Source organism: Fistularia commersonii, chromosome 5 (assembly GCF_037954325.1).
Source record: "Fistularia commersonii isolate RoL2024-O1a breed Wild chromosome 5, RoL_Fcom_v1.0, whole genome shotgun sequence".
Classification (NCBI taxonomy): Eukaryota; Metazoa; Chordata; class Actinopteri; order Syngnathiformes; family Fistulariidae; genus Fistularia; species Fistularia commersonii.
Window position 1 is genome coordinate 411,392 of NC_141288.1, and position 138,840 is coordinate 550,231.

General features: G+C 55.1%; 6 protein-coding genes across 16 annotated transcripts; 2 read left to right on the plus strand and 4 right to left on the minus strand.

The window, feature by feature from the left end:
- Positions 1–20,175: 20,175 nt before the first annotated feature.
- fam3c (FAM3 metabolism regulating signaling molecule C) lies at positions 20,176–23,965 on the minus strand. The gene is made up of 10 exons (XM_086146274.1): positions 23,789–23,965; positions 23,153–23,244; positions 22,908–23,012; positions 22,799–22,825; positions 22,461–22,584; positions 21,655–21,713; positions 21,533–21,583; positions 21,375–21,459; positions 21,175–21,301; positions 20,176–20,760 (listed from the first exon to the last, which is right to left on the minus strand). Exons 2-10 carry the CDS (start codon positions 23,166–23,168, stop codon positions 20,671–20,673), a joined length of 684 nt encoding a protein of 227 aa, XP_086002400.1. The 5' UTR covers positions 23,169–23,244; positions 23,789–23,965; the 3' UTR covers positions 20,176–20,670.
- A 437-nt stretch (positions 23,966–24,402) lies between these two features.
- Positions 24,403–33,897, minus strand: LOC147233739 (sortilin). The gene is made up of 20 exons (XM_086147372.1): positions 33,724–33,897; positions 33,424–33,486; positions 33,141–33,217; positions 32,953–33,049; positions 32,383–32,550; positions 32,134–32,207; positions 31,990–32,036; positions 31,285–31,421; positions 31,084–31,167; positions 30,553–30,613; positions 29,094–29,246; positions 28,383–28,480; positions 28,199–28,298; positions 27,944–28,118; positions 26,489–26,682; positions 25,608–25,800; positions 25,417–25,533; positions 25,203–25,347; positions 25,018–25,124; positions 24,403–24,944 (listed from the first exon to the last, which is right to left on the minus strand). The coding sequence occupies exons 1-20, from the start codon at positions 33,895–33,897 to the stop codon at positions 24,818–24,820; spliced, it is 2,391 nt and encodes a 796-aa protein (XP_086003498.1). The 3' UTR covers positions 24,403–24,817.
- Positions 33,898–35,612: 1,715 nt separating this feature from the next.
- On the minus strand, positions 35,613–39,157 carry LOC147233740 (uncharacterized). 3 transcript variants are annotated; one of them, XM_086146261.1, is made up of 4 exons: positions 38,985–39,149; positions 38,501–38,598; positions 37,788–38,417; positions 35,613–36,083 (listed from the first exon to the last, which is right to left on the minus strand). In XM_086146261.1, exons 3-4 carry the CDS (start codon positions 38,229–38,231, stop codon positions 35,853–35,855), a joined length of 675 nt encoding a protein of 224 aa, XP_086002387.1. In that variant the 5' UTR covers positions 38,232–38,417; positions 38,501–38,598; positions 38,985–39,149; the 3' UTR covers positions 35,613–35,852. The 3 variants fall into 3 exon arrangements, with proteins under 3 accessions (XP_086002387.1, XP_086002389.1, XP_086002388.1); XM_086146263.1 differs by lacking the exon at positions 37,788–38,417 and having other exon boundaries at positions 38,985–39,157; XM_086146262.1 differs by lacking the exon at positions 38,985–39,149 and having other exon boundaries at positions 38,501–38,906.
- Positions 39,158–42,339: 3,182 nt separating this feature from the next.
- Positions 42,340–58,611, plus strand: impdh1b (IMP (inosine 5'-monophosphate) dehydrogenase 1b). Of its 7 annotated transcripts, none has more exons than XM_086146280.1 (16): positions 42,342–43,003; positions 49,318–49,416; positions 49,579–49,656; positions 52,383–52,431; positions 53,564–53,665; positions 53,770–53,844; positions 53,929–54,135; positions 54,220–54,307; positions 54,381–54,580; positions 54,941–55,031; positions 55,114–55,209; positions 55,382–55,525; positions 55,617–55,761; positions 55,831–55,974; positions 56,065–56,148; positions 56,580–58,611. In XM_086146280.1, exons 1-16 carry the CDS (start codon positions 42,798–42,800, stop codon positions 56,599–56,601), a joined length of 1,830 nt encoding a protein of 609 aa, XP_086002406.1. In that variant the 5' UTR covers positions 42,342–42,797; the 3' UTR covers positions 56,602–58,611. The 7 variants fall into 7 exon arrangements, with proteins under 7 accessions (XP_086002405.1, XP_086002406.1, XP_086002407.1 ...); XM_086146283.1 differs by lacking the exon at positions 42,342–43,003 and adding an exon at positions 47,140–47,275; XM_086146282.1 differs by lacking the exon at positions 42,342–43,003 and adding an exon at positions 47,386–47,522.
- Positions 58,612–58,644: 33 nt separating this feature from the next.
- prrt4b (proline rich transmembrane protein 4b) lies at positions 58,645–75,145 on the minus strand. 3 transcript variants are annotated; one of them, XM_086146277.1, is made up of 4 exons: positions 75,033–75,145; positions 69,331–70,297; positions 65,632–65,739; positions 58,645–61,231 (listed from the first exon to the last, which is right to left on the minus strand). In XM_086146277.1, exons 2-4 carry the CDS (start codon positions 70,205–70,207, stop codon positions 59,175–59,177), a joined length of 3,042 nt encoding a protein of 1,013 aa, XP_086002403.1. In that variant the 5' UTR covers positions 70,208–70,297; positions 75,033–75,145; the 3' UTR covers positions 58,645–59,174. The 3 variants fall into 3 exon arrangements, with proteins under 3 accessions (XP_086002403.1, XP_086002402.1, XP_086002404.1); XM_086146276.1 differs by having other exon boundaries at positions 75,029–75,134; XM_086146278.1 differs by lacking the exon at positions 75,033–75,145 and adding an exon at positions 73,116–73,370.
- A 7,470-nt stretch (positions 75,146–82,615) lies between these two features.
- LOC147233743 (transmembrane protein 53-like) lies at positions 82,616–85,183 on the plus strand. The gene is made up of 3 exons (XM_086146264.1): positions 82,616–82,774; positions 82,881–83,341; positions 84,723–85,183. The coding sequence occupies exons 1-3, from the start codon at positions 82,749–82,751 to the stop codon at positions 85,082–85,084; spliced, it is 849 nt and encodes a 282-aa protein (XP_086002390.1). The 5' UTR covers positions 82,616–82,748; the 3' UTR covers positions 85,085–85,183.
- Positions 85,184–138,840: the final 53,657 nt, after the last annotated feature.

The window sequence follows — 138,840 nt, forward strand, 5'->3', positions numbered from 1 at the left end:
GAACGCCCGGCGAGCCTTCAGAGGCACAGATCGTAGTTCTTGGAAAGAGGAGCTTGAAGGTCGTGCCCAGAGGAGACGGTCAGTCGCAGAAGATGGCGACTCCGTCCGGACCGGTGGGTCCGAACGTCGTGCGGCGATGAAGAGGAGCGGCCTTGTGGTTGTTTGTCAGCTGTGACTCAGGTCTCGCTGGACCGCTGACGGACGCAGGCTCACGTTGGCCCGGTCAGCGGCATCAGCGGCCGGCAGCCTGTCGGACCGCAGGCAAGCTAGCCTGGAAAATGTTGGCCAAAAGATTGAAATGCATTCTTTGCATTTCTGCGAGGCCTCTGGGCCGGCCCGCAGGTCCTCCTCGCTGCCGCGGAACGAATCCTGAGATCTTCGTGCCGGGGAGCTTTCCTCCATGACGAGATGTTTCATCTTCTTCCCTCCTGCGTCCCGTCAAAGCGCCCCGCCCGTCACTCCGGGTCTCATAAGAGCATTAGCTAAAGCGTCCGACCCGCCGCCGAGGAGCTCCGTCGCAGAAGTCGGGGGTCGGAGGCGTCGTGTCGTTCTGGAGCTCTGCAGAAGGAAGGACGGCGACGGTGACGGATAACCTCGGAAGGAGGGCGGGACGCCGAGAAGAAGCTTGCAGAGACAGATGTGCGGCAGAAAAGGAAAAGGTCTCAGATATTAGACGTGCTTGAGGAGAAGAGCGGAGCGGAAGCACAAAGCCAGAGGAGAAATTAGCTTGAAGTGAAATGAGAAGAATCAAAGCATCTGAGTTCGGTTTAAAGAGCGAGGCGCCTCGGAAGGGGATTATAGGGGAGCCGAGCCAGAGAGACGAGGTAGAGAGCGAGAGGGGGGCGTTGACCTACTTTGAACGGGGACTCTTATGCCGCATCTGAATCTGAAAAAGGCAGGAAATGAAAGGACGAGCGGATCGAGGCTTTCTGACGCGCCGAGGATCCTCCGGCGCAAGTCCGACCGGACGTCTTTTTCCGTCTCGCCCGTCCGAGGCCTTTGTCTCGCCTCCGGGGATCGGCCGACTCCGCCGACGCTAATCGGAAAGGCGCCGACCAATCCGCTGTGGTGGCTTGTGTGCGTCAGGCTCCGGGGGGCGGCGGCCCCTGGCGGGCCCTCCTCTGGTTCCGGGGTCTTCAATCCGCCCCCCCGATGCCGCGTCGCCAGCTTTCCTGATCCATTTGTAATTAAATGTCACGTATTTCAGAGGACGGGTGATTAATAGGCAGCTCGGGGAACAATCGCTGCCGGGGAAACAAATATTGACCCTTTAAATACATACGTGGGCTGCAGGCGTGTGTGTGTGTGTGTGTGTGTGTGTGTGTGTTTGACATGAAAAATCCCCTGATCGTTCATCTATCAGAGTCCTGCCCTGCCGTCCTGGAGCTGTGAACGCAGAAGGTGTTTTCATCTCAAATACAGATTAGGATCACGCCGGAGCCCCGGCCACGCCAGCACACCGTGCACAAACATTAAGTGTGAGGCCGACACACACACACACACACACACACACACACACACGCAAGCAAGGGGAGGTCTTCTTCTGTGGTGCGACGATCCAAAGAAAAGCGCCGACAAGGCTTTTGTGGAAAGGCAGGTCATAGTTTCGCAATTTGTCCTTTGTGCGACCTTTCGCCGCCGCCTCCCTGAGCGCGTCTCCTGCCGCCTTCCGACCCGCGAACACATCGTGAGCGACGTCCAGCTTCACCGATGACACTCGGCTGTCTGCCAGCTTCACGGCAGATGCTCAGAGTTTCAACCCGGACGTGGAGCTGGCCGACCGGCACCCTCTCTGCACCCTCGCAACCGTTGTTATTTATTTTATGTATACACAAGCTAGTATCATGCTAGCCATTAGCATGTAGCTGCTAGTGCTGCCGGTATTCGCGGCGATGGATCGTGCGCGCTTCCCGCCCTTCACGCCTCCTGTGCCTCTGACGTTTTCTCGCCTCCCGTGTGTTTTCCTCCTCGCTCGAGGCAGAAGGCAGCCCTGGTGAGCTGGGATGTGTCCAAAGGTTCCCGCTCTAGTAAAAGGCAGCGTTTGCTCGAACGCTGACTCTTTGGTCCGGACGAGCGGTCCGGACCCGCTCTACGTGGAAAGTGTCTTCGGACATCCGGGTTTGGGATTTGGAGCCGTAAATTACCATCCGACTGGACGTGAAGCCTGGTTTTTGGGTTCTGAGACTAGATCCTGTATCAGCTCGTCCACGTTCTCTTGCGTGAACTTTCAGCTTTGGTGCCTGAACTCCTCCGTTGAGAAGCTCCTCCTTGTATTTGTTGCTGATTTTCCCTCAGGTGTTCTGAGCCGCCCAGACTTCCTCACCCCTTGCGTGTCACGTTTCCTGTCTTTGTTTGGCTTCTCGCTGGGTGCCGCCCTGCCCTCGAGCCGCTCCGAGGACAGGTGGGGTTCACGAGCGACGGGCGGAGTTTGAGTTTCAGGTATCCAGCTCCGTTTCATGCACGTCTCCCGTTTACCGCCGCTCGTTTCCCCCCACGTTTGGCTGCAAGAACCCGTCTGGTAAATATTCAGTAAATCCTTCCTCGCCGGCACCTGCTCGCCATCTGCCTCCCCGTCGCCCCCGCGGCCCCGACACGTCTTCCAGAGAGCGGAGTTGGCAGGACGCTCGCCGCTGATCTCTGCGCTCCCCCGTTCCCGGCGTGAACACGCCGTCGGGGCGTGTTTTCCGAACCCCCGTCCAGCTGCCGGGTTTGTTTACTCAACGTTCGCGGAAAGCCAGCGGGTTTTTGGATCCGCGCCCCGAGCGGCGATGACCTCAAGCCTGGCGAGCCGACGACCGGCTCCTTTATTTCGCTTTTGGCCGGGAAAAGCAGGAAGCGGTTTCCGCGAAGGTCCGAGGAGCACGTGAGGCGTGCGGGCGGCGGCGGCGGCGTCCGCTTTGCTAGATGTTTCCCTGGCTTGATTGACAGGAATAGAAAGGGGCGGGTCGCTCCGGGACGAGTCGCCCCGAGGCCCGAAACGTAAAGATCCACAGAGGCCGACGTGCATGGCGTGCATGGCGTGCATGGCGTGCATGGCGTGCATGCAGAGGTTTGGTTCACATTTCTGTTTCAATACATTTGCCACGAGCACTTGAGGCACCTTGATGCCGTTGTCTTTTTAGGAGGTGAACGTGGAAACTTGTACGCCGCAAAGTGTAGCTTCCGGCGTTTTTTCTGAGCGTGCCTGTATTGATGCCGGTCCAGGAGGGAGGAGGAACGACAGGTGGAGGATTAGCGCCGCCGACCTCCTCCTGAAAGAGGATCTGTCTGCGTTAAAGACCTCCTCCCTCCCCGGGAAGGACTAAGTGCAGAGGGGTGATGTCATCCTCCCGATCGATGGGGCCGTGGGTCCACTTGATGTTATTACTGCTAAATTCATTAGCGTCGCACACGGCGGGCTGCGGGAGCGAGGGAAGACGGGACTTTTGCCCGGGAGGCGACAAACCGGAGGTCGTCGCGACGCGATCGGCCGCGCGATGAGTGCGTCGCGGGCCAAACGCGCCTGGAAACGGGCCGCGATCCGAACCCTCCCCCGCCGGTGGGCACGCGGGTTGGAAAGGTCCTCCTGCCGCAGCTCCCCTGCAGGATTCTTAATAACAGATAAACCCATCAGACACTGGAAAGCAAACAGGGGGCGGGTTAGCTATCATTAGCCTGCTATCAGTGGGAGGATGGAATCCATGTGATCTCATTGTGTGTGTGTGTTTTGTTTTCCCATGTGTGCTTGAAAAATGAGACCGCGTGTATGTGTGTGTGTGTGTGTGTGTGTGTGTGTGTGTGTCTCATACAAAAGCACGCAGAGCATTATGTGCACATGGCTTTGCGTCAGCCCTGACTTTGGTTACTCGGTGAGCTAATGGGGTTTGTGGGCGTGAGCGCTTTGCCCTTCCTCGGCCCACGAGGTCGCAGCGTAAGGAAAACATATACATATATACATAAACACACACATATAGGTTTATATACATATGTATATATATATGAATGTGTCATGCAGTGTTGGACAAATGACTGTCCAAGTGCAATTTGCTGTGAGACCATGCAGAAGTCCACCGTCCCCTGAGGTTTGGACCACTGCGTACGTTCCAGACGTGTGAGGATGCGTTTGAGGACACACACTTTGTGCGACCACGTGGGGAGAGGATAAAGTGAAACTATGAGGGGCGACAACGCCCCGAGATTATCGAGATCCACCACCGGACCACCTTCCAATGTCACCCGGAGCGGAGGTCTGCTTCAGGGAATATGGGATTTACACTGATATCTAGAAGGTGGCCTTCCATGAAAACACAGAGTATGCCTCTGTGTGTGTGTGTGTGTGTGTGTGTGTGTGGGAGGTCACCGGGTCGGTGGTTTTACTTCGGCACTTGTGACCTTTCCCAGCATAATGCAGAATGTGTCACACTTCATTAAGGCTAATTACATGTGGGAGTGCACTTTAGGAGCAACCGCGACCTTCACGGCACGGTACAAGGTCAGATCTCCTTGACCACACATGTACGTGCACGAACCTGATTGATGCACACTGTATGTGCATGTGTGGCCACGGCATCGCAGCCCATAAATCTGCTCGCACTTTGATGGTAGTTGTTAGCAAGGCTGCAGGTAAACATCTCCTCCCACCGTCGGCGTCCCTCAGATGAAGGTTTGGACTGCTGGAGGAACCCGGAGGAACCCGGAGGAATCCGGAGGAACCCCGGGTCGACACCAGGAGAACATGAGACTCCACAGAGCTGCCAGGGGGCGGGGCTAACCCCTGCACCACCCTTGGGAGAAAATAGTTGTATGTAATGGCTCGATAATGACATGTTTGGCGTTAAATTGAGAAACCAACCCTGTTCCTCTGGTTCCTGTGTGGAACCAGGCTGCTGCCTTCCATTGCTCTAAGAGGAAGTTGTACAAAATGAAACTCCAGGATGAAGACCGAGGAAGAGGTCCGTCCGTCCGCCGGTCGGTGGCTAATATGTAGCCTGTGAATTTGCCTGCCAGCCGGCGGATTCATGACAAAATCTTCAGGAATGTCTTCGCTCGAAGACGTCTCACTCCTCATCTGAGAGGAGGATTTCCGCAAGAATTCAAATACGGAGCCGTTTCCTGCCGAGCTCCTGCATCTTTCCGGCGTTGCGGCGCTTTTGTTCCGCGCGTACGATCCCTTCTGAAGCTGAAGTTTCGATGAGGTTGTTTTAAACCCCGTTTGAAGCACCGCAGAAACGAGAGGTCTGCTCCAGGCTTCCCCTTCCCACTTCCAGATAACTGTGACTTATCTGTCCACGGGAACCCCCACGCTCTCCCGAGCCATGAGCTCCTCAAAGTGAAGGCACCGCTGTATCTGTCTTATTGAGATAAGTCCAGATCGGGTGTCCTGACCGATGGTGACCAGGGATTCCAGACTCCTTGCAGCGTGACCCCGGGCGGGGACCGGCAGCAGGTCCAGCCCGGGCCGGTCGCTCCGCAGAGATCGCTGGCGTCGTTTCTTCTCTCCACGAAGCAGCAGGAACCTCTAAGTCCACAGGAGACTGGCAGAGGAAGCCCTGCTGGGCCTCTCAAGGGGAGGTCTTACATGGACTGGGGGCAAGGAGTCCGAAGAGCGTGGGCACACGGAGGACTCCATTGACCTACATCATCACAGACACCACCAACAATGGTCATTCGCACAAACACAAGCCCTCTATCACCCTCCTACAAACGGGCCGGTCCACAAACCGCATCTGTCTCCGAGTCACAATGGCCGTCTTGTTGCTGGTCGCCCCCAAAGCCGTCCGACGAGGCGTCGCCGCGTCAATGAGCCTCTTATTTCTGCAGAGGGACGGCGAGGGCTTGACAAGGCTGGCACTCAGAGGGGACGGCGTGGGCACGTGGGAAAAGCTCGGGCGGTCCGGGGCTCGTGATCCAGAACAATGGGGTTTGAGAGGAACGCCGGCAGATTTAACACGGCGGACGGACGGACGGACGGACGGGGAAAGAGGACGGACGAGTCCTCCTGACCTCCGTCCCGACGCTCTGAAACCTGAGTGGCTTCCAGAACCGGAGCTGACAGAACAACACAAATACGGCGTGTTTGAGGCCATCAATTTAGGAGCGCCTTGGTTTCAACCATAACCAGGTCTTTCTGATGTTTCTCCGGTGAAATGGGATTTTACGTGGAATGGATGACTATCGACCACCTTCCAACATCGATGAGGTCTTCATCTTCTCCTTCTCCATCTTCTCCTTCTCCATCTTCCCCTGCCTCCATCCTGTCCTCCTCCCCTCCACCCATGAACCTCCTCCGTGCTCTTCCTCCAGCCTCAGCATCCTCTCCGTCCTCCTCACTCCCGAGGGTGAACTTCCACAGCTTCATCTCCGCCTCCCGTCTTCTCCGCGGTGTCTCCAAACCAGACACGGTGGCTTTTCTTCACCTCCATCTCCTCCGCCTTTCCTTTCCTTCTTTTCTCCGGCCGTGCCGACCTGCCGGCAGATGTTTCTCCTGCGGTTCTCCACCCTCTCCGTTGCTCTGGACCGTTGGCCCTCGGCACTTAAACTCCTCCGCCTTTTTCATCTCCACTCCCTGGAAGCCTCCCGTTCCTCTCGAGTTCCTCTCATTCGTATTCCGTCCGGCTGCGGCCGACCTTCATCCTTCTCCTCACCATCGGTGCAGAACATCAGTACACCAGCAATAACAATGATAAATGAACTAATTAGCCCACATAGAGTATCAGGCCTGGAAGATAATGAACCCTGCGGTGAAACCCTTGGATTGTAGATAAGGTCTCAGTCGCACCATGCAGATGGAGGCCTCCGACGAGGGAGTCGCTTCCTTCAGGAGCCACTTCAAGACTCGGGGCGCCGAACAGATCGCAAGGAAACGCCGCCTTTGTGTTCTTTGTTTTGTTTTAGAACATCAACTCCACATCCACAGCTCCTCTCAGAGACGCCGTCGGCCACGTTCGCATGTCCTCGGGAACGACACGCCTGTCGGAACGACCGGCGGACGACGATGTGAGATTCGTATCTGCCCGACCGCTCATTGGAGAAGCTTCTTCCGATACGTCCGCATCAGTGTGTGTGTGTGTGTGTGTGTGTGGGCGCCCGCCCCATGGTTTGTATATCTGTGTGTGTGGCTGATAAGCGCGGAGCGTTCGCCCGGCCGATTAAATCTCCCCTGCCTTCGCTAACAAACCCAGCCTTGCTCTCCTCGCCGCAACGCACTCATAAACACGCAGATTAAAAGCGAGCCGAGGCCTGCGATCCGTCGGCACTCCGGACGCCGCAAACATGTCGGCCGGCCGCGCTCCGATTCAACACGTACATTTTGAAGCTCGGAGGTCGGACATTCAGGACAATGACGACGAAAGCGGCGGCGAAGAAGGCGGCGCGTGCTGGCCTCTGCTTATGAGAGGCTCTCGGCCGTCGGGTGGTTTCCATGACAGGGCGGCGAAGGGGCGGTCGGGTGGTCGGGGGGGTAACAGCCTCTGAACGCCTCCCGAGGCGCCACTGCTCACGCTCGCGTCCGTCTTTGCTCGGCCACGTCGGCCTCCGGGGAAGAACGGCTTGGGGACGGATGTGGGAGCCGCTCAGATCTCCGGCTGCTCCTCAGATGTGGGTTGAGGTGGATCGATGGAGTGCGGCTTTTCTCGCGGCGCTTCCGGCGAAGGCGGCGTCGGAGAGGAAACAAGCCGGCGCCTGCCGGGGTCTCTGCTCGTCTCTGCTCGTCTCTGCTCGTCTCTGCTCGTCTCTGCTCGTGCCTCCGCCTGTCCGGCCCGGCAACAAAATGTTATTTATCGATACAAGCGCAAAATGAAGGATTGTGGAAAGAAGGAGCCCTGGGATTTACTGAGATGGACTTGAATTAGGGCTGAACCTTTCTCAGGGGAGCGGAAACAACCTTTGGAAGGAAAAGTCCTGGACGGGAGGAGCCTCGGTGAAACAGCGGGTGCCGCCTGGCGTTCGGGATGGAGGCCGTCCTCCCGCGGCCCGTTCGGCTCGCCGCGGACGGGAAGCCGAGCCAAATACTCACGTTTCAACTTATGGTTTACGCTCAGAGCTCGAGCAGCTAATTGCCAGAAGTGGCTCGCATGTAACGGCGACCGGCCGGCCGGCGGAAGCCGTGACGTCCGGAGAAGATTCTCTCTTCTCGCACCGAAGCCCCGTCGGGCCGCCGCTCCTCTCCTGCAGGGCGGCGTCCGATGCCTCCACAGACAGCAGACCGCCGAGTCCCACGGGTGCTTTGTCCTGGGAAAGATCTCCGCTGCCTCACCTTCAGCTCCTCCTGGGGAAATCTACCCTTGACCTGGAGATCTCCACGGGGAGTCTTCCAGTGTGGAGTCTCCATGTTCTCCCCGTGTCTGCGTGGGGTTCCTCGGGGTTCACCGGGTTCCTCCCGCAGTCCAAACACATGCAGGTCCAGATGTGTGGGTGCGAGCGTGAACGGTCGGATGGCTCCACCTGTGGTCCCGTGGGTCGCTCTCACACACTGGATGACTAGGAGGTCTGAGAGGCAGGAGGAGAAAGGTCTCGATGGGCCGTCCAGAGGAGAAGGACTTTGGCTGCACGGCCTCCTGCAGACAAACGAGGAGCTTCTGCAGGGGAAGATTGACCGGCAGCAGAGGAAGTCAAAACAGGATGCGTCTGGGTTTGGGTTGGAAGGAGAGAATAATAGCACAGGTGATATTTTGTCTAGAATATATGAAGAGATGGTTTTATATTGTATCAGGGGTTTGAGGCGTCAACCACACCTGAGAACTTCTTCATGTCCTTTGGTCTTCTCCCTTCAGGGTCTCCACAGTGAATCCACCTTCTCCATCTCACCCTGTTCTCTGGATCCTCCTTCCTTCATCTCCTCTCTCACCATGTCCATCCAGCTTCTCTTCCTCTAGACCTCCAATTCCAGCCTCCATCTTCCAATATATTCACCGTTATGACCCAACCATCTCAGTCTGGCTTCTCTGACCTTCTCTCCAAAACATCTAACACGTGTTGTTCCTCTGATGGACTCGTTCCTGATCCTCTCCATCCTGGTCGCTCCCAAAGAGAACCTCAGCATCTTCATCTCTGCAACCTCCAGCTCCTCCTGTCTTCAGGTCATTGTCAGTGTTTGTAGATCATCTCACCCTGCACTGTCAGTTTTAACAGCTGAGACACCAAAGGTCGGTGGTTTCAGTTTTGTCAGCGAGCCTGAACCGCCGCCGTCGGCCGGACCAGCGGCTGCCGGGGAACACAGAGGGTTATTCAGCGGCGCCTTGGGATTTGGCCTTTCAACGGTGGTGCGGAGAGCGGTCGACCTCTGGACTTCACAGAAGGTGCAGAACTACGGCTGCCGGGGAACAGCGGCCAGAGAAAAATCAGGATTCCAAAACAAAAAACAAAACGGGAGTTAAGCGATGAGTCGGGGTCTCGGGCGCAGCTGTGGTGGATTAGGATCCTCTGAAAATCATTTCCCGCCCGGTCCCGTTTCCCTTCTTATTTCTGCCCCCCCGTTCACCCCGTTCTCCCCGTTCTCCGAGCGCCGCACGTTTTTCATACCTGGAACAACCGGCCAGATTTATAAAACGGTGTTTTGGCCGCCGAGCTGATGAACCGCGACGGCCCCGGAGATGAAAACGACCGGGCCGAGTCTGATTCGTGCCGGAGTCGGGGAAAAGTCTGCGCTTTGATTAGCGTGCCAGCCTCCGCCGGACTCGGGATCTTCTGCTGACGGAGCCCTCGGAGGGGAAGGGGGCAGACCGGGGGTCCGGATTCGCCCCCGGTGGGTCGGCGGCACCGGCTGGTCGGGTTTGCGGGTCCGACGTGAGCGAGCCGGTGCCGCCGGCCCGGCCGGGACCAGACCGGGCTGGTGTGTGAGGGAGCGTGGAGGGATGAAGACACACCGACTGTGCAGACTCAAATTAGAGGCAGGGCTGAAAAATCCAATGTACCTCAAAAGCAGCACCTGGAAGCCATTGAATGTGTGTCTATTTACAGTGTGTGTGTGTGTGTGTGTATGCAGTGTGTGTGTGTGTGTATGCAGTGTGTCTATTTACAGTATGTGTGTGTATGCAGTCTGTGTGTGTATGCAGTCTGTGTGTGTGTATGCAGTGTGTCTATTTACAGTGTGTGTGTGTATGCAGTCTGTGTGTGTATGCAGTGTGTGTGTGTATGCAGTGTGTGTGTGTGTGTGTATGCAGTGTGTCTATTTACAGTATGTGTGTGTATGCAGTGTGTCTATTTACAGTATGTGTGTGTATGCAGTCTGTGTGTGTATGCAGTCTGTGTGTGTGTATGCAGTGTGTCTATTTACAGTGTGTGTGTGTATGCAGTCTGTGTGTGTATGCAGTGTGTGTGTGTGTATGCAGTGTGTCTATTTACAGTGTGTGTGTGTATGCAGTCTGTGTGTGTGTGTGTATGCAGTGTGTCTATTTACAGTGTGTGTGTATGCAGTGTGTGTGTGTGTATGCAGTGTGTCTATTTACAGTATGTGTGTGTATGCAGTCTGTGTGTGTATGCAGTGTGTGTGTGTGTGTATGCAGTGTGTCTATTTACAGTATGTGTGTGTATGCAGTCTGTGCGTACAGTGTGTGTTCATACGGTGTATTCATTTGCAATGTGTGTGTGTGTATAAAGTACCGTATGTGTGCATGTAGCATGTGTGTGTACAGATACGTGGCGCTGATGCTCCTGGGTTGTTACCAGGCGCTCAGCTTTGGACGCCAAGCCTTGTAGGAGGTGTTTTGTAGGAGGAGCCGTCCGGGTTCAGGGTCTGGACCCGGGTCGGATCCTCCTCGCCGGGGCGTCTCAGCCCAGGAAGGAGGCCCTGTTTTGGGACCGCCTGGCTCATCCAGGCCGACCGCGTCCAGAGGGACGATGACGTCGGCCGCGTTAGCCTCCGCCACAGTGTTAGCCTCCGCTACAGCGTTAGCCTCCGCCACAGCGTTAGCCTCCGCCACAGTGTTAGCCTCCGCTACAGCGTTAGCCTCCGCTACAGCGTTAGCCTCCGCCACAGCGTTAGCCTCCGCTACAGCGTTAGCCTCCGCCACAGCGTGAGCCTCCGCCACAGTGTTAGCGGCGCACGTGGAGGACGTGACCCTCGTTCTTCATGCTTCACGTGCATCTCCGTCTGCCAGGCGGAGATGCACGTTTTGTCATTTCCCTCGGGTCGTTGTGACGCCCAGGTGGAGCTCCATCTTCTGCAGGTCCGCCTGTAAATGGCGGCGCATGTTGCAATTATGATGAAAGCTTTTGTCACCGGCGTAATGAAGTCAGACCTGGAGATGAATCAGATCTTCACTGATGGAAGAATCCCCACGGCTGCAGGAAGCCACCTGCTGGGGACACACACTCAGGGGCTCGCGGGCGGCAATTGTTATGTTTCATGTGCACACACGCACACACACACACACACACACACACATGCCGTGAGGGATGGCTTTCAGGTTCTTGGGTTTCTCCTCGGGGGCTTTATGGAAGTGCAGTAATTCATTGGTGGAGGGGAGAAAGACGCAGCGCATCCCATCATAGTCGTACGGCGCAGCCGCGCTGCTCTTGGTTTCCTGCCTTCAGCCGGCGACTGCAGGGCCTCATATATTCTAATGTATGTAAAACCTCCGGCTCCTCGCAGAGAGTCCTTGGAGCAAGGTGACGCTGTGTAAATGATGCTACACTCTGTATGAAATCAGGTTATTATTGAGATGGTGTGTGTGTGTGTGCGTGTGTGTGTGTGTGTGTGTGTGTGTGTGTGTGTGTGTGTGTGTGAGAGAGAGTCATGGAGCTGATTTTCAAGATTGATCATCACTATAATCCTGGGGTTTTGTGGTGAGCGCAGAGGAGGAGCTGATCTGAGAGGACCTGTCAGGATGGGTTTACCTGCGTTGGTTGGTCCTCGGCGTCGGCACTCGGGTGTGGAGGTCCAAACCCAGACCTGGAAGTGGGAGGTCCAAACCCAGACCTGGAGGTGGGAGGTCCAACCCCAAACCTGGGTGTGAGGGTCCAACCCCGGGTACCAGATGTTAATCCACGGCCTCTCCTTCATGATCTTGTATGCATTGGGATGTGCAGGTCACTGGTTTGGATGATGGTTAGGAATCTCCATTCCACCTCCGTGAAGCATCGATGACGGCCAGACATGCTGAGATGCTCCGGGGCTGAGGAGCCACCACGACCTCCACCACCGACCTCCACCCCGTGGTTAGTGTCACTGGAAGCCTGCGCAGATCGGAGGAAGGAAAGAAGAATTAACAACTGGGGAGATCGGATAGATGTAGGAACCAGTAGCTGGTGTGTGACAGAAGGCTGGGGAGGAGGAAGAGGAGGAGGAGAAGGAGAAGGTGGAGGTGGAGGTGGAGGAGGAGGAGGAGAAGTTGGAGGTGGAGGAGGAGGAGAGATGGTGGGGGAAGGAGGGACAGGCAGACTTCAGCTATTACCTCATTCCCATTCCCTGCAAATGATTAATGGAAGGACATGTTTGCAATTTGGCTGCAGCTGCTGAGTGGGGACGGGGGGGCGACTGCAAACATAACCTGAGGCAGGTTGTGTGTGAGAAGGTCCCACCCACCAGGAGACCTGCAGCAGCTCCAGGTGTGTTCTCCAGCAGGGACCTTATCATGATCAAACACCGGGTATAAAACACCTGGAGGGTTTTTTCCACGGCTCACAGAGCAAACACTGTCCGCTCTCCAGGAGGCTAGGCTAGCACACACACACACACACACACACACACACACACACACACACAGAACAAATTAGCCATGCTGTCTGCCTTCGAAGGTGCTCGCCGTGAGCTCACCTACCTGCTGAACTCTGGAAGCCTCTGAGCAAACAACTGGATTTGGTGAAATGAAAGTGAAAGTGCAGCCAGAAGGTTCCTGCTTGGATTCCCACAGGGTTCCTCCACGTTCTCCCCGTGTCAGCGTGGGGTTCCTCAGGGTTCTCCGGGTTCCTCCTGCTGTCCAAACACATATAGGAGCTTCATGGAGACCCTGCGTGGTCCAGATGTGTGGATGAGAGTGTGAATGGTTGGGTTTCTTCACATGATGAAAAATCTTTACTGTGCTTGAGCCGTTCCCCCTGGAGACAAGCACACACACACACACACACACACACACACACACACATTGGACTTAGACCCCTGTGTCAACATTTGCAAAACACAAGTCCACCTTTTCCTTCTCTCCAGGGTCAGAGGTCAGCGTTCACAGCAGGTCTGCAGCTGAAGGTCCTCCAAAGCTCTGTGAAGGTTCAGTCAGGATGGTGAAGATCCAGGGGTGTGAAGCTCTGGGCGCCGTTAGCGTTGCTGCTGCGTGTCGGCCGGTCGAGCCGGGCGTCCCTCCGGTCCTGAGGTCGCACGTCCGCGTGATGAAGTGTCTTTGGCCAAGACCTGGAACCCAGGAGCCGCTACCGGAGGTCTGGTCAGCACCTTCATGGCGGCGCCCACACGGGGGCTGTTTGTGCACGTGATTAGGTGTTAGGTTGTGATTATTATGGGATAGAGGTAACGTCTGTCTCGGTGGCTTCAGTGTTTCATGGAGGCAAGATCTCCGGGGGAACCGGACCTTCAAGCGTTGCCTCCAGCAGGAGGTCCGGCCTGCTGGGTGTGTTTGGTGGGATGTGACGGATGGATCCTGAAGACAGAAAGCAGGGTTTAGTCCGTCCGTGTGTTTGCTGCAGACGCAGCTGGAGAAGAACCACCTCCAGTGTTATCACAGCTGCGTGACCTCCTCCCTGACGCCCAGCACTGGGAGAGATAGACAAAACATGGAGACGACACACACACACACACACACACACACACACACACACACACCAGGCAATGTCAGGCCCTTTGGTTCACACATATCACACAACAGGAGTGTGAAAAAGTGACATTTTGCTGGTCGTCTGTCTGATCTCACCCGTGGGATCACGCCGCCTCTGCCTTCAAGTCCAACTGCTGGCTCCGCCTCCACCTGCAGGCTCCGCCTCCACCTGCAGGCTCCGCCTCCACCTGCAGGCTCCGCCTCCAGACGCAGGCCTCGTCCAAAGCTCCGGCTCCCTTTGGCATCTTCTGTTGGTGTAATTCAGTAATAGTCCTTCAAGGTCACTGAGAACGACTCCTGCTCTTGTTAGTGAGATGCTGGACACACACACACACACACACACACACACACACACACACACACAAACACACACACACACACACACACACAAACACACACACACACACACACACACACACACACACGGAGCTGGAGTTGTGACAGATTCCTAGAGTGTGACTGCTGAACTCCATTTTCCTGAAAAGTAACAACATCTCAGATGTTACTGGGTCCTGGTTCTGTGAGGAGCAGCTGAAGATCACCTCCTGGAACTCAACGTGCACTGGACTCACCAGCATGTGGTGGTGAAGGTTCCTGAGCGTGCAGGGTTTCAGGTTCCTGTCCTGCTGAACACCCAGGGCCTTCCTGGAGAGACAGAAGATGGTTGTTATTGGATGCGGAGTATCTTCTCAGCTGACCCTGGAACAGCTGCTATCTTCTGGACCGTAGTTCTATCATGACGGCCTCTATTGAAGAGGTGGTTGCCATGGCGCAGAGGTTAGCTCCGCCCCCTCACAGCCAGGAGGTCCCCGCGTGGATTCCCACAGGGTTCCTTCCTGTGTAGAGCCTCCATGTTCTCCCATGTCTGCATGGGGTTCCTCAGGGTTCTCCTGGTTCCTCCCGCCGTCCAAACACATGCGGGAGCTTCATGGAGACCCTTCGTGGTCCAGATGTGTGAATGAGCGTGCGAATGGTCGGACGTCTGCGTATGTGGCCCCGTGATTGGTCCGGGGCGCCTCTTGTCCAATCGCAGCAGAGCTAGGCTCCGCCCCCTCGGTGACCCCCAGCAGGGCGTGCAGATGATGAGGGACGTTTCCAGTCCAGTGCAGGTAAACAATAGCGACGCGTCGCTCGTCCTCCGAGGCCGGGATGGAGAAGCGTGGAGGATATAAATAGGAGGACGGGGAGGAGGAACCTTTCTCCTCCCTCGCCGCTTCAGCTCTGCACGCACGAGGCGAGGTGAAGGTCCTGGTCCTGGTGTGAGAGCAGATCTGAGCTGTGGGACGCCGTCGGATGACATCCATGTTGTGTCCTGCAGATTAAACCCCCCATCATGGCGGCGTGCTCCTCTAATGCTTCGTGGAATTCATGTGCCATTAGTTATGTGTGTGTGTGTGTGTGTGTGTGTGTGTGTGTGTGTGTGTGTGTGACCGGCTCCGGCCCATGACATCCACCCGTCCCCGGTGAACTCTGGAGGGGGGGGGGGGTTAGCAGGACCGCGGCCATTAGCGTAACAGGATCAGAAAGCACAGAGGGTCCACACATGGCGTGGAAGCCATTACCGTCGCTCAGCCCCCCCAGCACCACTGACAGCAGTGTGTGTGTGTGTGTGTGTGTGTGTGTGTGTGTGTGTGTGTGTGAGAGGGAGCTCGGTGGATTGATTTCAGCGCTGGGAGACGGGGGGGGGGGCATGTTATGACGGCGCCTCCCCCCCGACAGGCGCTCTGTGGCAGGAAGTGACACAAAGAAAGCAGCAATCCTGCTTGCTGCCACACACACACACACACACACACACACACACACACACAGTGTGAGAGCAGAGAGGAAAGATGGAAGCCTCCCTGGTGTTTTTCCAGCCACATCTCTTCCAGGAAGCTGTAATTTTGTCCGTAGCGCTGCAGATTACGGGCGGGAGAAGAAATATCTCTATTTTAGGCAAATGGAGGCTAAATGATTGGAGTCTTCGGCCAATGGGAGCGAGGGGGGGGCGGGTGTCCTTGGAGTGTGTTAGCACAGGATGTTCAGCTGGTAATTACTGGAGCGGTCGGAGGAGACACACACACACACACACACCCCCCACCATCACCATGAAGTTGCCGTTGATTGAATTTGTGACGTGATGAAGAGTTCCTCGTGCGGCGGCCATGTTTGCACGGCGCCGAGGCCAAACGACGTCGCCTTTCACGATGGGATGGAGGTTGTGAGCGATGATGGAACCTTCCAGAGGAAACGCCTTTCCTGCGTTTCAAACCGGTCAGACCACCAGACCCCCCCACCACCACCACCACCACCACCACCTGAGCTTCCTTCCTCCTCCTCCTTCCTCATCCTGTTCCTGGCTCGCCATTGGTCACCTGGGCGACAGTGATGCCCCGCCCCCTGAAGGTCCACCGACCTTCACCCAGGATGTCCGTCGGTAGCGGAGTCAGCGGGACGAATCCTGCGGGTGTAAGATCTCCACCATCTGAGGACCATCCCGTGTTCTCACATGTGACTGAGAACCCCTGAAAGTCAAAGCAGACGTCGTCTCAGCAGAAGGACCATCTGATGCCACGTCAAGCAGATGTTAGCTGTTCCTGCTCACAGCCTGAAGGTCCCTGCTTGGATTCCTACAGGCTTCCTTCCTGCGTGGAGTCTCCATGTTCTCTCCGGGTTCCTCCCGCAGTCCAAGCACATGCAGGAGGTTCAGTGGAGACCCTGCGTGGTCCAGATGTGTGGAGCAGAGGGTTGGTGCTTCCTCCTCTCTGCACAGGGAGTGGAGACGTTCAGTCCTGGTCCTCTGTGGGCCACCAGGCATCTCCTCCCTGCTCTGTGTGGGACTGCCTCACATCTGTGTCTGCAGAGCTTCAGATCTGTCAGATGGATGCGGCGTCACGGAGGACGGGTGACGTTCCTCCTCAGACGCTCGGTGAGGCCCTCCTCCTCCTCCTGAGCTGACCCGTCCCGAGGTCCCACCACGTCACTTGGGTTAGCTTCTTCTGTTTTTATTTTGTCCTCTAACACGATCTGATCCCCCTCACCCAGAGAAGGTCTCAGCAGGAGGAACCGTGGAGGCGTTTGTGAGCGAGAACTTTGAAACCCCTTCAGGTCCAGAGGCCTCTGAGCATGAGCAGCGTTAGCCTTTAGCACGGGTCAAAAGGTCAGCGCCGTTTCAGGGGACGGCTGGACACGGTTCCAACTGTCTGGACCAGAGTGTGTGTGTGTATGTGTGTGTGTGTGTTTGTGTGTGCGTGCGTGTGTGTGCATGTGTGTGTGTGTGTGTGTGTGTGAAAAGATCCATGTGATTGGCTATCGATCCGACTGATATTGTTTGTCTGTCTGTGCTGAGGTCAGCAGGAAGTTCCCACAGAGCCTGCAGAGTGTAAACACAGCTGTCTGGATCAGTGTGTGTGTGTGTGTGTGTGTGTGTGTGTGTGTGTGTGTGTGTTGGCGAGGCAGTTATTGGATTGAAAAGCAAGGGCAGTGAGGTCACGGTTGTTGCGCAGGAGGCGGGGGGGGCTTTGGAGGTCCAGGGGAGTCAGAAGGTCAGCGTGAGGAGCTGGAGTTGAGGAGCAGGGCCGGGCTGGTGGGACCTTCTGCCTGAGCTCCTCATCAGACCAGCAGTTACAACCCAACCGCTGTTTTGAGCCCGAAACAAATGCTTCTCTGCTGGGAGGTGGTGGAGGTTCTGTAGGTCGGCAGGAAGTCCTGGTCCTCTGAGGTCCACGCAGGAGAACAGAAGGACAGCTGAGGGACTCGTGACAAACTTTCGATATCATTGCGAGTCATTTCACGCTCTGACTGTGTTTTCTATCAATGCCCATCGATCTCCTCTGGGGGGCTCGGGGGGGCGGGTTAGCTCCGCCTCCTCGCCGCCAGACGGTCCGTGGTTGGATTCCCACAGGAGGCCTTTCCGTGTGGCGTCTGCATGTTCTCCTCTCGTCTGCCGGGGCTCCTCAGGGTTCTCCGGGTTCTCCGGGTTCTCCGGGTTCCTCCGAACACGTTGAGTGGAGAGCCTGCATTGTCCAGACGTGTGCATGAGGGGTTGAAGGGCTGGACCTGTGGCCGGCCCGGGCGCCGCTCCGAAGTGTGTGTCCGCGGTGGGTTTGGAGTCCGGGATCTCACTCGTGTTCATTATGGTCTGTCGCGGGCGGGTCGGAGCCACGGCAACGGAGCCGCTCCGAGAGCCGACGGGTCGTAACCGCAAGTTTGGAGGTGAGCGGTTGAAAGGGTTGCTGTTACAGGGGAGAGAATGACTGTGTCACGGGTTCAGAGGTCAAGGGTCAGGGGTCAGAGGTCAGAGGTCAGGCCGGGCAGAAGGGAACCAGCCAGTGAAGCTCCTTTGTTCCACGGCAGATTTATTCCAGGCCTTCGGAGGAACGCGGAGAAGACAGAGAAAGAAAAGGCAAGAAGAGAGAGAATGTGGACGAGTGAGAACCCCACGCTGGTGTGTGTGATGGCGGCTTGTTAGGCTCCGCCCCCTGGCGACCATCTCATCATTAGAGCTTTATGCAACAACAGATCCTCCATGTTCATACATAATGCATTATATAGACGCTCTTATATAACGAGGGGCTCACTCCCACACACACCTCATCTCACCACGCAAAAACACACTCGGCCCACGCCGCACTGACAAACATATGCGCGCGCACACACACACACACACACACACACATGCAAGGCCAGACAATAACATACATTCATATGCACAGGCTCTGCAACAGCTGCCCCGCAACACACACACACACACACACACACACACACACACACACACACACACACACACACACACATGCACAGCGCAGAGTGGAAGGAGTCTGGGAGGTGGGGTCGGTGTGTGTCCTTTAATTTACCAGGGAATAAGGCAGAGCTTTGTGTCGGGGGCTCAGAAGGTCACCTCGCCGCAGAGGGATGGACTTTAAAGAGGAGTCATGAGCAGAGCAGGAACCTGTGTGTGTGTGTGTGTGTGTGTGTGTGTTGGAGCGTTCACGGGAGTGACTAATGGAAGGAGTTGTGTTGGAAGTGTGTGTTCAAACAGTGTGTGTGTGTGAGGAGGGGGTCGGCCTCAGCCTGTCATGGAAATCTTCCGTCATCGTTTATGTACAAAAACATGGCGTTGTTGCGAAGGCGGGCAGAGGTTAGCTCCGCCCCCTCACAGCCAGAAGGTCCCTGGTTGGATTCCCTGTCCATGTTCTCCTGGCGTCTGCGTGGGGTTCCTCCGGCGGTCCAAACACGTGCGGGAGGTTCACCGGAGACCCAAGGTTGTCCAGACGTGTGGACCAGAGGGGGGTCGAGTATCTCGGACGTGTGACGCCCGCCAGCAGGACCGAGTGAAGAACTTGTGAACCCGGGATCAGGTTCTCCTCCCGGCGGAGCTCCACCGGTGACCCTCACAAGCCTTCATCCCGTCCTCGGGTGAGAACGGACAGCGAGACTCATCTCGGATTTCTTGGAAAACCTCTTTAAGTCTTTCCTCTGGACGTCCGTCACGCGAGATGAGATCCATGGAGCGTCACCTGGAGCTGAGAAGCAGCGGACGTGGTTACGGGAGAAGAACGGGCTCGGTGGGGCGGCGGCGCCCCCTGCCTGTCGCTGCCGTGTCCTGCGGCCTGGAGAGAACCGACCAGAGCGTCCGGGAGCGATTCGCTCGGCAAGTTGTCCAGGTATTCTGGTGACCTTTGACCTTTTGGCGTTCAGCCCGGCTCCTCGCTGGACGGACGGGTTCACCGGACCCGTCGAGCCCCTGATGAGAAGCTTGGGTCGAAGGATCCTGGAGGTTGTGAGCCCTACTTGGAGAAGATGGCCGACAGGGAACCTGGCGGTGAGTCAGCCACTCAGGCACCGCTGGTGTTTATTGGTCGACCGTCAGGAGAACATCGACCAGAGGTCTGCATGACCTGGTCAGTGTTTGCAAAACAAGTGTCCTCATTGGAAGCTGGAGGTGCCGTGTGGAGCGGGTTCTTCCTCCCGGCAGGCGATGGCTGACTGAATGAATGAGTGGATGCACCTGAAGGCAGCTTGTGTGGGTGCAGATCCATCCAGCTCCTTCAGACCGGGCCAAGGGTTTGAACTCTGGAGGCCTTGCGTTCTTTCCCTGCTGGTCCAGCAGACTGACGCCGGCCTCCATTTTGTTTAAGACTCTGTCCGCCATCGCGGGGCGGCGACTCAGACGGGCGCAGTCAGCCGCGGTAGAGCCGCCGGCAGCCGACGGCAATGCAAATGCAACCGTAACCCTAGAAACCGCTGCTTGTCAAACACGGATTGCAAATGTTTTGCGTGCGTCTCTGGAGGCCTGCTGTGCACCTGAACGTGGTTCTTCGTGCGACGGGGAACTCCGGTTTCAGGCTTCGGCCCAGCCGAGGGCCGCCGCCTCTGACGCTCGCGTCACAGTCTGAAAGTATCACAGGGAGTCACTGTTTCCCCTGCAGCTCGCTAAGAACACACACACACCTCGCTGACAACGTCATTTATTTTAAGAAATTATATTATCTTTTACAATGCTCATTAAATTATCTGAAATCTGGGCTGTCCTACTGAAATATGTACAGGTTTCACAGTGAGCGTGGTTTACCCGGTGAGGTGAGCCGAAGCGTGTCAGCACCTACTAACGTCATCAGAATTAAAAGCAGCCAGAGCGACGAGAGGATTACTAAAATCACGAGTGTGGAAATGTAAAATGGTTATTAGAATTAAGGCAGACGCGGTGTGACAGCGGCCAGAGGAGACCACCGGGCTCCAGCGTGGAGGACCCCTCCTCCGAGAAGAACCCTCCAGCTAGCGGTGATGGAGCGCGACCTCGCCGGCGGGGAGGAGGAACCCCGGACGGCTCCCGCTCCACCGCCGACCTCCTTGAGAAATTTCTTGTACGGGCCGACGCCGGAGTACGGGGAGGACAAGGAGACGGCCCGAAGCCGTGCGAGCGGTCCGGCGAGGCGAGGAGCTCCGGTCAGTCGTGCCTCTGCGGGATGCAGCCCTCCATCTCCAGGACCTCCGGCCAGCCCTCAAACTTGTTGGTGTCGGCGCTGTTCTTTATGTGCTGAGGAGGAAGCAGAGCAGAGGGCGGCCCGTGAGCCTCGGCAAGACAACGCCTCGATACGAGCCTCCTTTTCACGAAGCACATCCGAGGTGGAGGTGGAAGCCTCAGAGCTCCGGTGGACCTCAATCCACGCAGGACCTCAATCCACGCAAGCGTCTCCAGGTGTTTCCGGCTCCGCTCGCGCTGCACAAAGATGTGGGGCTTTAGATACTTTCACCACGCCAGAGCCCGCGTCCTGGTTTCGTGCCTCCATGAGTCTTCCCGGCTCTCCCTCATCTCCCCGCCGATCTCCGGGCGGATGTGGATCCCGATCTTTGTGTTTTCAGACGTGGGACTCGGCGGCGTGACGCCACGCCGGGAGACGCTGCTTTAAATGCACGCCGGCTCGCACGGCGCCCTCGGAGCTTCCTTTACCTGCTCAAAGGGACTTTTGGTCTTGATGCCTTTCCCTCCCACGAAGATCCAGTTATCCCGGAAGCCCAGGTTGGATATGACGGAGCTGCCCAGGTCGGCGATGAGCTTCCGGGCCTCGTCGTTGAGTCTGCGGATCGGAGGAGGACGGCGTCATTCCACGTGCCGGGCGGCGGCGCTCGGAAGCCGGGGCGAGGCCTTACTTTGTGGACGGGTCGTCGAAGGAGGCCATCATGACGACGGTTCCGTCCTCGATTTCTTTCAGGAGCTTGATGAGGGGAGCCACTTCTGCAAGGGAGCGTTCGACCGTCAGCGCGCACGCCGCCTGGTGCGGCTCTGCGGGCGCGTGCGGGGTACCCACCTCCGGCCCACATGTCGAAGAAGTCGGTCCTGTTCAGAGCTCCGGTCTTCCCTGCGGGACGCAAACGTCAGGCGGCGGCGTGAGGAGGCGCGCGGCGGTCTGAGCGGCGGGGCGGACCTTACCGTTGACCAGGGCGATGTTGATGCCTCTGCCCACGTTGTTCTTCACGCTGCTCATCAGCCTGTCATGGAGCAAAGGTGGAGCGTCAGAGCCGGGCCTCCAGGGAGGAAACCATCTCTGTTGTTTGGCGGGAGGACGTTCCGAAGAAACCGGCAAATGTTTGACGAGGACGAACGAGGCTCCCGGATCCGGCCGGATATTTGGAGACCTTTATCAAACAGCGGGGCCGTTCAGGGTGACTGGACAAATATTTGTGAATCGTCCCGCTCAGTCAACGGCGCTCCCCATCAAAACACGATTACTTCTATGCCGATATGTAATCTCAGAAGGACGGCGAGGTCAAGGGCCGACGGCGGCGACGCGACTTCACCAAAAATCACCAAATCCGAATGATTCGTCTAGAAATGCTTCACTCCAACATCCTGCCCTCCCTGGTCTGTCTGCAGCGCGGCTCCTCCTCTACAACTCTCCATCTTCATGCATGGGAGACCGACGTCCTCCAAGTGGTAGGTCTTCTGAGGAACTGCCACGGGCGTGTCCGTGACTCACGCGCACTACCGGACAGGTATCCGGCAAACGGCGCGTACAGAAACACTTATCAACATCCTCTGGTCCTGTACATCTGGCATGCTGAGATACGGCAAGTACACGTGTGTGCTGAGCAAACACAACACCCGTGTGTTTTATCACTAATAGGTTCCTTGTGCTACAAATCCAAGCTCACGGAGAGCAGATTCCTTTAGGGGCTGGACTGGAAATGGCGCCGGGCGGCCGGAGAGCGGGGGGGCAACAACGTCCGTTGACTTACAGCTTGTCCTCCAGGCAGATCCGAGGCCCGACCACACTGGCCGCTCCGCTCGCCATCTTGAAGGCAAAGTGTCCGCTGGGACACGGCTTGGAAAGACCACACTTGTACCTCACAGGCTTGGAGGCTGTGGAGAAGCAGGAAAGAGCTGCTTAAACCTGCTGAAGGTTATCTATTTCAGCATCAGTAGAACACACACACACACACACACCTGGTTATCAGACCAGATTGTTTGTCTGTTACAAGTTTGCACTGCCGGATTGACCTGCAGCAGCACTCAGGTGTGACAGTTAATGATTTGATGCTCTAATTCTATTACAAAACAAATGGATTCCACTCACAGTCTTGACCCGCCTGCACAGATTTTGCTGAAAGGCAAAAGACGCCGACGTTAGTTTGACGGACACGACGTGCCTTTATGAATAAATCTGTGCATTTCTCAGACTCTACCTGCTATGCCGCCCAGCTTGAAGTCCACATTGATCTCCAGCAGTTGGAAAGCCAGAAACGCAGCCACGAGTAAGCAGACGACGAGGGCCGTGACCTTTAACATCCCTGCGGACACAAAAGACAAGCGGGGCTTTGACAGACCGTCCCGGTCTCTCTGGACCCTGGTCTCTCTGGACCCTGGTCTCTCTGGACCCTGGTCTCTCTGGACCCTGGTCTCTCTGGACCGCAGGACTCCGGTCGCTCACCGCCGGCCCGGACCATCTTGGCGAGCTCCTGTGGACCACACCAACCACCTGAAGGTGCCAGACGGGGCAGTCCTCACACAGCTGGGGGGGTTCTTGATCACACACACACACACACACACACACACACACACACACACACACACAGGGGTTTGTTATTGTCTTCTAGAGACAGAGAGCTACAGGCAGCAGCTGCTTGTTATTGTCTCCTGCTCTAAGAGAGAGAGGGAAAGAAAGAAAGAACTAAAGACAGAAAGAAAGAAATAGAGAGCTAGCTAGAGAAGGAGGGCGGCGGTCAGCTAATATTTCCGGTGTGTCCCGGCGGCTCCGGCGGCTCCGGACGGTCCGGCCGCCCCCCGGACGGCGAGCGACCCAAGCCGGAAGTCGGCGGCGGTCGGCCGGGAAGGTTAAGCTAGCTGCACTCGGTTCGTCGTGTTTTTCCAAAGACTCTCCCGGCGTCCTGTCGGTTCACCGCAGCACGGCTGACGGTCCCGTTACCGACACCGAGCGGCATCCCGCCCCGGTTTAAATCGAGGTGTTTTTTATGAGACTTGGTCGCTTGCTAGCTTGTTTGTCAGACCGGGTCAGACGGCGGTGTCACTTCCGTTCCCGCGGACGCGTCGGGCTCCGTCCGCTTACCGTCCGACGGTCCACCGGGTGAAGACGAAGACGACGGCGGTGGCGACCGTTGGCCTCTGCAACCGGCGGCGCAGTGACAGCCGAGCGGCTGCGCTGACGCGAACACGCCTCACGCCGGCGGAGAAAAGCGGGACGGACTGGCGGCCGGATGTGACGTCACGACCGGGCCGGAATCCGCTACGCTTTTGAAGGAGAAGAGAAAGAAAGAGACCACGCTTTTAGTCTCTAACGGATTTATTTTTTCAATTCTTTACTTCGAAGAGACGCTTCCTCGCCGTGACATCCGTCGATACGGTTTGCAGCCGCGGAAAGTCACTTCCGTTAGGATTGACGACACCGAAGTGCATTTTTAAACGGGCTCACTTTGATTCACAGCCCGCAAAGGCTCGACCGAGTAATAATTATAGGAATAGAAAGAGTTGACGTTGCGATCGGAAACCTCCTCGAGTGAGACATCTTACCTCGATCTGCAATTTTCTATCTCGGTTTGTCGCTCGACTTCCTGTTTCTGTGCTGCGTGTCTGCGCGCTCTAGCGCCCCCTAGAGGACGGAGCTGCAGGCGGGTCGCGCCGCCGCGCTCACAACAAATGCACGAAATAACAGGAATCCAACGACTTTTTTTTCTTTCTTTCCTTTTATACAAATTCATATTTTCAGGACTGACATATATGTTTTATCCACATTCAACATAAATTAAAAAAAAGAGGTCCCAGAAAGCGTAGTGACATCCTGAAGCCATGCACTTCCTGGAGCTGTTGACATAGAAAATACTGTACAGACAAAGGAATGGGAGCAATGAAATGAGCTGAGTTCAATAAATTAAGCGGGATTCTTGCACGGAAGGTCGCCCCGCCCGCCTCCTGAACTAACAAAGGAAGGTCCAGCTGAAGACAGCTGGAGGTCTGGAGAGAAAGGTCTCAGTCGGAGCTACATGTGTGACGAGGATCCTGTGGGAAACCATAAAACGTGAAAAACGAGAAGCCAAAAAGCGCCACGCAGAAGAAGCAGGCGGTGTTCCGCGAGGCGGTGCTATCTGGAGAATAACCCCCTCGCGTCTTCCGAGTCCTGCTGACAGGCCGAGCCGTTGCTGCTGCCGCCGCCGCCGCCGCCGCTCTCCTCCTGCATCTGCAGGTCGATGAACCGGTAGGCCGGGATCCTGCGGATGGCGCCGTGGCACGGAGGTCAGCCCACGTCACGGGTCAGGGATGACGGGGGCGCGGACGACTCACCTGTTCCTGTACACCACCCGCCTGACGGCGAGGACGGCGGAGATGACCGCCACCAGGACCACCACGCCGGCCCCCGCGCACACCAGGATCAGGACCAGCTTCTCCTGCTGGAGGACGGAGGCGGCGTTACGTCAGATGGCCGCCACGTGAGCGCCTGGGAGCTCACACGGGGAGGGGTTACAGACCAGCGTGTCGAAGTGTGTCACCGGCGAGGTGGTCTTCAGGGTGGAATCGGGGCTCGGTTTGACGCCGCAGGGCCGGATCACCGTCTGCGCCGCCGGTGGCGGCGCGAACCCCCCCTCGCACTTATCGCTCGGGACCTTCCGGTATCTGGAAACGGGCGGCGGCGTCAGTGCCGGGCGAGCTTCTCGCCGTCCGGCGCCCGGAGGTTACCCTTACCCCGCTGTCTGGAGCTGGTCCTCCTCCCCGTCCAGGCAGGTCTCCAGTGTCCTGTTGGCGCCGCCGGTCTGACGCACACACTCCGACGTGTTTGCGTGGGGGGAGTACCCGTAGTCGCTGCGATGGCGAGAGGGCAAAGGTCAGGCGATCGCGGCTGAGCTCCGAGCACGCACATGAGCACATCTACGCACCATCGGAAGTCCTCTCTGGTGCACGGGCACGGACGCTGGCTCTTCACCACCGCGTAGCCACGGCCGTTCCTGCACACGGCCTCCTTCTTCAGCCTCCTGTAGGTCTCCTTCACGCCCAGGACGCAGCCGTCGCGCTCAGAAGCTCCGCCCCCCGGGGAATGAGCCAGCCACTCCTCGTAGTCCCCTTTACCACCTGGAGGAGCAGGATTCCAACTGTGAGAACATCAGCGTGGTCATGATCGGGATGATCTCCACAAGTCTCACGAAGAGGAGGCTTCTTTAACGTGAGCAAGCGAGTGGGAAGGGGTGGAGGGAAGGCAGAGGTGAAGAGCAGCAGTGTGGTCTGCTCTGGAGATACTGAGGAGAAGATAGAGGTGGAGATGTGGAGGTTCCTCTTTGGACGATGGAAGGATCAGGAAGGAGTCCATCAGAGGGACGGCACGCGCTAGATGTTGGGGAGACAAAGTCACACGGAGAGGGTTTGGACATGGACAGAAGAGGGATGGAGGAGATCTGGGTTGAAGGATGCTGAGGTTGGAGGAGGACCAGAGAGGAGGTGGACGGATGGATGGAGAGGAAGTAGAGTTTGTTGGTGTGAAAGGGTTAGATGGAGGAGATGATTGGCTGCAGCTCCTGAAGGGAGAAGACCAAGAACTTGAGTTATAACGTACTTCTTCACATCGAGAACCTTGGCATCTCCGGTCCCACATAAGAATACAAACAGACACCTGGTGGCGGCTGATGTTATTATGGGATGTGGCCCGTTGTCGGACCGGCATCTCAGCCTGGCCTCCTGCAACCCGCCCAGATGTGGATGAAGAGGACCAGGGCGTGTGTTTAGGTGGTCACCAAGGCGTCCTGGACGGGAGCGGCGTGCTTACACTCCCTGGTGATGAGGCTCTGGAAGTCGATGGTGACGGCCACCCACATGGGCTGCCCGTCGTCCTCGGGCCTGAAGCCCCACACGCTGACGTTCATGGCCTTGGTGCCGGGCTCGGAGGCCAGGCCGGCGAAGAAGAACGGCTGCTCCGTGAAGTTGTACAGCTTCCAGCAGCGCCCCTCGTCCGTGGAGAACCTGGCCGCAAAGAACAGGACGGGTTCCATCTCAGAGGGCGGGAAAGAGACGCGGTTTTCAAGCGAGCGACCTCCTGGTTCTCGGACCAAAGTGTCACAGTTACGGTACGTCGATGCAAAACTGGAACGCAAGACAAAGCGGAAGATGTTCATAGCTGGAGACACGTTGAAGAGTGGACCTCTCCCCAGAAGGAGCCTGTTCGTATAGCATCGTATATCTACGGGGTTGAAATCTGGAATAGACGTTCTGCTCATGATATTATATTGCTATGGTGATGGACGGACGGAGAGATGAGTCTCCATGGACTGGGATGTTTGTAGATGACATTGGGATCTGGAGGAGGACCAGAGAGGAGGTGCAAGGGTGGAGGGGACGAGGACGGTCGGTTGCTGTGCGTGGAGAAGGTCAGAAGGAGCAGATGATTGGCTGTGGCCCCTGAAGGCAGCAGCCTGGAGGACGAGTTCCTTCAATATGAGGACACTTTGTTTTGGTAACATCTTGCTCGCATTCTGTTCCAGGTTCCTGCCAGAGGACGGAGTGTGGAGCAGATCCCAGGGATCCCTGCCGTGCTACATGTCAGGATTGGTCTCGACGAGCACACGCCTGCCGTGGACGCTCGTGTGATTGGGAGTACAAGGCCGGTCCTGGACACTGGCCTTCAGCGAGGGCTTACAAGCCAGAGCTGTGAGCCTCATCGGTGTCCGGGCCATTCGCCGATTTCCCTTGGGTGTCACCATGTGGTCCCTCTTGGGGGCGCAGTCAGGTCACCACCAGGTTGCTTAAACCTTCACGCACATGCAGCCCTCATCTGGGTAAACTAGTCCCTTCTGCCGGGCTGCCTGATCCCAACTGAGCTTCCTGTTCCTGCCCAGGTTTCCTCCCTCGTTGGTGCTAGCGCCTTCTGCCACTCCGTCATTGGTTAATGTTAACCTCTTCAGCCCGGTTGCCTGTTCCTGCCCTGCAGTCCCCCTACCTGGTCTGCATGTCCCTGTCCACTGGTCTGAGTAAGCCTGCTGTTTCAGACCCAGTCGTCTGCCTGCATGTGGGTCCTACCTCCAAATACCCAACACTACATGTTAGGTGTTTTGGGTTCAATCCCTGGCATCTCCAATGTAAGTCCCTTTGGATAAAAGCATCTGCCAAATGACTGCATTCTATTGCATTCTGCATTCTACATGTGTTCTCCTTAGATGTTTTCACGAAGGATCCCCGTTCAACCCCCCCAACCCATGACACGGTAGAGGACGGTGCTTTTCAGTACTTGATGGTCTTGACTTGTCCTTCACGCTGAGCCTCCACGGCCACGATCAGCCCCCCGGAGTCCAGTATGCTGTAGTGGTGGGGTCCCCTCAGCGTACCCCTCCAGCTGTAGCCTCCGTCCGAGGACACGAACACGTCCGGGTGCTGCGACGACGACAGCGAGTCGCCCACGGTGCCTGCAGGAGAAGGGAGGTCCCGTCAGCTCTGCCGCCGGGCCTGAGGTCCACCTCTTGGCGACGAGGTGCTTGGTACTGACCGTGGGCGAGGACCAGGCCCACGGCGGTGGGCGAGGACAGGGGCAGCATGGGAACCATCCGGTTGTTGCGGCTGTGCTCTCCGTGGACGTGCAGGTTGCACTGATGGACCACACAAGATCAGCATTTGTCCCGTGGCCTACAAGAGAAGCTTCACGCACACCAGGCGAGCCGCACGTGACGTACGCTCTTGGATTCTTCTCCGCAGTCTACGTTCTCGGGCTTCTCCAGGGGCCTCCAGGTCCCTCCTCTGTTGAAGGAGATCACAGATCTGATTCGTCCATCTGCAACAGTCAAGCACAAACAGTGTGAAGGTACCAGCTCTTGGTGTTCCACCAGTCAACTCTTCCTCTCCTGCTTCTGGCTCCTCCCCTTCAGGGGCCACAGCCAATCGCCTGCCTCCGTCACATCATCTACCTTCCTATCTTCTTTCCCTCCATCCATAAGCCTCCTCTCTGTTCCTCCTCTAGATATCCTTCTAACTAGATCTTCAGGATCCCTCCTCTGTTCATGTCCAAACCACCTCAGATTGTTCTGGAGATGAAGTCCTCTGACGGCCTCCTTCCTAATCCTCTCCATCACCTCGTCATCTTCATCTCTGCCCTCCTCAGCGTGTCCAAGCTGGACACCACGGCTGCTCTCACCTCCACCTTACTTTCCATACTCTTTCATCACCCCTGACTTTTCTCCACCTGTTCCTACCTGCTGCTTTCTAAACCTCTTCTCCACCTTCTCCATTGCCCCGGACCGCTGACCTTCAGCACTTGATCACCTTCTTCATTTCCTCCACCCTCTGTAGCCTCTCTGTTCCTAATTGGTAATCGATCTCCAAGGAGATGCTTGAAACCAAGAACCCCCGCTGCCTTTGGTTGATCTTCTCCGTTCTGGTCCACCCACCGTGGTCCAGCTTGTTGGTGAGGTAGACTCCTCTCAGCGACGTGATGTTGGTGAAGTCGCTCTTCCTCTGGCCGTCAAACAGGTGGCGCTCCAGGGATTTGGAGAACAAGATGCCGCGGTCGTCCGACGTGTACATGGTCCCGAAGAAGGTGTCTGGGGGCGGGTGGAGAAAGAGGGACGACAAGAGGTTCAGAGTCTTTCCTTTGTCTGGGTCACCTGGCAGGAGCACCAGAAGATGACAATCTATTAGAACATCAGTCCAGGCTCTTCTGATTGACTTCAGGAATCAAAGTTCTTGCAGCTTCATCCATGCTCCCCCGCCTGAGATTAACTTCTCCACCCGAAACCATCCAGTTCTGCCGGAGAACCGACACTTGCACCGACATCAGTGAGATCCGTAATTCTGCTGGAGGTCAGAGGTCAGCGGCGCCTCCTCACAGCAAAAGGTCCCTGCTTGGATTCCCACAGGAGGTCTTTCTGTGTGGAGTCTGGTTGTTCTCCCCGTGTCTGCGTGGGGTTCCTCCGGGTTCCTCCGGGTTCCTCCCGCCGTCCAAACACATGCAGGAGGTTCACCGGAGATCCGACAGTGTCCAGATGTGTGAACGAGAGGGTGAATGGTTCCATCGGTGGCCCTGTGATTGGTCCAGGGGGAACGCCGCCTCTCGACCAATCACGGCAGGGATCGGCTCCGGCGCCCCTCGACCCCGAGAGCAGGTTCAGAGGCGTGGAGAATGAACATGGTTGAAGATCTAAGTCTACCTGCCAGCCCAGAGGGCTTCTTCGCCTAAAGCTGCCACAAGCTTCGTTTGCTCCAGCAGCTCCACCTCCACCCTCGGCTGAGATGTTCCACCTTCTCTGCTGAAAGTTCTCTCCAGCCTTCCAGACAAACGTGTTGACTTCCTGAGCGCACCTTCACCCAGCTCTCCCTGCCGCTCTGAGCAGCCCATCCATCACACCTTTCAAAGAAGGTGCCGCTCATTCCAGAGCCAGAAGTTCAGGTGTGTGTCCATCACCGCCGCCGCCAAGGACACGCTTCGGTACGTGTTTACATAGCGTGTGTGTGTGTGTGTGTGTGTGTGTGTGAGTGTGTCGCACACCCTGATCCTAAGATATGCCTGTCAGCTTTTGCAGTGTAACCTAAATCTTCCTGGAGATAAAGAATCAGGGCAGGAGGTGGAGGTGGTGGTGGAGGTGGTGGTGGACCAGCAGCGTTGAGAAGGTCTGTGGACGGGGAGCGGCCCGGGAGGACTTGTGTGCACAAACACGGCCGAGTGTGATGGAATGATGTGTCAGCAGACCAACGGCAGGTTGCAGAACCAGTTCAGGGCTTCTCTGTCCAGCTTTTCCATGACGACACAGGAAGCCGTGGTCGCAACCTGCATGAGATCTGTGTACGTGTGTGGAGAAAACCTTCAACTGTGTGTGTGTGTGTGTGTGTGTGTGTGTGTGTCGCTTTCACCTCCTGGGTTGTCCACGTGCAGGAAGAGCATGTCCTCGTCGCCGTCCAGGATGGAGTAGAACTGCAGACAGAAGGAGACATCGTGAGCTCCAGGGAGAACGTGGTCTTCATGGAAAGCTTTGGGTTTCTGTGGAGCTTCTGCGGCCCCTGTCAGCTGAGAAGGTCCGAGCGGTGAGAAGAAGCTCCTCCCACTCCAAACACGCCGATCAGTCATCCATTTCACTCTTGTGCTGCATTTACTGCCTGTCTGGGATGGTCCTCCGCGGGCAGAAGATCCGTGATGCTAAGATAAGATCTGCTGAAGGCCTCATAATTCAGGAGGAAACGCGCCACCGGTCTGGATGGTTTAATGGTTTGGACGGAGGAGGAACGGCATCTAGGGTGGGATGGTGGACACGAACGTGGACCATCCCAAGCATGGAGGACACTTTGAGAGGATGGATGTTTAGAAGAATGTCTGATAACTACTTCAGTGGGGGGTGGATGTTCAGGAGAAGGTTCCTGGAGGCCAAACCTTTGAGAAGGTCTCACCTGCTCCGTGGAGGCTGAGGGGAGAAGAGCCCGGCTGAAGGTATCTCCCTGGTCCGATGAGAAATACATGACGCGAGGAGACCTCTGGGGGCAGAAGCACGGAGAAGACCTCCTTACTGACCTGCTCGTGGAACAACGTCCTCGCTGACACTTCAGCGGTCAGCCTCATTCATGAGAAGAAAGAAGATGGTGCATCTCAACCGTGTCCTCCATCACGGAGAAGAAGAGGAAGGCCCCGATGTAGCCGAAGCTGAACACATCCTCGTGGATGGTGGTGAAGGTCCTGCCCAGGTCCTTGGTCCTCTTCAGCTGAAGGTCCCCCCTCTCGTCAGCATCGACTGGGTGAGCAGAGAGGAGAGCGAGAGTCAGATGTTTGACCGAGGCATCTCAGGAGGCAACGGGGAAACTCCGGGGGGTTCCAGGTAGACGTGAAGGTTCCAGAAGACGTGGGATTGAACCATCTCCTTCTTCTCACATCCTCTCCTCCCTTGCTGGTGGTCCATCTACACTGACATCACAAAGGGTTCCACAGATGTTACGATGCTGGGGAACCCGTGCAGCTGCACGACCATCTCGCTGATGAAGAAGAACCTCATCCTCCAAAAGACAACAGGAGGAATGTGATGCTGAGATGTTTAAAGGGTGGAGGTGAGAGGATGGAGAGGATCAGGGAGGAGGACCTCAGAGGGACAGCACACGGTAGATGTTCTGGAGATAAAGTCACACCGAGATGGTTTGGACATGGACGGAGGAAGGATGGAGAAGATCCGGGGAGAAGGATGCTGCGGTTGGAGGAGGTGTATGGATGGAGGGGAGGAGGACAGGAGGTTAGATGGTGTGAGAGGAGAAGGTGAGATGGAGATCAACCCCAGTGAGATGCGTGGACGGGTTCCTCAGCGTCCTTACCGGTGTCTACTTTACTGCAGCTGAAGAACAGGTTGATCCCGGCCCCCCTGGTGGACACAGAAGACATGATCTTCATATCTGAACACAAACTGCTGCTTGGTGGTCATTTCTTCATCACACACACGTCTTTGGTCAGGTTCTCACCACGAGAAGGAGAGCACGCCGTCGTGGACTTTTTTCCAGCCGGCGCCAAAGTCCAATGAGAGCCAGAGACTTCCCTGCAGGCCGAGAAGACACAGGACCATCTGTAGACCCTCCTGGAGGTGTGTGTGTGTGTGTGTGTGTGTGTGTGTGTGTGTGTGTGTGTGTGTGTGTGTGTGTGTGTGTGTGTGTGTGTGTGTATGTGTGTGTGTGTGTGCACCATGTGAAGCCAGAAGGGGAGCCGTGACTCACGTCGATGCTGAGGGCCACCAGGTAGTCCGGGTTGAGGAAGTGGTAGGTGACGGGCTCGGCCAGGTGGAACGGCAGCTGGATGAACCTGAAGGTGGCGCCGGCGTCTCTGGAGGTGAAGATGATCCCACCAGGGTGGTCCACCACCGGCGTGTCCGCCGTTAAGATCACCTGCCAAAGGACAACCACGGTGTCGTTGACGACCAAGGTCCAGACCTGGGCGGTTCCCTCTCAGAAGGTCCTCTGAGATCAAACCCAACAGATGTCCTGGCATCTTCACGTGACGCTGGAGGTTGGACTTCAGGCGTTCAGCCGCTCCCAGTTTAGAGAAAGCTACTATCTGCTCTAAAACCGCTCAGCCCCGTGTTCTGAGGAGGCCTCGTGCACGGCGAGGTCCTCAGACCTCCTGGATCTCCTTCCGCTCCTTCCACAAGCTACCACTGAACCCATGAAGGTTAAAAGTAGGACCCTGAAGATGTGAAGATGCGAGGGACGGACGGGGTTTCATCTGCACTGCGAGGAGGTGAACGGACGAGGACGCGGCTCAATTCAGAAGGTGCCAGGTGGACTTACGGAGCTCCCTGGTCCAACGCTGAGTCCAAACTCCTCCTTGATGAAGGTGCGGTTGATGCGGTGGGAGATGTCGTGAAAGGACTTCCCGTAGTCGGTGCTGAGGAGAGAAGGCGGAGGTGAGAGGTCATGAGGTCACGAGGTCATGAGGTCACCTCCTCTTTCACGTCACGTTCTTCGGCGCGGCTCACCTTCGATAGAGCCGAGAGGAACCTCCTTCCAGGAAGGTGTCGATGGGGGCGCTGATGGTGGAGAGCACCAGGACCACCTGGGGAGAGGCAGCGAGGAGGTCAGACCTCAGCCACGTGCACGAGGAGCTCGGCGTTCTGTGGTGTTTTGAATGCAATGACTGAGAATCCAGATGTTGGTCCTTCACTGTCGGGTCCCATCTGTCTCCTGGAGGACCAGGCTCCACACGGTTGACCCGTCAGAAGCTTCTCACCTTCAGCGGGAGTCTTGGAGAACCTTACTCACCCCGGTGCCGTCGCCCACCCAGGTGAGGATCACGTAGGAGCCGTCGTCTCCGTTGAAGCCGGTCTGGAGGAGACGCAGGAGGAGCCGTCACTCTGGCGTGTTCCAGCCCAGACTTTCACAACACAATGTTCCTGAGATACCTTCACCAGATGACTTCCCACAGCAGAGATGGAGAACTCACCTCACGTCTCCACGGGTTTATCATCCACTTTAGATTGATATGAGAGCAGAGAGAAGAAGAGGAAGAAGTCCACCCCCCCCCCCACCGCATAGCGACATCTCCAACCCCCTGGTCTTCACCTCATGCGTGTTGTGGTCCAGGACCTGGTGCTCCGTGCGGGTCAGCGGGAGGCGGCAGGACGCGAAAGGCGGGCCGAGGCCGTCCCTCCGCCCGCGGCCGCCCGCCCGCGGAGCTCCGGCGCCGGGGAGGAGGAGGGCGCACAGCGCGCCGAGGACCGCGACAGTCCGGAGCATGGCCGACCGGGGACCGGGGGATCGAGGACCGGAGGACCGAGGACCGGAGGACCGAGGACCGGGGGACCGGGGGACCGGGGACCGGGGGCCGGGGAGTCTTCAGCAGGGCCGGGGGTCGGAGCGGGGCGCTCTGCGACTACACTGGCCGGTTCAGGCGGCGCGGCGGCTCTGAGAGGAGGGCGGAAGGTGTGTGTGTGTGTGTGTGTGTGTGTGTGTGTGTGTGTGTGTGTGTGTGTGTGTGTGTGTGTGTGTGTGTTTGGAGCGCTGGAGGTGGGGCAGACGTGACGGGCGCCCGGACGGCTCATTAACAGGAAATTTGCTGCGTGGAGTGAAGTGGCGCGTCCTCCAGCCAGCAGGTGTTTCGGACCCGCATCCCCTGTGTGTGTGTGTGTGTGTGTGTGTGTGTGTGTGAGTGCGTGCGTGTGTGTGTGTGTTTGCGTGTGTTTGCGACCGTTGCTACTGACAAGTCAGCTTCATTTCGCAAACGCTTGACACCATCGGGGTGTGTGTGTGTGTGTGTGTGTGTGTGTGTGTGTGTGTGTGTGTGTGTGTTCCAGGACACGGGTGAGCCACCTGGGGTGCGCCTCTACGCAGGCGCACTGGAGCTGCTCCAGAGGCGGGTTCCCGCGGTGAGCGCGCACCGACGCGCACACGCGGCAGTGCGTTGCGTCTCGCTGCTCCTCAGCAGAACGTCGGAGCTCCAGCAGGAGACCAAGGAGGCTCTGAGCTTCTGAGGCTGCTTGAAACATCAGCAGCCAGGACTGACGTCACCTGGGTGACGCCTCAAACGCACACACACACACACACCGTTTCCTACATGGAGGACCTCCACCGCAGGAGGTCTCTGCTGGGATTCCCTTCCTGTGTGGAGTCTCCATGTTCTCCCCGTGTCTGCGTGGGTTCCTCAGGATTCTTCGGGTTCCTCCTGCCGTCCAAACAGGAGGTGGACGGAGGCCTGGATTGTCCAGATGTGTGGATGAGAAGGTGGATGTTGTAGGTCTCCAGGATCTGCGGATCTCCATCCAGCAGGCCCAGGTGGTGACCTGCTCCAGCGTGGTTGTGGAGGCTGTAGAGAACGGAAGACATGGCAGAACCTCCGGGTGTCTTCACAGTCAGGACAGAAGACATGGAGTCACTGCTGAGAAGGTTGGGTAGATTCTTCAGCATTCAGAAGCTCAGCTGCTGGTTCCCACAGAGCTGCAGGTCTGAATCCTCTTCCTGTCAGGACGTGAGAAGACAACGCTGTTCGACCTTCTTCTCTTTTGGGCTGCTGCCTTCACAGAGCTCCGCAGCCTCCATCTAACCTTCTCACAACATCTACCTTCCTGTCCTCCTCCCCTCCATCCATAAACCTCCTCTGTGGTCTTCAACCTCAGCATCCTTCCACCCAGATCTTCTCCACTGTCCATGTCTGAACCATCTCAGTCTGACTTCATCTCCAGAGCATCTACCATGGACCTCCTGATCCTCTCCGTCCTCCTGGCTCCCAAAGAGGAACCTCCTCAAGGTCATCTATCCTGCAGCTGTTGGATGAGCTGCAGTCCTCAGAGGAGATACAACGTGCGCGTGCGCGCGTGTGTGTGTGTGTGTGTGTGTGTGTGTGTGTGTGTGTGTGTGTGTGTGTCCTGAGGATATGTCAACATGGAGCTCACACTGTGTTCATCTGATGGAAAGTGGCTTCAGGAGCAAACGTGAGAAGAAAACGTCGACCCAGAGCAGATCAAGCAGCTTTATTGGTCTCAACAAGGTTTATTTCTCCCTGCGGCAGCCAGGAGGACATTCCAGCTCCTCCGTTCTTCTCCCAGGTAGAAGGTCCTGGCTGGACGAGGTGCCTCAACAGGGACCTTCTCAAGCGTGTCCAGCAACATCGTAAGGACGTGTTCAGGTCACAGACTGATCTTCTGCTTCGCGGTCCAGAGGCTTCGGTGTCCAACTGAAGCGAGCGAGGACTTCCTCTAGGAGTCGGAGCTCCCGGTCAGAGGAGGTCTCCTCAGCCATCTCCTCAGCGTCCTCTGGACGTGGAGCTCCTTCTGCGGGGCGTGCCGGTGGTCCTGCACGTACATCACGCCTCCAAAGGAGTCCACGATCCCGTAGAGCACGGAGAGAAGGGCCAGCGCCGTGCCGATCAAGTACATCTTCAGGACCGCCGCCGCCATGATCTCCAGGAGGAGGACGAGCAGGACCACCTGTGAGGAGAGCACACAACCTTCACAATATCTGGACATGATGCACTCTTTCAAAGACCCTTATCAAGTCTTCTTCTCCTTTGGTCTTCTCCCTTCAGGGTCTCCACAATGATTCCACCTTCTCCATCTCACCCTATCTTCTGGATCCTCCTCTCTCACACCATCTACCTTCATCTCCTCTCTCACGACGTCCATCCATCTTCTCTTTGTTCTTCCTCTAGACCTCCATCCCAGCCTCCATCTTCCAATATATTCACTGTTATGACCCAACCATCTCAGTCTGGCTTCTCTGACCTTCTCTCCAAAACATCTAACATGTGTTGTTCCTCTGATGGACTCATTCCTGATCCTCTCCATCCTGGTCACTCCCAAAGAGAACCTCAACATCTTCATCTCTGCAACCTCTAGTTCTGCCTGCTGTCTTCTGGTCATTGTCAGTGTTTGTAGATCATCTCACCAGTGTCTCCTCCAGCTTTCCTTTTTTTCTGGCTGATGTTCTTCTATCTGACACTTTTCTCCACCCATTCCAACCTGCTGGAACCCGTATCTTCACGTCTTCTCCACACTCTCCTCCGCTCTGGCCTGTTGACCCCAAGCACCTGGAATCCTCCACCTTCTTGATCTCCACTCCCTGCAGCCTCAGCGTTCCTCCCGGGTTCCTCTCAATCACACACACACACACACTCTATCTTGCTCGGTTCCTCTCCTTTCCAGCTCACACCTCCACCTCTCTAGATGTTCCTCCACCTGTTCCTCACTCTGGCTGCAGATCACGATGTCGTCTGCGAGCGTCATGGTCCATGGAGGCAGAGCAGCATCCTTCACCAGCGGCCGCCTGCACGTCGTCTGCTGCTCCTGCTTCCACCCCTTCTTCTCACAGGTCAGGTAGATGTTTGTCCAAAGTAGGAGGCTTGGGTTTGCGTGGTCTCACCTCTACCGCTCCATGAAGTCCCTTCACCCGTCCTTCTGGACAAACATCTCCATGACTTTATTTCTTAACCTTTAAAAGTGTATCTGACAGGAGGTTGTTGCTGCTCTGGATCACATCTTCACCATCTGTGCGCTCTGGTCCAAAAGAACCTTATTTTCTGGTTTGAAGCCTGTTATTTTATTATTCTTTATCCCTCCCAGTTTTGGCTGAAAGTCCAGCTTTGAGAAACGATATATTACTTGCATATAATTATAATCTTCTATTGTTGCAATGCGAGTCAAAGCAGCAGCAGCGGAACGAACCGGGAGGAGCGTCTTTCCGCCGCTTCCAACCGGAGAACACACACCATCAAAATCACGGGGACGAGTGGAATCTTACAACAAGAACATTTCTACCACAGATCCGTGGACGATTATTTACTAATGTATATATTTTTCATCATTGTTTGTTTTCCTGATGACGCCTCCGGCCTGAGTCCGCGTGGAGGTGGAACCCGCTCCACGGTCCCACGGCTGGCGGAGGCGCGCAGGCGCGGGGATCCGTGGAGGACGTGAACGCAGCAGCGGCGCGCACACACGCAGACACACGCAGACACACGCAAACACACGCAACCCCCCCGCGAAGCCACGCTTCAGAAGGCACGGTGAGACCCGGTGCGACCCGGTGACACCCGGTCCAGCCCGGGGCGCCGGCGGCTGGACCGCGGCTCCTCTCCGGTTCCAGTGACGCGGCGTTTCCGGACTTTTCGGTGCGGAGCGTCCCGGTAACCGCACCTGAAACACCGCAGCAGCTCCAGTTTCTCCCGGTTCCTCCCGTGTCCGGGACTCCCGCCTCTCCGCTGTGACCGATCCTTCTCCTGATGAGCTTCTCTCACCAGCTCTGAAGGACCTCCAGGAGACCCGCCTGTCCGCGGAGCCGCCGCGGGAAACCCCGCCTGCTCGGGAGGGACCGACCGGAGGACCGGAGGACCGGAGGACCGGAGGACCGCAGGACTGGACCGACCGGAGGGCTTGAGGACCACCTCCAGCTTCTCGAAGGTTCCCCTCGTGGCGTCCGGACAAGTTCTCCTTGTTCACTTCCTCGTTCTGAGGAGGAACCCTTGCGCAATCACCTGGTTGTGGTGAAGGGGAGGAGGAGTTGTCGGACACGCTGAGATGGAGGTCTAGATGTGGTCTCCTGTCCAGGAGGACATCCTGGACTTTCCAGGTGGTTTGCATGCAACAGAAGATTCCAGAAATGGAAGAAAATGTGGAAATTCCCTGAGAAGGAAGCAGGCAGAGAACCTGCTAGATCGTCTTCGTTCCTCAGGCCGACGTCAGAGAAGACGTGTCTGAGCAGGTCAGACGCCGGCCGTGGAATCTGCTGTGGACACGCTGAGGAGAAGAGGAGGTGGAGGAGGTTCTCTTGTGGGTGAGAAGGATGCAGAAGATCAGGAAGGAGTCGGTCAGAGGGACGGCTGGAGATGGTGTTCTGGAGATAAACTCACCAGGAGATGGTTGGCACATGGAGGGAGGAGGGATGGAGAAGATCTGGGTAGAAGGACGCTGAGGCTGGAGCTGCCAGGCAGGAGGTCCAGAGGAAGACCTGAGAGGGAAAGAGGACAGTTGGACGGTGTGAGATGAGAAGCTCAGATGATTGGCTGTGAAGAACCCTGGGTTGGCCAAGGAGAAGAAGAGTGACGCCACTTCCCTCAAGCCTTGGGACTTTTGGAGAAGTCGTCATCAGATGACCTCAGTTTGAGGTCGCTGACACATGATGCTTGTTGTTCCTCAGGCCTGGACCTTCAGACCTTCTCACTCTCACTGTGAGGCTCCACAATCGCCCCACAGTCTGGTTCCCCCACACAGAGCTGAGTCATGTGAGGCTGGAGGTGTGTGTGTGTGTGTGTGTGTGTGTGTGTGTGTGTGTGTGTGTGTGTGTGTGTGTGTGTGTGTGTGGAGTACGGCTTGAAGCAGGAGAACTGAGCTTACTCATCGTGCAGCTCAGGCCTGAGCGTGACTCGACTCATCAGCACCAGATCAGATCACGGCCGGGATCCAACCAGGAGGAGCTCCCAGATGATTGAGTCCTCCTGAGGAGGGTAGAGACCGGAGGGGAGGCCGGAGCGGCCATGTTTGTTGTTGCTATGACAACGTGCGTCCACCAGAGGGCAGCGTGGCTCGGACCAAGATGGTTTCGTGCTCTTCTCAGAACACATCAGCGCTGGGAGGTCCTGAGCTGGAGGAGGAGCAGGACGACCCCTGGTGGCTTCATGACCTTCCAGCTGTAGATGGAACCTGGAAGCAGCGCCGGCCAGGATCTTCACAAAGGTTTGTGTAATTATTATGTGATTGGGTGATACGGCGGAGCGGCGGTTAGCTCCGCCCCCTCACAGCCAGAAGGTCCCTGGTTGGATTCCCTGAGGAGGCCTTCCCATGTGGAGTCTCCACGTTCTCCACGCGACCCCGAGTTCTCCAGACGCGCGAATGGTTGCGTGTCTCTGTGCGTGTCCCTGTGATTGGCCGGCCCAGGGTGAGCCCCGCCTCTCGCCCAATGACAGCCGTGATAGGCTCCGCCCCCAACGCCCCCCCATGGCTCTGAGTGCAGGAGAGGCCTGGAAGGAATGGATGAATGAATGTTGTGATGCTCCATTCCAACATGTAGAACTTCTGTGAATAGGAAGGAAGTCCTGCAGCAGATCAAGTCATGAGCACTGCAATGGAACCGTCAACTTATCTGAGCCAGAGGGTTAAATCAGCAGCAGTTTGGGTCTTTTATGCAGGAGATTCAGAGTTTTTCTGTACTCTTTATCATCCAGAGGGTCGTCGGCGACGTCGGGGTAAAGTTCTCCACCCAGTTTTTGAGCTCAGAAACAAAATCTGTCGGTTCGTGGACAGTAAAGGAGAAGACGCGACCCTTTTGAGGGATGAAAAGTCCGGCAGCTCCGAGGACGTGATGGCATGATCGCTGACACGTGTGACGCAGCCAAGGCTTTTCAAGCGAAGCTGCTTTTGAGGCACAAATGCAAGCGTGCAACTGGCCTCGCCTTCCAATAATGTAGAACCGAGTCGGCACAACGGCGTCCCGAACACACACTTTGCTGATCAACTGAGAGCACTTTGCGCTGAGTTTGCACGGCTCTTAAGTGACTTTGAGGCACAAAAAAAAACAGTTTTGAGTTGCTTAGCAACCCATCTGCCGTCGATGTGGAAACTGCAGCTGTGCAGACTCAGATGGAGCCGCAGTGAATTCAGTGAAGGCAAAGTGCGACAGTGTGAGGACACACACTTCATTCACCGCGTCCTCGCAGCAACGCCTCGGCTCCGTCCTCATGCACCTCCGACCTCGTGCACGTTTGGTAGCTCATACCTGTGTGAGAAGCTCTTCTCAGTGATGAACACAGGAGTCTTCTCGCTGACGAGAACCTGCGGTCCATCCAGAGAAGCTCCACAAACGGGACGTCACGCCAAACGCACGCAGACCTGTTTCCAAAAAAAGGTGCCAGGCGTTCGGCAGCAAAGAAAACGGCATGATTTGATTTGTTGATGCTGAAAAGCACACATTTTATGTACATTTCCTGGTTTTGTAGCTTGTTCATATTTCTAACTCGTATAATTTTGACATGAGATATTTTTATCGAGAGCAAAATCTTTTGTGATATTTAAAAATGTATCTTTTATATACATCGACATAGAAGCAAAGGGATTTGAATGTTATTTTGATGTTTAGTTGTTCATATGTCTAACTTGTATAATTTAACAAAATATATTTTTATGGAGAGTAAAATATTGAATACAAGTTATTTAAATTTATTCCAGAATAATATTTCTGTCTGTTTTTATTCATATTTATTTTCCAAAAACATTTAGTTTTTGTGTTTTCAATAAATGTTTATCCTGTTCGGCCCGCGACCTCATGTGTGTTTTGAATGTCGCCCCCCCCCCCCCCCCCCCCCCCGTGCACCTCTGATCCAGGAGAACATTTTCTTCTTGGATCTTCTTGGATCTTCTTGGATCTTCTTGGATCTTCTTGGACCGCCTGGCCAGTTGAACTTGATCTATAACTGAGTTTATAAAATATATTTGGGATTAAGTGAGCAGAGCCACATCATGTCTAGTGATGAACTATTGATCCGTCTCATCGCTCCATTCAATGTTCTCCGTTTGCAAAATGTGAAGTTCTGCCATGTTTGCGTCTAAAATGCACCTTTGAATGTTTATATCTGCCACAGCCGAGACTGAGCGTCCGCAATGTGATATTTGTGATTTTAAAATGCCCGAACATTATGGGATGTTTGCAGGATTGGAATAACAATTCAAATTAGCTCTTTAGCTGATCATCAAACATCTTTAGAGATGTTTGATGGTTTTCTGCAAACTCAAACACCAAACTCAGAAGTCTCAGCTGACATTTTCAAGGAGAGATTAGGTTTGAAAGCCCCCACCCCCCACGGTTGATCACACACACACACACACACACACACACACACACACACACACACACACACACACACACATCCTGTGTTAAATCTTATGACTCTGATTTGTTGCAGCAGGTCAATGAGTGTCCACGCTGTGCACATGATCTTCATTAGGACAAATGCAATTGAGTTTCTGGAACGATGTGACCAACCTGAGGACCAGTGAAGGTTGACCTCCACCACCCCCTCCACCCCCCACCCTGCCTCGGCCGACCCCAGGCCTTTCACGCTGTGGATTTCCTGATTTTGGGGCGTCCGGTCCCCTGAAAACACTGTGCGGGTCGTCTTCGGCGTCCGCCGGCGTGTTGAGGATGAGTGTGTGTGATGCGGGGGGGTCCGGAGACTCCGAGGACGGCCTAAGAGGATTTTCCATCTTAACGTCCCGGCGACTGTCACAAACAGGCAGTCACCTGGAGGTGATCCTGCTCAACACACCTAATGGCACATTTGTGTCTACGAGTGTGTGTTGGGTGTGTGTTGGTTGGGGGGGTCGGAGCCACAGTTTGACAGAGAACGGGCCGACCGTCCCGTCCGTCGTGCGATCGACTCTCCGCTCGGGGCCGATTTTGGCGATGAAACCCCTGAACGCTCAGGTTTGAGGCGTAAGGAAAGGTGGAGGTCGCAGCCGCCGCCCGGGTCCGAACCTGCTCGCTTCCAGAAGAGCAAAGCGGATAACAAACACAACGTGGCGGCGCCGGCCGGCGTGCGCTCCCCCGTCCTGTTCATCCTGAAATCCTCTTTGTGTCGGTGACGCGGCCCCGCCGATAGAAAGCGGGATTAACCCTGGCAGAGAGGAAGCGGGGCGTGCAGAGCCGCCGAGCACTTAGCGGGACGGCCCGCTCCATTCAGCGCTCAGTGCCTCGGACGCCGTGTCTACAACAAAACAAGGACACGCCGTCGTGCGCTTCACACAGCGGCGGCGGCGGCGGCGGCGCGGAGGACCTCCGGCAGGAGCCGAGGAGACCGGGCAGAGCGAGCGCCACAACATTTCCACGGTGACGCCCTCTCAGTGGGAGAATCTCCAAGGTGACGCCCTCCATTGACACTCCTGGAGGCGCCTGCCGCCTTCTTCTCGCCAGGTGCTTCCTGTGCTCGCACGCACAAACAGGGCTCTCGGCTGCTTCCCCTTTTTCTTTCTGCGATCGAAGGAAGACCCGAGCGGCTCCAGAGCTCCTGAGGACCGAAGACCAGGTCCAGGCGTTCGGATCAGAACGTTCAGACTCCGAGGTCCTGCGATGAAGAAGTCTGCCGGCAGAGTTCGGGCCTGATTCGGACCTTCTCGTCTTCTTCGGAGCGAGACGCCGCTCAGACTCTGGGACCGACGATGGAAGGATACGGGTACGAGCACTTTGGCGCCAATGAAGCCGAGGGGGACGTGAGAGCGGTCGGAGAGGGGGAACCCCAGCACGCCGGCGCCCCACGGAAGGAGGGGGAGGTCTACTTCCGTCAGACCCCTCACGGGCACGGACATGAAACCGCGGCCCAGCGGTACAGCGCCACCCGCATCCAGGCCGGCTTTGGCCCGGAGAGGTGAGTTTCTGCGGCGCCGCCTCTCCCCCCTGTGGGGCTCCTCCGCGAGGGGACACAGGCCCGGTGTGTGTGTGTGTGTGTGTGCGTGTGTGTGTGTGTGTGTGTGTGTGTGTGTGGAGGGCTCAGACCTGCTCTGAGCGTAGGATGTTGTGCTCGATGTCAGACCTGATGGTGGACGAGCAGCTCTGCCGCTGCAGATATCAGATGCTTTCAGACCTCCGACCCTCCCCGGGCCCGCTGAGCACCGCGGCTAAGACCATCAGAGGCCGGAGGCAGAGGAGGAAGGAGACGTGACCCCAGGTAGATCTGCTGCAGGGCATCGGGTCAGAGTGCACCCTGCTGGCCACAACATGCAACTACACCTAGGATACGAATCTATGAGAATGTTCACGTGTATGAATATATTTACATTTCTGGAGTTGATGAAGCGATATAGCATCAGTTGCAGGTGTTGATCTTTCAAACGTATGTGTGTGTGTGTGAAAATGATGGGTCCCACATGACGTCGGCCGCTCACACTTGCATTGCAGTCAGACGAATGAATGAATGAATTCACTCTCTGTGCTGCCCCTCTGTGAGCCGAGGGGTCGCAAGGACAGCATGACTTCATGCCAGAAAGAGAAAGTAACCAAACATCACGGCAGCTTGGAGTCAGAAGTAAATACTGGCCAGTAGAAGTGTATTATTCACTCTTTGATTGACGATGTGTAGCGCTCGCCGTGCACGCAGGGCCTCCAGTCCCTGGTGTCTCAGGGTGAGAGGCCGCTTCACACATCTGGACAGCGCAAGGCCTCCGATGAACCTCCTGCATGCGTTTGGACTGCGGGAGGAACCCGGAGAACCCGAGGAACCCCAGGCAGACACGGGAGAACACGGAGGATCCACACAGAACGGAACCCACGGGGACCTCGTTGCCGTGAGGGGGCGGGGCCGAGCCCGGTTCTCCTGGTTCTCCAGGTTCTCCCGGTTCTCCCGGTGAGCTCCGGATGAATCCTGGCCGACGCTCAGACAGCGGAGAGCGTGGGATGGCAGGGGCTATTTTTAACCGGGCCTGTTTGATCCCCGCGCTCGCCGGCGCCGCCGTGATGCTCGGCCCGAGTGGGGGGGGGGGGGGAGGGGGGGCAGGGCTCAGAATAGAACCGGCACATAAAGGAGCCGCTGAGCCATGTCTGCTCTGACCCACATTCAGACCGACACAAACACAAAGAGAGACGGAGCCCTCGGGTCACCTTGCCGGACGTCTCTAGAAGCTTCCACCTAATCTGGACCTCGCTGACCGGGATGCTTGCAGAAATAAAGCCGGTCATGATGGGGAACCTCCTCCGGACCTCACCGTGGACTTTCCAAACATGCCGCTGGCGACACCGTTTGTCAGAGACTCAGATGTAAGGCGGCGATGGTCGGCGACTCCTCCGCTCGGAGCGGCAGCCTCTCCCGTGGACTCGCCTCGCCGCTCTGCGGGTCACGTGACGCCCCTCCCAGTTCACGCCGGATGACTTGCGCGTGATTAAACAGGTCCGATCGATAAGCGCCAGCCGGCGAGAAAAAGCCGTGCCTTCATTTCGCGGCGTTACAGGGCGCGGTGAAGAAAAGCCGCCCACAAGGGAGCTCTAATCGGAGCGGGACGAAAAAGTCACTTCCTATTGATTCCGCTATTCTGCTCGGTAATGATCCCTTCCCGGCGTGCACGCTCTGGTGCGCTCACCAGATCCCAGGGAGTCACAGGGTTTCAATACACCCACCACTCTGTGAAGATAAGACAATAATACTTTATTGATCCCCATTGGGGACATTCTTTTGTCCCAGCGGCGCAACAATGAGGAGAAATAAGGACAAAGACTGCGGTGATACAGTCAGATGGCCGTGGGCGCCGGTTCTGGATCTGTATCCTCGGTGACCTCCGCAGACACACCCCTCACCAACCCCCGTCGCAATGACGTCGGATCTGAAAGTCCCCCGGGGTTCGGGATCCGACCGCGACGGGCCGAAACCTCACGTATCGTTCCGTGATAATCGTTCTCACATGAAAGTTCATTTGTTAGAATGTCAGCAGCTCCTCACCGCGGTTACGGCTTCTGAGTTTAAGCCACGCTGATGCCTTCAGGTGTGGCTTCTGAAGAAGACGCCAGCTTTCACTCATCATTATATTATTCAACTGGTGAATGTGGCAACATCATGGTTTATTCTGACATTGTTGCGTGTCCTTCCTACGCTCCTCTGCAGGAACATGAACCCGTCAGCATATTCAGGATTTTACAGGAAAAACAACTTTCACCCGATCACACGGGAAAGTAACTGGGCGTAAATGAAAGGGTTGCATGTCTGAGCATCTGGCCACCAATGATAGCTTGCATGGGCTGCGCCCCCCAACGCCCGACAGAACCCTAAATCCAGGAAGAAATAGATCTATTGTAACATTTCACTGCAAATGTTGTCGCTTTATTCCCAACAACTCCTCTTGCTAGAACCGCACTTAACGCCACAACGCTGCTTCTATATTGTCGTATCTTCAGCGAAGGGCCGGAGCTTCGATGAATGAAAAGATGTGTATGTAAATGCACTCACACACAGCTGTGTTTTATTCTAGTAGAGTTTCTGACTAGATTATTCAACAGGATCTGAGAGAGTGAGAAGATGCCTGAAGAATGGAGACAAAGTGTGATGGTGTCTATTTTTAAGAAGAAGGGGGATGTGCAGAATTGTGGCAAAAATAGTTGATGAGCCATACAGTGAAGTTATGGGAAAGAGTAGTGGAAAGTAGACTGAGAGCAGAAGTCAGCATTTGTGAACAGCAGTATGACTTCATGTCTAGAAGTTTATACTTCCGGCGCTGTCTCGGGCAGCTGCCTGCCAGACTCTCTCCTCACCTTAGTGTCTTTTTTTCTTAAATTTTCTACTTTTTTTTTTATTCTATTTACTTCTTGCTTTAGTAATAATTTAGTTAATAATTTTATTTTTCAACAATTTCCTTCGGGATGAATAATAAAAAAAAGAAGTTGTTAGAAAGAGTACTCCAGAAGCAGTATTTGCGTTGAGAATGTCATAGAAAAGTACAGAGAAGGCCAGAGGGAGCTGCATTGTGTTTTTGTAGACCTAGAAAAGGCATATGACAGGGTGCCAAGAGAGGAGCTCTGGTATTGTATGAGGAAGTCTGTTAGACTGGTGCAGGACATGTATGCTCGCTGTGAGACACTGGTACGGTGTGCTGTAGGGGTAACGGAGAAGTTCAAGGTGGAGGTGGGACTCCATCAGGGATCAGCTCTGAGACCCTTCTTGTTCGCAATGGTGATGGACAGGCTGACAGATGAGGTGAGACAGGAATCTCCATGGACCATGATGTTTGCAGATTGTGATCTGTAGTGAGAGCAGAGAACAGGTAGAGGAACATCTAGAGAGGGTGAGGTATGCTCTGGAAAGGAGAGGAATGAAAGTTAGTCACAGTGAGTCAGAATATATGTGTGTGAATGAGAGGAACTCAGGTGGAACGGTGAGGCTACAGGGAGTGGAGATCAAGAAGCTGGAGGATTTCAGGTGCTTGGGTTCAATAGTCCAGAGCGTAGGAGAGTGTGGAAAAGAGGTGAAGAGACGGTCCAAGCAGGTTGGAACGGGTGGAGAAAAGGTATGAAGAGATAGAAGAACATCAGCCAGAAGGAAAGGAAAGGTGGAGGAGACACTGGTGAGACCAGCCATGATGTTTGGACTAGAAACACTTACAATGACCTGAAGACAGGAGGCAGAACTGGAGGTCTCGGAGATGAAGATGCTAAGGTTCTCTTTGGGAGTGACCAGGATGGAGAGGATCAGGAATGAGTCTATCAGAGGAACAGCACATGTTAGATGTTTTGGAGAGAAGGTCAGAGAAGCCAGACTGAGATGGTTGGGTCATAACAGTGAATATATTGGAAGATGGAGGCTGGAATTGGAGGTCTAGAGGAAGAACAAAGAGAAGATGGATGGACGTAGTGAGAGAGGAGATGGAGGTAGATGGTGTGAGAAGGAGGATCCGAAGAACAGGGTGAGATGGAGAAGGTGGATTCAGGTGGTGGAAAAGGATTTAATGCACGCTATTCGACTCAACGGATGTTTGCCGACAGTTGTTGCACTGTGAAATAGGAAACACACACACACACACACACACACACACACACACAAAGCGTTCAGACCGCTGTGATTGGCCCGGTCGCGGTCACGTGGTGTGTACATGGCGTGAAGGGACATCAAAAGTATGAAGTTGTGAACGCGGCTTTTAAACGAATTAACGTCCGTTATCCGGTGAGTTTCCGCCGCTCCGGCGTCGCGGCCCGTGGGCTCCCGGTGGTCTCGTCCCGCCGGCCGGTTCGGTTCCGCCGTCGCGTCCGTGGGGGGGTGAACACGCCTCCGCGTGTGTGAGGGGGCCGTGACGCGGCGGCCGATACATAACAGCCCGCTCCGCGTGCAGCAGCCACGGGCACACGCCGCCGCGCACACCGCCTACGTGTCACATCCTCGGACCTGCGTGACGGGATTCTCTCCACGAGAGGTAACCCGGGCCGCCGTGTGGGGAGCGCCACGCCACGCAGCCGCCGGGAAGCTGCGTCCACCACCTCCTCTGCGACGTGGGCATCAGCCCCGTGGGTTAGCTTAGCTTGCTGGGCTAGTTTGCGAGGAAGAGGCGAATCCTCGCACTTCCACACTAACACCCACGGGTGCGGGTGTGGAGAGAATCCACGTAACAGTTGGATCCACGTAACGATTTGGGATGTTTAGTTTCAAATCACGCGGCCGCTCTGCGTGGAAGTCCTGTAAGCTAACTGCTAACGGCGGCTCCATATGGATCCACGCGGAAAGTTGGGGGCGAGTTCCACGAACTTCGGTGGATCATTAACCCCCGCGCCCACGGCTTCCACTCGGGACACCCACGGCTCTTAATACTGTGATTGTTGTCACGTTATGTCACGTTAGCATCCGCCGTTGCAGGAAGCCGTGATCGGTTACCGGCAGGGCGGTTATCGCGGTAGTGGGTCGCGGGGTTCGGGGCGGAGGGCTGCAGCCCGGCCCGCGGGGATCCGGTCCGGTCCGGTCCGGTCCGGTAAAGGTATCGGCGGCGTCGCCAACCGCTTGTAACGGCGTACCGTTCACCGTGCGGCGAGCATCCACGCAAACCCACGCCGCTCGTGGCCGGAGTCCAGCTGTCACCTTGCGGGAGCCACACGCACAGTCACGCCGCCGCCCAGCCTCTCGTCTCCGACGAACCCACGGCTTGGACCGAGCAGAACACGCGGAGTGGGCCTGGCTGGCGGGGAGTCGAACCGGGTTCCCGCACGCTCATCCACGCCAAAGCGCGCCGTGAACCGCTCGGAATTCGCTTAGAAATCGGTCCGAAACTGCGCCGCCGCCCGCGTCAGGGGGGCAATCCGTGCGCTGGTCCAAGCCGGCGGTCCGGTTCGGGTGTAAACCTGGCCGGGCTTCAATTCGGCTGCGGTTTGGGCCTCCGATATCCACTCTTTGTCGATTTATTCTTCAGAACAAATGCAACCTCGTTGATGTGAAGCGCTTGTCTCAGACCCGGGTTCGGCCACCCGGGATGAACGGGCTGCTCGGGACGGTCGGCGGGGTCCCCGTCCTCGTCCCCGCATCCGTCTCCGCATCTGTCCCCGTCCTCGTCCCCGCATCCGCCCCCGCATCGGTCCCCACCCGGATCCACGCAGCAGCCTGGTGCTAATGTTTGCTAACCGCCGCTAACGTAACGGTAATGTAGGTCACCGGGCCAGTAAACAGTCCCGCTCCAGCCGACCGAGAGCTGCGCTTTTCTGACACTCTTTTGACTTCCGTGCCTTTTTTTTTCGGCGTGATTTGGACAGAAGTCGGTATCGATCGGGCGCCGTGTGAGCGCGCCGGGTGAACGCTCGCCGTACCGGCGCGGTGTCACCGGGTCACTCGCCCACGGCGTCGTGTCGCAACCGTTTCATCAGACACTAATATCGATCCAGAGCAGCCGGTTTGTCGCGTCCCGACATCAACCCGCGGTCGGGACGTCTCCCCGGGACGATTTATGTGTGTTTTTTTTTTATTCATTTGGCGCCGCGTTGACAGGAAACGGTGACAAAGGTCCGGGTGTTCGGTTTGACGCGGTCATTAGCAGTCCGGCCGCTTCCGCTTCCCACGCATGCGCAGACACTCGAGGTTGGCCGTGTTGCCATGGCTACGTCATCCCCGGTAGAAGGTCGATGGAGCCCCGGTTGCAGGCCGAGCGTGGAGAGTTCCTCCGCTCCTTCTGTCTCTGTCACCTCTGGCTGCTCAGGTGAATCATCTGGCACCTTCTTGTCTTCTGACAGCATGGCAGATTACCTGATCAGCGGAGGCACCGGCTACGTCCCCGAGGATGGACTCTCCGCTCAGCAGCTCTTTTCTGTCGGGGACGGCCTCACCTACAAGTAAGTTTTCCTTTTTAAAAAACAAAAAAAAAGACAAAAAAAAAAACCCCACTGAATTCAAACTCAGGTGTCCTGATTTTGAAACCTCACCCTCGCTAAGTGGCGGCTGAGGCGTGCTGCGCACCGGTGCTTTGTAATGGCCACCACATTTTGAACCAGCAGATCTGCCGAACAGTGCATTGTCTCCGATGGTCTAACGGCTGAAGAGCTTTGCTCTAAAGGAGATGGGTTGACTTACAAGTGAGTAAAACAGTCATCTTCAATCCATTCTAATTGTTTTTATTTTAAATTTGCTTTTCTTTGAAATCACCCGGGGGAAGCAAATAATTGTCCTTTTTTTTTTTTGAATCACTTCACAATCACTTGCACATAGCAGGTCAAAAGCTAAGCGTGGTGTCGCGGCGGAACGTGCGCAGAGGGGTTCTCGGTGCCGAGCCTGATCTCGCTCGTGGGATGAGGTTTGCCTCGGGAGTGCACAATGCATGGTTCACTTTCTCTAACCAAATGATCCCTCTCTGTCGTGTGTGTGTGTGTGTGTGTGTTGCAGAAATAAAGCATGCGTCTTTCTTCTCGCTAACACTTTCCACTCGTAAGAGTTGAGACGTTTCTCCACGCACGTCGCCTCTATCATCAGAGGTCAGGGGTCAAAGGAGGACGACATGTCATGAACTCTGCATTTGTCCTCAGCCTTTCTTTTAATTGACGTAATCCAGTTATTTCTTCTTTTTAATGAAATCGCGAGAAGCGAGTCGTCGTTCGGTCCGATCGTACCGGCGGTGGGCGTTGTGGGTTAAAAAAAGAAAAAAAAGATCCCAATTGATGGCAGTGCCTCAGTCCTTGTAAGATCACGCTGCTCCCTCTTCACAGAATCTAATTACAAAGTGTCTGCATGTGATTGAATAACTTCTCCGCGCCGTAATGGAGAACATCAGGTCTGGAGTAAAGCTGGCTCACATGACCACCTGAGCCGACGGGTTTTCGGACGGATTATTTTGTTGGTTCTTCCTCCTCTCCAAACCAGGCCGGATGTTTCATTCCGCCGTCTTCACAAGCGCAACGTCTTGTGTAACACATTTTACTTTTGGTCGTCATGTGATAAAGAAGAAAGTAAAAGGAAGATAACCGTGTTGGCAGCTTAACTTGTCTCTTTAATCTCGATGTTCTACATTCCCAAATAGCTGCCAAGGGTTAGAGCAATTATGCGTCGTTTTGCAAAATGACCTGGAGGAGCCGGTCCAGGACGCACGGCGTCGGGCACCGGGAAGTGATGTCATGGCGTACGCGTCTTCGTTTTTGGAGCCACGAGGGTGACGTGTGGTAACACCAGACGGCCATTACGCCCTGAGATAGGACGCTCTTCCGAACCCGTGGCACAACGGATCCTGTGCGTCTCAACGTGACGACTCCGGGGAAATCATTCGGTGGTCGCTGCCTTCACGCCGGCCGGTCAGCCTTGGTGTTTGCGCACCAAGAGTCAAGAGGTCGGAGCCGCCGCGTCTTTACGTTTCTGGTTTGTCGCCCGAGTGAACCTTCCCTGCTCCGTGCACGGCGAGGGTTCGTGACCCCCTTCTACGCGTTGAGATCTTTGTCAAATGAAAGCGTGTCCTCGGTTATTTTGAGCCCGCTGAGGTCTGCGGCCGCGGCCGAGCGCAACCAGATGTGCACTGGAGGTTTTCTGGCGTTCAGGAAACCAACACGACTCATGATGTCGGAGTTCCTCTTCGTCTCGGAAGTCCTCGTCGGATCTCCGACCCAGGGCTCCCTCAGGCTTCATCCTGGGTGACTTCTGGTTGTTCCGCTCGTCATGGACCTTCGTTCCACCACGCGAGGTCCCTCTCATGACGGGTTTCCTGGATAAAACCACCGCTTTCCTTCTTTACTACACAGGTTTCACTGCGATTCTGAAGTTTGTAGGCTCACTTTGCTGTTTGGCGTCTCACTAAACCATTCGGCTCTTCCACCGCCAGTATTCTGGCCTCCTGTCCGGGGGTTGGATGTTCTCTGGCCTCCTCCTCCCGGCCTGTCGGTTCCCCCCCAGCCAGCCTCTGCTCGTCTGAGGTTTTCTTCACCACATCCTGCGTTTCCTAACACACCTTCTTTCTGCTCGCATAACTAGTCTGTCTGGACGTCTTGCTTTTCCCCTTGTTATTGTCAGATCTGTTTTGTATGGCTTTCTCAAATGGCTCCCAGTGAGTGATGAAGAGGAGGAGCTCGCTCTTCTTCTGTCTGTCTGTCTGTCGGAGGCTGAGGAAAACTCCACACTTGTAAATGAAGCCACAATGTTGCGTGCAGGAGGTTTTGTCCTTCTCAAAGCTCCATGTCTCCCTGGCTTTGTCAGGGCGGTTAGCTTTTGGTTAGCCTCAGCATGGCTCCCGGGTGTAAAGCGGTCTCCTCCGATGGCGGCGCGCCGAAGAGAAGGAAAACCGTTACACGAGAAGTGAAACGAGACGTTCTTGAAACGCTAATGGACGTCGATCATCGACGTCTGACTTTAGGCTGCGCAGCGTTAGCTCACTTAGCTTCGAGTTAGCTTGGGGTGGTCTAACTGACCCGGGCTGTGGTCATTCAGGCCTTTTTCCAAAATAGCTTAGCATCGGTCGGTAGCACCTCCTGTGCTCACGCCGTCACCCTCCACCCCGGGAAGGGAAAGAGCCGTGCAGATGTCCGTTGAAGCCATCCTTCTGTTTCCCATCTTAATCGCGGTGATGTCTGCGCTGGTATCTCCTCCGCAAGTGCCAACCACATATCGGGAAACAGGAAGTCCAAACGTTTTTCAGTTTCTTCTGGAGATCTACCCCCCCCCCCCCTCCCCCCCCCCCCCCCCCCCCCCCCCCACACACACACACACTTTGTTCGATACAACTTCTGGCTTAATTCCTCCCCTTTATTTGCAGACGCTGACGATCGAGGTGAACCTGTTTCCAAAACCCGCCGCTCAACCTGCGCCCTGTGCTTGTGTCTTGCAGTGACTTCCTGATCCTCCCCGGCTTCATCGACTTCACCTCTGACGAAGTGGTGAGTGTGCTGCCCGTCCGGCCGGCCGGGCGAAGGCCGACGCTCGCGGGCATCCACATCCGGAGATTTCTTCTGGATGATCTGCAGGGACGATGACTCGAGGGTGACCAGGAGGAGCCGTGGTTAAATCCTCACCTCCATGTTATTCTGTATCTCCAGCTGGCAGTAAAACAGCCCGGATATTTTTACCAGCCGCCGCCGCCGCCGTCCGGCCGCAGCCTGCTGTTTACGTTCACGTCTGGTCGGCCGCTCATCCGCCTCCCGACAGACGACGGGGGAGTTAATCCCGGGGCTTTGGGCCGAATCCCTCTCTTCTGCTCCATTCATCTCCCAGGGTTTTAAGTTAATTGATATCCGTAATCTCCGTTTCCGCGGGAGTGAAGAGCAGAGCGCCCGTTGTGGCGTCAGATGCTCCTCTGCTCCCGGACGCTCCGCCGCCGCCGCCCTACTTTTCCTCTCCGCTGAGTCCCTTCAAGCCTGAGTAAAAGCGGCGCTTCCACGTTTGGCCTCGTGCGCAGCCGTGGATCGAGCCGCCGTGTCCACGTGCACGCGGCCCAGTGTTGGGCGACGCGCGGCTCATTTTGGGGTGTTTTGTGATTTGGACGCGTTCTGAACGATGAAGGAACCCGGTCAGCATGTTCAGACCGACTCCGTGTCCTGCAGGAACGCTCGGCTCGATCTGGCGTGTTCCTGGCGTGTTCTCCTGTCCCCGCGTTGAATTTAGCGTCCCGCCGCCGTCTGGGTGCGGGAGCGCCGTCGGCTCGCTCTCGCTCTCGCCCTCCATCAGCCTCCAAAGCCGGTCTGCTTCCTGAAAGTCTCGGAGAATTGGATTCTCTCTCACGTGCAGAAGAACGGGGGTGTGTTTGCGGTCCGAGGTTAGAGTCCGGCGTCTGTGGGAAAGAGTGTTTTAAATAGAGGATGACTAAACCAAAAAAAAATAAAAAGCCCAGATGACATTCAGACATTAATTCTGGTATATTTGGACTCTGGCAAACATCCGTCGGTCCTCTGTGGTCAACCTCATGTCCCTCGTGATGTCGCCTCAGATGCAGAGGAGCCTCCTCTCCTCTGCCCTCTAGTGGACTGTCTAACAACTGCTGGAGAGACGCTTTGTTTCCCTCCTCGCTTCCAGGACCTGACCTCTGCTCTGACCAAGAAGATCACGCTGAAAACGCCCCTCATCTCCTCCCCCATGGACACGGTCACCGAGTCGGCCATGGCCATCGCTATGGCGGTAAGATCCCTGCAGCTCTCGGCGCTAATGAGCGAACGCTCCCTGACGTTCCCCTGACGTTCCCCTGACGTTCCCCTGACGTTCACCCATTGCTCCTCCGGCAGTTGATGGGCGGCATCGGCATCATCCACCACAACTGCACGCCTGAGTTCCAGGCCAACGAGGTCCGCAAGGTGAAGGTAAGCTCCCGCCACGGAAGAGCGGCGCCCCGTGTGACGTCCGCCGCCGCGCCGCTCATCCGTCCTCGCGCCCGTCCTCCGCAGAGGTTCGAGCAGGGCTTCATCACGGACCCGGTGGTGATGAGCCCGCACCACACGGTCGGAGACGTGTTCGAGGCCAAGGTGCGCCACGGCTTCTCGGGCATCCCCGTCACCGAGACGGGCAAGATGGGCAGCAAGCTGGTGGGGATCGTCACCTCGCGGGACATCGACTTCCTGTCGGAGAAAGACCGCAACAGGCCCCTGGAAGAGGTGCGTGGCGGATCTCCCGCCGAGTGGCGGCGCGGCGTCGGCCGTCCCGCCCGCTCTCACGTCCGATCTGTGCTCGACCTTCAGGCGATGACCAAGAGGGAGGAGCTGGTGGTCGCCCCGGCCGGCGTCACCCTGAAGGAAGCCAACGACATTCTGCAGCGCAGCAAAAAGGGTAAAGACGCGCTCGGACGCAGGCGCTCGTCGTCGCCGTTCCCGGCGAGTAACCGCCTGGCGTTCCCTCGCAGGTAAACTCCCCATCGTAAACGACAACGACGAGCTGGTGGCCATCATCGCGCGGACGGACCTGAAGAAGAACCGCGACTACCCTCTGGCGTCCAAGGACTCGCGCAAACAGCTGCTGTGCGGCGCCGCCATCGGCACCAGGGAGGACGACAAGTACAGGCTGGACCTGCTGGTCCAGGGCGGGGTGGACGTGGTCGTCCTGGTGGGTGACGTGCATTATTTCATCGTGTCAACACGAAACGCGTCGCTTTTTTACTTGTATTTACACGTTTGTATAACCCGGCCGAGATTGGCCGAGAGGCGGGGTTTGCGCCGTACTGACCAATCACAGGGCGGCCGGTCGAGACCCGCCGGCGTTCGCCTTCTCGTGTCTCGGCGTGTCGTGTAGATGTAGAGCCGTTGGTCCTCATGAACACCTCGTACGGACAGAAGGCTTCATCTTGCCACTCAGGTCTTCCACAGATCCAGACCAAACCCCCCCCCTCCTCCTCCAAAGGCCTCCATCTTCTGAATGATCTAACCCTTGGAGCTTCATGGCTTCGTGTCTCCTCTTCACCTTCAGGACTCTTCGCAAGGGAACTCCGTCTATCAGATCAACATGATCCATTACATCAAGCAGAAATACCCCGATTTACAGGTGGTGGGGGGCAACGGTGAGTTTTCCGGCGCATCGTTTATCCACGTGACCGGAAGCGTCCGCGAGCCTCACTCCTGCTCCGCCCTCTCCGTCCCCAGTGGTGACGGCGGCCCAGGCCAAGAACCTGATCGACGCCGGCGTGGACGCCCTGCGGGTGGGCATGGGCTGCGGCTCCATCTGCATCACGCAGGAAGGTAGGCGTCCTGCCGCCCCGCGTCTGACGGGGAAGTCGTGAATCGGCGCAGCGTCGTGTTCTGGCGGCGGCGGCGGCGGCGGCGGCTTCAAACCCCGGCGAGATCAACGAGGCGGTGTTAGCGGCCGTCAGCAGCGATGTTTCCTGTCAGCAGCCATGTTTCCTGTCTGCAGTGATGGCGTGCGGGCGGCCTCAGGGGACGTCGGTGTACAAGGTGGCGGAGTACGCGCGCCGCTTCGGCGTGCCCGTCATCGCCGACGGCGGCATCCAGACGGTGGGACACGTGGTGAAGGCCCTGTCCCTGGGAGCGTCCACCGGTGAGCGGGGGTTTGCGTGGCGGAAGGGGGATCTTCTGTGACGGCGGCGCTCTGGAGGTCACGGCTCTCTCTCCCGTCCCCCCCGCCGCAGTGATGATGGGCTCGTTGCTCGCGGCGACCACCGAGGCGCCGGGGGAGTACTTCTTCTCGGACGGCGTGCGGCTGAAGAAGTACCGCGGCATGGGCTCGCTGGACGCCATGGAGAAGAGCATCAGCAGCCAGAAGCGCTACTTCAGGTACGTGCCGTGGAAGGCGTCGCCGAGCGAGGCGAGCGTGAAGGTCTGAGGACGTCTCTCCCCGCGCAGCGAGGGCGACAAGGTGAAGGTGGCCCAGGGCGTGTCCGGGTCCGTCCAGGATAAGGGCTCCATCCACAAGTTCGTTCCTTACCTGATCGCAGGTATTCAACACGGATGCCAGGACATCGGAGCCAAGAGTCTCTCCGTCCTCCGGTGAGTGCAGAAGGTCCGTCCGCTGCTTCTTAGATCTTCTCTTTTTTTCATTTGTTTTCACACATTGTGGTTTGTTTTTTTGTCTGCAAGCTCCATGATGTACTCCGGAGAGCTGAAGTTCGAGAAGAGGACCATGTCCGCTCAGGTGGAGGGAGGAGTTCATGGACTTCACTCGTAAGTGCAACCCCCGTCCAGCGGGCCGAACGCTAGCGTGTCCTGCTGCCTCCACGGCCGGGAGAAGCCGTGGAGGTTCCTCTCTGGGCGTGAGGAGGATGGAGAGGATCACTGGGACAGCACACGGTTGATGTTCTGGAGATAAAGTTTGGACACGGACAGAGGAGGGATGGAACAGATCTGGGGAGAAGGATGCTGAGGTGGGAGGAGGTCTAGAGGAAGACCAGACAGGAGGTTTGTGGACGGAGGGGAAGAGGACAGGAGATGTGGGGTGGGAGGGTTAGATGGAGGCAGATGATTGGCTGAGGGTTAGATGGAGGCAGATGATTGGCTGAGGGTTGGATGGGGGAAGCGATCGGCTGTGGCCTCTGGAGGTGCAGAGCACAGAACCTTCTTCATGAGAACCTGTTCTTCTTCTGTGTGACCAACAGCTACGAGAAGCGACTATACTGAGCCGGCGTCCGGAGTGCTGATCGCCGGTGCAGCAGAACCCCCTGCCCCCCCCCTCCCCGCCCCCCCACACCACCCTGCGATGCAGCCAGCAGCTCCAGAGGTGGAGCTGGAGGTGGAGCTCAACCACAACCCTCAAGACTTGCACCGATTCCTCAAACACCATGGATATTGCACTCAAAAAGCGGCGCGTCAGGGTTTTTAGGAATAACACACACACACACAGACACCTGTGTCACGTATGCAGCTGTTTCCTCTGTGTGTGTGTGTGTGTGTGTGTGTGTGTACACGTGCAGAAGAATCTAAACTTTAGCAGGATGAATGAAGTAAAGCTGCACTTTTTCTTTGTCCTTAAATCAATATTTACAAATCGAAAGGTGACGCACACAAACGAGTTTACCATTCCAGCACCCTGCTGCGGCCGTGTGTGTGTGTGTGTGTGTGTGTGTGTGTGTGTGTGTGTGTGTGTGTGTGTGTGTGTGTGTGTGTGTGTGTGTGTGTGTGTGTGTGTGTGTGTGTGTGTGTGTGTGTGTGTGTGTGTGTGTGTGTGTGTGTGTGTGTGTGTGTGTTGAAATAATGAGAAGATGTGTCTGTTAGAAGCAGTCTTGTTTCATTTTTCCGTTAGTTTCAGGCCGGAGCTGCTGGATGACGAGACATGACTAAGCCCGGAAGCTCCTGCTCTCGGCAGCTCCCTCCGCTAACCTTGCAGGACCCCGAGGTCCAGGCCACCCTGGGCCCTCTTGAGTTCTTTTATTGTTTTCGTTCCTCAAAGACGTCTTGAGCCAAAGGAGCGGCGTCCCGTGTCGGCGTGGGAAAGCGTGCGCGTGAAGGTACGACGTGTGCGGGACCTGAAGGAGCCGGAGCTCCGGGCCTCGCCGGCCTCGGCGCCGCTCCGTAACCACGATGTTGAACCCCCTCTCGGAGGGGGAGCAGCCCTCTCAGGCCCCGTACTCCTTGTCCCTTTTACAAGAAAAAAACAAACAGAATTGAAAACCCTGTCCTTAATTTGAATATTTTGAGACTTCCACTCTTTTTATTGACTCTGTATAGTCTCGGGGGCTTTGAATTGAGCATGAAGGGTTTTTGATATGCATGTTTGTTTTTTCACAAAGCCAGACGCGGCTATATTTATATTCCGCTTTGTCGTAATTGCCTAATTACTGCCAAGTGTATTTATATGTCCTGCCGGTGTTGTTTTTGTAAAACCCCGGAGAGCTGGTTCGCTGCACACAGGTCAGCCCCCCCCCCCCTCCCCCGCGCTCAGGCCGTGGCGGTGTTTTTATTTTTTACATTGTTTTCCTTTCCGCCGGAGAGACGCCTCGGAGCGGGAAGGGTTACAAGGCTGCGCACGGAGCACGTGCAAATAGGGTTGCAATCTTGTTTTCTTAAAAAAGCAGACTAGTTGTGTTTGTGGTTCAGCTGGCGTAGGATTAGGCTTTTTTTTCTAACACTTGCATTCCGAACACACTCTTGGCTGGGCCTTTATTATCATCATTTTTTTTAATAAAATGCCCCAGATTGTACGAGTTGAGTTGCTTTTTCTAACACGCTTTTGCGTCCTCCAGCCGGACGGAGGCCTCGCCCGACTAACGCTGTGTTTTTTTTTTTTTTTTTTTTTTGTCATTTTGAATCGGTTTTCCGATCGAAAGCGTAACCGAACGCGGAGGTCGGCGAAACCCCACGTGCTCTTGGGACGCCAAGATTGTCCGGTCCCTCTCGGGCAGTCGCTGCACTCCGGTATCTACTGGCTGGTCCATCTGAGAAGCTCCGCATCTACCTACCTACAGATACTGTATGTACGGTTTCACTATTTGTGCGAGATGAAAGCGGAGGCTTCTGCGGCCGGAGCTGGTCGGGCGGACTGACGAGGCTCGCGTCCGATGGACGAGCGGGGCTCCTCTTGGAATGTGTCTTAGCATGTTTACAGTACAAAAAAAAAAAAAAAAAAGTCGGGAGGACGTTGCTTTTGCTGTTCACATTGTTCAAAAAGAATAAAAAGAGACCCAAGACCAACCGCCTGCCTTGTGATTGGAGCCCGAGCCAGAGTGTTAGCAAACAAGCTTTATTAAACCATGTGGCCACAATGGAAAAATTTCTCAGCATAAATAAATTAGCGAGCGGTCGAAGGGACCGCCGAAGGTGGCGAGCCAGCAGGGGGCGCCGCCGCGCCGCTCCGGCAGGGGACCGTCTCAGGTTCCTGCGGAGGCGGCGTTTATTCATCAGGAAATGACTTCAGTAGTATTTAAGTGCGTGTGTCAGTAGCACCGCTAGCTAGTACAATGTTGGAATGACATAAAAACCTTTTTTTGTACAAATAAACTCTTTTTAATCCGGCGGCCGGTAAAACAATCGCTCCGTATCAAACGCGTCGAGTCCTTATCAAACCTGGAAAAGATACAAACGACGAATTGGCTCGTGACGTCCTTGGCACTTGGACCCTCGTAGACCTTTTTCAGGGAAAACCCTGGGTTTGGCAGCCGCGGGTCTTCCGGTTGAGAAGGTAAAAGCCCTCCCGCGCTCACGAACGCCCCTCTCGGGGAGTCGTCAAGGCGGCGCCGGATCGTCCGGGCCGTCTCTTACAAATCGATGGTCTCGCTGCAAACGCTCCGAGAATCGATCTGCCTGCAGACGCTGATGAACTCCTCCTGCACCGACCGGTCCGCCTCGGACGACGCGTCCAGATCCAGGCTCTCCTGCGAGGCGGCGCCCAGCGTGCGATAGCTCCCCTGCGGGTCGGAGGACCCGGGGAGGCCGGGGGACCCCGGACGCCCCCGCGCAGGGTTCGCTTCCGGGCTCGGGCAGAGGACCAGCGAGGAGCCCCTGACGGAGGCCTGGCAGAGGGAGCAGGACGAGGAGCTTCCTCGCCAACGTTCCGGGGACGAGCAGCTGGTGGAGGCGGACGAGCAGGGAGACGGCGGCGCCTCACCTCGAGACTTGGCGCGAGAGGTCTGCGGTTCGGGGGCCACCTCGATGCAGGAGGAGGTCCGATAAAGGCCGGGGTCGGCGGCGAGGGGGTCGCAGAAGCCGTCGCCGGGAAGGGCACAGTGGTCGTCCACGGACGGGTCGCTACAGCGGCCGGGTCTGGCGTGGCTGAAGAGGCTCATGGGAAAGAGGGCCTCGCTGAAGAGCGCCTCGTCGATGCTGCGGCGCAGGTTGATGGGCGACGGCGGCCGCAGGTCTGCCGTGGAGTCGCTGGTGAAAGAAGATCCGCCGGACGGCTCCCCGCCGCCGCCGCCGCCGCCGCCGTCCTCGGGTTTCCCCGAACGCCGCGACTCCAAATCCGGGTCCAGGTCTCGGTAGGCCAGGGCCCGGTTGCTGTGATACAGGAGATCCAGGCCGTTCAGGCTGCTGGCCAGCCTCTCGTCCATCATGGCGTACAGAGGAAGGCTTTCGGTCTCTCCCAGCCCGACGGTGTCGACGATGGCCAGCTTCTCCTGGTGGCTGAGGGTCCACTGGTAGCTTCCGGGCAGGATGGGCGATTTGGACGCGAGCAGCTCCGTCCAGCAGCCTCCGCCGGCCGGCAGCCGGTCGGAGCAGTAGACGGGCTGCGCCACCACCAGCGCCAAGGTGAGGCAAACCCCCAGCTCGCAAAGTCTGCAGCTGAAGTGGAAAGCCCACCAGGGCCAGGGGTGAAGCACCTCCTCTCCGCCGGCGACGCCCATAGCGTTCAGCATGGCGTAGAGCTGCAGCCCCGCGCTCGCCAGGAGGAACAGCGCCGAGAGACAAACGGTGGCCGCCGCTCGCTCCCAGTCCCGGCTCTCGGCGAAGGGGCAGCGGTTGTATCGCTCGGCCGGCGTGGGCGACGTGTTGTTCAGGTGGTAGATGTGCTTGGAGTCGGCCCGCACGTACACGTAGAACACGAAGTAGGCCGCGGACAGGAACGCCGCCAGGGCCGCGAAGGCCCCGCGGGAGACCAGCAAGAGGAGGAGGCAGAGGGGAGGCTGCTGCCGGTAGAACTTGAGCAACGTCGCCGGACAGAAGGCGGCGGCGAAGTGCAGGACGACCAGGCAGGCCAGGAAGCAGGGCCTCTGGAAGGCCGAGTAGGAGAGCTGCATCCTGGAGCGCATGGACAGCAGGAGGAAGACGGAGCCGAAAGCCGCCGTCAGGCAGGGGAAGGGCGTTTCGTAGAGCATCAGCGAGGCCTCCGCCGAGGGCAGGCGGTCCTGGTGGCCGTAGGCGTCGTACAGCAGCGCGAAAGACCTGGTGCCGCCGGCGGCCAGAAGAAAGAGGCTGACCAGAGCGAAGTAACCGCAACCCGACGGGCATCGCAGCGGAAGGCAGAGCAGGTTGAGCGCCGACGCGAGCGTTAGCACGGCGAAGACGCCGCCGGCGCCGTAGATATGCGCGTCCCACGCCGGGCCCCAGGATGCCATGGCGCCGTTCCAGTCCGTGTACAGAGGCACCAACATGAGCGGAGCCGGGACCAGGAAGGGGCTGACGGACTGGTTGGACCCGCTGGCGTTGTGGGCCGCCTTCGCCTCGGAGGGCGCGGCGGCGCCCCAGGCGTCCGAGAGGTCGCACACCCCGGAGCGCTCCTTGTTGCAGTCCGGGAGGAGGGTCACCGCTCGGCCCTCCGGGTCCGACATCCAGTCTTCCGTGTCCGGAGGCGACGGCGCAGCCCCAGGAGTAAAGCCTGCGGGTACAAACACAAGTTCAGTCTCGTCGTATCGTCGTCTCATGATCATGGTGACAGAAGATGGGTGGACGTTCGGCGTTGAGGAGACGCAGCTTTGCTCTTTGAAAAGTAACTTCTTGTACAAGATGGTGACGGCGTCCCGTGACCACCCGCTTAGTTTGCTGTTCTGCACAAGACCGGTTGTATTGTCAGGTAAATCATACATGATTTTTGGACTTTCCTGGGAACATCGGTGAACCTCGATCGTTTCGGACCCGTTTTTGCGCGTCCGCTTCTCCACCGAAGGCGTTCATGAGGTTCCACGAGCCGGAGACCTCCCACGTATCTGCCAGTCATCTGTGCTGGGCGCGGCAGATGAAAAACTACAACCCGGTCGCCGTTCCCCACAAATCAGGCGGGGGATTACATGTCCTCCGCCAGCCGAGCGCGGAGGAGGACGGCCGGCCGGCCGGCGCTGGAAAGGAGAGGCGTCGCTCGGCTGTCATTTGCGCCCTCGCGGCTCCTCAGTCATTCTGACAGCGGCTTATCAGAGAGCATCACTCCTCCATAAAGAAGCGGGGCTCTGTAATGGGGCGGGGAGTGGACTTATGGACAGGAGAGCCTCTAAATCACCAGGCGGGCAGGTTTACTGGAAGGTGCTCTCATAAAAGTAATTAGCGGCGGCGGCGGTGGATGATTGATGGCGCCAAATGCAGCTAAATATAACCGGCGACCGGAGGAGACGGGCTGAAACCTGCTGGATCCGTCACGGCGGGCTTGGAGTCGCCGTCACCTGGAGAGGACGCGTCGGGACACAGGACGGACCGGAAGGCCTACGAGGACCAACGCTGCCCGCGGCGCGTCCGTCCATTGTGCGGTTGTGCGTTTGTGTTGCATCCTGTTTATCACGCAGAGTGTCGACATGTTGGTGGTTTAAATGTTTTGGTGTTGATTAGCTTGTTGCTCTTAAAGCCCAGCAGGTCAGACGTTAGCGATAGCTTTGAACTAAATCCTTTCCTACTTCCTTCATTGGTTTGTTGTGCTTGGTGTTTATCGTGCACGCAGGTCTGGAGGTCGGAGCCCATCTGGGGGTTCGACCCTGACGTCCGACCGTTCGCACGTCTGGATAGTGTACGGTTTCCAAAGAACTTCCATGTGTTTGGACTGTGTGAGGAGCCCGAGAACCCGAGGATCCCACTCAGACAACATGGACACTCCACCCGGAAAGGCCTCCTGCGGTGAGGGGGCGGGGCTAAACCCTGCTCGCCAGCACCGCCTCTTCTCTAGTCGCCGATCGCTGCTTTCATCTTCATATAATTATTGTTGTTGGACTTCCGTCCCGCACGGCAGCGCCGCAGTTCTGCTCCTCCAGACGCCGTCTGTTCCGCAGAAGCAGATGTCTTCTCCGCGTTCTGCGGCGCGTATTCCAGTCACCGGGTTCTCCTGCTTTGGTCCACATCACTGGATCGCAACGCAAACACACCTGACGGACGAAATTTGTGCGGACGCTGCGGACGCTGCGGACGCTGCGGACGCTGCGGACGCTGCGTGCCTCCAGCCTGCTGCCGCAGCTGTACGTCTGACCGAGCCACGACCTGTTCGCTAACGTGCTGTTCTGGACCAAACTGGCAAACACGGCGGCGAGGAGGAGGAGCGGGCAGGTGTGTGAGCTGCGCCGGCAACCTCTGCGGTCAGGTCAGGTTTGATTTCCGTGGCGCCCGATCCCAACCCAGATGTCTGGAGACAGGTTCCATGCAGAGCGGGTCTGGACCACACTCTTAGAGATGACTCACACAAAGACCGACGCTCCACCAGATGCTAGCATTTGGGGACGGCGCTGAGGAAACAGGAACCTTGCAGAGATCCCCGGCTCCGGCCGGTTGAGGTAGGAAGAGAGAGTGTGACGGACGGACGCCCGGGCTAACGGCAACATGCTAGTTGCTGAAATGATACAATCATTGCTTTGACATTCGTAGGAAATAACAATGATGGTCCCTCATTGTTGGCCCCGCCCCCTGAGAACCGGACCAATGAGAGAGCCCGGGGACTCCGCAGAAGATATGAGGTTCCCATCAGGTGCTGAGGAAGGGACACGAGTCCAGAGGAGAGGAAGGAGAGGTGCATCATGGGATATCCCCCTGCAGAGTGAGCCTACGGCAGCATGGGGTTAGCCTGGTGCTAACTGTTAGCCTTCTCCAAAAGGAAGTCTTTAAGTGTATTGTTAAACAAAGAGAGGGTGTTTGCCCTCTGGATGGACGTCGGAGATGTTTCCACAGCAGAGGGACAGAATACGCTGCTCTTGGAGTCTCCAGGGACCGGAAGAAGCCGCGCATCAGATCCGACCGGGCCCCGGGTACGAGGAGGTGCCGGGGACTTTTAGGGTTTTACAGGCCAGGAGAAGGACTTCCAGTTCTACTCTGAATCTCAGGTACGCAACCGACACTCCCTGGTCCACTCTGCCGGTAAATGGTGGAAAAGCGAGAAGCTCCAAACCCCAAACGTAACCTCCGACCGTCTCCTCCTGCGCGGGTCGATGCAGATGACGCTCGGCCGCTCTGAACGGGGGACATGAATGTGTCGGCGCTCTGAGAATCGCTCTAATGGTGTCACGCTGTGAAAACAGGCTGTGGCCGAACAGGAAGTCGGCCGGAGCGTAAAGCAAACACGGCCGCGGGCGTTTTCCAGCGTCGGGGGCCGCGGATGCAGTGGGCGGGGTTTGGAGCGGCCTTATCCCGGAGCTCCCGTACGTCCGCTTGTTTGCTTTCCAGGGCGGCGGTGATGGTTCTGATATCGCCCGGGCGGGGGGGACGGAAAACGTGTCCGGGTGGCGGTAGAGCGGTGGGGGGGGGGGGGGGGGGCGGCGCCCCGCCGTGTCCATTGATGTCACATTGGCGCTGCGGAGCCCCGGGGGGGTCTGGAATGCAGTGGCTACGGTACAAACGTGGATCAGAGCATTACGTTCCACTGCATGGTGCTCGGTCATCTGACACATTCCTGTGGGAACGACCCAGCAGGTCACAGCAGCAGAGCCAAAACAATGTCCTCTCACAGAGGCGGACCTGGCGAAGCGTCCAGGCTCCGCCCTCACGGAGGCCCGACCGCTGCTTGCTGAAGATGCGTCTGGGCCAAACCTCCATCGGAAACCTCCTGCCCCGCAGCCGCGGGGTTTGGCCGAAAGACCTGGTGACGCGAGGCCGAATGGTGGGGCGTCTCCACGCGACCCCGCGATTGACCAGTCCCGGCGAAGCCCGCCTCTCGGCCAATCGCGGCCGCCGTTGCTTCCCCGTGAAACTGAGCGCGGCAAAGAATGCATGAATCCTCTGTCCTTCTCGTGCTTCTCATGATTCCAGCGCTCTGTCTTGGAAACCGGCCCACGTCCTGTAATCGCCGCGATCGTCTCCGACTCCGTCGCCTTTGTTTGCGTCTCTCGTGGCGCCTCAGCCGCTGCAGCCGTTCACGCCGCGTGGGAACGCTGGCGCTTATCTCCGCTCTCAGACCGCCCGGACGCAGACGTTCACCTGGAAAGTCTGGCGTCATCAGCCAATGTAACCTCTCGCCGCCGGATACGTGGAGCGCCGCCCTGAGCACGGGGGGAGGGGGCTCTTTCCACAGCCTTCACTCTCAATTTGGATCACCTTGGAAAAAGCAATTTAACTGGGTCTCGGCAGGACCGGGTCACGCACACTGAGGCGGCCGAGAGGCTGCGTCTGATTTCTTGCAGATCCACATGATGTGGGTCCATTACAAGCAGTTGGACGGCGTATATATATATATATGTACATATATAGTGTTTGCAGGAAGAGGAGGGTCATCTCAACATGGCCGACAAATACTCGCATCGCGCTCAACCCCCCCCCACCGGCCCCACTGGCACATTTGACTGATCTATTTAAAAAAAAAAAAATCACTCGACAGCATCTGCCATTAACCACAATATAGGTTACAGCTGCTGCTGCTGCTGCTGCTGCTGCTGCTGCGAGCCGGGCCGGATGTGGATCGATGATACAACGGCACCGGACATTCATTGTGCGACGTTGTCCCGTCGCTGCACTGAATCACAGAGGGTATCCATATATGGACGCGCATTAAGTTTGCAAGTCCGACATGAATGAAGTTGTTTTTGCACGTCTGTCCTCCCAGTCCTTCCAGTACCAAGCGGTGAAACAACGACCCCTTTGGGATTTGGGACGGTCTAATGGACTTTTACGGACAGTGCTGGTCAGCGAGACTCGGAGCGGAGCAGACCGAGATGAAGACCTCTACTCGGAGGTTCCAGGTGATAGATGGCATGGCAGCGGGCGACTCCCCTTTAGAGTCCTTCTTCTGCGAGAGCATCACCAGGCGGGTACGCAGGTAAAAGCGATGGGCTCGGAAAGCAGGGACCGTCTTTGCCCGCATCACCAGACGGGTTTGCTCACCTGTGCTCTGCGGCGGAGATGTTGTCAGCGGCTCAGCGGCGTCTGCAGCCTCCGACGGAGCCGGCGTCTCCTCGGTCTCTTCGGCCCGATCCTCTGTCGCCGGCGGCTCTGCGGAGAGAAATGATAGTTAACCTTCCGCGGGACTTCGGAGCGTCCGGGATGCAGTTTAACTCACAGGACGATGGAAAAGGAAGAGATGAAGGCGAGGCTGGAGGCTGGAGCCTGGCGGAGGAGCGTCTCTGCGCTCACTTCTGAGGCTCCCAACAGCAGACGAGGGGAGGTCCGTCCGTCTTAACCCAGTTCTGTCAGACGGATGGACCTGCCCTCCGCTCAGTTGTGGCCAGCCATCCGCGGCGCTGTCGCGCGGCCCTCCGCGGGCTAATCATATTGACATCCTGATTCCGGCGTTCTGGTTTTCCCGCGGCCCGTCCTACAAAGCGTAGGGAGACGAGGAGGAACGGCAGCGGGCGCAGAAAAGCTCGCTAACAAAGGGAAAGATAGAGTAAACCCGGTGGTTTTCAGCACCGGTTCCCGGACCCCGGGCCGGCCGGGGGTCGGGGAGGTTTGCCGCGGCGCTGACCGCCGGGGGGGCGCCCGAGATCCTCCTCGGTGATGGAGATGCCACGCGGCACGTTCGGAACTTCACGTGAAGCCACCTGACGGACCAACCCGGGAGTGATGAGGACATGGTGAAGACAATGACAGCAGCTGTGAGTGGGAGATAGATGGACCTGCATGTACGGGGAGTGGAAGCTACTTATCAGTAGGACCACGACTCTGACCGGGAGCTGGGTCTACACTTGAATTTGAGTAGAATATATCTTGCCATACATCTATCTATACCTCTCTATATATCTATACATGTATGTTTGTGTTAGAACGTGAATGAAGAGGCTGAACGGTGGGTCACAGTGAAGCTCCTGCAGCAGAGTCCAGCCCAGGTCCTCCTTGTTTGGGCAGCTGAAGGTGGTGGAGCTGCGAGTTCTCAGGTGACAGGGTGACCTGGAGGGAGGCTCTGGCACAAGGCAGCTGGATCTCTGCTCTGTGTGTGTGTGTGTGTGTGTGTGTGTGTGTGTGTTGGATTGAATTACGGCGACTAAACAGATCTGCCGCAAATGAGATCTAAGGACGGTGCACGTGTTTGGTGGTGAGCGTCTCTGCAGAAGCTGACGGAGCACAACGAAGGCCGGGGCGAGCGAGCGCGTTAGCCTTTTATTTAGCGGAGAGCCGGAGTGCCGGTGACGACGCGCCTCCTCCGGCTCGTCCTCAGATCGTGGAACCCGAGCCGTGTTTGAGGAGCCCGTCGTGGCCTCCACCGAGCTCCGTGCTGGGCGGCCCGTTTGCTGCCGATGCCCCGAGTTCACGGCAGTAATGAGTTGTGTACTTGCATCCAGTTGCATCATGTCATCTCTGCTTTGGCTAATTGAGTTTCTTTTATTCTCCTGTTTCTCCTGTAACGAGCAGCGAGGAGACGGAGGGCTGGAATAATCCCGGTTCTCTCAGACGAGCCCTGGATACGATCTGAGCGCTCGCTGGAAGCTCAGCGGCTCCAAAAGAAGTCCTTAACAAGATGTTAAAGGACGTTTGCGTCCTAATGTTGTGTGATTTCCGCAGATATTCAGGCCCCGCGCCGCCCATCCGGGGTCAGCCGGCCTTCAGCGCGGCCACGGCAAACGTGCCGGTTTTAATCCTCTCAGAAGACGGAAAGGATTGGAGGAACTGAAGAAGAGGAGATGAGAGGAGCTTCCTGGGAGCGGCTGTTTGAGACCCCCCGCCTCCTCGTCCTCCACCTTCGCTTCCGTTCCCGCCGCTCCTGCTTTCAAACCTCCCTCGCCGCGGCATCCCACGCGGACGCGCAGCTGTTTCCGTCTTCGCCGGAGGACGGGGCCGCGGATCGACCAAAACCGAAGGCACACTTCTCAGGGACGGCGTGTGAAGATGCAGCAACCATGCGGTTCCGTCTTTCAACATCTAAACGGCGATGAACCTCCTCCCGCGGGCGCCGCGGCGCTGACCGCTTCCTCTCGGACCAGGACGCGCTTCCCCTGTCAAACCCCGGTGGCGATGCGGCGCGGCTCCAAGGAACAAGCTGACGTCGGGGTTTGTGTTTGTACGCAGGAGGTGCTGGAGCCGCTTTGCGAGGATCCTGCTCCGGATGCCTGACCGGCAGACGCTCCCGCGGGACTCGCCGCGGTTTTGCCGAGTGTGCGCGTGGAATACTGAAACACGGCGTCGGCGGCGCCCCTCCGGCCCGCCCGGCCCTCTCAGCGAGGACAAAAGAAGACACGACACGGGCGCCTCGGAACAAACATCTCAGCTCCGCTCTGGACGGAGCTTCTCCAGAGCCCCTCAACACTCCCGCCGCTGGAAACAGCATTCCGGGTGAACCCGTGACCTCCGGCGCAGAGGAAGCCGCGCAGCTAATGAATGAATGAATGAATTCTATATGAAATAATATATATTTTGGAGGTCAGGCGGGGCGGCGGCAGCTCGGGGAATAATCCGCTCGCCCCTTCCCGGACGACCCTCGACCCCCGTTGATGAATGGAGGAGGATCCGCCGCCAAAGGCTCATTATGGATGCGGACGCCACCGTTGGGGGGGGGATGGGCGGCGCGAGGCGGAGCTCACGTCTCGCCGCAGCATCCGTCCACAGGAACGACCGGGACCCGCTTTGGTCGGCGCTCGCTTCTTCTTCTTCACCAAGCGTGGAGGATCAATCCTCCCGCGCTCGCAAACTCTTTTCACGCCATTTCCCGGGGCGACGCCTCACGCACGATCACAAGAGAGTCCGTGTTGGTTTGTCGAGGACCCTGAGACCACCTTCCAGGACAGAAGGTCGGCGTACGGCTATCGGATAGCCAACCGGTTTATCCACGTCGACCCTCATGACGGAAAAGATGGCGAAAAGAAAAAAAAGACGACGTTGGATCCGCGCTACGCCTTTTATGGCTCTCCGAGTCACAAAGGTTCCCGACCCCTGATCCAGGAGTTCTGGTCAAACCCCGCGGTCGCAGTGCGGCCTTCCAACAAGACAACCCACTCCAGAATGTCCGCTGAGATCTTTTAGGGACACTTTTGGCTGCTCGACTGTCTCAAACACCATGGACTGAGCTGGACCGTGTGAGACCCATCCACCAAACACCAAACACCCGACTCCAAGCGACTCATGACCACGACTGATTGTATGACGGGGATGAGAGGAACCCGCTGGAACGCTGAGGCTACAGGGGTGGAGAGATGTTAGCAAGCAGCTGGAATGAGTGGAGAAAAGGGTCAGTGGTGATAAAACGGTGGCCAGAATGAAGAGAAAGCTGGAGAAGATGGAGGCGAGAGCAGCCGTGAAGACGTGGAGGTTCGTCTTTGGGAGTGAGGAGGATCAGAGGGACAACACCTGGTAGATGTTCAGGAGATAAAGTCACACGGCGATGGTTTGGACGAGGACGGAGGAAGGAGATGGAGGAGATGCGGGTTGTAGGATGCTGAGGTTGGAGGTCTAGAAGAAGACAAGAGAGGGTTTCATGGACGGAGGAGAAGAGGACGAGCAGGGAGTTGGAGTGAGAAGAGGTTTGCAGAAGAAGGTTAGATGGGGACGGACGATTGGCTTTGGCTCCTGAGAGGAGCAGCTGGAGGAAGAGAAGAAGACCGTGACCGATCCTTTAGTCGGCGCCGGCCCGCGGATCGGCTCGGCTTCGCTTACCTCTTGTTGTCGGCACGTTAACCTTCACGCCGCGCGTCGCGCCCGTTATGGATTTGGACGTCGGCCCGCCGTCGACCCAGGTGGCCGTGGTGGTTCTCCTGCCGCGCTCCTCCGCAGGTCCTGACCCGGCTTCGACGGAGACGCCGGGAGTCGGGAAAACGTCCATATCGACGGTGCTTTGAGGCGTCGTGACGACAGCGGCTTCGGTGGCGCCGCGGCCGGTGAAGGTCCGACCCGGAGGCCGCCCGGTCAGGCCCGGGTCGGACGTCGAGGTCGGAGCCACGGCAGACGTCAGGGCGGTGGGAACCGTGGTTTCTGGACTGATGGTCCAGAAGGTATTTTCCTCCCCTCGCCGCGGGATGCTGTGTGTCGCATTTTGTTCCGGAGCGCTTGTGGCGACGGGACCGTGGGCGAACACGGAGTTTGTGATAACGCCACTTGTGGGAGAGTAGGAGTCTGAGACAAGGCTGTCATTGTCGCCCGGCGCCGCTCGGCCCTGTGGAGAATCTGATGTCCCTGTGGGAAGTGATTCTGCTCTTATCTGCGTCACACTTGTCAGGAGTTCCCGAGCTGTGGCGGCGGCGGGCGGCTCGGACGCTTCGGAAACGCTCCCTTCCCCCGACGCCGAGTCCTCCTCCGAGCGATGGATCGGTCCGCCGCCCTCCGAGCTCTCGGAGGAGGAGGAGAAGAACGGCACGTTGAATGGCAGCGAGGGGAAAGACAGAGTCCACCCGTAGAAGCCGGGCTTCTCTTCCGGAGGTTTCTCGGCGGTCGGCGTCGGCCCCCGGGCGGCCTCCTCGTCGGCCAGGGCCGGACCGAGAGCCAGAAAAAGACACCAGCAGCAGCAGAGGGCCGGGATCCGGCGGAGGCGAGGCATGCTGACGTCAGCGGCGCCGGCGTCGCTCACATGTTTTTCTCCGGGCCGCTTCCCCCCCGAGGCCCGGCTGGCGCTGCCCGGCAGAGCCGCCTGAATGACGAGAAAAGGCAGCAGGTTGAGAGAAACCCCGGCGCGGCTGACTCGGAATAGCCCGACACAAAAGTAAATCAAGTTTCACCACCAATTACAAGCGGCTGATGGAGTTCGCGGGCCGAAAATACGGCGCCCGCCATAAATCACGTGCGGATCCTAAGTATCGCGGCGCCCTGCAATTAGTGGCTTCCTGTTAGATGTGGCGGTCAGTATTTACGTCGTGCCGTTTGGGCGGCGACGCCGAGTGACCCGACGGAGAGCGAAACCCCGCCCACGTGCACCCCGCTACCGGGGGGAGGCGACTTCTGCTGCCTGCGGAGGGGGTTCGGGGGCCCAGAATTAAGACCTGGGCTTTGCGGCTCACAAACAGAGGGACCTCCCCCCCCTTTGTGCCGGGCCGAGTTCTTCAAAGTCACCAGCCTGTTGCCCCAGTGAGAAGATCGGGGGTCCGAAGGAATCCGTCCCCCTCCTCCTCTGCCTGGAAGAGCGACGACCTCCACGCCGCGGCCGCGCTCCCCCACGGCTTCCCCTCCGCTTTCTTCGCCGAACGGCTCGGGATCGCCGTTCTGCTTCGGTTATTGCCGACCGCCAAACGCTTTCCCTCCGGCTCCTTCCTGCTCTTCATCACTCCGGCTGAAGAACCCATTGTCCGCCTCCCTCCCCGGAAGGGAAGGGCGCTGCCCGGTAACGCGGTCGGAAGCCAAGATATGAAGGCCGGCGACCGGGGGTGGGGGGGGGGTGGGGGGGGCGTCGGGGTCAAACGCGGCGCTTCCCACGCGCCGCCGCTCACTTCCCGGCCCCGGCTTCTGGACGCCTCTCCACGCCTGCCCACGTACGGACGGCTAGCAGGTGCGGAGATACGGCTACCGATGTATTTTTGGTCCTTCTCTGAATGCCGGAGCCGCTGCAGGCCCGCTTCGCCCACGTGCCGCAAACACACACACACACACACACACACACACACACAGGCGTGCGTTCTGTCGGAGCCACGTTCAGTAACTCCCACAGAGAAGACAATGTGCTGTTTGGCGATGGATCTCGGCGCTCGCCGTCGCTCTTGATGGTGGCGTTTCAGATGCAGAGCCGGTTCATCGCAGGGAGAGGCGACGTGGACGGACTCATGTTTTATTCACTTCTTCCCACGTTCTCAGGTTTCAGAGCGGCGGCGCTTCGGCCCGGCCAAACGTCTCTCCGCACGGAACAATGTTTTTGTTCTCATTTTAAGACGGAGCTTCGTTCATTCGACGGGAGCCCGTCCCGGCTGTGATTGGTCGAGAGGTGAGCTTCGCCCCGGACCGGCCCGTGGAGCACAGAGGCATCCGAAAGTCAGCCGCTCATTCACACATCTGGACAATGTAGGGTCTCCAGTGAACCTCCTTGTGTTGGAGGAACCCGGAGAACCCGGAGGAACCCCGACCCGGGACGTTCTGGCCGCGAGGGGCGGGGCTAACCTCTGCCCGCGAGTGGAAACCTGATGATTTTGATACAAAGCAGGAGTGTCCCAGACCTCAGGCCGGAGGTGCAGCATGTTCACCATCTGGAGAAGAGGCCTATCATGGGACCAAAGTAACTCCTCACTCTCGGCCGGATTTAAAACCAGAGGAAAAGCAAACTGGTCTCAAAAAAGCTCCTGACCCCAAAACACACTGGTGTGTTGTGTCTGTGTGTGTTGTGTGTCCGTCGGCGGGAGGGGGGGGGGAGCCGCCGCTTGAGATTTATTATTTTGCCGGCGTTTCGTCTCGCCGCTCCCGACAAAGACCCTGGAAAGGGTCTGAATGGAGCAGGAGACGGAGAAAGGGATGGGGGAGGGGCGGCGAGGAGGGCAGAGAGCAAAGACAAGGGCAGAAAAGGCAAGCAAACTCAGGCCCGGCGCTCGCCGCGGTTCGCCGCCAGAGCCTCATCAGGTCCGCAAACACGCCGCGCTCGTCCGGACGGAGCTTGTCTCCGCGCCGTCCCCCTCGGCCATCTTGCTCACGATCCGGCGCCGATCTGCCGCCACTCCTGCGCGGGAACGTTCTAAATGAATCCGGTGGCGGCGGCGAGCGGGCCCCCCGGGAGCCGCCATCACGTGTTCCCTCCCTGAGAAAAAGCTAACGGGCTGAAGGCGGCAGCGCGGCGGATGAGAATCTCGGCGGCAGATAAAGGAGCGGCGTTAAGGAGGAGGTGAGGGACGAGTGCACCGCAGCCATCAGGGGCGTGTCTGAGCCCCGCCTTCAGGACCGACCGGCGAATTGAATCACACGTGGAGGCAAATTGACTGAGGCGCTTTAACCAACCCCCCATTAGCACCTCCGCGCTGGAGGATCAATGCAGCGCACGGCGGATGTGCACGTGCATTTGAATACCCCCCCCCCCTCCCCTCCGGGCTGCCGGGGTGACCTTGAGGGCTGGTGTTTCCACGCAGCATTCGAAGTCAACGTACGGGTTTTTCTCCGAAGCGGCGGCTGAGACGCGGACGTATTAATCCAGAGGGATTTATTCTGCTTTAAGTGGCACATTTGAGGGGCTTTGCGGAGCTCCACGTGCACGGCCGCCGAAACCCATACGACCGGGGTTGAAAGCCCAAATCCGTGTGTCCGACAGTCACGGCGGCCGCGCGTCATCCCTTATCGACGGATCGTCCCGGAGAACGCCGACGGCGAACGTCGTGTTCGCACGCCGGCGGCGAGTTTGCGCCTCGCAGACGTGTTTCCGACCCCTTCGCCGAATCCAGACGGAAACGCGCCGGAAACCCTCGCTGTCCTCTGACTCCGTCAGATGTTCAGACGTCCAGGCGACAGCAGGCGGCATTAACACGCACTGAGCGGGTAATTACCTTTGGCTCGCAGCAACCAGGGTTTACCAGCGGTGACTAGTCATATCATGGGTTACTGACGCACACATCTCTGATGCGGCCCCTCGGCGGGAAGCATCTGTGCGTCCGCTTTACGTGTAAACTAGCTGAACATGTGAGGCGCCGTCTTTCCTGCGAGCGTCTGACGATCGGACCCGATGCGTTCCGGGAAGAAGCCTCCTCCAGGGGAACCTTCTCCTTGTGTGTGACCTGCACCTTCAGCTTCACACTCCCAGAACAAACCAGGAAAGGAGAAGAAGAGGAAGACGACATGGACGCCATGGAGGCGGAAGCCGCCACAGTGTTCACGGAATAATAATCGTGGCCTATCAGATGGTCGATAGATGGTGTCAAGAACCCCGTTAGTCGTTCCCGAACTCCTTCTTCTGGCCAAAATGTAGATGTTCCATGTTGCTAGGAAGCATCTGAACGGTTGCCCGCCATAACTTAATTTGGCGCTCTGCAGTCCAGGGGTGGTAGCTCATGAGTCCCGCCGATCACCGAGCTCCGAGGACTTCCTCTGGGACCGTCAAAGACCCGAACCTCAGAGCAGGAGCCGAGACGGCGGCGGCAGCTTTGGTCCTGGTTCCTCGGCGCACCGAGCGACAGGCTCTCGGTCCTGCAAAGAGTCCCAGCGGTGTGAAAGGTCTGAGGAGCCACGCCGGCGCTCCTGGTGTTTGGATGCGGAGCAGATGAACAAATAGATAATGACTAGATGGCGAGGCCGTGACGCCTCTGGCTCCAGGAAAGCAAACATCTGATCCACGGAAACAGCGCGGCCGCTCGGCCGCCATCAATAGTTCCGGCCGGCTATCGACCACCGGGGCCGTTCTGGCCGGCGGTCGGCGCCGTGTTCCCGGGACATGGCGTTCATGGCGAGGTATGGAGCAGCAGGGGCGGTCTGGGGCGATTCTGGGCGCCGCTCCGATCGGGCCGGGTCATCAGCGGCGCGTCCTGACGTGACCCCGGCGCGGCCAGAGGACAAACCCGATCAATCCTCGCCTTTAAACCGTTGATCGGCGGCCGTCACGAAGAGCGGCTCTGGATGTACTTATTAAATCGGCCGCTGCGTGCGCGTCCTCCCCGGCAGAGCTTTAAGACCAAGCCGCATTGGCAGTAATGCTATTTAGCGGCCGGATTAATTCCTCATCCTAATCTGGGGTTTTCCTCCGCCGATGCTCTGACACGTCGCCTCGCCGCCGCTTCCTTCCCGGAGCGAGCCGGAGGCTGAGCCGCCGTCCGCCGGGCGAACCTGTTGATCCCACGTATTTGTATTTCCCCTCTGGCGTCGCGCGACGGTAACCGTGACGTGAACGCCGTGAACCCGCCGCTCAGAAAACACGCTCTCCGTCACGGGCGCTCCGCCGGCCGCCTTCGCCATGGCGACAGCCAGAGCCCAAGACGGCTCGCTAATCCCTGGATTTGCGTACCTTTTGGAACCGGAGTACGACACGCGCCCCTGCCCTGCTGTCACTCAAACACACACACATGCATGTGTGATGTTGTGTCATGGCTAACATGGGTAATCAAAGCCAGGTATCTATGATATTTACACACACACACACACACACATAGACACTATACATTTTCCATTACATTCGCCCCCGGATAATCTCCCTAATCCTCCTTTTAATTAGTATCACTGCAGCCAGATTAGCCCGCAGACAATTTTAATGCTAGAAGGAAGAGGATCCGGTGTGTGTGTGTGTGTGTGTGAGAGTGTGTGTGTGTCTGCAGCCACAGCCGGTGCTAACGGCATGCATGTGGGAGGCAGACGCGCAGATACAGAGGCTGCTTGACAACACGCGCAAAGTCACACAGATAAACCGGCTACACACACACACACACACACACACACAAACACACACGCAATGTAATACACAGGAGCTGCTTACCTACAGGTGTATGGGAGGAGATGGAGAATCCACTGCCGGTTGCATGTGTGTGTGTGTGAGTGTGTGTGTGTGTGTGTGTGTGTGTGTGTGTGCTGCAGGAGAGACTGTCCTTGTGAGCCGGCGTAGGTTGGACTGAGCTTCCCTGCTCTCTCTCCTCCCTCCGTCCCTCCCTCTCTCTCCCTCTCTCTCTCTCTCCCTCTCTCTCCCTGCCCGCCTCCATCACAATGCTGGTGGACACACCTCGCCGGGCGGATTGTTTGCCCATTGGAGGTCTGCGTTTCCCACAAAGTAGACACACACACGCACACACACATGCGTGCACGTACACGGCGCTCGGTCGCTGTGCCGGTTCTGCACGTGGAGGAGCAGAACTTGTGTGTGACCATGTGAGGGCGATGACCTCATGGTCTCAGAGGGAGGGAAGGACGGCGGTGGAGGATTGAGAAGAAGCAGCTGTGGTGGTTGCAGCCGCCGAGTCCATCAAACCCCCCGCAGATGAATGAATGGGCAGCGGCGAGCGTGACACAAACAAACAGGAAGTTCACGCTGAAGTCGAGCCCACCTCCACCAGGGGGCCGAGGCTGACGCCCCAGCAGGGGCTTTTAAAGACCCCTCGGAGGGGCAACAAAGAAGCACCTCTTTGACTGAACATTTACTGAACATTTACTGAACATTTACTGAATATTTACAGAACATTTACTGAATATTTACTGAATATTTACTGAACATTTACTGAACATTTACTGAACATTTACTGAATATTTACTGAATATTTACTGAATATTTACTGAACATTTACTGAATATTTACTGAATATTTACTGAATATTTACTGAAGACCTCCTAACAAGCACTCTTTCACAGCTCTTTACTGTAAGAATAATTACTATTTTTACTGGAGTAGTTGCAGAAGTAGTAGGTAGTATTAGTACAAGTATTAGCAGTAGCAGTGGGCATGGTAGTAGTTGTGGTGATTGTATGAATATTAGTAATAGTAGTAAAAGTAGTAGTGGTATTATCATTATTATTATTGTAGTAGTACTAGTTGTAGATTAGTGCTAACTGCTTGTACTACCGGTGTCTTATTCAGTGGTAAGTGTAAGTACTGCAGCGATTCACTACTGTTGGTGTTTATTTAGCAGTCCTGTTTTTTTTATTATTATTATTATTATTATTATTATTATTATTATTATTATTATTATTATTATTATTGTTATTATTACTATTAGTAGTAGTAGTAGTCGTAGTAGTAGTAGTAATAGTAGTATTAGTAGTAGAAGTATTATTATTACTATTATTATTAGTAGTAGGGGTAGTAGTTGTAGTAATAGTAGTGAAAGTAGTAGTAGTAATAATACAAGTAGTAGTGGTTTTATTATTTTATTATTGTTGGTAGTAGTAGTAGTAGTTGTAGTAGTAGTGGTAGTTGTGGAAGTAGTAGTAGTAATAATAAAAGTAGTAGTGCTATTATTATTATTGTTGTTATTATTAGTCGTAGTAATAGTAGTAGTAATATTACTAATAGCAGTAGTAGTAGTAGTAGTAGTAGTAGTAGTACTGGTAGTGGTGGTGGAATTATTATTATTATTGTTGTTGTTGCTGTTGTTGTTATTATTAGTAGTAGTACTGATAGCAGTAGTAGTAGTAGTAGTAGTAGTAGTGGTAATAGTAGAAGTATTATTATTATTGTTATTAATATCATTATTAGTAGTAGTACTAATAGTAGTGGTATTATTATTATTATTAGTAGTAGTAGTAGTAGTAATGGTAGTGGAATTATTATTATTATTATCATTAGTAGTAGCAGTAGTCGTAGTGGTGGTAGTAGTAGTAGTAGTAGTAATAGTATCAGCAGCAGTGGTATTATTAGTGTGATTTTGTGGTTGCTGGGAATGATGTGGCTGTGCTTTGGGATCCAATGAATTGTTTTTTTTAACCTTGAGCTGAGCGGAAACAGTGAGTTATATTTCAGGCTCGCGTGTCCAACAACAGCTATCGCTCATTAAACGGACGTTTAACCGTCACCCTGGTGTTTCCCTGACCAGAAGGTTACAGTTCTACCAATGGAGGTATGAATCCATTCCATTAATGCGACTAAAGCGGCAGCAAAGAACAGTCCTACGTGATATTTGTGTAAAACCCTCCGCTCTCAGGTTTGTGCCGGTGTGTTAGCGCCGCACAACAACTGTGTGTGTCTGCGGCCTTCAAGCTGCAGCGTCCACACCTTTCCGTCCGGCGTGTCCAAACGCATGGACGCACGTGTTGCGGCAGATGAATTTCTTCCAGAGAACACGGTGGAATGACATTTGAAGGCAAAGTACGCAGTGGAACTATTTTCTTCCAAAAAAAAGAAAACCAACCCTTTGGACACGGAGCTTCAATAAAGCTCCTCTGTCTGTGAAGGCCTGCCGTCGGAAACATTGGCCGGAGGGAGCTTTGTGCAAAACACGCCAAAGGCCCAAATATGACTTCCTGCTCGCTCTGTGTTATGTCTATTTATGGCGAGTCCATACATGTCATGTCTTTATGTGTCAAATATGTGTCTCTATATTCTGTAAGGATATATGCATAGCCATTATCAAGTATGTCACGTCCTTATATGAATGTCTATATATCTTTGTCTCAACAGCAAGTCCAGATCTGTCTTCTTTGTATTTGGTATGTCTTTATATGTCAGGTTCACAGTCTGTGTGTCATGTCTATATGTCCTCAGTCAATATGTCACATCTTTGAGTTATGCCTAAATGTATCATGTCCATGTATGTTGAACTATATGTGTTGTCTATATATGTGTCATGTCCATATATCTCATGTCTCTATGTTTCCCTATATGTATCATGTATCTCTAGATGTCATGTTTATGTTTCATGTCCATAAATATCATGTCTGTATGTCATGTGTATGTATTGATATATATATATATATATGTATATATATGTGTATAGGTATCTATATATGGATGTGTATATATGTTTATAGGTATGTATATATGTATGTATATATGTGTATAGGTATCTATGTATGTATGTATATATATGTGTAAAGGTATCTATATATGTATGTATATATATGTTTATAGGTATGTATATATGTATGTATATATGTGTATAGGGATGTATATATGTATGTATATATGTGTATAGGTATGTATATATATGTGTATGTATATATATGTGTGTATAGGCATGTATATAAATGTATGTATGTGTGCATCTTTTGGATGTGCAGGCCGTGGTCTCCTGGCATCTCCTCCGGGTTGAGCGGTGAAACCTCGTCCTCTGAAGGAAGGTGTTTTCTCCGTGGACGCCCGGCGGTGACCTTTAACCCCCAGCCCTCCGCAGGGGGTGTTAGAGAAGCTTCCCCTTGTACACCATTTCCCCTCGGGCATCTCCTGCTTATCTCAGGTATCATCTAAAGTGTGATGTGATACCAGCTTTGGCAGGACATCTTCTGAACCCTCCTGAAACAATGGTCGAGCTCCCGGCCAAGCCGGGTGGTTTCCTGGAGGTCCTGCGTGCCGTGGAGCTCCTGTCCCAAAGCGGGGCCTGACCTTGGCTCTCCTTGCTATTCTTACCACCTTCACTTTTACCCTGCTGAGATGGAGAGCAGCTTCTCCTGCTGGCCGGCGCTGAATGCAGGGAACCATCACCACGCTTCCATTCAGAAGACCGGGAAGCGTGATTGGACGCGACATCTGCTTAGATATTTAATGTGGCCTCCGAGACGAGAAGGTTCTGGAACGCCCGGGACGTACGTCTGCGAGCGAAGATCTTTTTTTGGTTTCTGCAGAACGGACGCGGTTTCTGTGGTAAAAGGCAAAGCGTCCACCTTCTCACCGCTCTGGGATGGAGACATCCACCTCGGGAGCAAAGGTTCTGACATGTCAAGGTGTTCGGATCAGGTATGGGAGCAGATGTGCGGGACCTCCGCCTCCCGCCCTGAGCCGGGAGGTCCCGTGGGACCTTCTCCACCGGCCGAGCACTTTCACACACACTGTTTCTGTCGGCGGGTGCAGGTGGACTTCACTCCACGGCCGGGACAAACATGGCTTTTTCTCAGGTCTGGACGGTGTCTTGAAGACACCGCAGAGAGGATTGGCATCCTTTGCCAGAGCATGCTGAAGAATTCAGTGTGTGTGTGTGTGTGTGTGTGTGTGTGTGTGTGTGAGAGTCCTGCTGGCCTTCAGCCCACGGATCAAACAAAGCAGACTGGGAAGTCCAAGTGAAGTTTTTTGGGGACGGAGACAATGGGCTCCATCTTTAGCTGCTGCCTTCTGGCCCAGTGCTGCACGCCACCCTTTCACTGACTCCAGAGGGTCACGACCCCGTTGTTTACTGTGTGTGTGTGTGTGTGTATGTGTGTGTGTGTGTGTGTGTGTGTGGTTGTTGGTATAACTGATTGGTCCTGCTAGATGAGCATCAGTGATGACCTTGGTGGAGGTCGGAGTCCTCCAATCCTGCAGGAGACGTGTGGATGAGAGGGTGAATGGATGTCCCTCTAGGAGGTTTGAATGAATGACTGAATGAGCTCCAGCTGTGGGCCCGTGCAGGCTATGCTGTGTATGAAAGGAGGCTCCTGCTGGTTCTTCTGTCCGACGTGGGTTTCTGGTCCAGAGGGAGCCTCAGGTGCTCTCTGGAGAAGCTCCTCCAGGATCCAGACGCCGACCCCTAAGGTCCCCGAAGTTCCCCGAGGCCGCTCTGGAGAACCCACGGAGGTTCCTCTGAAGTTCCTCTGATCCTCCCCGCCTTCTGGTCCTCCGTGGTCTGATCCGTCATGTCTTCACGAAAGCAGCGACACTCCACCCGGTTAAGACCGGCTGGGAAAAAAAGGCCCGTTGGAATTTCCACCCCCTCGACCCTCCGACCCTCGGCTCCACGTCCAGAGAAAGGAAAGGGCACATTCTTCCTCCCTTCTTCGTCCCTTCTTTCCCTCGGCAGGAACAATGGGGGGCTGCTAGGGAACAATGCAGGGAGGAAAGGGTGGGAAGGGCCTTCAGATGAGGGTGGGCTTCAGATGATTGGGGTTTGATGAGGAGAAAGCAGGGACCAGGGTCTGAAGAGGAGGGTGACGTAAGGGGGCGCAGAGGTGGTGTTTTTGTGGGACTGGAGCCGTTCCTCAAGCATGACTGGCTCTGAACGGAGCCACGCCGAGCAGGAACGACCGCGGCCATGGATCTTCTTCACTCTGGAGATCCAAACCCTCGTGAAACAGTGAATATTTGTCAAACCAGGCCAAAAGTGGAAGGAATGCCTTGGATTAGCACAGCTGCGTGGCGAGAAAGAAAAAATAACATCACCGATCATTCACTCAGATTATGGTAAAATAAAAATTGTATCTGTGTGTATATACTGTGTATGTATGTGTGTGTGTGCATGCGTGTGTGTGTGTGTGTGTGTGTGTACATAGCATATATTCTGGACTATAAGTCACTCCAGAGATTAAGCTGCACCGGCCAAAAACCAAACAATGAAGAAGAAAAAAAAAAACCTACATAAGTTGCACTGGACTATAAGTTGCATTTTTTGGGGTTAAATGTATTTGATGAAATCAGAGAGCAAGAACAAACATTTCCCCTCTTAGTAAGAGTGGAATAGAGAGCAGGCTGAACAGGTGTTATTCAGGTGATTATACCATAAACAACATTACATAACAGGTTCAGCAAACTCACTCAATCCATCGGGTTCTTCATCTTCGACGTCGCACCGCTTCAGCTTCTGACAGGCTTTTCTGGGACGTCCTCCGTGTTTTGATAGCGAGGCGGTTGCGTAGCATGAAGCGCTCACGCCAACAAGGTCCTCCCGCAAAGTCATTTATATCCATCGCCTTGGCGACGACCTTGCGGAGATGTAGCGGCAGCGTTGACCGGCTCTGTTCAAGCACCCGGTCCTGAACTGGTCCCTCTGGCCCGGACCATCCAGATTTTAGCCGCCGATTAGCTTTTCTTTGTGTTCTTCATTGCAGTTGGAGTTTCCTCCGCTCTCAGCCTGTCCCTCACTGGTTCTCATTTCTGCCCATCAAGTTGTTTTGAGCTGCACATTTTCACTCCTCGCAACTGGAAATCTGCAGAATGATTTTCTTTTTGGAGCATTTGTGTTCAGTCTTCATAAGTTGATGTTTAAACTTTACATCTGCAGTGGTCGGGGAGTAACAGGAGTAGCGGATACTGGCGAGCAGGCCGAGAGCGCACTCTCACGGCTGGCAGTGGGAAAATAACTTTGTGTGTGTGTGTGTGTGTGTGTGTGTGTGTGTGTGTGTGTATGTATGTATGTATGTATATGTATATATATATATATATATATATATATATATAGGCCTGTTTTTATAAGGTGAGAAACCACTAACCTGTGTGTGTGTGTGTGTGTGTGTGTGTGTGTGTGTGAGCTGCTGGGGTTGGAGTTAAATGTCATGAACACGTGTCATGAACAGGGATGAACGTGTTTTTTTGTGGGTGGACGGATGGAGGTGTGAACGGCTGCCAGAAATAAGTCCCCATGTGAGGACACCTGCTCCTGGTGCGTGTGTGTGTGTGTGTGTGTGTGTGTGTGTGTGTAAGGTAGGCACCTTCTGCAGAACAACGGCACGTAATAGATGTTGACTCCTTGGATATGAAGGTGAAGGAGGAGGACTTGAAGTTCTGAAGGTCATCAGTCCAAAGCAACGCAGAGGGTGGAGAAGAAGCGGAGGGACGAGGGCGAGCAGAAGAAGGAGAGCGGAGAAGAGTTGCAGCCAGGATGGAAGGAAAGGTGGAGAAGACGGAGGTGAAGAGCAGCTGTGGTGTCTGGTTTGGAGACACTGAGGACGAGACAGGAGGCAGAGATGGAGATGTGGAGGTTCTGTCTTTAGGAGTGAAGAGGAGGGAGAAGATCAGGAAGGAGGCCATCAGAGGGACACAGACGGTAGATGTTCTGGAGATACAGTTTGGACACGGACAGACGAGGCTGGTGAAGATCTGGTTTGAAGGACGGTGAAGTCAGAGGAGGACCAAAGAGGTTTATGGATGAGGGGAAAAGGACGGGAGGTTAGATGGAGGCAGATGATCGGCGGTGGAGACCCAGGAGGAAGCAGAGGAAGATGTTTAGCTTGGAAAGAAATGTAAAGTTCAGTCACTGACATGGAGATGCTCAGCATCTGTCCTCCCTTCCCTTAGAAACAGTGAGCAGGTGATCAGAGGTCCTCAGCGGGGCCTCCTGAAGACCATCATCTCCACATCTTGATCTCCACGGCGTCCACGGACCAGCCGGTGGTCTGTGTCTCCATCTGGCGGCGGCGCGGCGCCGCTGCGCTCCGCACCGGCGGACGCGCCGCTCTGACCTTTCAGGTTTCCGCATTTAGACGGAGGGGAGGACACCGCGCATGCGCACGCGTGCGTGTGAGACTAAGGGGAAACGAGGCTCCGTCCGCCGCGAGACGTTCAACGGCCGGGGTCGTTGTGACGTCACGTTCATGACGTCACATAGGGGCGAACGGCGAAGCGCGGCCTCGTCCGGGGTGCGAGCGCACGCACACGGTCGGGAGCGTGAGAGAAGCGGAAGGGGGACGGCGCGCTCGGAGGTGCGCCGGAACGCGCGTCATGAGCCGCGGCCGCGCATGCGTCGCCGAGCGGGAGCGCGCACGGCAGCGACGCGGCGGAGAGGAGAGCGCGTTGCGTTCGCGGCGGCGGCGGCGGCGGCGGGAGAGCACCGGAGACCCGCGGACCCCCGGCGGGGAGGGGGGGCGTTACCATGGGAAACCTGCTCTTCAACACCGGGTAACGTCCACGCGTGCGTGTGCGCGTCAAGCGTGAATGTAGGTCATGCGGCGGTGATGCGGGTTCATCCTAACCGCCCCCCCCCCCCCCCCCCTCCCTCCCGCAGGCTCCTCCCGGCCGAGCGTCCGGCCTCCAGCCCGGGCCGCGTCGCTTCCAGGAAAATCAGCAGGGGCATGACTTACTATTATGGGATATCCGCGGAGGCGGCGCCCCCCCCTCGCCCGCTGCTCCTCTTCCTGTCGTGGCTCGGCGCCCGGCCGGCGGCGCTGACCAAGTACCTGGACGGGTACCTGGAGCGCGGCATGGACGTGCTGCTGGTGCAGAGCAGCGCCGCCCACTTCCTGTGGCCCCGCTGGGGCCTCCGCTATGGCCTGGAGGTGCTGGAGGTGCTGGAGGAGCCCCCGTTCTGCCGGCGGCCCGTGCTGGTCTACGCCTCCTCCATCGGGGGCTACACCTTCACCCAGGTGCTGGTCCACGCGTCCGGGGGCCGGGGGGGCCTGCCGGCGAGGGTGGTGGGCCACATCTACGACAGCCTGGTGGCCGGAACCCTGGAGCACATGGCCACCGGTGAGTGGCGGCCGCCGTTCGATCCTTCGGCCCGCGTGACCTCCTGCTCCTCCAGGGGAACCTCAGAGGAACCTCAGAGGAACCTCAGAGGAGGCGGCTTTAACTGAACCACTGAAACGACCCACGTCTTCATCCAAAGGTCTGAGACGTACGGAGTCGTGTGTCGGCCGGTTGGTTCGGTATCTACAGGTCTCATCCGGGCCGGAGGGCTTCCCCCCGGAGCAGGAGGTCGGCGGGTTACTATGGAGACGCACGGCTTCTCCACGCCGGTTCACCCGCCGCATAAAGACGCGCTCGCTCGCTCTCGTCCGCACGGCAATCGGAGCTTACGGACGCTCGCCCTCGTGTATCGAGTCCGGACCACAAACCCTGGTCCCCCTTTGAAAGGCCGGATCTCCGTTGGTCCGGCCTCCTGCCTCCAGAAGCTCTGGAAGTGTTGCAGCACGGCACGATTCAGGACGGATCTTCTGAGCCGCGCCGTCGTCTGATTGGCCGAAAGGTTCCATCATTTACATGGAATAATATTTGAAACGACCCGTGTGATCACAACAATGTTAACCTCTTAGCTGTTGACAGTTCATCCATCCAAGGATCCATGGATGGATGGATGGATCAATCAATCGATCAATGGATGGATCTATTGATCCCTGCCTCCCGGCCCTCAGAGCAGTGAGAGATGACAGTGTCTGCCAGGCTGTCTCTCTTTAACAGTATCAGTATCAGTTCCAAGTTCCCAAAGGACAAAAGGTACAAAGCGTTGCCTGGCAACCCAGCCAATCTGACACCTCTCAGCGTTCTGTCCTTTTCACCGCTCACTCTGGCAGCCAATCCCGAGCTGCCAGCTCACAGGGGGCGGGGCCGAAGCGAGCTCTGGCGCGCGCTGACATTCCAGGAGGTGTTTCCTGCCGCCCTGGAGGCCGGAGCAGATCCGGCGTGCTGTCAGGCCTCCCTGGTTCTGTTCCAGGAGGGGCGGAGCCTCCATGTTCTCCCCCGGTTCTCCCTGGGGTTCCTCGGGGTTCTCCTGGAGACCCTGCACGGTCCAGCCGTGTGAGGGTCTCCATACGAGGCACTGTGATTGGTCCCCATGACCGGGATAGGCTCCGCCCCCTCGATCCTGACCGCGGGAGAAACTCTTCGAATGACTAACAAAGGACCTGGAGAACGTCACGTGGCATCACTCCGATAGGCCGCTGCGCTCTCGCTCCTTCCCTCTGATTGGCCGGCCGCACAAAGAGCCGTGGACGTCGGCGGGAGGTCCTGGGACCCGGGTTCTTCTTCGTAGACCTTCTCAGATCATCTGAAACACCCGGAGGGGAGGAGGATCCAGATCCTCCTCGATGTTTGCCCTTCTCGCTCTGCAGCTTCTGGTTTCTCCTTCCAGGTCTCGGGAAGACTCTGGTTCCTCGCCTGGAGCGGCTGGTGAAGAACATGGCGCTGCTGTACTTCTGGCTCTTCAAGTCCAGCACGGTGGACTTCTACCGCAGGAGCATCCAGGTCTTCAACGACAACCCCATCACGGCGCCGGCCCTCTTCCTCTTCTGCGACAACGACGCCCTGTGCGACCCGGCCGTGGTGGAGAGGACCATGGAGAGCTGGCGGCGGAAGGGCGTGGAGGTGAAGAGCAGGAGGTGGAGCGAGTCGGTGCACGCCGCTCACATGCGCTGTCACCCGGAGGACTACCGCGCCACGCTGGAGAGCTTCCTGACCTCGCTGTCCTTCTCCGCCTCCTCCTGCAGGGACTGAGACCCCTCGCCGCGGCCATCTTCTCCTCGCGTGTTTTGGTTTGGTCTTCTTATTTAACTGTTTGATTACATCTGCTCTCATGGAATAAAACTTTGGATCCTGGAACGTGTGAGCTGTCAGATGTTTTCCACCAGAATGCATGCCGGTTAGCCCCGCCCCCTCGCCGCAGGAGGTCCCCGGTTGGTTCCTCCCTGTGTGGAACCGCCATGTTCTCCACGTGTCTGCGCGGAGACCTGCATGGTTCCTCCCACAGCCCAGACACATGTGGTCCAGCAGAAACCCCACGCTGACCAGATGTGTGGATGTCAAGGTGAAAGGTTGAGGTCCACCTGGCCCCGGAGGCCCCGGAGGCCCCGGAGGCGGAGCCAAACCCACATGGACCAATCAGAAGCTCAGCTCAGAGACCTCCGGACCAGGAAGAAGACCACGAGGATGGAGGTGTGCTGGAGGGGCGCGCCACGGTGAGCACCGGAGTGTGTGTGTGTGTGTGTGTGCGCGCGCGCGTCTTTACGCACGGATGTTTGAATGAGTCATCAAGCAGGTCCGGCGTGTCGCAAACATCAAACGTATGAAAAGCGATAAATGTGCGTCTCCCGCCACACACACACACACACGCGCACACTCCACTCCGAATGACGAGTGTGCGTGAGATGGACGCGCGGCACATCCGGGGCTTCCGGGGCTTCCAGACGAGCCGGACGTTTCTTTTCCCCGCAGAGGCGGGATTCGTGCGGGAAAACGAGCGAGTGCGAATCAATCTGTGAGTTTGAGCGTTCAGTCCGTGACCCGCGGAGAAGCTCAGGGGTGAAGGACACTGGAGCTCCTCACGGAGCTGGAGAACATCCAGGAGTCTCTATCATGTAGAGACTGGATGAAGCAAACCAAGCTTGACTGCCTTCACCTGTTTGTTTGCTTCATCCAGTCCTGCAGAGGATGTTTGGAATAAAAATGCGCATAAAATTCAGGTTAAGCGCCGCCCCTGGTCGGTCCTGTGGAAGAGACCTGGATCTTCTCCAGCTGGTCTCCAGTGGAGTGTGAGTGCTTCCCAGGCCTTTCCTGTCTCTTACCGGCCTGTTGCTTTTCCATTTTGTCCTTCGCAGGGCTTCACCTCCTCACTTCGGGGGGATTCACTGCAAGAGTTGCACCAAGCTAATGGGACGGGTGGTGAGTCTCTTTCTCTCTCACACACACACACACACACACACACACACACACACACACACAGAAATACATCATCCATTGCAGTGCCATCTGCGTTTCAATGCCACTGTCTTTCGATGCCACTGGATTGTGATGCTACATCCTTTTCGATGCCACTGTCTTGTGATGCTACATGCTTTTTAATGCCGGTTTGTGATACTACATCCCTTTCGATGCCACTTTCTTGTGATGCTACATGCCTTTCCATGCCACTGCTCTGCGATGCTACATCCCTTTCGATGCCACTTTCTTGTGATGCTACATGCCTTTCCATGCCACTGCTCTGCGATGCTACATCCCTTTCGATGCCACTGCATTGTGATGCTACATGCCTTTTGATGCTACATGCTTTTTAATGCCACAGTTTGTGATGCTACATCCTTTTCGATGCCACTGTCTTTCGATGCTACTGTCTTGTGATGCTAAATGCTTTTCCATGCCACTGTTTTGTGATGCTACATCCCTTTCAATGCCACAGTTTTGTGATGCTTCATGCCTTTCCATGCCACTGTCTTGTGATGCTAAATGCTTTTCGATGCTACTGTTTTGTGATGCTACATCCTTTTCGATGCCACTGTCTTTCGATGCTACTGTCTTGTGATGCTACATGCCTTTTGATGCCACTGTCTTGTGATGCTAAATGCTTTTCGATGCTACTGTTTTGTGATGCTACATGCTTTTTAATGCCACAGTTTGTGATGCTACATCCCTTTCCATACCACTGTCTTGTGATGCTTCATGCCTTTCTATGCTACAGTGTTGTGATGCCACCTACCTCTCATGAATGTGCATGGGTGCTTCTGCCTTGTGATGCTACCTGATTTCTAATGCTACCTGTCTTGCATTGCTACTCGTCTTGTGATGCGAGGTATCTTGCGGCACTACTCCGCCTTTAAACGCTACCTGTACCTTACTTCTGCCTGCCTTACTGCTGCCTGTGTGGTCATTCGACCTTTCTTACAAATGCTTCCTGTCTTTTGACGCGCAGTGAAAGGGAGGCGTCCTCCTCTTGTCGGCCAAATTTCCATCCGTCACTTCATTTGTTTTGCTTTACTGAATCTCAGAATGCATTTTCTAAACTGAAGCGCAAAGAGCCGTTAAATCTGTTCCGGGACGTCGGCGCTTGTGATGTTTCCTACTCGCTCTTGCTGCCACGTTCAGGGGCGGCAGCAGCAGCAGCAGCAGCAGCAGCAGCAGCGGCAAGCAGGCCTGTGGAACGGAAATGCGGTAAACCATGCTGTGGCAATTTGCAGGAGTGGCAGTCTCCCCAGAGAGGGTTTCAGGTTCAGGCCTTAAGATGAAGATCTTACAAATGTAAGCTTTTCAGTGTTCCAGAACGGATTTCATTCGGTACCGTATTTATTTCCACTTGAACTTTCCTTGGTTTGACCAACAGCCTCCAGCAATTTCCTCTGCGTTCCACCACCGGCTGCTTTGTAAACCAGCGTTGGTCTCACTGTTCTGTTGCGCAGATGAAAGTGCCCTTTCTGTCTGAGACGACTCATGAAATATTAAGGCTCGGAGATTATTTACAAGCGGCGCTCCTGGAGCTCTGAATCCGCGCTGATACGCCGGCAGAGGCCGAGGCTTTCCGAGAGCGGGTGCTTCGTCACACGGCCGACGAACGCGGAGGATGAGTAACAGGAAATATCACCCTTGGAAACATTGGCGTACAGCGCAGAGCCTTACAGCTCTGCTCATTGATTGGCCAAGAAGTAGCTCGCGATTCTCTCCCACTGATGTCATATAGATGATCAGATAGGTCAGAGACATTACATTCCAAAGCGTCTTACAAAAAGTGCAATTCAGTCACCAAAGATCCAAAGTAGCAGTAATCGGCAGTCAGAAGTCACCACTCTACCGAATAGCCATCTTAAAACCAGCAACTCTGGCAAATGCAGAAGCTCTGAAAAGACTCTGTCCTCACATATGTAGCAAAGTACCGGGCTGCAAGCTGCAGAATCCACAATCCTTAAATCCAGAGCACAGCGCGTTGCCAAATTCTAGCAGTAGCTGAATCACGCAGGTTTGCACAACCGGGCACCCGGACGCCAGTGCCAAGGTCTGATCCAGCACCACGAGAGGAAATGCCATGTGAGAAAACTCCTCTCTTTCCCCCGACGCCGGGACCGGCTGCTCCACGTCCAGGGGAAAGGGCTCAAAGTTGTTCAAGCTGCGTTCGGGAATGAGTCGGATCCTCCCTCCGACCCTTCTGGAGGAGGCGGTGGAGACTGGCTAGATGTTTGATTTCAGCACGTACACAGTTCCGGCAGGATGACGGTGCTATGATGGTCTGTTTAGTCATCATCCATCTGTGCATGAAGTGACCACAAACTCGAGCAGCAATGTGATCGATCTGAAACATCCCAGACGCTGTGGTGCGGTAGTTCAGAAAGTCCCTGGTTGGAGTCCCACAGGGGGGGCCTCTCTTTGGGGTCTCCGGCTTCCTCTCAGAGCCACAGAAATGAAGGAGGTTCATTGGAGACCCCACATGTCCCAGTATGATGTGTGAATGAGGGGCGAGTACTTGTATGCCTTCCAGTTGGCTCCAGCAGGGTTATGAACAAATGAACGTCCCCCATATACCCATAAAAGAGGTACTGTTCTACCACACCGTTTCTGCTTCTGCTTCTGATCCTTGAAGTGCGCTCAGCTGTTACAGCTTCCAAACCTAAATTAACTTTGTGCCTGTGGTTGTGTGACGGACCGCACGCTGCTGCAGATGGTGGGCGGACAGTGACCCGACAGGCAGCTGTTTAGGTTCAAACCTCGGGTATGTTGGGTAACTGAGTCATACAAGCGGGTGAAGAAACCAAACTGTGACACTTTTAGTTCCATTTGAATGTGAAATAGAGTCGTCATTGGAAGCGATGAAATCAATCTTTCAGGAGGTCCAAAGCTCACGTCGTCTCCAAGGAACTGGTAAAATAACCCAGCAGGATGAATTTCCCGCAGAGTCGGGTCGCCGGGGCTTAGAGTGGGTTAGTTAGAGGGTGACGTAGAAGTATTTTGGTGGTTCTTGGCAGGAGGACGGAGGACTGAGCCACACCCTCGGGGCGGGCTGGGATTCGTCCCTTCACCGTCATGGTGTAACTGGAGCTGCTCCGCCTGGGATCTGCTGGAACTTGCTGGTTGGAAGTCGTTTATGGGGCGTCTTCTTCTGCTGCAGTTCCCAGAACGTCCTCCGGAGGGCTTTCCTCACCCAGGAATGCGGCTGCAGAGACGCTCCTCGGCCCGCAGAGCCGCCCCTCCCGTCTGAGTCTCCTCTGAACCCCGGAATCCTTCTTCCATGTCGGTCTCCACTGCAGACCATCTTCACCGGATCTTCTCCAGGTGTTCTTGCTATCCTCATGTGGAGGTCCTGAAGGTCCACCGCTTGTCTTTGCCGTTTACTGCCGTGAATGCCAGGCCACCCAGACACCCTGCTAGTCCTCTCTCCTTTACTTCCACGGCCCGGTCCTCCATGTTGTCACCGAGGTCAATAGTCCGTTCCCAGCAGGCAGAGGTCGTTCTGCAGCCGGTCCAGAAGGTCAGGGCGAGGTCGGTCAGGTCGACGGAGGTCCGCTTTCTTTCTCGATCCCGATCATAAATGCGGCGTCAGGTTCCTGTTCCTGGACTTCTCGCAGCCTTCAGATGAAAGCGTGGCCGTGTTGCCGCGAGGCAGGAAGCTCAGCGCAGGTGCTACCAGGCATCTATGGTTGCTTCATGAAGGTGCAGCTTAGCCCCGCCCACTCACGGCGAGAAGGTCCCCGGTTGGATCCCAACTGGGGAATTGCAGAGCGGAAAACCCCGATGCGTGGACTGAACGGACGAGGTGAAGGTCAAAGGACGATCTTGTAAAAATGCGCAACAAATCTCATGGAGGGAAAAGTAATTCCTCACAATATTCAGAGTTAGATTTTCATGAATAACAAATATTTTTGTTTTCATGTCATTTATAGTTGAATCCATTGACCTTGTCTCAATGTGCTCCTTCAAATCCCACATGTATCTCTGGTTCTTTGTATTCTTCTTCCTGTTCTGGCTATAATTACATTAAATGTGTTGTCTGCTCTGCAGACACGTTTGGAACCGCAGCAGATACATGAACCTGCAACTCGGAGATTCCACGCTTGCGTTATTTCTTATGAAATGCCTTTTGCTCTTCAATCTCCTGAACGTCTGCTGGTGTGAAGGAGGCCGTGGACGCGGTGGCTCGGGGGTCTCGGCGCGATTCGGGTGGAAAAACAAAAAAACCGGAAACACGAGTGTTGTGATGAACGACCAACACGCGGCGTCTCCAGACTCGAAGCTCCGTCTTTATTCGGTTTGACGTCACGTGATCAAACACACAGATACATGATGGTTTCACTCTCCCGGGATCTACTGGATCTTCTCGGACACGTTCAAGAGTCACAGACATGATGTGGTGGAAATCTGTAGTTTTTGGGGATGGCAATCATTGTGTGGTTAGCGCTTCCTCACAGCCAGGAGGTCCCCGGTCGGGTTCCTTCCTGTGTGGAGCCTCCATGTTCTCCCCGTGTCTGCATGGGGTTCCTCAGGGTTCTCCGGGTTCCTCCTGCAGTCCAAACACATGCAGGAGGTTCACCGGAGAACCTGCTTTGTCCAGACGTGTGGAAGAGAGGGTGAATGGCAGAAGATGGATGGATGGATGGATGATGTAGTTCCTTGCAGGTCTGTGTAGATGGTAGTATGAGTACAGATCATCAGCCATGGCAGACAGAAGGTCTTTAAAACCATGTAGATTGGTGGGCTCAATATCCAGTCATTGCATCTCACACCTTTCTTAGAGTTCTTGCTCTCTTCATCGTGGTCACCTCGCTCGGGCTGGTGGACGCCCCGCGTCTCCTCCACGACCGATGCCAGGATCCGGCGCAGATACTTTTTGGGGTAAGGGCTTCCTGGCTACTGGCTTTGGAACAGCAAGCCCAGACCGCAAAAAGACCCACGGAGGACACAGCCTGTCCCTTCTCCGCTGGCTCCCTCGCTCTGGAATCTACGAGAAGAAAGTGGACCATCAGCACGTTGCGGGAACATTCAGGGGAAGTAAAGTGTGTGTGTGTGTGTGTGTGGGGGGGGTCTGAAGGTATAAAAGCACCGCTGGCCACCCTGTGACATCCCTCTGTGGAGGCAAACCTTCAGAAAGCCCCGTTCAACCTTCTGGAGAACCCGCTTGGACGAGACGTCTCTCGAAGACCTCGACCGTCGGCGTGAAGGTTTCAGAGTGGAGCTGCCGTTGAAGAGCAGCGGTGGAGATGTGGCCGCCTCAGACGGCCAGCCCGAGAGTTTTTGCATGTTGCTTTTACTTCTGACCTTGGAACGGGTCATCAGGAGAAGATGCGGTTCTCGTCCATGAATCCACCACACAGGCCCTCAGAAACACGGAGCATCGTCCACCAAATGGGCAAAGAACCTGCGCCGGTTCCCTGGTGGCCAGGTGAGAAGAACTTTGAGTTTGCAAATTTCCATCGGGAGATCAGAAGATCCAAAGAAGAGAGGACCGGAAGGAAGATACCGGAAGATAAAATCTTCTTTGATATTTGAGATCTTCTCAAAGATGGGTCAGATAGGGGCTCCACCCGCCGCCGAGGCCGGTGTGGCAGACGTGGCCCGAGGACCAGCCGCGTGCTGGAGAAGAAGCCAAGGTTATTTATTCATATCGAGAGACCCGTCGGGCTTTTTCCTTCTGTGGACTTTGAGTGGAGATGGTGGGGAGATCCTGAGGTGCGCCTGCGCTGAAGGAGCCTGCTGGACCAGAGGTCGAACATCTTCACCAGAAGAAAACAAGTCCAGTTGCCGTGAACAAGATCGGACAAGGAGTATCCAAGAACTGCATGGCGTCTTTGTCAGACACGTGAGATCTCCTGGAAGAAAATAGTATCTCGGCATCTTCTGAGCCGAGCTCTGTCTTCAGATGACAATCTGAGGGCGCTTTGGCGAGAGGTTGGTCCTCTCCGTCCGGAGGGAAGCACCGGTCCGCTGGGCGGCGCACCTCCGTCCCCGGGCCCCTTCTGGGCCTCCCAGCGCCAGGCGGTCCCGGTGGAAACATCTCAGCCCGTCCTCCCGGGGATTAGCTGTTCTCTGGCTGTGCTAAACCCGGCGGTGCCACCGGCGCCGTCCGTGGCCTTCACCGCTCCCCGTCCACCTCCCTCACAAACATCCGCCTCTTTGACTTTCATGCATTAGCGGAGACGCCCAAGGTAGCGCGCTAACCCACATATGTGACGGGGGCTTACGTAAAACCCCGGGAACGGCCGTCCCCGTGTGCCGGCGCCACCGGACGCCCGATCCGGGCCGCGTTCGAGATGGACGGAACTCGTTTCATCCCGAAAGCGCTCGCCGGAAAGGTCTAGATCCCGGAGGCTCAAATCCATACCATAATGTTTGCCATCTCGTCAGAACGTCCACGCAAGCAAACGCTCGTGTCCGAAGGTTCTGGTCCAGCAGTCCTGCGGCCACAATTAAAGAATTCAGAGCATAATGAGGAGGTGGAGCTGGACGTGGAGCTGGAGGTGGAGGTGGAGGTAAAGGGGTTTCAGGAGTCCCAAAGATCTACACTTCCTCTCAACTGGAGATGCAGTGCAAGTGTGGATCCACCCAATGGACACCATGAGACCTCCTGGACCAGATCATAAAAGATCAAGAAACAAAATAGTGGGGGGTCTGTGTGTGTGTGTGTGTGTGTGTGTGTGGTGGAGAAGGATATCCTGTCTGGAGGACGAGGAGGCCTTCAGTTCAGATGAAGATCTCCTCCGTGAGCCGTATCAGGGTTGAAGAAGGGCCAGGTCGTCTCTCCTCGCAGGCCTTGTCCAAGACCCTGACCTGCCCGGTGCCCGGAGGTGAATGCGTCGGGGGCCACAGCAGAGCTCGGACCCCCTTGACACCCCCTTTTGCCCCAGACCCCCAAAAAAGAGTGGTAAACCCGCGCATGCGCGGTGCAGAGACCCGGGGAGCTGTCCGTAGTGCTGAAACCAGCTCCACGGTGCCGGTGAACGCCCTGCACTGGGGTCCACGGGAGGGGTGGGGGGTTGCGTGTGTGTGTGTGTGTGTGTGTGCGTGTGTGTGTGTGTGTGTGTGTGTGTGTGTGTGTGTGTGTGTGTGTGTGTGTGTGTGTGTGTGTGTGTGTGGTGGGGGGGTGTTGAGGTGGGGTAACACGGGGAAGAAGTGGAGTGGGGAGAAGAGGGGAAAACGGGAATGACAGTGAAATGGTCGGAGAGTGAGAGACGCACAAATGGATGGAAAGCGAGCGCGGCCACGCCATGTCACGTCACGCCTCTGTCTCACCCACCGGGCTCCGTGCACGGCGGGGGGGGGGGGGATTGATAGTGCATGAATTGGCACTTGTTGCCGTAAACGCGATGGAAGTCTGCAGCTGCGTCCGCGGGGGAAAAGAGGAGCGGGCTACTTCTTGTTCGATTCACACGCACGACCGCCCCCCTCACACACACACACACACACACACACACACACACACAGGGAAAAGTGGCTGGGTGCTGCCGGTTCGGCACCGACCCCCCCCACACCCCTACCCCCTCGGCCGCGGACGTCGGCGGACGAGCTTTCCCGTCGCGTCCCCGAACATTTCCAGACGATGCGTTACTAGCACACACACACATACACACACACACATACACACACACACGGATGGATGCAGGATGCACGTCTGGTCTGCGGGTCGAGACGGAGCACGTCCTCCGCCGCGCGTATCGTTAACACATTCCAATTAACACCACGGACACTTTCCGCCGTCCATCCCTCCATCCCTCCATCATTAGTTTAACGCGCTCTCTCTCTCCGCGCCACCCGAACCGAGCCGATCCCGGTCCACTCACGTCGAGCCCCGGGTCTGTCCCGGCCCCCCCTCCGTCCGGATGGCACCGCCGTCTGCAGCCGCGGCGCCTCCTTCCGTCCGTCCGTCCGTCCGACCGTGCGTGTGTGCGTGCGTCCGCGCGCGGATTCGCGCCGACAAACGCGAGAAAAATAGAAGCGGGGTCTCACCCGTTGGGCGCCGGTCCGAGGCGGGAAGCGTGCACCCCCACCCCTCATTTCCCCTCCGATAATCCCTGGGAATTTGCACGGCACCCATTGATATGCAGCGGCGGCGGCGGCAGAAGCGGCAGCGGCGGCGGCGGCGGCGGCGGCGGCAGCATCAGGGTCCCCCCTCCTCTTCCTCCTCTTCCTCCTCTTCCTCCTCTTCCTCCCCCCTCCATCCTTCCTCTCTCTTCCCAGACGTCAGTCGCATTGGCTCCCATTCATCCCGCTCTATATTTATTTTATGGCCGTGCATTTCTTAATCCTAATCCGCCCCCCCCCCTCCTTCTGCTCCTCTTCCTTCTTCTTCTTCCTCCTCCTCCTCTTCCTCCTCCTCCTCCCCGGAAAACGCCGCAGAAGCTCTAATGGAAGCCACTCAATTCCTCCGGTCTGCTTCTCGCCGGTGACCTGCATTGACGTCATTGCGTCATTAGGTTTCCCCTGGAAACACGGAGGGGCCAAAAATAGAAACGCATTAATTCAAACCCCAGGCTGGGGGGGGGGGGGGGGGGGGGCTTTTTTTTTCCTCTTTTTTGGTTTTGTTTTGTTTTTTAGAGATTATTTCTTCATTCTGTCTTTTCTTCAAGCCACCCTCCTCCTCCTCCATCAGCCGCCCAGCTGTGCAGCGGAAGAACCCCCTAGAATTCACTTATTATTATTATTATTATTATTATTATTATTATGCTTCTTCTCAGGGCTGTTAATAACATTATTACTTATTGCTATTATCATCATTGTCATCACGGTCAATATTATTATTATTATCTATTAGTGCCATGATGAGGATTATTATAATGGCTAATATTTATACATGATCATATTTTTGCTACGCTGATCAATATATTTGCTATTCTATTCTTAATATTATCAATATCATCGTTTTATCACAATGACCATGGTAAATAATTATTGAAATGTTGATCATTATTATTTATCATTTATATGAACATTTATTTTATTATTATTTGCTATGTTTATGAATAATCTTCATATTGCCATTATTATTTATTTTGTTCTATATCATTATATATCATGACCAGCATATTATTACAATGATGAGATGAGTATTTCATTGGTATTCTTCTTTGCGGGTTTATCTCATGATAATTAAATAATAATAATAATAGCAATAATCTTGTCATTTTCATCACCATCGTAGTATAGTCTCATTACTTTTATATTTCTAACGATAATAATAATAATGACATTTAGTTGAATATATGGCTTTACATTCTATACATGGAATCAAAACATAAACGTGACATTGCTTGTTCTCTTGTCTTTGAAATTGAAAAAAGTTGTATTTTGACCTCAAAAAAACGTAACTGTTTGGGAATGATGACGAAGCACAACAGCACATTAAACACTCAAATGTATTTATTTATTTTCTGTTTATTTCTCGTTGGCTGGCTGATGTCTGTCACCGTCTCAGCCGTTGTCTTTGGCGAGGCCTCCGGACGCGACGCCCAGACGCAGCCGTCGGGGAGCTCTGTGGGGAGTCTTCGGTGAATCTTCGGGGAGTGTTTGGGGACATCCTTGGGAGGTCCTTGGGAGGTCCTTGGGAGGTCGTTGGGGTCTTCGCTCTCCAGACGAGGCCTTCTGGGAGCTGATTGAAACATGCATTTCTGTCTGTGGCCAGTAGGGGGCGCTGCTGAAACCATAGCAAGCCGGGCCCATCTAGCTGCATGCTTGAACAGCCCCCCCCCCCCCCCCCAACTGTCTGCCTCCACTTTGGACAGCGGGTGAGTGAATGAACCTGTGAGAACGTCCGGTATCCATCCACGGTCTGCCGGCTACTGCTGAGGTAGCATTGGCTAGCATTAGCTAGCATAAGCAAGCATTAGCTTGCTCACACTTCCTGCCTTCATGTCGAAGCCAACAGGAGATGACCTGATGAGAATGTTCTTGACTGAACAGGACAAACTCACTTATCATATATCTATTTGTGTGCGTGTGTGTGTGTGTGTGTGTGTATACAAATGAATGCTAAACAGATAAGGTATACTTGGAGTATAAAAAGAATAAAACTTCTAGCTGTGCTTAAACAATCAGCGTCAGATAATCCGGGCTTTGGCGAGGGCGAGCAGCCGGTGGACGCCTGCAGACGGACGCGCTCGGGTTCTTCTCCGCCATTTCAACGCGCCTGTACCGTTACCATAGCAACAAGCAAGTTGTTGACACAAGCCTTGACGGCCGGATGGACATATTGTGTGTTCAGAGATATACGGAGATTTGATCATGGACTTGGCCGTCGGGGATCTTCTCCGATGCGGGAGACGTCCACATAGAGCCTTGAGGCCGGCGGGCACGACGAGCGCACGCCATCCGGTGAGACGACAGCGGGCCGCGGCGGCTAATTGCCGGTTGTTGCCGAGGCGATTTCCGGAAACAAGCGTGCCACGAGCGGCGGCGAGCTGCCGCTCGTGCTCCCTCTGACCTCCTTTCCAGCCTGGAAGGAGGAGATGCCTGCAAGAACTTTAACAGGTTCAGCGGTTTTCATGAAGGCCCTCACTTGGACCTTCTCCGTGTCAGAGACCCAGGGCTCTTTTTCTTTTCCTTCTCATTTTCTTTATATGAGCATCTTCTCCTCACAGCCAGAAGGTCCCTGGTTGGATTCCCACAGGGAGCCTCCATGTTCTCCTGTGTCTGCATGGGGTTCCTCTGGGTTCTTCAAGTTCCTCCCACGGACCAGAACTGCCGCTTCCTTCAAGGGTCCAAGGGTCCTGCTTCCAACTGGACCAACCCACCTTCCCCCCTCCATCCATACACCTCCTCTCTGGTCTTCCTCTAGACCTCCACCCAGATCTTCTCCACCCCTCCTCTGTCCATGTCCAAACATTATCTCCAGATCATCTAGCATGTGTTGTCCCTCTGATGCCTCCTTCCTGATCCTCTCCGTCCTCCTCACTCCCAAAGAGGAACCTCCACATCTGATCACGTCTGCTTCCTCCCATCTTGTCCACGGCTGCTCTCATCTGCGTCCTTCCCATGGCCACACACACACACACACACACACGGACACACACCGTGTCAGGTGGGTGTGATGGTAATTAGTAATCGCTAAAACAGAGACTAGTTACTGCCAACAAACTCCTGCTGTAATTTCCGTGATGCTTTATGCCAAGAATTAATGTTCCGTGCTGAAGACTTTGGAGGAAACGCCAGACATCTGCCGAGTCATGGCAGCGAAAAGGTTGCTGTTCTGTCGTCTCGTTAGGGATGTAAACACACACATATGTATGTACATGGAGGTCCGGGATGAGCCCCGCCTCTCGCCGATCAGAACGAACCGATCAATGAATAGATCCGACTCACCAGGAGGTTACAATCCTGTCAAAGTGTTGCGTTTCTTTTACGTTTTTATTTATCTGTGATAAAACGCAGGCGGTCAGAGTCTCCGAGGGGTTCAGAACGTCTGAACGCAGCTGCACTTTGAACGTCTTCAGGAAGACCTAAAGCTAAAACTCAAACGCGTCGACTGGTTTTGAGTGAAGACCCCCCCGACCTCTGACCTCTGACCTCTGACCCCGGGGAGACCGTCCTCTACCTCTCCTCATCACGCCGCTCTATTGCTCGTCCTGCTCCGCCTCCCCCTGATGTGTCCATCGATTCCCCAGACAAGGCTTAGCGTGCTCTTTAACATGTATATTAATGACCCGTCTCCTCACACACACACACACACACATGCACAAAAACACACTGGTGATGCCAGGCTCTGTGTGTGTGTGTGTGTGTGTGTGTGTGAGGATCAGCTGTTGGGAGGATTGAAATATCAAGCAGACGCTGATGTGTGTGTGTGTGTGTGACATTGATTGAGTCGGACTGAGTTAATGGCTTTGCTGTGTTTCCTGTGCCGATGTGTGTGTGTGTGTGTGTGTGTGTGTGACCTGCGTGCTTCGTCTTTTGCCTCAAGCAAATTGCCAGAATGTAGCTTCACCCGTCCAAGAGCGAGGGAGGGGAGGGTCGGCCTGCTCACGCCATCTGCTGGCCAGAAGCTCACACTGCAGTGTTGGTGTCTTCAAGCCTCCCTGCTCGTCCTCAAGCATTTCTATAGGACCAACCCCACACACACACACACACACACACACACGTAGACACACATGCACACACACGGGTCTGAATGGCGGTGGTGTGGGTTTAACACGCCACTTTACCGGCCTTTCATGTGTCGCCGCCTCCTTTATTTTTCCTGCTAAATCATGATGCCGTCGGCGAGCGCTTCCCTGCACGGGGAGGCGTCCGGCCCGACGCCGGGCGAGACGCGGCGTTTTCTCCGGGAGTATTACGAAATGACGCCCGCTCCGTCTGTAATTCCGGATCTAAACCGCCGGCCTCCGCGTTTAGGACCCGACAAGCCTCGCCACCCCTCGCCATTTTTGATATTTTTTTCGCCTCTTTGGAATTTAAATGTATGCGCAGATCAAAGGGAGCCTTGGGGAGGCAGAGGTGGTGCAATAAGCAGAAACCCCAGACCGTCTGCACCGCCGCAAACCGCCACCAGGGGGCAGGAGTGCTTAGGACTCTTCTGTTTCCACCCCCCCCCTCACATGACATTTGTCTGCTCAGAGGCGGGGATGCACACATGCACGCCTCGCTCTCTCTATGTGTGTGTGTGTGTGTGTGTGTGTGTGTGTGAATCTCCCCGCAGATGAACACATGAAGGGAGGCTCCTGCAGACGCTTTCTCCCTGACCTCGACACGCCGTACCAGGTCTCAAAGTCACCCGTCGAGGTCTTGCGCCAATTAAACCCCCCCCCGGTCTGCACTGTCATGCAACACACACACACACACACACACACACACACACACAGACACCAAGCGCGTGCACCAGAGCGTTAATGGATGCTCTTATTGCAGTATTTGTAGCAGATGTCTGGTGTGAACTTTGAGATCTTTGAAGACGGACCTGCGTTTGCAAGGCTGGAGATGTTTGGATGTTGTGTGTGTGTGTGTGTGGGGGGGGGGGGCAGAACAAATCAGAGAAGGTGCAGCAGATGAAGGTGGAGCTGAAGATGGAGGGCTGATATTGAAGAGGCTTCTGTTCCCGCCTCCCCCGGTGCTTCTTCCAGGATCAGAGCTGGAGAGCAGCAGACCTCCAGGACCTCCAGGACCTTCAGGACCTTGAGAAGGAGGAGGGGGGAGGAGGGGGGGTGAATGCTTACGGTGCAGAACTCTATCTTCAAGGCTCTCTGCCCTCAACTTTTTCATTTTTTTATCATTAATTATTTCTCGCTAATTGCCAGGATTAGAAGAAGAGTGAGAGAGAAAGGGCACCATGGGTCTCAGGAGTGTGTGTGTGTGTGTGTGTGTGTGTGTGTGTGTGTGTGTGTTCTGGTCTGTATATGAAGGAGGGAACAAGAGGGGGTGTTAGAAGCACAAATTGAACATTCCTGGTCAGCAGGGTTGTTAGCGGCGTGCGCTGATTGTGCTCGCCCAACCATAGAACTATTTCCATTAAATTTAAGAAAATGGTGGCGGCCCGGTGGCGTCCTTGCACGCCGGCGAGCGTCGGGGGTGACTGGGTCTGATTTTTCTCCTCGCCGCTTCCATTACGCCACTCGAACTTAGAGGGGAAAAAAACCAGCCTGGAGTTTTTCTGGAGAGGACGGAGGCGTGTTTGCAGGCCGAGGAGACGCTCAAGACGGCGTTTGTTCCTCCTCGACGGCGCCGTTAAACATCCATCGCCTCGCCTCACCTCGGCACACCGTGCGCACGTTTCATCACCGTGCGCACGTTTCATCACCGCGCACGTTTCATCCGTTCACCGGCCACGGATCCTCCTCCCAGCCGGAGGGAGTGGAGATCGGTGTATTTATTTTATTCACTGACACGTCGGTCGGGCAGATATTTGAGTCCGGTTATTATGGGATGGACCTTCTCGGATAATGGCCCCGCCACGCCGTCCTTCATTCGGACAGACGCTCCACGGTCTGAGGGACGGAATAATGAAAGGGAGGTTGTCAAACGGTTCATTTTGTTGTTTAATGAATTCATCAAATGCCAGTCTTCTGTCCACCTGCGGTCCTGCGGTCCTGCGGTCGACTCCACCGGCAGTCGCTGTCCACGTCTCTGTTCGCTCCTCCTGACAGGAGCTTTTAATTAGCTCCGTTCCGGATCGGAGATGTTCATTCATTGCATCGTGCCACGTTCTCGGCGCTCGTACCGGACCGGGGCGGGGGGTGCCGCTCTGGTCCGGGTCACGTTTACCGGCCGATTGCTCATTTTCCTAAATGGTATGACGTCATCATCATGGCGGCACCACGGTGCTTCCCGCTCACCGCCAGGAGGTCCCCACTTGGTTTCTCGCAGGGTTCCTTCCTGTGTGGAGCCTCCATGTTCTCCATGTGGGGTTCCTCAGGGTTCTCCGGGTTCCTCCCGCCGTCCAAACACACTCAGGAGGTCCAGCCGAGACGCTAAATGGTCCAGAGGTTTGAATGAGAGGGTTGGACGTCACTATATGTGGCCCTGTGATTGGTCCAGGGTGAAGGCGCCTCTGGTCCAATCACAGCAGGGATGAGCTCCGTCCTCCTGCACCCCCGTTTGCAGGATGAGCAGCAGAGTTGATGAATGAATGAATGAATGAATGAATGAATGAACGATCGATCGTCTCGTGGACCGGCAGCTCTGTCCTTCACGTGAGCTCCTCTGCGTCCTGCTCCTCTCCATGCTCTCAGCGACCAGCACAGAAAGGTCACCTCCTCAGTGAAGGCTGAGCCCCTCCAGGAGGTCAGAGGGTCGCCGTCAGGACGGCCAGACGTCCTGATCAGCCTCGGGCGCTCGCATCAACCCGGGACAGTGAAGGTGGAGGAGGTAGCAGATATCTCATCGGGGTTCCGCGTCATTCTACCGGATTGAACACACAACTGCGGGACGGAAGCGTCTCGGGTAAATCTGATCCAGACCCCCGCCGCTGTCCTTCAGCTGTTCACACACACAGATCCCTACGGTGTGTGTGTGTCGGTCGCGGTGGATTTGTGGTGGATTTGTGGTTCCATCGGTTTTTGGTGAAGTTCACGATGGTCCTGGAACACGTCTGTGCTTGTTCAGCCCCCGGCTGGTTGAATCCACGACTCTGCTGGTGCTTCTTGCTACTCTTTTCAACCACAGCCCTTGAAGACACACTGCAGACCAGCCTGCTTGTGTTATTATGTAACACACACACACACACACACACACACACACACGGGTTTGTCCTTGTTTGTACAGCTGAATGCTGGAGTTCCACTGCGCAGGATGGTGTGCATTCTCTGCTCTAGTAGTTGACTTAACACTCTTAGCATCCAACACACACACACACACACGGAGGAGAAATATGATTGCTGCTGTAATAGATTGATCCTGGTTTGTGGGAAGGATAGTGAGGATTGTTGGAGGCCTCCTTTGGCTGGATACCAGAGATGGCCTTCATTTCCCCCCTTTGGCAGTTATTGCAGATTATATCTGCAGTTTAATGTCCTTTAAGTACCTACATGTAGAATATCAGCCCAAATGAAGTGCATCGTCTGTGATTGATCATAATAAAAGGAGACGCGCGCTCAGAGTCCATGCAGCCGCTTCAATTCAAGGGCCGCTCGATGCTATGCTAGCACCAGGCTACGGCCGCCGCGCAGCAACATGTCGGTCTTTAGCGTTCTGAATCCCGGTCTGACCGAGGGGTCGATCTGAAGAATCCTGTTGGCGCTTCGATCCACTCAGCCGCGGCCGCCCGCCGAAGTCTTGATAGCAAACGAGTTGCACGCTGCACAATTCAAAGAGAGGCAAAGCTAAAAAACATGGCCGCCGAAAGAGAATTGAAACCCCAACAATGAAAGATATTCACAGGCAGTAACTGCAGATTGATTGTAGTAAAACAGTAACATGTTAGCAAAAGGAAACCAGTTAAGTCCTTCATGGGTTCCCGCCGGTGGTGTATAGCCACTGGATCGCTCACCGCTTCTCCAGCGGGGGCGACCAAGCCTTTGGCAAAGAGGGTCGTATTTGTCGAGGTGAAAATACGAGCGTCGACCATTCGGCCCGACATTCTTTGAGGCCGGCGCTTTCGTCGCAGGCTCACGGTGAAAAGTCAGACTCCCTTCCTTTTGCCACTTATTGTAATGCCGGATAAAATGTCTTCAAGTTCAAGTGTTGCCACCCGGGGAAACATTAGCAAACTCCCGCTTCTTCTCAGGTGAAATTTTCTCCACTATTTTCATCAGGCGGTCTTTGATAAAAGGTTTGCAGTGCTTCGCAATCAGCGATGCAACCTTGCCTTTGTGGCATTTTCATTCGATTCGCAGGCTCTTTTGAAAAAAAGTGCTTCTGTGCCATTAGAACAGCTTCCCGTTGCTTTCATTTCGGCCGCCTCCCCCCCCCCCCGGTGTGGTTGTTGTAGTTTGCATGTTTCGCCCGGCAGCGCCTCTGGACGTTCAAGCCTTGAAAACAGCCGCAGTCTCCCGGCCCTCGCTGGCAACTTCCTGTTTTTTTTTTTTAGTTCCGGTCGCCATTTTTTACTTTGGAATGGTCTAGAAAGGATCACACAGTGCCCTTTGACCCCTGCGACAAGGGTGAAAGGGCGAGTGTGTCCGCGGGTCTGAAATATAATAGCTTGTGTTTTATGCTGTAGTCAAGATCCCTTGATGACAGAGTCTGCTTTTGGCCTTTGGACTGGCCGGTCCCGCAGAGTCGCTCCGAACCCAAACTGCACCCACGTTATCCAGGATCTGCCGCCCGAGATGATTCCCAGAGCCGAGGACGCTCCCGCTGATGTCACACGGTGCGGCGCTCGTACGCTCCACGACCAAATCTGCGACTCGCCTTTTTTTCCAGGTTACTGGTGGAAGCTGAGATGAAATGCCATCCTCAATAATCTGCACAACATCTGCTGCAAATCCCAGACCCGTCAACCTGCCTCCTTTTTTAGCGCCCGAACCCTCGCGGGGCGCTGCCGCGCCGGGCGCCGCGCCGAGACGCAGCTTCATGAGCCAGTTGTACTTTCCAACTGGGGGGGGGGGAGGGGGGGTGGTTTGCTGTAAGTGCATTCATTTCCTCCACGTAACACAAAGCTGTAAGGACATATCACTCTTACCACCTGCAAGATCACTTATTTTCCCTCACAAAGACCTTGATTGACCTTGACAGTTCAACATTTGGAGGAATATGCTTTTGCAGTCAGACGTGAGGACTCGTGGCGACTCTCCGGGGGTTTGAGGAAGGAGTGATGCTGATTGGGTGAGACTTTAAACGGGGGCTGGAAATGCGGAGCTTCTCAAATGGCGAAAGGTTCCTTCATTTCTGCATGTCTGATGGATCGATACCCGTCCTTGACGCTCAAGCTGGAATGAACGTGGACATTTACGTTCATACACGAGTCTCATTCACTTCATTTGGTTTTTCGTGTCACGGGTTTATTTTGCAACATGTACAGCACGTGCGTCCGTCCAGGGGAGGCGGAGACGAGCTGGGAACTGAGTGACACATTTCCGATGCCCTTGTTTTTGAGTCATCAGGAAGAAGTACATGTCACGGAGCAGGAATGCTAACGGCCCCTTTCGCACTCTGGTAACTTTTCGCAGTTTCTTGAACCTTTCCCGGAATGAGCCGGATATTTCGACATTTTTAGAGCGACATTGTTAAAGCTATCCTAGTCTCTGGTTTCTTGGGACAAAATGGACAGAAGCTGCGAGAAATGGAGCGACGAAGAGGCCCGAGCTCTTCTGTGCGGCGACGAGGGGTTTCCAGGCCTCGCTGAGGAACATCTACATTTTGGCCAGAGTTAGCGCAGGGTTAGCTAACAGCTAACGTGGTTCTTCCCACACAGAAGATAAAACCCCTTCAACCATCTGATCATCCGCGGTTATTCTTCCACGAATGCTGTGGCAGCTTCATCTTCTTCTTCTGTTATTTGTTTTGAGGGTGGAGCTCCTGGTCCAGGTCCAGCCGGTCCCTCCGTGGTCCCTCTCTGCCCGTGGGAATGCAGAGCCAGAAGGTTCCCCAGGAGGAGGCTACTTCCTGGAACCAGACTCGACCCGGACACCCGTTGGACCTGCTCCGCCTGAAAGCGAGCTTGTCTTTCTCCCGCCGACTGACGCCGATACCTCTGTTTCCGGCTTTGACGACCCCACAGGTAGTCGTTGGGATCCGGGCGCTGAAGACCACCTGCTCCCAACATATGTCACCCTTTATAAAAGATAACGACCCGCTATGACAAAATAAATGGAGCAAGCCCTCCGTTCATTAGGCATGCCGAAAAGAGACGGCCTAACTTCCGTAATTGCTTATCGACTGGCGAAGGGGAAACCGCTATAAATACCGGCTACAAAGGAAGACGCCGGCCAAGATACATATTTTGATCCGGACGTAAGCGTGGGGTTTGTTTCCCCTCCGCTCGCGGGGCGCCGAGGCGTGGAACCTCCGCCTGTCGGCCCTCGTCTTCTCCCGCCTCCCGCAAACGGGAGCTGAGTTTCCGAATCAGCGTCGGTGTCGAGCGTGAAGGAGCGTCCGCTCCCCCCCGGGACAGCCGGCGCCCGGTGATATCTTTGGGTCGACGCCGAAGCCCGGCGGATCTCGGCGGGAGCCAAACACCCGGGGGTGACCCCGAGAGAGAGCGTCCGCCATCATCCCCCCTTCGGCGCCGCCCGGAAGCCTTTGGCGCGCCGCGTCCCGGTTTTTGATACGTGGATCCTCGTCCCGCGGAGCTCAGGGGGCCGATTCCGCCGCACCGGGCGAAATGGTGCGCGCGTCCTAGCGTGCACGTATATTTTGGTAATTAGAGAGTGTTATGTTTATGTCAAGTAAGTTCCCGTGTGAGCGGGAGAGGGAGGAGAGTAATGTGTTCGGGCGCCTGGCCTGGCCTGCCTCTTGTGCTCAGTGTCACGGTAAAATGTGCCTGCGTAAAGTGGGCTGGCATGGCTGGGCAAACCCCTCGCACCCCACGGGGGGTTTGTAAAGTGCACGTCTCACTAAAATGTCACTTTCACTACAGCGGGCCGACCTAAAGACAAACAAGTGTTCCCTCTCTCTCTTTCCTGCTTCCTCTCCTTTTTTTCCTCCTCTTGTGAGGACAAAAGCGGTGAATGTAAATGCCAAGTGCAATTTGATCTGCAGCGGTTTACTGCTTGCTGTACTGTACGCCCAGTGTGTGTGTGTGTGTGTGTGTGTGTGTGTGTGTGTGTTCCATGTCAACATTGCAGTTTTCCACGTCCGCAGCTGCATTATAGAGCCATATTCATCTTTTTGTCACAGCAGGAACTTTTTGCAGAACCTTTTTCAGGGACTCTTGCGTTCAGACAGCAGAGGAACCAGGAAGCTTGGACCTCAGCTCCTGGAACCATCTCAGGTCCTCCTCTGAGGCAGGGTCTTTCTTAGGTCCTATAAGAATCCATTGGTCTTTGGTGATTGGTTGAACTCGTAAGCCGCGCCCATTAACAGACACTTTTTCAAATGGACGGCGGTCACCGGTTGGATGGCACGACTTTGTACCCGAGCTTGACCCCTCGTTTCCGTGTTATCCAACTCCGAGTGCCGACCTTGTTATTGCTTACTGCAAGAAGGAGAGGGAACGTGTCCGAGCACACACAGATGTACACTTGAATCAGAAGTGTGTATTGTAAGCTGTTTTGTAGACCAGTGCGACCACTGGATCTCCAACGTTCATCAAACCTCCGAGCGGCAGAACATAGTTTTGTCCAGAGTTTGACTTTGTAAGTTTCGTCCCGATAATCATCATCGGCGGGACGGCGTGGCAGAAAGGTCAGGGGCGGCGGATTAAGGCTCTGGTCCGCTAAGAATCCCAGGCCGTCCGAAGGCTTCCCAGCAATGCATCTGGCCGTGTTATCGTTCCAAACACCACACAGACGCACAACTCACACCGGAGCCCCGTTCCCTGGATGCTGAAAGGCCCTTCCAGTCTGTTGACATTAAACACCACCGATAAACTCATTCCGGTGCCTGAGACTGGTACATAGAAAATCATAAGTCCTCAAATAAGAGCAGGCGTCCCAGTACAACCAGGGGGAACCTGTTTGCGAACAGAAGGCTGGTTTGTCAACAGGGGGAATGCTTTGAAAACACAGCTCTCCAATGAAACTCCTCCGATCACGCGGCAACGGTTCGCCGCTTGTCGCCACGGTGACTTGTAAACTGGCCTGTTGGTCTGATGATGAACACGTAGCCTAAAGTGGAGTTCCCGCCTGAGCGTTGCATGCCATTCGAATCCTGGAGAGACTCACAGTAAATCCCCCAGGTCGCATGTGGTACCGCACACATGTTTCGCAGCCGCCGTTCGGGTCGGAATTTAGACCACAAACGTTTGCGGCACCCTGTGATCTGGAAGTAGCGCGAGCATACATGTCATCAGTGCTTCGCAGGGACATACATCGTAACGCACCGAGAGCCCTTTCGTGATACAACGTCCGTTGTGCGTCCTGGACCACTAAGCAAGCCTGTTGTGAATAAAGACCGCAGCGCCTGCCGGTTTCAAAGAACTCCGTTTGACTTTTGGCTGAGTTGATGGCGCGTTAACGTTCACTTTTCCTGAGCTGGCCTTCAGTCAGCGGTGCGATCTGCTCTGTCGTTTCCTTTACTTTGTTGGATTTCTGCCGTGTCCTGTTGAATTATGTCAATCTCACCTTTCTCTTTGTTGAAGCTGCCCCCCCCCCCCCACTCCATCTGCTCATCATTTTCACCTGCCAGTCAATTAGTCCTCATCAGAGTGTTGGTCCATCCAGTCAGCTTCCTGCTTGCCCTCATCGTACAGCTGCCATATGTTCTGCATTTGTATTTGAGCTCTGTCGGTGTGATTCTCCCCGCGGTGCCGTCTTTTACTGGAGACGCAGATTCCTGTTGCATCGACTTCCCGACGTCCTGTAAAGCTGCATAAATGTCCCGTTATTGAAAAAGCAACAACAAAACAGCGAGACAGAATGTGTTGTGCTCTGACACGACACCGGCAGAATCTTAGAAACGCCGTCGTACGTCGGGGTCACGTCTTCCTGCAGGACCCGACCCGAGGCCATGAGGATCTAGAGCAGGCCGCTTGACTGGTGGACCGGAGCATCAGCAGGACCCAAGACCACTTCGCTGGGTTTGCCTGTCCCCCATTGGTCGAGGCGAAGACGGCAAGGCCGGAAAGTGACGCCCCTCTGGCACTGCGTGCCCGTTTGAGGATGCAGTCATGGGAACCAGATCCAAGAAAGGAGCATGAAGAGACAGGAGGAGGAGATGGAGGGGAAGCAGCCCGTGGTCTGGTTTGGAGACACTCAGGCAGCAGAGGGGAAGATGTGGAGGCTCCTCTTTGGGCGTGAAGAGGATGGAGACGTTCAGGAAGGAGTCCGTCAGAGGGACGGCAGATGATCTGGAGATTCAGATGGTTTGAGGGAGGGATGGAGATGATCTGGAAGACCGGAGAGGAGGTTTATGGACGGGCAGGAAGTGAGTTGGTGTGAGAAGAGAAGGCCTGTGATTGGCTGAGAGCATGGCTGCAGGGAGCAGCCCATCACAGAAGAACCGAAGGCTCCTCGGCTCCCGGCAAGTCAAGCTTCTGAAGCAACTAATGGAGTCAGCATCTGAAGATATCTGGCGCCTGCGGCCTGGTGTTTCTTCTACCTCCTCGCCGTCCCTCCGAGTGCTACCACGCTGGTCACCAGAGATCCTCCACTTGCTGTCCTCACCGATGAAGTGAAGACATGGACCAGGTGCCAGACGGAGTCCCTCAGAACCTGCAGGCCGGGTCCGCCTTGAGATGGATCAGGACGTAGCACTGAATAGAGGTTAGCAAGCAAATGCGTCAACAAGGAGGCGTCGAATCTCGACGGCTCTCGCGTCCCTGAATGCTAAGCTAGTGACAGCGGAGCTAACGTGACTCCCGGCTTCTGATCCGGAGTTAATTGTGTCTGGCAGACGGAGAGCGGAGGGACGGAAAATTAAAAACAGGTTAATATGTGAGGAAAGACATTTTTCAGGAGCTTAAATGGGGGACTAAGACAAAACGATCCGAATCCCATTTACGTATTTATTGATTTATTTTTCGGCGATCCGGCTCTTGTTGTTTCCGGCGGTAGTTGCTTTTTTTCCCAAACAGAAGAGATCTTATTTTCAGCGTTGCTCTCCTCCGGGTAAATCCAATATCTCCAATGTTACACGCGCAGTTATGCAATTATGCTAATGAGCATCGGCTGCCGGGGGGGGGGGGGGGGGGGTTCAGGTCCTGGGAAATAATTTGACGGCAGTTATTAGGAGCTCATTGCTGCGGATGACATCTATTTTGCCGTATTCTGACAGCGCCTGGGCCCGACTCCTCCGCAGAATAAATGAGAGAGGATTCCGTGAGCGCCGGCATTAGGAGCCCTTTTTTTAAATAGCGCCACTTTTATGAAGAGGAGAAAAAGGGGCCATGTAATCACTTACGCTCCACTTTGATGAAGCGCCGAACGAGCTCGGCGGCGACGAGGCTTCCTTCATCCCTCCTGTTCCGCCCCCCTTTTTATGTGAGCTCGCCGTTCTGTCGGCGTCCCCTCCTGTCCCGCCGCCGATATGGAACGCATCGATTTGGACCGGCCCGTCTTCGCTCGCCGTCACTCGGAAAGTACAACGGTGTCGTACGAGTCCCGGTATCCACGCCGTCACTCGAGCCGCCGTCAACGCTGCCTTAACAGGCTTTCCAGCGGACGTGTCGATGAAAACAACCACGTTCAAGGTCGTGTGGCGATCAAAGCTCAGAGGTTGTTAAAGAGAATGAAAAGGCAGCGTCTTCATCTTCTTCTCTAAAGGGTTGGACGCGCGCTCGTCGCAGCCGTTCCCCCATGGATTTTGTTTTCCGAACCGATCCGTGTCAGAAAGCGTGTTCAAGGGCACGTCGGCCGCCGGCCAAGGAGGTTTCCAAACAGCCGCGCTTCAAACGCGCGAGGGAAATGGTAATCTTTGCAAAGACATGATTGATCTCTTGGTTGCAAATTCATCTCCCAACCACACACACACACACACACACACACACACACACACATGCACACACCACTGCTTGTAACTATTACTTCTCCACAGCCAGAGAGTGGACGTCCGTGCAGCCGAGGTGATCCTCACTTTGGTTGTTATTACCGTTAGTTTTACTTCTTTCCACACGCCATGCGGCTCATTTATGAATTTTTTTCGGGCTGAAATGCCTCACGCCGCCAAAACATTTAGCCTCGTCACGTCGGACCGATGAAACCAGCGTGAAATTCTCGATTCGGACGGCGAAGAAGACGACTTTCATGGTTTTAGCGCGCACGTGGAAGACCAGGATAGCCGTCCTCTGGAGGACAAAGAGAGTGGAAGCATGAATGGACTTTTCCTTGTTTTATTTATCAGTCATCTTTTCCATCAGCCGTGTTTCTGTCACTGATCAGAAAAAGCACTTCCAGTACGTATTCATGGATGTTATTGCTATTATAATGTTTGTGAGCAAATATCTCTCGTTACAAGGTGGACACCTGCAGCTCAGTGTGGCCTGTATATGTACAGATTTATTGACTATAGTATTTATTGATATGTATAGATGTGTGGACTTATTTTTAGCTGCTGCAGCTTATATTCAGGTGCGCTCAATAGTTTGGAAATAACTGTGTGTGTGTGCGTGTGTGTGTGTGCGTGTGTGTGTATGAACCCCCCCCCCCACACACACACCCAAGCCATACTTACTTTTGTCAGATTTGATTGATTGTGAGAAACGCCATTCAAATCATCGTTTCTCCGTCCAGCGTTTCTGGGTGGAGCTCAAACCTGAGCTCCACTTTGAGCCTCTTCCATCTTTGTCCAAGATGTTCTGACTCCAGTCTCCCTCAGCCTCTTCTTCTCACCTGGAGACACGTCCACACAATTTTAAAGATCTCTTTCCGACGGCGCCGTGTCTAAGAGGTTTACCGTCCACACTGGGGGCGCCTCCAGCCACGAATGAAGAAAAGACCAGACTTCTATTGTCGACTTGGCGTTGTGTGTGTGTGTGTGTGTGTGAGTGTGTGTGTGTGTGTGTGTGTGTGTGTGTTGCGGGGGCGTTACACTGCAGGACAGGATTTTTTTCAACAATGGCTTCAGAAGCGGCGCCTCTTGCTGACATGGGCAGCAGACTCGGCAAATATAGTTTGTATAGCAGCGCTGGTGGCTTCGGTCCCATTGTGTCGCTCTTCTCCAGATCCTCCACCCGCTGAGAAGATTGGTCGGCGCGACGGGTCTTCAACCACATAGAATATTTTTAACTTCTGTGTTTTGCTCTGTTTTCACCCTTTCGAGATAAAAACACCAGCTGGAACACGCGAAGGCCTACACTGTCCACGTAGTTGATCTGGTATGTCGAGAGGAATCGAGATAGCGAGATGTCTTTGGGAACCTTCCGGGTACTACTTTTAAAACACGATCAGATGTTTTCTTGGGACAAAATGGACAGAAGCAGTGAGAAATGGAGCGACCGGGAGGTCCGAGCTCTTCTGTCTGCAGAGAACCATCCACCATCAGTGTTCTTCACAGTGCAGGCGGAAGATAAAAAGCCTTCAACCGTCTGATAGTCCGCGGTGATTTATTCCACGGACGCCGTGGCAGCTTCCACCTTCATGGCTTCCACGTGGTCTTTCCCCTCTTCTTCTGCGGTGGTTTGTTTTGGAGCGTGGAGCTTCAGGAGGCCCTCTGTGGTTCCTCATGTCTGCGGGAACGCAGAGCCAGAAGGTTCCCCTGGAGGAACCAGGCTACTTCCTGGAACCCAAGCCGTTCCGGACTCTTCTTAGAACGGTTCTGTCTGGAAGCAGCTAAATATCTCCTTCCAGAAAAGGCGTGGAGGCGTGTGCATCCTCAGATAGTCTGCACTGATTTCATAATCAGAGATGAAGTTCTTGCAGCTCCACCGTGGAAACACATCATAAGATAATACCTGACGTGATTGGAACGGCGTGCACAGCTGCTCTCACCAGCCGCTTGGTTTTCACCTGCGCTGGAGGTGACGTCCTCCAGAGGAACATGGGACCAACAGGTGGTCCAGGGCGGTGCACGTGAAGTGACGCTGTGCGCACACACACACACACACACACACACACACACACACACACACACACACGGTCCATGTTGAAGGCGACATACATGTGAAGGTGCCACACTTCCACCGCCCCCGGATTAAATCCCATTTATGCACATTCAACTGCTGTAGGATTAGCATTATCGCTCTTGTCCAATTACTCTTATCCCATTTCCATTTGCATTCTCAGCCCTCCATCCCTCCGTCCCTCCATCCCTCCATCCCTCCTTCCATCCTTCCATCCCTCCATCCTTCTGCTTCCTCCTCTGATCCTCTTCTGTGCTTCCTTTTTCCTGGTCTTTCCTTCCTTCCTTCCTTCCTTCCTTCCCCTTCTCTCTCATTCGCAAGGTTACAGAATGCTAATTGAATGACTTGAAGGATGGCGAACGCATCGCTCCGTCAACGCCGGCTAAAATGTTCTCTCCCTCCGTCTTCTCCTCTCCTCCCGAGCCTCTCTTATCTCATTTCTGTAAATGCAGATGGCATTACGGTGGGATTGCAGCGAAAGAGGAGACAGTTCATTTTCCCCGCTCGCCGCAGGCAAGCATCTGGAAACAGAGCGGGGAGAGAGAGAGGGAAAGGAGGAAGAAAGAGCGGAAGAAAACGGGAGGAAGTTTTCCGGGGTGGAGATGGAGGGAGAGAAAACAGCTGGTGAGGTCTTGCAGTGCTGTGTTTGCAGAAAAAGAAAAAAAAGAAAGCGTAGGCAGCTGGTGACCCAGAAACATCCCCTCCTCTTCCTCCCTGCAATCACTGCAGCGAGCGGAGGGGTGGTGGGGGGTCAACACACACACACACACACACACACACACACACACACACACACATGCACAAGGGGCTCATAGAGCCGTGGTTAATTGATGGAACTAGCTAACAAACTAAAACACGCGGGTTAAACTTTGCAGGTTGGATCTTCTCATCTTCTCCCACGCTCGTTCATCTCCGGAGACGTTGCACGCCACGTGCGCGCAGGGGGGGCGGGGCTTAATCTTCGCTGCCGTTGTATTTCATTCATTGGAAAAATGACTAAGCTGCGTATAAAAGCATCTTTGGTCTTATCTGCAAAACACCTTTTCAAATAAACAAAGAGCTCCGATTCAAAGCGGCCGATAGACGTGCGGCGAACGCTGATCGGCGCGGTTTAATTTGAAAGTGAAAAGATAAGTTAAAAGAGTGAGAGATAACGGCAGGCGGGGAGAATAACAACCAACGCTGTGATCTTACGCCGTCAAATGCAAATAAAAATGAAGTCCCAGTGAAGTGGTGCCAGAACAAGTAAAGACACACTGAGTACTGCGAGATGTCACACACTGTGGACCAAACACAACCTTCAGGCTGTCTTTCCACCTCCTCGTGGAGAACGTGGCCAGATCTGCGTCGGGGTCCAACCAGGCGGCCGTCATCGTTATTTCTGTTTGGATATTAGAGCTATTGTTATCGTATCATCTCAGCTATTGCCATGTAGCGATTAGCGCTACTGGTGCAGCTGCAGAGGGCTGCACGTACACACTGTGTGGCTACTATATGCACACACACACACACACACACACACACACACACACACACACACACACACACACACACACACTCTACATACCACATATGTCTGCTGCTTTTCCCTTCGGGAGTCGACACTCCAATCCACCTTCTCCATCTGACCTTGTTCTCTCTCACAACAACTAACTATTTATCCAGACCAGAATATATCAGAGCGGACGGACAGCAGGCAGAGCTGGAGGTCCCACAGATGAAGATATGGAGGTTGTCTTTGGGAGTGACCAGGATGGAGAGGAGCAGAGGATCAGCACATGTTAGATGTTCTGGAGAGAAGGTCAAGAAGCAGGACTGAGATGGTTGGGTCATAACAGTGAAGATATTGGTAGACGGAATCTGGGATTGGAGGTCTAGAGGAAGAGAAGATGGATGGATGTCAGAAGAGAGGATATGAAGGTAGTTGGTGTGAGAGAGGAGGCTCCACAGAATAGGGTGAGATGGAGAAGGTGGGTTGGCCGTGACCAAAGGAGAAGAAGAAGAAGAAGAAGAAGATATATATTAGTGATCTACTTGCAGTACCTCTGTGATCCCTTTACTTGTAACTACACTGTACTTTGTATCGTAGCACTTTGTGTGATCGTAAGATGTGCATGAAGTCCTGGAGTCCAGAAGTTGCTGACCTTCACATCACTACGAGTCAGAACTGTGTGTGTGTGTGTGTGTGTGTGTGTGTGAGTCCAGTAAAGCCGACCTTCTCAGGAGACCCTTCTGCCCAGACGCGTCCCTCTGCGAGCGGCGCTCGTCCTCCGGTTGCCGTGGTATCCGAGGAGGAGCGGCGTCCTGCTAGGAGAGCTTCTCGCGGTGATCCATGATCCGGCGTGTTGCTCCTCAGAGCCGAACCTTCTCCGCCCGTCTCATTTGTTTTATCTCTCCTCAGCATTTCCTCCAATTTTCCCGTCCTGGCTTTTTTTTTTTATTCCACCTAATCTGGCCCCTTCTTTTTTTATTATCTCTCCATACTGCAGAACCCCCTCCCGCCCTCCTCCCCCTTTTGAGTTTTGTAAACATAAACATTGTGTGTGTCTGCCGTCCCAGATATCCAGAGCCGGTCCGTCACCGCAATCATTTCAATGCTAATTCTGCGCCGTCGCTGATAAATAAATAAATTCCCCTTCCACAAATGCGCAGTCATCATCTTCATAGGACTGGACCCCTTTTTGTTTTACCCCCTCCCCTTAAGCTGGCAGCATTCAATAAACACACACACACACACATGCGTGTACACAGACATACACAAACACCTACTGTACACACCAAGACAAATGTAAACCGAGAGGCAAACAAGCAAACAGCGCTGCAGATCCATCAGTGTACAGTTTGTACACATGGAGCCGGAGTTATTCATTCATTCATGCATCCACAAATGCAACTCTGTATGAGTTCCCTGGCTATTATTGTGTGTGTGTGTGTGTGTGTGTGTGTGTGTGTGTTACACTTTCATTTTAGTGAGAGGTTTAAACCCAAACCACAGAGGGAGTTTGCAGAGCAGTCACATCTCTGATGGCTGCTTTCTCACCGCAGGAACTTCCTGCCGCTTCCAGAACCTTTTCAACGGATGTTTCTTGGTGCTGTCAGACAGCAGAGGAACCAGGGACCATCTCACACACTCTGCTCCTCACCGCTATTTATCATTTCCCCCATCTACTCATTAGTATCCCATCCGTCTGTCAATCAAAAAGAGATCCCTGTTATCTGGGTCATCATGTAGAGAATCATGCTCGGATTAAATGCTGAAAGGATCGTTTCTGCAAGATATGATTGATCATGAGCCGCCTGGAGGCAGAACATCTCCAGGAAGTGTCCGACTTCAATGTTGTTCCAGGAAGCAGCCTCCTCCAGGGGGACCTTCTAACCCTGCATTCCCACAGGCAGTAAGGGACCACGGTTTGGACCAGGGTGACCAGGATGCACCTTCAGCTGCTCAATCCAAAGTGAACCCCGAAGCTGCCGCAGCGTTCATGGAATAATAACCATCAGACGGTTGAAGTGTGTTTATCTTCTCCCGTTAGCTCTTAGCTAACACTGCATTTATTGCGGCCAAAACGTAGATGTTCCTCAGCGAGCCCTGGTGACCCTCTGAGGTGTAGCGGGACACTTGGTTTCTCACAGCTTCAGTCCATTTTGTCCCAGGAAACATCTGACCACAGACCATGAGGGCTTTTAAAAATGCCGCTCTGCAAGAAGAACCTGGTCATGGGCGTGGCTTAGGACTTCCGCCGATCACTTACATCACATGAGCTCCTACTGAACAATGACAAGATCCTTCTTCTGGAGGAGCAAACATGGTTCTGGGAGCTGACGTCCACAGTCCTTGGTTCCTCTGCTGTCAGAGCACCAAGAAACCCCTTGCTCCTGAGAAGGTTCCTCCGGTGAGAGAGGGCTTGTGGTTACTGATATGTGGAGCTGCCAGAGAATCCGTCCACAAGGGAAGGCTGAGGGAGAATGGAGGACAGGGCAGGTTCTTCCATAACATCTGGAGATAACTGCTTGATGATTCCATACGGCGCCCCCTGAACCTCCTCTCATCTGGGGAGCAGGAAGCTGTAGCAACATCTGAGAACGTCTTGTCAGTCCAATCACATCCATTTTTGAAGTCAATGAGAGTGGACACACACACACACACACACACACACACACACACACTTCAACAGTTTGCTTTATCCGCCCTCCTCCTCCTCAGCTGTCGCTCCACTCGTCCTCTCACACTCTGCCTCCGAGACCTTTCCTCCTCCCTGTCTCATTCCTTCCCATCATCACTTGCCCTCTCAGTTCTTCTGAAGCTCCCTCGTCCTCCTCCTCGTCCTCCTCCTCGTCCTCCTCCTCGTCCTCCTCCTCCTCCTCCTCCTCCCCCAGGATCCAGGGCCGAGCGCTCAATACCTCCTGCCTGGTCCTGCCCGGAGGAGGCCGCCGCCCTGCGTTTGGAGCCTTCACACATTGATCCTTTTCAACCGTGATGGTTCGGAGTGTGTGAATAGTGGACGTGCGTGTGTGTGTGTGTGTGTCAGCATGTGTCTGAACATACATACATACATACATACATACATAAATCAATGGTGTTTGTTGTCGGACGCCAAGGTCGCTGGACCTTTCATGCCTGGATATTGTAAAGGTTGGAGTTGCGGGTCGATGCTGCCGCTGTGCCTCGGCCCGCCCGGGTTGTCCTGAAGCTGTTTGCCACATTCTTCTCTAAAAAATGTTAGTTTTAATCAAAATGTACAGCGATCCCGCGCTATAACGCGGTTTACTTTTCACGGTTTCGCTACTTCATGGATTTGCATGGTGCATCGTGTTCTGCATTCTGATTGGCTAAAAAGTCACCCCGCTTCCTCTCTACCTGTGTGTCAATAACATTGCAGTTTAATATGTACACGTACGTAAAACAGCTTGACAAATTTACATCACGTACATGCAAATTCTCTTGCAATTTGGAGTTTCTCTAAAACCCATCATGTTGACAAAACGCTCTGGAGCGACAAAAGCACCTGCGGCAGGAAGATGCTATCTGTGGCAGATAAAGTTAAACTTCTGGACATGCTAAGGGAAGCTAAAAGCTATGCGGCTGTAGGTCGGCATTACGGAATCAATGAATCTCCTGTTTGTTCCATAAAGTAGAAAGAAAAAAACATAAGGACGACAGCAGCGACGTATAATAGAGTATTTAATTGTATAGTAATTGTGAAAAAAAAAAAAGGTTTCTACTTCACGGATGTTGCCTTTCACGGGTTCTTTTTGGATCGTAACCCCGTGAAAAACAAGGGTTTACTGTATGCGTTTCTGTCGGGAAGGCATCTCATTTTGAAGCTTGTCATCCAGTGACATCACATCCTGTGCAGGCACTTCTTCCTGCTATAGCGTTGTAGAGATACTTAGCTTAGCATCGAGGAATCTCAGGAATGGTAATAAATCTAATTTAATGAGATATTTGGAAGGTGCCTGTTTTCGGTTCCGTCGCAGGTGAGGGGGAGCGACGTTATAACTGCAGCTTGTGGCGCATTTATGAATGGGAAGTCATTTGGAGCAACGTCATGTCTGTGGAGAAGCGTTTAAGTGAAGATACAGCTTCAAACGCCGTGCGTCTGCAGCGTGGCTACATGTTAGCTTGATGCGACGTCGGTGTTTCGCCGAACCGCCCTCGGAATACTTGGTTTAAGATGCGGTCGTTGTCGGTCAATCAAGTCCGAGATTAAAAAGAGTTCACTGCGTCTGGTGGCCGAGTTTGGCTCTGAACGTCGGGCTTCGGTGGCACCGAAGATATGAAGAGGAGCCCCGACAAAACCCAGGGTCCCTTTATGGAGGCGTGACAGCGCAGCCCGAACCTGGACGGACGTCCCGCAAAGCTGTGGACTCGCTAATATGGCCCGTGACGACGGCAGCCATCGAAGGAGGCGGAGACCTGCAGGAAAGCCCGACCCGAGCCCCGCCAGGACGAACGCTAGGATGATGATGGAGGAGTGATGGTCCGCGGCCTCTCCGGGATCCGACGCCGGTCTCCGCGGGCAGATAAACTCCCGCGGCCATAAATCACTCAGACCGCGAGGAGTCGTGTAGTCGCCGCCGTCATGTTCGGACCGAGATCCGCTCAATGCATGTCGGGCCAAACCAGACCAAGTCATGCGTGAACCGCAGACACGCTATCATGTTAAGATTTAACCTGATTAAACTGGACGACATGCTTGAGAGCTCAGCTCCGCTGGAAACGACGGCGGCGACAGGAAGCAGCAGGAGGAGGCCTCGACCCAAAGATGTCAGATAGCAACAAGGCAGAAGAGCCCCGGGGCCACAGAAAGATTGGGCTTCGGGAGAGTTTATCCAGACACCATTAGAAGTTGCCACGGAGGGGAAAAGGTTGCCGAAGACAGAGAGAGAGAGAGAACTTGGACTGGAAGACCAAGGCGGATCCAATCAGCGGTCGGTCAGATTATGTCTCTACGGCGCCGAATCCCGACCCAGACGTCTGATGACACTTTCCATGCAGACCAGGTCTGGACCACACGCTTCAAGACGGTCTACAGAACCCAACGTCCAGCGGCGAGGAGATGCCGCAGAAACCCAGCTCAGTGTGGGCGGCCTTCTGCCTCGACCGGCCGGGGTAGAAACAGAGAAAATATGGAAAGCAAGGGACAGACGGGGTGTGAAGGTTGGGACCGGCCAATGATCTACTACTGCTCGTACCGGCAGCGCCAACTGCTACATGCTAATAGCTGGCATCATGGGAAATCCCTCAGTACAGTAAGCCTATAGTAGCATCGCCGGGGGCTAGCCTGGTGCTAACGGCATGCTTTCTTAAAGAAGGCTTCGAGGGGTTGTCCGCCTCCCAGATGGAGATTGGCAGGAGGTGCTGGGTCCGAACGCTCCGGTGCCTCTGGAGGCTCCACATGGACCACATGTCTGGCAAAAGGAGGGGGAGGAAACATACCTTAAGTGGAGCTGGACCTGGAGGAGCTTGATGGTACAGAAGGATGCGAGCACCGGTTCCTTCCAGAGAGGCTGCGGTTCATGTCCTCCATCCAAGAAGAAACCGCTGCATTGCGGTTGGAAGCAGCATCAGGGACGAACGCGGAGTGGTTGGCGGTGAATCGGTCATCGCGGATCTGCAGCTCTCCGCAAAGATGAACGCTCACAACACTTTCTTTTTTAGCTCCTCTGTCCTCTTTTGTAGTCGTCGCCGAGCCTTTCCATCGGTTGCGTGAGCGGAGCGAGCCGACCTTCCTGCCGTGGACAATTTGGTCAAGCGGCCCGATTTTACAGGGGCGCCTCGGGTACGACGTGCGGTAAACGGTGAATTACAGGGGTTTGTGGGGCTCATGATGGCGGATCATTCACTCGGACGGATTGACCGGCTCTGCGAGCCGATGGAGGCGAGCCGTTTAAATAGCGTCTCTGTAGGATTTCTTATTTTTCTGATATATGCGGCTTTACCTCCAAGCGGAGGGCTGCAGTCAGGCGCAGCAAGGATGTGGTGTAAAAGAAGAAGAAGAAGAGGTCCTTTGGAGAACGTGAGCATCTTGGATGATGGCAGTATGTGCTGCTCTGCATGATCGCTTGCTTTTTTGCAAGAAGTCCAAATGAGGGAAGGCGGGGCAGAAGTAGATGTTCCTCTGCAGGTGTTTCTCCAAAGAGTAGTCCTGCATGTTTTATGGAGGTGGAAATGTCACATTAAAAAATGAACAAGTGAGAACTTTAATCATCTTGATGTTGTTCCATCACGTAGCACGGAGCTGGAACAGATGCTGAATCAATAAAAAACAAGTTTGATTTAATGAAATGGAACACGTTCAGCCGCAGCTGGTGGCAAACAGACTGACGCCACTTTTGCTCTGCAGGAGCTTTTTGCCCTTGCCAGAACTTGTTCCACCACGGGTCTGTCAGAAGACACCTTCAGCTCAAATCCTACTCCGAGCCAGGGTCTTTTTACGGTCGGATGTTTTCTCAGGAGCTCCATGAGATTGGTGGAGCTCATAAGCCAGGCCCATGACCGGGTTCTTCTGGCAGACTGCAGAGACACATTTTTCAAAGCTCCCCTGGTCCGGTCAGATGTCTGGTGACGAAGAAGTCCAAGCTCTTGTGTCCTGCTGCACCTCAGCGAGGTCTCCAGGGCTCGCTGAGGAACGTCCACATTTAGGCCAGAATAAGTGTGTGGGTTCTTCACAACGGGAGAAGATAAAAACCCTCCGACCATCTAATCGTCCATGGTTATTATTCCATGAACGCTGTGGCGGCGTCCACCTCCATGGCGTGCACGTCGTCTTCTTCTGGTTTGTTTTGGAGCGCGGAGCTGAAGGTGCACGTCGCAGATGCGTTCGTCCCACCGGTTGTCCTCAGGACGCCGAGCCCCCCGTCGCTCTCCATTGCAGGGTTAGCGCCTGCTGCCATGGATGTGTGTGAATGGATGAACGCCATCGGCGGCGGCGGCGAGCGTTTCCTGAAGGGTTAGCGCCCCCTGCCGCCGCCTCTCCTGAAGAAGCTCCTCTGCAGGAGGTTCAAAAGAACCACAGGCATCTGCTTTTTGCCCATTTTTGGACATTTCCCTTAAGCTACTCGAGGACGATTAAACTGTAAATACACAAAAGCCACCTCCGCCACAGGAAGTGGACCGCGACGTCAGAAAGAGCTGGAGCGGCGGCGAGGACGGGCTTTCATTCAGAGAAGAGAAACGTCAAGAGGAGATGGTGAAGGCAAGGACGCTGGAGAAAAGAGGACTGGGCGGGCTGGAGTAGAAGTAATCCATGTCTGTGAACGCATCTGTGGGTGAGATGAGTCAGAAAAGCGAGCGCACAATGAGGCTCGAAGGCCACAGTCGATACGAGGCGCCGGGCGCCGTTGAGCCGGAGCGTGGCGGAGCTGAGCGGGGCGGAGCTGAGCGGAGCAGAACGTGGCCTCCACGCCGCCGGGACCACGATGCTCCTCGCCAGCTTCAGGAACATAGAAAAGAAATGCATTCTCTCGTCCTTTCAATTGGATTTCCTTTCATTAATATAAATGGGCGTCATCAACAGCCCGATCTGTGTGTGTGTGTGTGTGTGTGTGTGTGTGTGTGTGTGTGTGTGTTGGATGACATTGGTGCACAGTCGGACCTCCTGTGTGTGAAAGGATCTCAGCTCCTTGGCGTTCTGTGCCCTTGAAAGGTGTGGTTCATCTGGTCTGGGTTCCATGGAGCCACCAGAAGACCAGGCCGGTTCAGGAGGCATCTGAGGAGGTTGGAGGAGGAGGAGGAGGAGGAGGAGGAGGAGGAGGCTGTGGTGACGTGCTTGTGATTGTTTTAGGTTCCACGCATCTCCAGACCTGTCGTGTCGTGTTGTGCTTCGGCGCCGCTCCCTCCAGGGGTCTCCTCGGCCAATCATCTGCCTCCGTCTAACCCTCTCCTCTCACACCAGCTTCCTTCTGTCCTCTTCCTCTGCTCTCTGGTCTTCTTCTACACCTCCAAGCTCAGTTTCCTTCTCCAAACTTGATCACCAGATCATCTACCGTGTGTGTCCCTTCCTGATCTTCTCCTCACTCCTCACATCCAACATCTCCATCTCTGCAGCCTCCTGGTCGGCCTCCCATCTTCTCCACCTTTTATCCTGGCTGATACTCCATCACACACTCCCCACGCACACACACACACACACACACACACACACACACACACATCCTTTTTCAAGGTCATTTCAAGTCCTCTTCCTTCTGTAACGTCTCCATCTCCAGCCCTTTATAGCACATCAGATTAAACCAGTTCTCCTCCGCCAGGAACCGGCGAGGCGGCCGTTCGTTGGCTTCCTCTCAGCCTATTTACTTATTCATTTATTTATTCTCCTCCTGGTGTGATTTATTTAAAAATCTCGGTTGAACCCTGGGAGACCCTCCAGCTCCAGGTCGACGTCGGACCGTCTGGTTTATTTACCGTTACGTCTTGTTGTTTCCCCTCGCCTGCTCGCCGCCGCCGCCGCCGTCAGGTGCGCTGCCGGCCTCCCTCCTGACCGTACGTCTCCACACTTTTAGCCCTGCTTCCTGTGACGCTGTGTGTGTGTGTGTGTGTGTGTGTGTGTCGTGCACCGAAACAACTTGCATCTCCTGCAGGAACTCTAAATATTTAACCCCTCGGTTCTCCCGCCTGCACCTCCAGCATTAGGAGAACACAGGAGATGTTTGCAAAGTGACCGAGATCTGACAAGACGCGTCTGCAGGATTAATCAGGGCTCTTCGCCTCGTTCCTCCGCCTCGTTCCTCCTCCTCCTCCTCCTGAAGACTTTTTGAAATCTTAGACACACTTGACTCCATGTTTTTCCTCCCATGGAAACTCTCCTCCATCCAGGACAAAGTCTGAGGACCTTCTTGTCGGGCGAGGTGGAGCTGGAGCTGCAGCCGGCAGATGATCCAAACAGGACATCCATCCGGCCACACTGTTTGTTTTCCAGACGTGCTTCACTTCTTCTACCGTCGGATTCGATCGGCGATATCTCACCGAGGTGTCCGATGAGCCTCTTCAGGTGGAGAAGGTCTGGACCACATAGCAGGAGCCGGGCGCCCCCCAGGAGCAAGCTCTGGCCACAGTGGCGAGGGGAGTGCAGATCCCAGCTCTCATGCGAGGACCTTCTGCCTCCGGCGGCTGGTTGAGTGTGACGGAGACACAAACTGCTTCCAGGAACTGGGCTCTTCATCTGGAGCGGAGAACTTTGTCCTCCAGTCTCAACACCGAGGAGAAGCACTTCCCGCTTTTGAACGTCTGAATCAAAACTAGAGACCTCAGGAGCTTCACGCGCTCGACAAACTCCTCCACACCTTCAACCCGGAGGAGCACGTCAGCCTAACGTTGATACAAACTCCCCTCCTGTGCATCTTCTCAGGCCCACAGAGCTTCCACGCACCTCTAGATGGTTCCTTCTCCACCCCGCTCCTGCCGTGAACCCATGAATATGTGCCACGCACCGTTAGTCGCCTCCTTTCCAGAGTCAGCGGAGATACTGCTGGATGCGATTTAGAAGGAGGGGTCAGGCGGACCTTCAGAGGGAAGCTTCGTCCATCTCCAGGGGCCGGAGAAGGTCCGGGCAGGGTCAGGCACCGTGAGTGGAAGCTCTGCGCTGGAATTAATGCTTTCTAGAGGGAGGGAGGGTGAAGACCAGCTGACCGCCGGTGGACGGGCTGCAAGTTACAGCGCTGAGATCTTTGAGATCTGATGTTGCTTTCAAAATGGATCTTCATCCGTTCGTTCGTTCGTTCGTTCGTTATCCACGCCGCCGTGGAGGCTCCACACAGACAGGTGGGAATCCGACCAGGGACCTTCTGGCTGTGAGGAGAAAGTGCTGAAATGAACGTCCACATGTCGAAGAAAACTCCAGAAGACACTCCGTCCATGTCCAGCTTCCTCCTTTCTGAGCTGCTTCTCCAGCCCGTCTCCATCTCACAGCCAAACAAGCCTGGGAGGCAGAGACGAGTCCATCTTCATGGACCACCGATGGACAGCTGACAGTTGCTTCGGGACTCTGAAACCCCAATTAGGAGATTTTGGACATCCAGTCTTATTTCAGTGGAAGAGTGTTCTCCTCCGCATTGCTGGTGGTGTCCGCCTTCCCTGAAGGTGTCTCGTCTTGACACCGTCTGAGGGCTGAAGCCCGTCTCAAAATAATTACCAGACTGTCATAAGCGTGTGTGTGTGTGTGTGTGTGTGTGTGTGTGTGTGTGTGTGTGTGTGTGTGTGTGTGTGTGTGTGTGTGTGTGTGTGTGCGCACCCTTTGCCAAAACAGGCTCTCGCCTACAACCAGTGATGCTCAGATGACCTTCTGCAACAGCTCAAGTCACACTGGATGCTTTTAAAGCTCCGTCTGACTCCTCCTGGAGAGCCGAGCGGCAGCAGAGCTTCTCCTCGGAGAAACGTTCCTCCTCTGAAGACCTCTGAAGTCCTTGAACCTGAGAGGAACCAAACGGTTCAGAGAAAGAATGAACGAGTCAATGAGCCTGGAGCGCAGAGGGTGCACGGCTTCCACCGTGAAGGTCTGGTCCTCGCAGGAGGTCCTCCTGAGTGTGTGTGTGTGGCTCGGCGTATTTATCAAACCCGTTTACTCAGCCTCTTACCCAGACACGCGTGGAGGGTTTCCTCCAGTGTGAGATGCGTGATGGAACAGGACGCCAGTTAAAGCGTGGAGGCGCTGAAGACGGTGTGTGAGCTGTGAGGTGAAACCTCAGAGCACTGATACACTTCTCTATTTATTTTGTCATTTTATATCGTGTGTGTGTGTGTGTGTGTGAGACGGTGTGTGTGTGTGTGTGTGCTGGGAAATGAAATGCATTTTTCTATGCTGCTGGGTTTCATTTCGTTTTACATGTCGGGGAAATGAGGCCAGGTGAACGTGCAGGCGGAAGCTTCCAGGCTTCCGGGCCCGATGGACCCACTTTTTTATTTCTGACTTTGAGCAGCTTTTTTTTTTTTTTTTTTCCAAATGTACTCAAGAAGAAAATGATTTTCATTGATTGAAGGTCTAACTTTTCACTTCTCCTTCTGGCTTTGAAGAAAATTCAATATATTGTACAGAGAGCAACTCTTTCCTTGGGCCTGCTTCCGTCAGGAGCCACAGCCAATCAGCTGCCTCCATCTAACCCACAGCCAATCAGCTGCCTCCATCTAACCCTCTCCTCTCACACCTTCTCACTTCCTGTCCTCTTCGCCTCCATACATAAAGCTCCTCTCTGGTCTTCTTCTGGACCGCCCATCTCTCCTCTGTCCGTGTCCAAACTGTATCTCCAGAACATCCACCATGCGAGTTCCTCTGATGGCCTCCTTCCTGATCCTCTCCGTTCCTCCCAAAGAGGAACCTCCCCATCTTCTATCTGCCGCCTCCTGTCTTCTTCTCCGGACTCCATGGGTGCTTTCACTTCCATCTTCTCCACCGTCCTTTCATTCTGATATTCTTTTCTCCGCCCGTACATTTCCTCACCTCTTCTTCACCCTCTCTGTTGCTATGGTCTTCTATGGTCACCTTCTACTTCATCTCCTCTCCCTGTAGCCTCACCGTTCCACTTGGGCCGCTGTCATGCACACACATGGATTCTGTCTCGCTAACCTTCGCCTCTGTCCTCGGCAGGGCGAGATGTTCCTCCACCTGCTCTCGCCGCAGATCACAGTGTCATCTGCAAACATCTCACTGCATCTCACACCTGTGAAGAGTCAGTAAAGTCCCGCCCCAAAGTCAAACCTCCAGCTGTTCCCTGCGGCTCATCGGCTTTCAGGAGAAGGAACTCTAAACCGTGTCAGATGAGCCAACGTGGCCACTCCGCTGACCTAAATAGAAAGTTCCTTTTGGGTTTCAAGGCACGAAAGACTCCATCGGTCTACATGCGCTAACAGCGGGGCGTTCTAGCTGTGTCTCTGTTGCTAGGACACCAGAGAGGAAGTGATGCATATCTATTTGTTGCTAGCGGCGATCATCGGCGGCCGATGCTCATCCGACTCCCTTCGCTTTGATTCCCCGGCGTTCTTCGGCGATCTATTTTTTCCAGTGTCCTCCTACCTCGGTCCATAGGTCACCCCTTCCGGGCGCAAACACCGGGAAGTCCAGATCTCCACGTCGGTGCGAACACTCCGTCCCTCGGGCCTCGGCTCCTCGCGACCTTGCGGCGTGTCTCCGCCGGCGTCTTTGAGGCCCCCGGGGGGGGGCGGGACTCGGTCAGAAGAATTACAGCGCTTATGCAACGCGAGCTGAGCAGAGGAAGCGCCTCCTACGAGCTGGTCTTTGCAGGGGTTACAGCGACGGACGTTTGCTTGCTTTGGGACGACGTGGAGGTTCGGATGAATCAGAACGAGCGCCGTGATAAAGCTTCAGATTGTCGTTCGGCGTGAGGAACATCTGATTACCTCGTTGCTAATTGATCTCCGGACGCCACCAGGCTGCAGATGTTTCCAGACTTTGCTATTTGTTCAGAAATACACATCCGTGTCAATAGCGGGACATTGTGTGTCACGGATGATTTGAGTAAAGACGACAGCTGGAGATTCTTCGCTGTCATTTATAAGGTGTCCCGATTTCAACATCTGAATCATGCGACCTTCCCACATTTGCTCCCTTGGGGGCTGCAGGGGCTCAGCTGGTGGAGCGAGCGTCCTTCCAAGCGGGAGGTTGGCGGTTCGATCCTCAGCTCCTCCCGTCTGCGAGCCCGACCGTCCTCGGGCAAGACGCTCGACTCCTTGCTAGCGCCTTGCTAGCGGCTCCGCGTCTGTGAATCAACATGGAGCATCTACAAAACACCAAAAGGTGGAGAACATTTACTCCTTCTTGATCTTGAAGTCTAATGTCGACCTCACATCGTCTCGGTTGCTAAGACAACAGTGTCGTGTGGAAGTGTTAGCTCGTGTACGACAACAAGTCCGGCCGGATGTTATTTCTACGGTGCCCAATCCCGACCCGGTGGTCTGATGATCCTTTCCAAGTCAAGGGTGCCCAGTACGTGGATCGCGATCTACCGGTCGGTGGCGAAGGTGGTGTCGATCACACGGTATTCCAAAAATCCAGGTCAGCCTATCGTCCGTCCTCACAGTGAAATGTGTCTCTTCCTGGGCGCGCAGGGCGGCCCGTGAGACCTCTGCATGCACGGGCGAAAACTCCAGCGAGCTACCCGGCTCGCTACCCGCTGTCCTCCTGTTCATTCCTTCTGAGCTTCAGAGAGGTTATTAAGATGAGTGGGGGAGCCGGAGCAAGTAGGAAGACAAGAACCGACCACTTCCATCGGGAGGAGAATCTGCCAGTCAATCACGGCTAAACTGAAGAAGAGAAATGTGGAGCCATGTTTTCGGACCGTTTGTAAAAACGACGACTTCCCTTCGAAAGTCAATTTGTGACTCTAGACAATTAACACTTTAATATTCAATGGCGGCCGCCTGCAGGTGCTCAAGCCACGCCCCCTGAGAACCGGGCCAATGAGAGAGCCCGGGGACTCTGGAGAAGATACGAGGTTCCTATCATGCACTGTGAGGGACTTCCCTCAGCAGCTTCACTCAGAGCTAGGCTAGCGCTAACTGTACGCTAATGCACGGCTATTCTTGAACAGAGAAGTAACGATCGATAAGTGAGGGTTTCACTCCAATTTATCAGCGTCTGTTACAGTTTCGCCCGGCTCCAGTGTGGCGCCAGAGTGTGTGTGTGTGTGTGTGTGTGTGCGTAGGTGTGTGAGGGTTTAATGAGGCGCTCCGAACTCCGGCCGTCAGAGCGCCGCAGCTTCGAGTCTCAACCCGCAATGCACAAGACCGAGAGGAGAAACTTCACTTCGCTCGCGGAGTTTGTTCTCGTGTGCGTTGAAGTCGAGGGTTCAGGAGCGGTTTGTGCACATTAGCTTCCATCGGAGCTCTTCAAGAAGTGTCCAGCTCCAATTCACTTCCGTGACGTGAACCTGAAGCACCACGACAAACCGCGGACGCCATGGAGGTGGAATAGTAACAGATGGGTGAGGTGTTTTATCTTCTGCCTGCACCGCTCGGCTGTGTGAAGAACACCATTAGCATCTAGCAACGCCACACTTATTCTGGACAAAATGCAGATGTTCCTCTGAGGGGTAGCAGGACACATCTTGGACCTCCAATCCCTGCTTCTGTCCACTTTGTCCCCAGAGGAACATCTGACCAGTGACCACAGTAGGCAACAAGTATCTGGCCTGAAGATAAAGGTGGCAACAAGTATCTGGCCATGAGTTGGTTTATGAGTTCCACGAGTCACCAAGTTCCTCTGGAAGCGTACAGTGACCCTGCCTCGGAGTAGGAGCCGAGATGGTTTCTAGGAGCTGAAGATCTCCGGTTCTTCTGCTGTCTGAATCCACCGAGAAACACCTCGCTCCTGAAAAGGTTGTAGATGGTGCGGTGAGAAAGCATCTGCGCTCACACCTGCCGACGCCGCAGCTCTGTATCGTCGCATCTGCTGTCGTGGACGTCGGCACACGGGGGGTCGCGACCCTTGTTTATCTCCGAGATCTGAATCCACGGCCGCGCCCTCAAAGGTCAACCCCCCCCCCCGACCTCCTCCGGGTGGAGAACATAATAATCCCGCGGCTAATTACCAAGCCGTGAACCGCCTACGGCGAGCACCTTCGGCCTCCGTCATGCCCGTCGTCCGCATGTCAACGTCCCATAAACCCGGGTGGGCTCACGGCAGGAGGCCGTCGATACGTCCGGCTCGCCATTGATTTTCCACATCTGCATTCCGGCAGCGCACGTGTGATGGAGTCGTCAGACAGCTCCCACTTCCACCCCGACTTTGAAGACAACTTAACCAGGGGGCGAGTGACACACACACACACACACACACACACACAAAGCAGACCAAAATGTGAGCAACTTTGAAGTAAATAAAGCGATAGGAGGCGCCGGGGCAACAAAGAGAGGGGGAGGGGAGGAGAGGGAGGCCAGCAAAGATCAAAGCTGGATTGCTCTTCAAGTTGCATACTGATGGACATTATGCCAACCCAGTGTGTGTGTGTGTGTGTGTGTGTGTGTGTGTATGTGTGTGTGTGGAGTGAAATTCATTTATGCAGCAACTCCATAACAGAGCTTATCTGAGGACATTTCTTTCCTGGCATAATATAGTGGGACTAATAAAACTAGGTGTGTGTGTGTGTGTGTGTGTGTGTTACAAATGTCAATCATTGCTCAGGGATGTGAACACACTCCTACTTTGCTCATTGCCTTTAAGAATCACACTTGATGTCCAACAAATGGACATTTTAAGGAAGAAACTCGGAAGAGACCGTTTTAATTGAAGCAGCTTCTTCTCCCCTCAGCCAATCATCTGCCTCCATCTAAACTTCTCCTCTCACAACAACAACCTTCCTGTCCTCCACAAACCTCCTCTCTGGACCTTCCTTCCACCCAGACCTTCTCCATCCCTCCTTCATGTCGGCAGCTTCTTCCATGCTGTGTCCCTCTGACGCCTCCTTCCTGATGCTCTCCATCGTGGTGGCTCCAGAGGAGGAGCTTCCAGCTCTGCGTCCTCATCTTCTCTGACACGTGTAGTCAAAGCGTTGAGAAGAAGGCGTGAACGTGAGCGGATCCTGATGGGGGGGCCACAGGTGGGGCGCGGGGGGGCCCGCCGACCCCCCGCTCCGCTCCAATAGCCCAGCACATGGGGTTCCGGCCCGACGTCCTCGGAGGGGTTTATGAATCTCCGCCGCTGTCGTGACGCATCGCCGTCACTCCGAAGCCAGACGGTCACCGAGCCGCCGCCGATATTAATTGCTGCCGGTTTAATTGAAATCCACGGCGAACGCGTTCCAGTCTGACGGATGCAAACTGACAGCGGAGTAAAAATAAATGTGGAGTCGCTGGAGATTCTCATTCATCACCAGGCTGCATGTGAACGCGGTGATAACAGAAACACTCACCTCCTCGCCACTGCACTCACATTCCTGCTTTCTGCACCGTGTGTGTGTGTGTGTGTGTGTGTGTGTGTGTGTGTGTGTGTGTGTGTGTGTGTGTGTGTGTGTGTGTGTGTGTGTGTGTGTGTGTGTGTGTGTGTGTGTGTGTGTGTGTGTGTGGCTTTGAAGAGAAAGTGAGGCCTCATTTATACTAAATGCTAAATATGATCCAGCTGGAATTCCGTTCCAGGAAGTGGCCTCCTCCCGGGGAACCTTCTCGCTCTGCATTCCCACAGGAAGTGAGGGGCCGCTGTGACGCCAGCGTCTGTGACGTGCACCTTCAGCTCCACTCTGAACAAACCAGCCCAGAAGAAGAAGAAGAAGACGATGCGGACGCCGTGGAGGTGGAAGCTACCTCACTATCACACAATAACCATGGGCGATGAGATGGTCGAAGGGTTTTTTATCTCCTCCCTGCATCGTGAAGAGCCCTGTTAGCCGTTAGCTAACTCCACACTGGACCTGGTCCTAAATGTAGATGTTCCTCAGCGAGGTGTAGCAGGACAGAAGAGCTTGGACCCCTTCTCACTGCTTCTGTCCATCTTGTCCCAAGAAAACATCTGAGCAGCTCCCAGGATAGCCTTTAGAAACGGCGCTCATGAGCTCCACCAATAGTAAGGAAGCGTAGGAAGACCCTGCCTCGGAGAAGAAGATGAGATGGTTCTAGGAGCAGCAGAAGCACCAGGAAACAACCTCAATCCTGAGATAATTCCAGGATCTGCAACAAATTGGTGCAGTGAGAAGGAGGTTGATGGATGTCCTGCGGTGGGTCTGCATGCAGGCCGTCTTTCAGAGAGTGTGTGGCGTTTCAAGGTTCCTGCCAAACGGTCGAGGCGTCTCTGAGAGGAGAAGGTGGAGGAGATGGTGGAGGAGATGGTGGAGGAGATGGTGGATGCGACAAACGCCGCTGCCTCGCCATCCCTGCGAGCGGCGCCACCGGTTCCAACAAAACCAACGGCTTCTCTTTCTTTTCATGTTTTCGGCGCCGCTTTTAAGTTGCACAACACAAACAGCCGGGAGGCGAGTGGAGGGGGGGAGGCGGCGAATTGATTAGGACACACACACACACACACACACACACATAGAGCCCCCTGGTGTGTGTGTGTGTGTGTGTGTGTGTGGATGCACGTTCAAACACACACATACTTGAGGAGATGTTACACAACACCTCGCCGTTTCCTGCTCCCAGGCTCCGCCCCCTCCCCGCATCGCCGCTCGGCCGAAAATGGATTCTCACTGCTTTTTGATTTCCTCTGCGTTCCTCTGCTTCTGAGGAGCATCAGGAGGGCGGAGATGTTGGCCTCCCGTGGCCTCCCGCGCCATGAACGTTGCATCCATCTTGGAGGAGCCGGTCCTTCTGCTGGAGAACCAGGGTTTGATTACAAGATATGATTCGAAAGCGTTAGGAATGGGAGGGGCCTTAGGTGGTCTTAGGTGGTCTTAGGTGGTCTTAGATGGTCTTGGATGGTCTTAGGTGGTCTTAGGTGGACAGGAGCTCAGTCTGAAGCTGAGCTCCATGACTTGGGATGGATGACATTGGGTTCAGCAGCAATCTTCTCCCATGCGATGTCCCTCTGATGGACTCCTTCCTGATCCTCTCCATCCTCCTCCCACCCAAAGAAGAACCTTCCAGACCACACCAGGATCTCCTCGATGGTGCCGCTCGGAGGTCTCGGACAGACAGAGGAGGTGTCTGTATCAAAATGCAGTATCGTTGAAGACGGCTCCTCAAGGCGACCTTCTGGAACTCTCCGTCCAGCCGTGGTCTTCTCTGATGCTGCAGCGCTTTGGATTCAAGGCGGCCGTCGGCTTCCGGATGAAGCCTCGTTCGAGATGATTTTTTGTGTCCTTGCGTTAAGAGATGCTGGCAGAAGCCCGTCGGCGCCGGCCGGCTGACGACCGGGTGCAGGTGGTCGGAGCTCAGCTGCGTTGGATCAGTCCTTCCACATCATGAGCAGATCCAGGACCGGGAGCAGACGCCGGCTCCATGGCCTCTCGCTGCACGGACCTTCTGCAGGACCAAGAACCCTTCCAGGAAGGTGGTTTTCTCTTGGTTCAATCAGACAGTAGAAGAAGCAGGGACCGTGGACCTCAGCTGCTGGAACCATCTCAGCTCCTACTCCGAGGCGGATCTCCTTTTGGTCCTGCAAGAACTCACATATGAATGTGAATGAGCTCATAAGTCATGGCAGATCCTTCTTGCCGTCTTTGAAATCCGCCGTGGTCTCTGGTCAGATGTTGTCTCGGAACAAGAGAAATGGAGCGATGAAGAAGTCCAAGCCCTTCTGTCCTGCTTCGCCTCAAAGGGTCTCCAGGCCTGGCAGAGGAACATCTATATTGTAGCCAGAATAAGTGTGGAGTTAGCGAACCCCGTTAGCTAATGGCTAACGGGGTTCTTCACACGGAGAAGATCAAAACCCTTCAACCGTCTGATAGTCCATGGTTATTATTCCATGAGCGCTGTGGCAGCTTCACCTCCAGGGTGTCCACTGGGTGTCTTCCTCTTCTCCTTCTTGGACGGATTGTTTCTGAGTTTGGTTCCCGGTTGGATTCCCACAGGAGCCTTTCCATGTGGAACCTCTGTATTCACACGTCACGTGGCGACATGCAAACATTCACCCTCTCATTCACACGTCAGGACCGTGCAGGGTCTCCAGTGAACCTCCTGCACGTGTTTGGAGGAGCCCGGAGAACCCTGAGGAACCCCACGTGGAGAACATGGGCGTTCAGCGCCCTCAGCGCTGCAGCTGGAGCAGACGTGTCCTTGAGTGACGGAGCGATGCTTTGTGATTGGACACGCTTTGATTGGCGGCTCGCCGTTTCCTCCTCTGATGTTGGAACGTTGGAACGACATGGAACATCGGCATGGAGGTGTGGAGGTGCAGGCAGGTGGAGATGCAGGCAGATGGAGATGCAGGCAGGTGGAGATGCAGGGGGTTTGGGCCGGAAAGTTGCCGTTATGCTGATCCAGTTCAGGTTACAAGGAAAAAATCCATTTGCATGCGAATCGCTCTCTGTTGCGTCGGATGCGCGGCAGGCAAACGCCTCCCAGCTCCACCTCCACCTCCACCACCTCTAGATCCACCTCCACCTCCACCTCCACCACCTCTAGATCCACCTCCAGCTCCACCACCACCACCTCCACCTCCTCCACCTCCACTTCCAGTTCCCCCTTCACCTCCTCCTCCAGCTCCTCCACCACCTCCTCCTCCAGCTCCACCTCCAGCTCCACCTCCACCTCCACCTCCACCACCTCCACCTCCAGCTCCACCTCCACCTCCACCTCCATCACCTCCACCACCTCCTCCTCCAGCTCCAGCTCCAGCTCCAGCTCCATTCATGGCTGCTTGTCTTTGAGGAAGGAAACAGTAGTTGGGATGGAGACGCCTCGGTGTCACGGCCGCAGCACCGATTGGATTGGATGGAAAAAAAAGAGTAGAAGGGAAGTGTTGGATTTAGAGAGTCGGGATGTTTGTTCCGTCGCCACGGTGATCTCCACATCCCCCATCACCTCCTCCTCCTCCTCCTCCTCCTCGCCATTCCACAGCCAGCTGTGTGACACCGCTAATGACGCCGAGAAAGCACGCCGTCAGCACATCCCGCGCGCCGCCGCCGGGCCACGGTTACATAAGCCGGTTAACAAAGCGAACTCGCTGCCACGTCAAGCCCTCATCATGAGGTGGACGGAGGGAAGAGAAGAGGAGAGACACCAAGATGATGTCAACGTCTGGACGCCGACTTCAGCCGTCACACCCTACAACTCAGCAACACACAATCCTAATAGCATTCATTCATTCATTCATTCATTCATTCATTCATTCATTCATTCGTTTGTTCGTTCGGTCGTTCATTCATTCGTTCATTCATTCATTCATTCATTCATTCATTCATTCGTTCATTCATTCGTTCTCCGTCTGTTCGGCTTCTTCTGCGCTGGAGGTCTCAGGCCTGCAGGATCCCATCTGGAGTTGGATGGGAAGCAGAGATGTTCACCCTCTCACTCACACCTGATATCACTCTCACAAACATCACTCCTCTGTGGGGATCCAACCTGGGAGGGAGAAGCTTCGACCACGTGGCCATGCTAATATCTAAAAATATTCCCTGTCCTGATTGGCTCACGGGTGCTGCTTTTTTTCCCGACGCCTCCGAAAGCGGCGAGGAGGGTCGGCCGCCGCGCTCTCAGCTATCAGGGGCCCCAATTAGAGGCACCAGGTAATTAAGCACAATTAGGAGATTAACGTCTGTGTTGGAATAAAAACGACAGACCTCACATCACTTCCACCCAAAGGCGCACAAAGGCAGACACACACACACACACACACACACACACACACACACACTTTCTCCCTCCGTCTCCCGGCTCCATCTTGGCTCAGCGTTAATGTATCTTTTAAGACCTCTCTTTTCTCTTTTGCATCGCCGCTTAAAGCCGCAGATTCTCTTTTACAATCTAGATCCCCCCCGCTGCCTTCATCTAATCTTTATTCTCCAACACACACACACACACACACACACACACACACACACACCTCAAGGTCACAGGAGACACCATGGATGTGAAGGCAAACGCAATTACATGTGGAAACCCACCAACAGAGGCCCAATAGACCTGATCATCCTCAGAACACGTGAACTAAGGATGGCACACACACACACACACACACACACACACACACACACACACACACACACACACACACACACACACACATTTGAGGGATGACCCATGGAGCTACAATGCTAGTAGGTATGTGGTGCGCTAAATGGTACTTTGGCTTAATAAAGTTGGGTTCCCTTTTCTCTGAGTGTGCAGGAGAGCGGTGTGTGTGTGTGTGTGTGTGTGTGTGTGTGTGTGTGTGTGTGTGTGTGTGTGTGTGTCGCCATCAATTATAGATGTGTTAGCTGTATCCACACCCCGGAGCTTTGCATGTAAACCCTCTCTTTGATGGTGATCGCGCGCTGCATTGATTTGCACCAAACAAGATGGGGAATTTGTGTTTTTCCTGGTTATGAGCGCTGATATTCGTAAGCGCCCGTGTGTTTTTTAGTGCCCACCCCTGCACGAGTAATACCCTATCATGCACGTGTGTGTGTGTGTGTGTGTGTTTGATGGCATGATTGGTGGTGAAAAATGGAGTGGATGCACATGCGCTAGCCTTGATTTGCTTTTTGTCTGCAATATTACATAACAAAAAAAAACTGGCACACACGGGGGTATAAACAAAAAAGAAAAAAAAAAAAAAAAAGAAGCTAAAAGAGAGAGAAAATTAAAAAGCAGAAGGATCCGGCCCTAAACGTGGCCAGATGCATCGCCTTAATGGAATATGCTACAGTACAATATAGTGCCGAGGCATTTAGGGATCTGCCTTTGTCATTAGGCAAATTAAATCTTCTTAATGTTCCCTCTGTTTGGTAATGGAGGCTCCTCTGTCATCCTCCTCCTCCCCTGCCTCGCTCCCTGTCGAGTCTTCCTCTGGCTTCCCCGTGGCGCTCCGAGCCGTCTGGCGTCCGCCGCCCGAGCTCTAAGTACATCTCGCCGCAGTGCCGTGAGACCCCCCCCCCCCCTCCAGCGACAGATATTTGTCCAGGACGCACCTGGGAGTGGATTCCTGGCGAGCGTGGAATCACAATGAGAGGCGCATTTCAAATTGCACGGACGCTGTAACGCAAGTGTTACTGTATATCGGCGTGCCGGTGCGTCACCGCCGTCTCCGCACCTTCGCCTCGCCTTCCATTAACGGTCAAACACCTCAGGCACATTCTGGACGCCGTAATGGATTCTTTCTTTGCCGATGGATTTAAAAACATTTTTTTTTTTTTTTCTGCGAATCGATGTCTTCTGCACTCTTGAGTTTACCAAGGATTCATCCATCGGGGTCGGAGTCCAAGGTGCTTCTGAGAATGTGCAGCTGAAAGAGATGTAATCACACGGCAGGGTGGTGCAGAGGTTAGCCCCGCCCCCTCGCCGCCAGAAGGTCCCCGGTTGGATTCCCGCACCAGCGTGGGCTTCCTTCTGGTTCAATGCAGGAAGAGGCCGTGAATGTTTGCTCGTCTCTATGACGTCTCTCCGATCAGAGCAGGGATAGGCTCCGCCCCCTGGACCCTGGAGCGCAGGATATCCGGCGTGGATCATGAGTGAACGAACAGCCTCCTAACAGCGGCGGTGACGAGGCCCCCAAACCGCCTCCCCCGCCCGCCGCTGCCGACTGATAAACAAACCCAAGCGCGCAAATTATCCGCGGTGACGAAGGCGAGGCGACACCTGAGCAGCACCGCGCGCCGCGGGGGCGGATCACCCCGGAGCGTCCGGGACGCAGCGGCGGGAGCCGTGCAGAACCGGGAGCTGAAACTGGGGCAGAATTGCAAAACGCCGGAGAGCTCGCTGCTTGGAAGGAGGGGGCAGGAAGGACAAGAGGGGGAAGACGGGCGCGGCGGGGGGGCTGGAGGAGCGCGAAGCTGCGTGCGGTTGCACCTCACGGCCTGTGAGGGGCGCCAGAGATGCAGACTTCCTACCGTTACTTCACCGTCCCTGTGTGGATACACACCGATCACGCTGTTCTTTCACACTAACACACACACACGCACGTACGAGTGTTTCCTTTCCCCGCCTCCTCCCTTCGGACGTGTCGCAGAGGAGGCGGGAAGGGGCTTCCTGCCCCCCCGCCCCGCCCCGCCCCGCCCCGCCCCGCCTCCCGCTCGGCCATCTCTTGTCTCCGACAGGCCGCGTTGAACTAGCGGCTGATCGGCGGTGACAGCGTGAAGGCGCAGCGTGTAGCGAAGGCTAATTGATGTGGACTGACTTGGGAGAGAGTGTGTGAGTGGTGGGGGGGGCAAAGATCATGCTAGGACATGAGGAGGTGGTATCTTTCAATGGGGACGAGGAGTCCTGGTAGAATAATAAAAAAAGGCCTCGCCGTTTTGCACGCGACCTTGTATTGCATTTCCTCAGTTATATCGCCGGGATGTTTTTGAGCGAGCGTGTTTTCCGTGGTTTAAATCCTGAGTATTATTGTGCGACAAAAACAACATGGCGGCCGAAGCAAAGCATCTAAAGAAATAGGTCCCGCGAGGATGTTCTCCATCTTCTTCCGCTGGATCAGGAAGACCCTGGTGTGTGTCTCCGGCGCCGCGGGGCTCGTTGTCGTAGAAACCGTGTCGGTGAATCACAGGACGATCGAGGCTCTATTTACTCGCACCTCGGTCGCAGGGCGGACGCGCATGGACGTTCCACGTGAAGACGCAAACGACTTTGCATAAGTGTGGATAATATGCCTTCTCCGCGTCTCCTAATGCCCTCCCCGTCTCCGCCGATAGGCTAACCTCGCGCATATTTCCCCGCGCCATTAAACCCGAGTGTTGCGCCGCCCCGGCCAGGGGAGTCCGCACGAAATCATTTTTATGGTCGGACGCGCCGGCGCAATGGCGGTCCCCGGCGTCCATAAAGAAGAGGAGCCCATCATGCCAGATAGTTGATGGTTAGCGCACGTTCTCGCCGCGGTCGTGAAATAGAAGGCGGCGCTGCAGGAGAATTGCTGAAAATGAGCATTTAGAGTCGGGTTTTTGGGTAAAAGACGGCACTTCGAATCAAACCGGCCCTTTCGTTTTCCCTCGACTCTCTGAGTTATTTTAGTTGAAGTGCATTGGATCGGCCGAGCGCGTTGGAGTTCCCTGCTTTCCCTCTTGCTTAATTAAGCACTTTCACCGCCAAACAATCATCCCCGCTCCCTACTGGCCGGGCTGTACTGGGCAGCACTGGGCTGTACTGGGCTGTACTGGGCAGCACTAGGCAGCACTGGGCAGTACTGGGCTGTACTGGGCGTTACCCGGCTCGAGGACGTGCCTCGGCCTCCCGCAAGATGTTTCGCCCGAGTCCTTTGCTCGAGTGTCCGAGTCGGTCCTGCCGAGCGCGCAGAGCGGTGCCACGAGATCCGAGCAGATATGGTCAGGACTCTGCCGTGCCCTTATTAGTTAGCATCACTCTAATCAGATAGAGGGAACGATGGGCGCCACGGTTCGAGCCGGGGCGCTTTGTGCGCCGGCGAGTCGATATCTGGTGGGCCGCGGTCGCCGTGCGACGCTAGATTCGAGCCGAGACAAGCCGGAGAAAAAGCAGACTGGAGTTAGAGTCGATTTATTTCTGTTTATGTTTGCGTCTGGTCAGCAGCCGGAGTCGGACTCAGTATCTCCTGACAAGTGAGCGAAGACCGCAGCTTGTTTTCCCAACATCCCGTTCCTACACGTGACTTGTTTTTCAAGTTTTTCTTTATCTCAGCCTCTGTGTGGTTGAAGACCTCGCCGGCATCTGGAACTGCGTCCTTAGAGAAGAAACCTTTTGTGATTCCCAGAAGGGGTTTGGGAATAAGGCAGTTTCTTGGTGAGCGCAGGAACCAGAGGCCGTGGAGCTCCTGCCCCAGAGCCCTTTTAGCTTCTCCCATAGCTTTACTGGTGATCGGTGGAACCCGTGAGCCACGGACGCTACAGGGTACTTCACTGCTGGTCTTAAAAGCTATCCTGGTCACCGCTCGGATGTTTTCTCGGGACAAAATGTACAGAAGTGGCAAGAAACGGAGCGACGAAGACACCCAAGGCCTTCCGACCCGCTGCATCTCAGAGGGGTTTCTGGAGATCTCAGAGGAACATCAACACTTTGGCCGGCCTTCCTCTTCTTCTTGGGTGGTTTGTTTGTCCGTCACCGCCTGAGGGAACGTCCAACTGGAAGGTTCCCCCGAGGAGGCTCCTCCCTGGAGCCAAAGTCTTCTTAGACCTGTTCTGTCAGGAAGCGGCTTTGGGTCTCGGAGTCCTGGAACGAAACGTAGTCGAGCTCTCGGACGCCCCGATGTTTATCTGCTCTGGAAAGCCGGCGGACTTGGATTCGTCTCCGAAGACGAACCCGTTTTGATAAACCGTTCCAACTGAACCCGATAAATTTGATGGTTCTTTTCATCGGAGGGCTTTCATTTTCTTGAGCAGATGCCTCCGCCTGCTCTGTTTTCATGTTTTTCATCCGTGGAGGTAATTAACGTCCGCTCGGGTCCAGACGGTCCACGAAAACTCCCAGGAAGGTTCTTTGAAGCGCCGCCGTTTGTTCCGGTCACATTTCCTCCCACTGGACTCAGACCCGGGTCTCCTCGGAACCCACGTTCCTCCAGGTTCTGACTTGCAAACAGCCTCCCCTCTCCCGCCAGAAACCTTGATTATTTTTATTATTATTGCAGAAACGCTCACAACATGCATGCCGGAATCCAAAATGGCCACCGCTGTATTCGGTGATTAGATAACTTACTGGTGCAGAGTAGAGTTTGTGTGTGTGTGTGTGTGTGTGTGTGTGTGTGTGTGTGTGTGTGTGTGAGAGATCGGGCTGTTTCGGAGGAGGCCCCCCCCCCAGCTGCCGTGCTAATTGAGGCGTGGAGACGGAACCCCAGCCAGATGGAGGGAAAAGATGCCGCAAATTGATTCCTCGCATTTGTCTTCATTAGGTCTGGGCTTCGGGGCTTCGGGGCTCCGCCAGGAGAAGGCGGGAAGACGAGGGCGGCGCAGACGCCGTGATGTCGAAGGTGGAATCGTCCGCGCCCAGAACAACACGTCGCCTCTTCCGGGGGTTTCGAACCGGAAGAAAGAGCAGCCCGACGGTTGTTTCTCGCCCCGGCGGCGGTCGTTCCTCCGCTCCCGCCGCCACCCCGCCCTCGCCCGTCTACTCCGCCTCTCAATCAAACCGCGGCCTCCGGCGGCGCTCAGCCACTTCTCTGACACTTTCAATTAGATGTTAGCGAGAGCCCGAAAGGTGCGCCGCCGCCGCCGCCGCCGCCGCCTCGCTAGCGACCAAACTTTTCACGCCGGCAACGTCAACCTCCCGAGCGACGATATTCCTCTCGGTGATGCAGCGATAGCAATTAGCATTCGGCCCTCCTGCACCCCCGGGCTCCGGCCTCCTGCTGGGGGTCGGGACCACACGCATTTTTCATCGCTGCCGTACAGCGGCTCGACAAATCATCAACACAGCCGCGTGTGTGTGTGTGTGTTAGCATATTTGGGGAATGAGGGGGTGGTGTTTGGAATGTGCTGCATGGCGCTTACATGGGAGGAGGCGGGG

Excerpts from the sequence above, each read along its gene's own strand:
- fam3c (XM_086146274.1), bottom strand. Across the intron at positions 22,585-22,798 it reads TGTGCAGGCGGGTCAAGACT|CCTCCAAGCCTGTGAGGTAC; the intron begins GTGAGTGGAATC and ends GCTTCTCCACAG. Across the intron at positions 21,460-21,532 it reads CTTCGACATGTGGGCCGGAG|AAGTGGCTCCCCTCATCAAG; the intron begins GTGGGTACCCCG and ends GCTCCCTTGCAG.
- LOC147233739 (XM_086147372.1), bottom strand. The coding sequence starts at position 33,897 with ATGCTCCGGACTGTCGCGGTCCTCGGCGCGCTGTGCGCCCTCCTCCTC. Across the intron at positions 33,218-33,423 it reads GGGTGGGCGACGGCACCGGG|GTGGTCCTGGTGCTCTCCAC; the intron begins GTGAGTAAGGTT and ends GCCTCTCCCCAG. Across the intron at positions 29,247-30,552 it reads GCACGTGGACAACCCAGGAG|ACACCTTCTTCGGGACCATG; the intron begins GTGAAAGCGACA and ends ACCCGCCCCCAG.
- LOC147233740 (XM_086146261.1), bottom strand. The coding sequence starts at position 38,231 with ATGCAAACCACCTGGAAAGTCCAGGATGTCCTCCTGGACAGGAGACCA. Across the intron at positions 36,084-37,787 it reads GAGCTGCTGCGGTGTTTCAG|GTGGTCCTGCTCGTCCTCCT; the intron begins GTGCGGTTACCG and ends CTCTCCTCACAG.
- impdh1b (XM_086146279.1), top strand. The coding sequence starts at position 42,798 with ATGGAAGGATACGGGTACGAGCACTTTGGCGCCAATGAAGCCGAGGGG. Across the intron at positions 43,004-49,317 it reads GCCGGCTTTGGCCCGGAGAG|CATGGCAGATTACCTGATCA; the intron begins GTGAGTTTCTGC and ends GTCTTCTGACAG. Across the intron at positions 55,762-55,830 it reads AGCCAGAAGCGCTACTTCAG|CGAGGGCGACAAGGTGAAGG; the intron begins GTACGTGCCGTG and ends CTCCCCGCGCAG.
- prrt4b (XM_086146277.1), bottom strand. The coding sequence starts at position 70,207 with ATGCCTCGCCTCCGCCGGATCCCGGCCCTCTGCTGCTGCTGGTGTCTT. Across the intron at positions 65,740-69,330 it reads TAACGTGCCGACAACAAGAG|AGCCGCCGGCGACAGAGGAT; the intron begins GTAAGCGAAGCC and ends TTCTCTCCGCAG. Across the intron at positions 61,232-65,631 it reads ATCTCCGCCGCAGAGCACAG|GCTTTACTCCTGGGGCTGCG; the intron begins GTGAGCAAACCC and ends TTGTACCCGCAG.
- LOC147233743 (XM_086146264.1), top strand. The coding sequence starts at position 82,749 with ATGGGAAACCTGCTCTTCAACACCGG. Across the intron at positions 82,775-82,880 it reads AACCTGCTCTTCAACACCGG|GCTCCTCCCGGCCGAGCGTC; the intron begins GTAACGTCCACG and ends TCCCTCCCGCAG. Across the intron at positions 83,342-84,722 it reads CCTGGAGCACATGGCCACCG|GTCTCGGGAAGACTCTGGTT; the intron begins GTGAGTGGCGGC and ends TTCTCCTTCCAG.